The 131346-nt window shown below is 39.2% G+C and overlaps 1 protein-coding gene across 1 annotated transcript; it reads right to left on the bottom strand.

The window, feature by feature from the left end:
* Window positions 1-23523: 23523 nt before the first annotated feature.
* Window positions 23524-112290, bottom strand: otud4 (OTU deubiquitinase 4). The gene is made up of 20 exons (XM_051928111.1): window positions 111791-112290; window positions 111477-111560; window positions 99785-99835; window positions 90958-91004; window positions 84980-85052; window positions 74330-74411; window positions 61156-61309; window positions 58728-58794; window positions 55914-56031; window positions 55759-55823; window positions 53575-53675; window positions 52498-52625; window positions 47727-47877; window positions 42691-42847; window positions 42225-42351; window positions 38309-38382; window positions 34704-34860; window positions 31101-31364; window positions 28510-28550; window positions 23524-25907 (listed from the first exon to the last, which is right to left on the bottom strand). The coding sequence occupies exons 1-20, from the start codon at window positions 111932-111934 to the stop codon at window positions 24579-24581; spliced, it is 3414 nt and encodes a 1137-aa protein (XP_051784071.1). The 5' UTR covers window positions 111935-112290; the 3' UTR covers window positions 23524-24578.
* Between the last annotated feature and the right edge of the window lie 19056 nt (window positions 112291-131346).

Here is a 131346-nt window from a genome sequence, read left to right as displayed (position 1 = left end):
CCATTTGAGTCCAGTGAACTCATTGTCATGTTCAAGACACCAGTTTGATAGTATCTGAGCTATGTGACATTGCATATTATCCTGCTGGAAGTAGCCATCAGAAGATGGGGACATAAAGAGATGGACATGGTCAGCAACAATATTCAGGTAGGATGTGGCATTTACACAATGCTCAGTTGGTACTAAAGGGACCGAAAGTGTGCCAAGAAAATATCCCTCACACCATTACAGCACCAGCAGCACCAGCCAGAACCATTGATACAAGGCAGGATGGATCCATGCTTTCATGCTGTTGATGCCAAATTCTGACTCTACCATTCAAATGTCACAGCAGAAATCGAGACTCATCAGACCAGGCAACGTTTTCCAATCTTCTATTGTCCAATTTTGCTGAGCCTGTGTGAATTGTAGCCTCAGTTGCCTGTTTTTAGCTGACGGGAGTGTCATCCGGTGTGGTCTCCGGCTGCTGTAGCCCACCTGCTTCAAGGTTTGGCATGTTGTGTGTTCAGAGATGTTCTTCTGCACACCTCAGTTATAACGAGTGCATATTTGAGTTACTGCTGCTTTTCTTTCAGCCTGAACAAGTCTGGCCATTCTCCTCTGACCTCTGGCATTTTCACCCAAAGAACTGCTGCTCACTGGATATTTTCTCTTTTTCAGACCACTCTCTGTAACCCAAAGAAGATGGCTGTGCATGAAAATCCCAGTAGATCAGCAGTTTCCGAAATATTAGGAGCAGCCTGTCTGGTGCCAACCTCCATGCCACGTTCAACATCACTTCAGTCTCCTTTCTTCCCCATTCGGATGTTTGGTTTGAACTTCAGCAGGTCATCTTGACAATGTGTACAGGCCGAAATGCATTGAGTTGCTGCCATGTGATTGGCTGATTGGATATTTGCATTAACACGCAACTAAACAGGTGCACCTAATAAAGGGTTCAACAACAACAACATTTATTTCTATAGCACATTTTCATACAAAAAAGTAGCTCAAAGTGCTTTACATAATGAAGAAAAGAAAAATAAAAGACAAAGTAAGAAATTAAAATAAGACAGCATTAGTTAACATAGAAAAGGAGTAAGGTCCGATGGCCAGGGTGGACAGAAAAAAAAAAAAAAAAAACTCCAGACGGCTGGAGAAAAAAATAAAATCTGTAGGGGTTCCAGGCCACGAGACCACCCAGTCCCCTCTGGGCATTCTACCTAACATAAATGAAATAGTCCTCTTTGTATTTAAGGTTCTCATGGAAGGACTTGATGATGATGGTCATCCAGACTTCTGGCTTTTAATCCATCAATGTTGGAACATCACGGTGCTTTGAGTAGATGGTGGTGGCACAAGCCACCACCAAAAGGAAACCGGAAAAGGAAACAGAAGAGAGAGTAGGGGTTAGTACGGATTTTAGAGACACCATGAATAGTTATTATAATGAATTGGATATACAGAGTATCAGGATTAAATTACAGTGAAGTTATGAGAAGGCCATGTTACAGTAATGTGTTTTCAGCAGTTTTTTAAAGTGCTCCACTGTATTAGCCTGGCGAATTCCTACTGGCAGGCTATTCCAGATTTTAGGTGCATAACAGCAGAAGGCCGCCTCACCACTTCTTTTAAGTTTTGCTCTTGGAATTCTAAGGAGACACTCATTTGAAGATCTGAGGTTACAATTTGGAATATAAGACGTCAGACATTCCGATATATAAGATGGAGCGAGATTATTTAAGGCTTTATAAACCATAAGCAGAATTTTAAAGTCAATTCTAAATGACACAGGTAACCAGTGTAGTGACATCAAAACTGGAGAGATGTGTTCGGATTTTCTTTTCCTGGTTAGGATTCTAGCAGCTGCATTCTGCACTCGTTGCAAACGATTGATGTATTTTTTGGGTAGTCCTGAGAGGAGTGCGTTACAGTAATCTAGTCGACTGAAAACAAACGCGTGAACTAATTTCTCAGCATCTTTCAATGATATAAGAGGTCTAACTTTTGTTATGTTTCTTAAGTGAAAAAATGCTGTCCTAGTGGTCTGATGAATATGCGATTTAAAATTCAGATTACAGTCAACAGTTACCCCTAAGCTTTTTACCTCCATCTTGACTTTTAATCCTAATGCGTCCAGTTTACTTCTAATAGCCTCATTGTATCCATTATTGCCAATCACTAAGATTTCAGTTTTCTCTTTATTTAACTTGAGAAAGTTACTATTCATCCATTCAGAAATACAAGTAAGACATTGTGTTAGTGAATCAAGAGAATCGGGGTCATCAGGTGCTATTGATAAATACAGCTGTGTGTCATCAGCATAGCTGTGGTAGCTAACGTTGTGCCCTTAGATAATCTGACCTAACAGAAGCATGTAGATTGAGAAGAGCAGTGGACCCTGGATAGAGCCTTGTGGACCACCATATAGGATATCATGTGTCTTTGAGTTATAATTACCACAACTAACAAAGAATTTTCTCCCTGCCAGGTAGGATTCAAACCAATTTAAGACACTGTCAGAGAGGCCCACACATTAACTAAGGCGATTTCTAAGAATATTATGATCAATGGTGTCAAATGCGGCACTCAGATCTAAGAGGATGAGAACAGATAAATGGCCTCTGTCTGCATTTACCCGCAAGTCATTTACTACTTTAATGAGTGCAGTTTCTGTGCTGTGATTTGTTCTAAAACCTGACTGAAATTTATCAAGAACAGCAGGTTTATTGAGGTGCTCATTAAACTGCATAATGACTGCCTTCTCTATAATTTTACTTAAGAAAAGCAGGTTAGAGATGGGTCTAAAATTTTCAAGAGCAGAGGGGTCAAGATTATTTTTCTTCAGCAGGGGTTTAACTACAGCAGACTTAAGACAGTCTGGGAAGACCCCCGTATCTAATGACGAATTTATTAGAATGTTCAGAAATTAGCCTGCAGGGAGAGCCTTTAAAACAGTGGACAGATTTAAACATCTCACATCAATGGTACCCCAAGATGGAAAGTTATCTGGCAGAGATAATCCACAGAGTGTAGTAATGATGGAATAATTGGAAGAACGTATCAGGAGTATTGTCTCTCTATTATATAAAAAAAATCCTTTGACGCAACAAGACTTATTGGAAGAGAGATTTTTTCAAGCCCTGCGAGACGAGACTTTTGCCTTAACATCTTTTCAAGTCACGCCCTCCTCTCAAAACATTTTCAACTCTCATTCGTGTGAAGTAAGGAGACTGTGGAAGATTGTGGGTTTGCTTCCCGGTTCCTCCCTGTGTGGAAAGCGCTTTGAGTACTGAGAAAAGCGCTATATAAATGTCATGAATTATTATTATTATTATTAATGCTTTTGTCAGACACAATTCCTGCGCTTTCAGCTCTTATAAATTTTTACGTTTTCCTCACTTTAAGTTCCCAATTAAAGAAAACTTATTACAGTAATTCCCCGCTCTATCGCGGTTCAGCTATCGCGCCCCCGCTATGTCGTGGAAAAATTCAATAAGTACATCCTACCTGTAGTGCACTTTGCAGCCAATTCATAACAAAGCATACGGTTTTCAGCAGACAAAGAGTTTCGCGTTACAGCACCCAGATGATTTCTTACAAAGCCCGTTATTGGCTGAAAGAGGAGACTCAACCAATCAGAGCGGATTTTATTCTCTTGGTCTCTTGGTATTGTAATCTCGCGAGAACAGCGAGCGTGGGTCCCTGACGAATCGCGTACAGTAATCCCTCACTTATCGCGGGAGATAGGTTCCAAGGCTGACCGCGATAACTGAATTTCCGCGAAGTAGGGACACCATATTTATTTAATTATTTAACGTGTATTTGGACGTTTTTAAACCCTCCCTGTATTGTTAACAACCCACCCTTTACTCTATTAATAACAGGGACAACTGCTAAGCAATATGAAATCGGTAGATAAGTTTACACTTACTGTATAGCGAAGTACACGTAGCAGCTTTTAGGCGGTCATGACGTCGTCGACCTTGTTGCAAAGATTCCTAAAGCAGATTCCATCCAGACTACTGCCTTATCACGTCCACTTGAAACTCGTTTTGCACCCTGGTTAAAGGACACTGCGGCCGTAGATCTTATATGCTTTTCTTCCTTTTTAAATAAAAAGAATCGATGTCCTGCAGCGGTGTAGCTGTTCCCTTCCTTCAACATATCCAAAACTTTTACCTTTTCTGCAATCATTTGCATCTTCTGTTGGTGCTTGGACACGGCCCCTGAAGCATTAGCACGTTAATGCTGAATGAGTGAGATGAGACTTCCTGGTTAATGCAGCACTCCGTCGCTGAGCCAATCAGCAGCACACAGGAACTTAACTGCGTGCTCTGATTGGGCAGCTTCTCAGCCATCCGCCAATAGCATCTCTTGTATGAAATCAACTGGGCAAACCAACTGAGGAAGCAAATAAAAAGACCCATTGTCCGCAGAAACCCGCGAAGCAGGGAAAAATCCGCGTTATGTATTTAGATATGCTTACATATAAAATCCGTGAAGTCGTGAATCCGCGAAAAGTGAACTGCGAAGTAGCGAGGGATTACTGTATAGCGTACCTTGCTTGTAGTCCAACTTTTGTGAGCTTTTCATTTGTTTTAAGCCCTACGATGGCTCCCAAGCGTCCTGCATCTTGTAAGCCTTCTGGTAACAGTGAGCCTAAGCACCAGAGGAAGACCTTGACCATACAGGAGAAGGTAAAACTGATGATGATTATGTTACTCATATTTTTGGCCCGGCATCCATGTATCATATGTGTATCCAAAGTGTGTTTTAATAAGTTTAAAACGTGTGGGAGGGGTATTTTAAGGCTTAAACTATAAAAAAATGTGATCCTTCTATATCGTGGATTTTCATCTATCATGGGTAGGTCTGGAACGTAGCTTCCACAATAGGCGGGGGATCACTGTATGTCCAAATCTTATTGAAGAATTTCATCCCTTAGGGTTATCAGCAGAAAAAACGAGTACAATCCTAGCACCGAGAAACGATGAAGTCAAACAAATTAACGCGAAAATTGTCAATCGGTTACACAGCAAATTGGTTAAATGCGTATTAATGGACTCTGCTGAAACAGTTGGTGGTGATGGTGTGGAAGATGAAAACATCAACTTACAACATCACGAAGAATATCTACAACCGTTAACAACGTCTGGTCTTCCACCGGCCGAATTAATGTTAAAAGAAGGACGTATCCAAGAAAGGTAATGGAGTCCATCTTCAGGGGATAACATGAGACACCAAAGGAGATCTTGATATGCCATTCGTATTAAAATGTTAACATTTCCCATTAGAATAGCTTTTACAAAGACAATTAACAAATCATAGGGACAAAGATTCGAAAAAGTTGTTTTATTTATTAAAGAAACGAAATTCACACACAGGCAGTTATATGTGGCGTTGTCACAATGTAAGTCCAAACACAGAATCAAAATTCAATGTGATATTGACAAAAAGTTAATTCAAAAAATTGTTTTTACTGAAGTTTTACAGTAAAAGTGTAAGTGTAAAAAGTATTTGGATGTTAATTTCAAAGCCAAAAAGAACGAAATCGTATTATGCATTGAATAACTCTAACGCAACATGAAATATAATTTGCTTTCAAATTATTGCATTTTACTATTTTTTAATATGGTTAATTACTCACTGTCATGTAAAATAGTTCTATTATGCATAGGTAACAATCCATCCATCCATTTTCCAACCCGCTGAATCCAAACACAGGGTCACGGGGGTCTGCTGGAGCCAATCCCAGCCAACACAGGGCACAAGGCAGGAACCAATCCCGGGCAGGGTGCCAACCCACCGCAGGACACACACAAACACACCCACACACCAAGCACACACTCGGGCCAATTTAGAATCGCCAATCCACCTAACCTGCATGTCTTTGGACTATGGGAGGAAACCCACGCAGACACGGGGAGAACATGCAAACTCCATGCAGGGAGGACCCGGGAAGCGAACCACAGGTCTCCTAACTGCGAGGCAGCAGCGCTACCCACTGCGCCACTGTGCCGCCCCCATTTGTAACAATTCCCATGAAAATAACAATCTGTTTAAATTGTACATCCGCATCCCCATACGCGAGCAGCAGAACCGCAAAGTGACTAACACATAGTGCCAGGCCGGGGGTTGGCGAGCGAAGCGAGCAGGGGGCAAAGCCCCCTCATTTCTCTAAACAAAATAAAGATAGGTGTGGTATAGCAGGTCCGCGGCTTCCGAAAAAAAAGGTCGGTTTTTAAATCAGTATAGCCATGCTGTTCTCTGTGGACGGGATTGCACGGCCGCAGGCAGTTAATGAGGTGATTGGAGCGAGTCGCACCTGTACGTGTCGGTGCGGTCGTTCTTGTTTGTCTCATTGGCTTCCTGCGGCGTGTAATTAAGGTGCTGCCCCCACGGAGGCACCCGTAGGTGTGTATATATAGACGGATGTATACGAGAGTGGGCAGGATAAATCAGAGAGAGAAATCGTGGAGGATGTAAGGGAAGGAGAAAGGTTGATGAAGAGAGAAAAAGCGGATGCGGTAAAAGGTCGGAAAACAGCTGTCAGGTGGTGACGATCTGGCCACCTGGAAGGTGGAGACGCCATGAGCTGGGGCTCCGTGAAGGAGCGTTATGCTGATGCGCTCTGGGGGCTGGTTCGCCCCACTGAATGTATGAGTGAGTGGGGTGAGCAGGAGAGGTGCCTTCCAGAAGGATCTGAGGAGCGACTGCGGGTGCGCGAAGGATCGAGGGAGGAGAAATGACCTTGGCGGTCTGGCAGTGACAGCCTAATAGGGGGCCAAGACGGAGGTTAACTGAAGGAGCTTGTGGTTGTTGGTTCTCCGCCGGCAGAAGGTGCAATGGGAGGAGGGCTTTTTAATTACTGCATATATTAACCTTGTGTTTTATGGATTTATTTATTGTTGGGTTTTTATCCTCACTGGACCCTTGTTTTATGGATTTATTTATGGAACTTTGGACACTGCACTTTTGCACTTTGTTTTGATTGTTTTAATGAAAGCACTTTTTCACCTTTGAATATATCCCCTGGCTTCATGTGAGATTTGTCCCCATTTGTCAGCTCATCTCGGTGACATTACTGACAGTGTTGGGTTCAGGGCTCCTATAAGGACGTTGGGAGCCTGAAGAGAACACGCATCATCACAGTAGGAGTCTCTACAGAGGGCTGCAGTAATGCACCCTAACCACTAGAGGGCACCAGCCTACACCCAGAAACAACCTGTCTGAGTATCTTTATGTTCCATATGTTTTGTGGGTGGTACCCCCCAAGAGGCGGAGCCTCTGTCAAAGCGCCGCCCTCAGCCCTATAATGGATGGGAAAACCCACAATCCCCTTCAATTCATACTGAATGCGCTCGTGGAAGTGAGGAGTTTCTACTGTGGGTTTTTCTGTCTTGGATTTGTGTTTTGGGACATCTTACTGGCAGCCCCTTTTGTGTTCTGTGCTGTTTAGGAGCTTTGGTTATTACAGAGCATTTTAGTAAAATAAATCTTATTTGTAAATATTCTTTGCTGCCTTTTTTTGTGACTAGTTGCATTGACGGTTCTCCCTCTAGTGGACATTTTGAGCATTTTGTTTGGAACGACTTACATGCTTGAGAACTCTCAAGATCATAACAACCACCAGGCAAGATGAATACTTTAAGGCCACAAACTCACCTGCTTAAGTACACTTAAATAGGGAACTGCTGCTCTCTCCATATCTACAGTGCATCCAGAAAGTATTCCCAGCACATCACTTTTTGCACATTTTGTTATGTTACAGCCTTATTCCAAAATGGATTAAATTCATTGTTTTCCTCAGAATTCTACACACAACACCCCATAATGACAACGTGAAAAAAGTTTACTTGAGGTTTTTGCAAATTTATTAAAAATAAAAACATTGAGAAAGCACATGTCCATAAGTATTCACAGCCTTTGCCGTGAAGCTCCAAATTGAGCTCCGGTGCCTCCTGTTTCCCCTGATCATCCTTGAGATGTTTCTGCAGCTTCATTGGAGTCCACCTGTGGTAAATTCAGTTGATTGGACATGATTTGGAAAGGCACACACCTGTCTATAGAAGGTCCCACAGTTGACAGTTCATGTCAGAGCACAAACCAAGCATGAAGTCAAAGGAATTGTCTGTAGACCTCTGAGACAGGATTGTCTCGAGGCACAAATCTGGGGAAGGTTACAGAAAAATTTCTGCTGCTTTGAAGGTCCCAATGAGCACAGTGGCCTCCATCATCTGTAAGTGGAAGAAGTTCGAAACCACCAGGACTCTTCCTAGAGCTGGCCGGCCATCTAAACTGAGCGATCAGGGGAGAAGGGCCTTAGTCAGGGAGGTGACCAAGAACCTGATGGTCACTCTGTCAGAGCTCCAGAGGTCCTCTGTGGAGAGAGGAGAACCTTCCAGAAGGACAACCATCTCTGCAGCAATCCACCTATCAGGCCTGTATGATAGAGTGGCCAGACGGAAGCCACTCCTTAGTAAAAGGCACATGGCAGCCCGCCTGGAGTTTGCCAAAAGGCACCTGAAGGACTCTCAGACCATGAGAGAGAAAATTCTCTGGTCTGATGAGACAAAGATTGAACTCTTTGGTGTGAATGCCAGGCGTCACATTTGGAGGAAACCAGGCACCGCTCATCACCAGGCCAATACCATCCCTACAGTGAAGCCTGGTGGTGGCAGCATCATGCTGTGGGGATGTTTTTCAGCGGCTGGAACTGGGAGACTAGTCAGGATAAAGGGAAAGATGACTGCAGCAATGTACAGAGACATCCTGGATGAAAACCTGCTCCAGAGCGCTCTTGACCTCAGACTGGGGCGACGGTTCATCTTTCAGTAGGACAACGACCCTAAGCACACAGCCAAGATATCAAAGGAGTGGCTTCAGGACAACTCTGTGAATGTCCTTGAGTGGCCCAGCCAGAGCCCAGACTTGAATCTGATTGAACATCTCTGGAGAGATCTTAAAATGGCTGTGCACCGACGCTTCCCATCCAACCTGATGGAGCTTGAGAGGTGCTGCAAAGAGGAATGGGCCAAACTGGCCAAGGATAGGTGTGCCAAGCTTGTGGCGTCATATTCAACAAGACTTGAGGCTGGAATTGCTGCCAAAGGTGCATCGACAAAGTATTGAGCAAAGGCTGTGAATACTTATGGACATGGGATTTCTCAGTTTTTTTATTTTTAATAAATTTGCAAAAACCTCAAGTAAACTTTTTTCACGTTGTCATTATGGGGTGTTGTGTGTAGAATTCTGAGAAAAAATGAATTTAATCCATTTTGGAATAAGGCTGTAACATAACAAAATGTGTTAAAAGTGATGCGCTGTGAATACTTTCCGGATGCACTGTAACAGTAAAGTATGAAGAAATTCTCATAAACAGGAACTACTGTTGAGTAAGCTCATGTCCTGCCAATAAAACCAGAATGAGTAAAGACCACAGAGACCATCACCAACAGAGACATGCAAAGAGCTTGTGGGTTGAAAGGAGTGAAGGGGAACTTCGTGGGACAAATGTGTTACAAATTAGTGTCCGTTTTTATTTCTGTGCTTTTTATTTTTTCATTTTACAAGAGATGCCCATAAAATGCATTGACCTCCATTGTGTGTCTTCACCTTTTCTTGTTCTACAGCACATCCACTTCAGAAGAGGTCATCCACCTGAAGATAAGCCTGTTCAGGCCCAGCCTGTACTCAGATGGGAGACCATCTAGGAAAAGCTTGGGGTTTTGGTGGGGCCAGCAGGGGGTGCTGACCTTGTGGTCTGACTGTGGACCCCAATGCTCCGGTGCAGGTTGACTCCATGCTGCCGTTTGCCTTTGGAAGCTTCTTGAACCTGCCACCATTGATAACGTAACCGAGAATGAGCCAGGCAAATGAGGACATAGTCAGTTAGCAAGGGGTTGGTGCAAAAAAGTGATTTAAGGCTTTTATTAAAAAAAATCCAACACCAAATTAAAGCGTCCAAATAAATAGTGCAGTGCATTCTTCTTCTTAATAAACAAATAATACATAAAAACAGCGCAAGGTTAAAAATTCATCCAATAAATGTTCCATTAAACACGAGGTTAAAATCGTCTCTTTAAAATCACATCAGCGGTGCATCCCTTTGACACGGACGTCTCCTCTGCTAACTCCAGACGGGACGCCTAAGTGACAGTCATACCCTCCCTTCTCCGCCAGGCTGGGGTCCCTGCAGCCATCTGTGACCCCCACAGGACCTCCCCGACTCCCGCTGACAGGCTGGGGTCCCTGTTGTCCAATGGCTCCCCACCGCAGGACGGCACAACGAGCCTCCCGCTGCCTTTCCCCGGACTTACACGGCGAGCATCACTCCAGCCCCCTGAGCCGCTCAGACCGAGTGATCCGCTTCAGCAGCCCCGAGTGTTGGCTTCACGCTCCCCAAGGGGGTCTCCTTCCGGCCCCCTTCGTCTCCCTCTCTCTCTCTCACCTACTCCTTTCTTACTTGCAGTCTTTTAACCTCCATCTCTGTTCTTTCCATCTGTCCAGTGCAGGCTCCTCTTACGCTCCCTCCACGGCAATAATGAGGCACCTGACTGACGCTGGCCCGTGCGTACTCAATCAGCCAGGTGCCTCTACCGTCCCTGGAGCACGGCCCAATCTCACACACCCGTCCTCCAATTTACTTAACGTCTGCCCGAAGCCATGGACCACCTATCACATGTACTGATGGGGACCCCGTGTTGTAAAAATGGCGACGTCCTTCAGATGAGACATAAACCGAGTTCCTGACTCTCTGTGGTCATAAAAGATCATTGGGTATCCTTCGTAAAGAGCAGGGTGTATCACCAGGTCCTGGCTAAATTGCCCACCTTTCTGGCCCCCTCATCATCTCCTGTCTCTAATTGGCGGTCTCTCTCACCACTTCACCACCTAGCAGCTCATGTGTGGCGAGTGCACTGGCACAAAAATGGCTGCTCTCACATCTTCCAGGATCCGAGAGCAACTTCTGCCAACCATCCAAGAACAGTTTGGTGACCAAAATGATGGAGCACCAGGCCATAAGGCAAAAGTGAGAACTAAGTGGCTCAGGGAAGAAAACATCAATGTTTGGGGTCCATGGCCAGGAAACTCCCCATTGAGAACTTGTAGTCAATCCTCAAGAGGCAGGTGGGCAAACAAAAAGCCACCAATTCTGATTCTGCAAGAACAGGCTGCCATCAGTCAGGATTGGGCCCAGAAGTTGATTGCCAGCCTGCCCCTGAATTGCAGAGGTCTTGATAAAGAAAGAAGGGCCAACACTGCAAATATGGACTCTGCACATAAACTTCATGTCATTGTCAATAAAAGCCTTTGAAACTTCTGAAATGCTTGTAATTCTACTTCAGTCTACCAGAGAAACATCTGACACAAAGATCTCAAAACGCTGAAGCAGCAGATTTTGTGAAAACCAACACTTGGGTATCATTCGCACTTTTGGCCACGACTGAACATTTAGAATTGTCCTAGTCATTAAAGTACGGGCAGAGAAGCCCAACATTATTCTGCCTGCATTGAACCCTTTATTGTCCTCTATATTATATAATAGAGAGACTGCGGTGGGTTGGCACCCTGCCCAGGATTGGTCCCTGCCTTGCGCCCTGTGTTGGCTGGGATTGGCTCCAGCAGACCCCCGTGACCCTGTGTTCGGATTCAGCAGGTTGGAAAATGGATGGATAGATAATAGAGAGAGATTATATACAGTACTGTGCAAAAGTTTTAGGCAGGTGTGAAAAAATGCTGTAAACAAAGAATGCTTTCAGAAATGGAAGTGTTAATCATTTATTTTCATTAATCAACAAAATTCAGTGAATGAACAAAAGAGAAATCGAAATCAAATCAATATTTGGTGTGACCACCCTTTGCCTTCAAAACAGCATCAGTTCTTCTAGGTACACTTGCACACAGTTATTGAAGGAACTCGGCTGGTAGGTTATTCCAAACATCTTGGAGAACTAACCCCAGATCTTCTGTGGATGTAGGCTTCCTCACATCCTTCTGTCTCTTCATGTAATCCCAGACACACTCGATGATGTTGAGATCAGGGCTCTGTGGGGGCCATACCATCACTTCCAGGACTTCTTGTTCTTCTTTACGCTGAAGATAGTTCTTAATGACTTTGGCTGTACGTTTGGGGTCGTTGTCCTGCTGCAGAATAAATTTGGGGCCAATCATACGCCTCTCTGATGGTATTGCATGATGGATAAGTATCTGCCTGTATTTCTCAGCATTGAGAACACCATTAATCCTGACCAAATCTCCAACTCAATTTGCAGAAACGCAGCCCCAAACGTTCAAGGAACCTCCACCATGCTTCACTGTTGCCTGCAGACGCTCATTATTGTACCGCTCTCCAGCCCTTCGACGAACAAACTGTCCTTCTGCTACAGCCAAATATTTCAAATTTTGACTCATCAGTCCAGAGCACCTGCTGCCATTTTTCTGCACCCCAGTTCCTATGTTTTCGTGCATACTTGAGTCGCTTGGCCTTGTTTCCACGTCGGAGGTATGGCTTTTTGGCTGCAACTCTTCCATGAAGACCACTTCTGGCCAGACTTCTCCGGACAGTAGATGGGTGTACCTGGGTCCCACTGGTTTCTGCCAGTTCTGAGCTGATGGCACTGCTGTACATCTTCTGATTTCGAAGGGTAATAAGCTTGATGTGTCTTTCATCTGCTGCACTAAGTTTCCTTGGCCGACCACTGCGTCTACGATCCTCAATGTTGCCCGTTTCTTTGTTCTTCTTCAAAAGAGCTTGAACAGCACATCTTGAAACCTCAGCCTGCTTTGAAATCTTTGTCTGGGAGAGACCTTGCTGATGCAGTAGAACTACCTTGTGTCTTGTTGCTGTGTTCAATCTCGCCATGACATGAAACTGTCTTCCACAACCTCACCTTGGTAGCAGAGTTTGGCTGTTCCTCACCCAGTTTGAAGTCTCCTACACAGCTGTTTCTGTTTCAGTTCATGACTGTGTTTCAACCTACGTGTGACATTGATGATCATTAGCACCTGTCTGGTAGAATTGGTTGATCAGACACCTGACTAGAATCCTACAAAATCCCTGACTTTGTGCAAGTGGACCTATAAGAATTGATGCTGGTTTGAAGGCAAAAGGTAGGAACACCAAATATTGATTTGATTTAGATTTCTCTTTTGTTCACTCACTTTGCATTTTGTAAATTGATAACAATAAACAATCATTATTTATATTTCTGAAAGCATTCTTTGTTTACAGCATTTTTTCACACCTGCCTAAAACTTTTGCACAGTACTGTATGTATAAAATCCAACGTCGGTCTGTCTGTCCGTTTTTCACCAGAGAACTACTTAACGGATTTAGATTGCGTTTTCACTATAATTTGCTTGAACATTCCGGTTGATTTTGCGACTTCTTTCATCGCGCTAAGTATCACGGTTTGCTTGCTGTACCGATTTATTTGTTAATAAAAAAAAAAATGAACAGGTAACACCTGAGAGGTATAGTTTAATTATAAAAAGTTAACACCTTAATGTAGAACATAATGCTTCTCCATGTCTACAGTACAGTATTTATGTAGCAGCTTGGTGTTAAAAGTTTTTAAAAAGATTTCGCTCTATTATAAAAAAAAAAAAATCTTGTTAGGAGACGATACGAGATTTTCTCAGAGACATTGTGGCGTTGCGTGTCCACAGCTCACGTCAAAAAGGCCACTTTTTAAATAAATAATCGCCATCGTCGTGGCTTATAGAGGGGGCCTGGTATATGTGGCCAGAAGCGGCTCCCGGGGAAGTTTGTAATGCGGGTGGCCCTCGCTTAAGTGCAGAGGTGGGTCGTCGTCTGCATCCGTAATTGTTGCCAGGAGCTGCTGATTGCCACGCCTGATCCACGTCCTCGTGATAAATAGAAGCGCAAGGCACCTAGAAAGGGGGGGGGGGGGATGACAAAAGAAAAGGAAGAAAGAAACGGAGGTTATGAGTGAGGAAGAAGGCAGGAAGCAGGGAGAGAAAAGCCGGTGCAGAAGAGAGCGAACGAGCAAGCGCAGGCTTGAGGGCAGCTGAGCAGTCGATTATGGTCGCTCCCGCTGAGCATTTCATGAAGAGCCGGAGTGACCGGAAGAAGGATGGCTTACCGCGTAAAGCCAAGAAGGCAGCGGGAGTCGGGATTTGGGATGTGAAAGCCCCAACATGAGTGCCCTGGTCGCTGGGGAGCCCAAGTCACAGTTTTAGTGAAGCCTACCAGAGCCAGAGATCTGTGAGAGAAGGCCAACTTCAGGTAGGGTGGCTCCCCTGGTGCACACTGGGTTGATTTAACACACAGCTTCCGGCCATTGTTTTAACTTTGTTGTTTTTTTAAAAGGTTTTTTGTCTAATGGATTTTCACCTCTGTTTTAATGGATTATTTATTTAAAGATTTTGTGATGCACTGCACTATTTATTTGAACACGGTTTTGTTTTGTTGGTTTTAATAAAAGCTCCTTGCACTTTTTTGCACCATCCCCTTGCTTCATTGTTGTGCCTCACTGCCTAGCTCATCGGTGACATTACCGACGGTGTCGGATTCGAGGGCTCCCAGAAGGAAGATGGGAGCATGGAGTAGAACCCGAAATCGTCACAGACACTTTAACATCCCGCGAGACAAGGCAGCTGCTGTACAGGCTTTTAAATGATCGACGAGCAGCGCGACAAGCAGAACACGCGGCTTGACAGCAGCAAGCCAGCAGCTGATCCGACCGCATCTCCTTTCACAACGCGAGCGGCAGAGACATGTGATGCGCCCAGGGGATCTGGAAGGGGGTGGGAATCAGCTGATCAGTATCGGCCCTTAAAAAACACACCAATCAGAGACCCCCAACACACACACACACACACACACACACTCAAAAGAAACCTGCAAGTGAGGAGGGCTGACAGCTTGTTTGCCCTACCAGTGCATAACCACCCAGTTAACCTGTAAAGGTCGTTGTGCACAGAGGACACAGTTGTACAAATGTCTTAACTATGCAGCTTGTTTACTTCATTTTATCCAATGTGTTTAGTTTTAAATTACACCACCGGTCAAAAGTTTTACAACACTTCAGTTTTTCCAGTTTTCTTCAAATTTAAATCACCACAAATGCATTAGATGGCCTGGGGCCTCATGTATAAACGGTGCGTACGCACAGAAATGTTGCGTACGAACGTTCCCACGCTCAAATCGCGATGTATAAAACCTAAACTTGGCGTAAAGCCACGCACATTTCCACGGTAACTCATACCTTGGCGTACGCAATTTCTCCGCTCAGTTTTGCAGACTGGCGGCACCCAGCGTCAAAGCAGTGCTACTGTTCCTGTGTGGTCACCCTTTCTTAGACCCACGTTCCTGACGCGGCTTTATAAATACACTGAAACTAACTGCATATTGTTTATTAGTGTAATGCATCTGATTGTAATTAACCTGCAGCAATATAATATTCCAGGGAATAGCCATAGTATTCCAAATACCATAACTGCTTTAGCGTTGTAACTCTCACTGCATCTTCTTCTTATATCAGCTGCTCCTGTTAAGGGTTGCCACAGCAGATCATCTTTTTCCATATTACTCTCACTGCACCACTCGGAGTATTTATATCACTGTATCTGAGTGGGGAATCACAGCAGCAGCTGATCGGAAAGAGAATTATCAGTACACAGCATGAAGCAGACGCTGCCTGAGCCACAGCAAAACACTTCAGAGACTTCCTAGTACGGACTTCACGGTTTAGAAACAGTTTCATCCCAAGAACTTTAAACGCACTCAATCAGTCCATCAAGTGCTCCTTGTAGAACTGTTTACTTATAAGTACGATCACCTCACTGTAAACTTACACTACAGTTATATTATTACACAACCTGCGCCACTTTATAAAGTGCGTATTTACATATGATGACGATATCATTTTTAAGATGAAATGCAGCAAAATATGTTGATTATATTATACAGATAAAACTAACTTCATTTAAATAATCTGTATGTTAATAATTAAACGTGAGGACACGGTGCCGCAGCGCTAGCTAGTTCAGGGATTGTTCCTGCATTGCGTTGTATTCTTGCTGGTGCTGACGCGACACTGGAAGGATAGACAGATAGAATAATTAAACATGTACTATGAAGATATTTCAATGTTCCTTAAAAGTTTTGAAGAATCGGCGTTGTAAGCTTACAGATGGCTTCACGTCTATTACAGAGCTGATTGTGTGGCGATTGAGTTTTTGGAGAAAGAAAAGTAAGGACAGGAATTGGAGGTTAGTACGTTTGAAAGAGACAGTACTGCTGTGATAAATTATTTCATTGAAGGTTGCGCATGGCGCAGCAAGCCTCTTGCGTGAGACATGAACAAGCACTGCGCCACCGTGTTCCCATGTTTAATAACATGCTTTCATTCCTATCATCATGAAAAAGATATCACGTATACATCTCAGTATTTTAATTATTCAGAGAGCTGTAATATCACAAATGTAATGGAGTATGTGTCCTGTCGGAGAAAGAGAAAACCCGTTTAAGAAGCACATAGTGATTCACACAGAGTACATAGAAGATCAAATACAGAACAAAGCATTTAATGTGCTACTTTAGTTATGATGGGATTTGAGAAACTAGTAAATTAAACGACTTTAAGATGAAGTTTATGATGTTCTTCCTTAATGGCAAAATAAACTACGTGATTAAAGTGGAAATTTCGAGATTAAAGTTGACATTTCGTGCTTTTTTCCCCACTGTGTGTCTATTTTTTTTCTCTGTACCCTAATAAGCTTTCCTATGACACTCAGACGGTGGGCTACGACTTGCCTTTTCACGGCGACTTTGATATGTGATTTCTTTTTTATTTCGGGCACTGTGCGACTTTGTGAACTTGAGCTTTCGAGTTTCTCCGACACTCTGTCACTCGATCAACTTTCTTTTGTTGTTTATCCCACTGTTTAAACCAACAAATAGTACGTTTTTCCTTTGCCTCCACTTGGTATTCGCTGAAATTCTTATATTTTCCCCTGTGCCTTTCCCGTTGTCTTTTCACAGAAGGCTATTTATATTGATTTGCATATTCAAAGAGGCGTAATTCTGGGAGGAGTTGGGACGGGACAGAAGGCGCATGCGTTATTTTTCACACTGATCAGGATTTATGTAGTGGAAGAACGTGGAAGTTTGCGTATGTACAGATTCCTGCATCTGGATTTTTCTGTGCATACGCACATTCCCGCTTTTGTGCTTACGCCATGTTATAGTGTGAGTTCTACGTGCGGCGTTATACATGAGGCCCCTGGAAAGGTGAAGTAAACTGCCAGAGGTTTAAATTTCAAGTTTTAGGTTAGCGAAACCAAAAATAAAAGGAAGTATCAGAATCAGAAGACAAGTTTCTGAGGGTCACCAGCTTCTATGAGAAGCAGCTCACAGCTCAACAGCTGCATAGTGTGGTCGATTAAAGTGCAAAGAGGAGACTTTGTCCAGTGTGCAGTATTTCAAGGCCCCATTTCGTCCTTTAAGGAATGGCGTTCTTCCCACCACTCGGCCTGTCAAACCTCCAGCATAAATGTTTCCTCTTCACAGTAGAAACGGAGACTGTTAAGCTTTGCCTGAAGAAGTTGTGCTGTGATCACGCAAGTTGGTGACCCCTGGAACGGGTCTTCTGATTGGCTGGGGACTTTGGCTCTGCCAGATTTCCTCCTATCAGAGTTTCCTCCAGTTGCGGTTGGATTGTGTAGGTCGACATCACGGGCCTCACTGACACTTTGAGTTCTTCTGCCATTTCTCTAAATGAAAGGCCTACATTTCTAAGGGTACTAATGCAATGTCTCACTTCACCCACCCGTCCAATCTGAGCTGACCCTCTATTGTCCTCATTTCTAATCCTATCCATCCTCGTCACACCCAGTGCAAAGCTTAGCATCTTTAACTCTGCCACCTCCAGCTCTGTCTCTTGCTTTCTGGTCAGTGCCACCATCTCCAACCCATAGAACACAGCTGGTCTCACTACCATCCTGTAGACCTTCCCTTTCACTGTTGCTGATCCCTGTCTGTCACAAATCACTCCTGACACTCTCCTCCACCCTGCCTGCACTCTTTTTTCACCTCTCCTCCACAATCCCCATTACTCTGTACTGTTGATCCCAAGCATTTAAACTCACCCACCTTCGCCAACTCTACTCCCTGAATCCTCACCATTCCACACATGTATTCTGTCTTGGTTGTCCTACTCACCTTCATTCCTCTCCTCTCATATCTCCACCTCTCCAGGGTCTCCTCAACCTGCTCCCTACTCTCGCTACAGATCACAATGTCATCAGCAAACATCACAGTCCATGGGGACTCCTGTCTAATCTCGTCTGTCAGCCTGTCCATCACCATTGCAAATAAGAGCTCAGAGCCGATCCCTGATGTAATTCCATTTTCGTCACTCCTACCGCAGACCTCACCACAGTCACACTTCCCTCGTACATATCCTGTACAACTCTTATGTACTTCTCTGCCACTCCCGACTTCCTCATACAATACCACCACTCCTCTCAGTCACCCTGTCATATGCTTTCTCCAGGTCCACAAAGACACAATGCAACTCCTTCTGGCCTTCTCTCTACTTTTCCATCAACATCCTCAGAACAAACATCACATCTGTGGTGCTCTTTCTTGGCATGACACCACACTGCTGCTCACTAATCATCACCTCACTTCTTTACTGAGCTTCCACTACTCTTTCCCATAACTTCATGCTGTGGCTCATCAGTTTTATCCCCCTGTAGTTACTACAGTCCTGCACATCCCCCTTAAATATCAGTACCAGTACACTTCTTCTCCACTCCTCAGGCATCCTCTCACTTTCCAAGATTCCATTAAACAATCTAGGAGAGATGGCAGTGGAGTTTTTAACCAAACACCTCCATGCTTCCATAGGTATGTCATCTGGACCAACGGCTTTTCTATTCTTCATCCTCTTCATCGCTGTCCTTACTTCCTCCTTGCTAATCCGTTGCACTTCCTGATTCACTATCTCCACATCATCCAACCTCTTCTCTCACGTTCTCTTCATTCATCAGCCTCTCAAAGTACTCTTTCCATTTGCTCAACACACTTTCCTCACTTGTGAGTACATTTCCATCTTTATCCTTTATTACCCTAACCTGCTGCACATCTTTCCCAGCTCAGCCCCTCTGTCTCACCCACCGGTCTTTTTCTCCCTCCTTAGTGTCCAACCTCTCATACAACTCATCATACGCCTTTTCTTTAGCCTTCGCCACCTCTCTTCACCTTGTGCCTTATCTTCTTGTACTCTTGTCTACTTTCTGCATCTCTCCGACTATCCCACTTCTTTGCCATCCTCTTCCTCTGTATACTCTCCTGTACTTCCCCATTCCACCACCAGGTTTCCTTTTCCTCCTTCCAGATGTCACGCCAAGCACCCTTCTTGCTGTCACCCTTACTACATCTGCTGTAGTTTCTCAGCTGTCTGGTGACTCTTCACTACCACCTAGTGCCCGTCTCACCTTTTCCCTAAACTCAACCTTGTAGTTTTCCTTTTTCAACTTCCACCATTTGACCCTTGGCTCTACCCTCACTGTCTTCCTCTTCTTGATCACCAATGTCATCCTACAGACCATCCTATGCTGCTTAACTACACTTTCCACCAGCCACCATTTTGCAGACTTCAAACTCCTTCAGATTGACTCTTCTGCATAGGATGTCCTCTACCTGTGTCCATCTTCCTCCACTCTTGTACATCACCCTATGTTCCTCCCTCTTCTTAAAATATATTCACCACAGCCATGCCCATCCTATTGGCAAAATCTACTATCCTGTGACCTTCTTCAATCTTCTCCTTGACACCATACCTACCCATCACCTCCTCGTCTCCTCTGTTCCCTTCAACAAGATGTCCATTGAAATCCGCTCCAATCTCCACTTTCTGTCCCTTGTGTACACTGTTCATCATTTCATCCAACTCACTCCAAAAATCATCTCTCTCACCCATCACACACCCAACTTGTGGGGCATATGCACTAACAACATTCATCATCACACCTCCAGTTTCCAGCTTCATAATCATCACTCTGACACTCTTTTCACCTCCAAAACACACTTGACATGCTGTTCCTTCAGAATAACTCCTACCCCATTTCTCCTCCTATCCACACCATGATAGAACAATTTGAATCCACCTCCGATCCACCGGGCCTTACTCCCCTTCCATTTAGTCTCTTGCACGCACAATATATCAACCTTCCTTCTCTCCATCATATCTGCTAACTCTCTCCCCTTACCAGTCATACTGCCAACATTCAAAGTTCCTACCCTCAGTTCCACTCTTTACCTTCCTCTTCTCCTCGTTCCTCCGGACACGTCTCCCCTCTTTTCTTCTCCTTCGGCCAACAGTAGCCCAATTTCCGCCAGTACCCTATTGGCCAACAATACTGGTAGCAGTCATTAACCTGGGGCTCAACCGATACGGTATGGAAATTTGTATTGTCCGCATATTGATTTGGCAAAATTTTACACAAAATGTTACATTACAGGAAATTCTTCATTTTTGTACTAACATCTAAAATGAATGGCTAGACTTAACTGTAAACCGCAAGACAATGACTATATTTTATATTATGTACATCAAAGAACTATCAACAACAAATCTAATATTGAAATTATTATAAATGTTGAATAAATCGGACTGAAGCTGCACGAATAAAAAAGTACCACTTCCGGTTAGCAGAAATAGCTCAAAAGTTGATAGAAATCTACGTTTTGTACCCAATACTTACAGGCAAAATTTGGTTGACCAAACTGAAAATGTACTCAAGTTATCGGGTTTACATACACCTGTGGTTCCCAAACTCGGACCCATTATGGCTGCTGGTTTTTGTACCAACCAACCTCCTTTTTCATTGGACATTGGATTAAGCGAGTCTTTATTTCCCAGTTTCTGTGTTTTGGAGTCAATGTAGGAATTACAAACTAAGTTAGGTAGATTTTTATTAAAATGTAATATGTGAAATAAGCTTTTTTTTTTTTTTTTTTTTTTTAAAATCGTAAACAGTATTTTCAGCCTAAGTTTCATTCTGCTTTTCCAGGTGTTCTGATTATTTAATTGATTCTTTACTAATTATTGGGTCTCACACTGAAATTGTTGCAGCTTTCATTATCCTGGGAGTCTTCTATGCTGGTTGTTAATTGTCACTATTAGGATTAAATGAAGGGAGCAAACTACACAGGAAAAGGGGGAAAATAATAGGAAACAAAAGGAGAGTTAAGCATTTATAGCTTTAGAAAAAAATAGAATTATTTCTAAATGTCTTATAAATGTAAAAACCATACTGTTGTGTTTTTCTGAATGCATAATAAGAAGAGTAAAAAAAAAAAAACAATTAAATGAGATCAATTATCTATTATTATCACCGACTGTGAATCTGGTTGGAACAAAAACCTGCAGCCACAGTGAGTCCCCAGGACCGAGTTTGGGAAACACTGACATACACCCACCCAGACAGAATTCCAAATATGGGATTTTTCGACTCGGGGAGGTCTAAACATCAAAATTCATCAAAATCTCGAAATCAAATTTTTGGACTCCCCCCACCCCCCAATTCTTTCCTGATACTTCGTACATATGAAAGTGTGAATTTCTAATTTTTTCTGGCACAGTAGCCTGTAATGAGTCATATAAAAAGTGAGTGCCTCGGATTTCCCAACGTGCTCGGGCTTAGGAAGTGGATCTGTGATCAGTTACAACTCTAATTTTCTGTTCATTGCAGTTTCTTACTGGTAAAGCTTGATCTTGGGCGGAACGGGAATGCTAAATGTAATGCAGTAACCATCATTTTCTGCAATTAGTATATTGCAGCAGCTGTAATCGAGATTTAACACAATTAATTGTGCAGCCCTATTACAGTCAGACTCCAAAATAAAATGCAAAAAAAAATTAAAATAAAAAACACACATGGGTTAGAAGAACACAAAAAATTTATTATGTACCCCAAGGCAACATTATATAAAACATTCACCACATTCTTTTATCCATTAAGGCCACAGCAGTATCAGGCACAAAACATGTACAAACAAACTACAGTGTCATTACCTCAAAAAAATGAACAGTTTTCAGGTCACTTAAAGACTAAAAATGTAATAAAAAAAGGAAAACAATGCAAACAAAATTCCACTAACATATGGAAAAAAAAAAATCTTTGGTGTCTACTGTCGCTATTCCAATAGTACTTTATTGCACACACTTTCGCATAGATAGGTTACCTTGACTTTTCATTTTAAATTTACATTACCAAAAAAAAGAAAAAAAGAGGTATTTTTCTCTTGATACAATTCTATCCTTATGAGGAAAAAAAAATTAAGGGGGGTGGGTGGGGGGGAACGACAACCCTGCAGTGCAACTGCCACATAAGAGAAGTTGCACAAAATAAAAAGAACTATCAAAAGCAGTGAATGGCATTTAGCTGCTTTTCAGCTGTAATAAACTACCAGTCCACAGTGACAGTGCATCCTCATATGTTGTTTTAGTTATTATTTAAGCTACTGTTTGAATACCTGACTGCTGTCATGGCTGCAGGGTTATTTCAGCAGTAAAAACTGCCCACTTAGGTCATGCTTGGCACACAGCAGTGCCCTGGCTGGTGAACAGCTGGGCACCAAGCCTGGCAGATCCAGTTAGATTTTGGGACAACATAATGCCACAGGATGGCATGTTGGCAAGTGGGAGCAGGAGGAGAGCTAAACGAAGCACAGGTCTGCAATGGGGGCTGCAAGCAGGGGACAGAGGCAAGAGCAGGGAAAGGGGTTTCCCCCAAGAAGCAGCGACCTATGGGCAACATAAAAAGCAGCGGGTTAGTTGGGTTGGTGGCTAGCTTCTACTATATCAGAACCCCCCCCATCAAACTCTGTTTCTTTGTCACTTATTGCACCCACTTCCAATATTCAGTCATCTACTCATATGCCATCAAAATTTCAAAACACTTTTTATCCCCTTTGCATAGAGGATCTTGGACTTCTAAAAGCGCTACAGCTATCCTAAAACACAACTTTCTCTATCTGGTACACTAGCCACAGCTGGGAAAATAAACTTGGGAGGCGGCATTTCTGATGCAGGATGTTTTGAACGCACTGCATTCCACGGTCCTAAAGAAGGCAAGAATACTAGCAAGACCAACATTTAAAAGCACTTTTCCTTCTTTGAGTGGTACCAATAAAACCAGTGAAGACACCCACCTTCACAAACCTCTAACAGCCTCCCCAACCCCATAAAATCCCCGATGACCTGGTAAAGTATACAGAGTGGCATTTTGAGTCATGTAATATTCTCAGCATGGATTTTTAATGATACAAAAGTGCAATTCTACAATGCAAGACCTCTTAAAAAGAACCCTGTCTTTTTAAAAATTGCCTATGGTAAAATTTCAGCGTGCATTTCATGCTTGGATGTAAAAAGGAAATAAAAAGGATTAGAATCTCAAGGGTCTAAAAATGCACTGAAATCAGAAATCATTTAAAACACTCCCACAGCACACGTTTACGGCTTGACAAACTTATGTTGAATGTGGAAAGAAAGCAAGGGGGTTGGGGGGGAAAGAGAGGAAAACTGCAAAACCCTCTAAAGCCATTTAAAAGGGGTGGTCATCTTCCATAATTTGCATTAGGCCACACCCTTTTCATGTCATTGTTGGAAGGGGTACCCTGCCCCAATAGCCCCCGACCCAACAAGCATTCTCGTTGGGCCAGTGAAGTGGATTATGACAACACAGGATTGGAGAGATGGCAGGGGATGTGGTGGCTTAGAATGGTGTCATTCTGAAGTCATTTAAAGGATACTGGACTGTCCCAAAACAAACACCCCACCCCAAGAGATTACCTCAGCTGGACACCCATCTGCTACAACTTAAAAACTGTTTCAGCAGAAGATGCAAATTCACAACTGGTTAAAAAGTAAAAACGAACCAACACCTTCAGAGCAGCTTTTGTAAGGATTTAAATGCTTTTCCAAAAATTCAACTTGCGTCTTTAAAAGGTTTACCAAAAACAAAACAAGGTTCCAAAAAAAATTCAAAATGGCAAAGATCTGGAAGCCAAGGCAATATTCAGAATGGTACATTTTTGCAGAACAAATGGTAAACTCACGACATCCAACAAGTAAAATGGGAATTGGAGTTGAAGAAAAAAAAAACTTTTTACAGCAAAGGATGCATTCAGTTTGCTCTTGGATCAAAGAATAAAAATCTAACTTGTCAAGCCCTTTTTTTTTTTTTTTATAGAAATAGAAAATTTTCGGTCAAATTTTGGGAAAAAAAAAAAAATTTAACCGTAATATTTAGGAACAATTCCTTCAAAATAGGAAGGCACGGCTCTGCAACTGCCTAGTATCGGATTTCTATGTACACGTATTAACAAAAGAGAACATCCCTCTAGCCAAAATCGGGAATAGCAGCAGAATTCTCAATCCGCCAACCTGGAGCCTGGTACGTGACATTAGTGTTGCATTACGTCGTCAACGCATCTGCCTTCAAGAAGGCAGTCCGTGCTTGTTTACTTGTGCGCTTTTTCCAAGCGCAAGACTCTACGGCACTGCCACCACATGCGTGAATGCTCGAGCCTTACACCATCCACGGCGCCGAATGCGTCAAGACCGGTGATCTGCATCGGCTACATGCTTCCGGTTGCCATCTCTGATTGAGAAATCTTCATTACCCTGATGGTACTCTCCTCTTCCACCGCGGTAGTTTCTGCCTCTCCATTGGCTTCTATGATAGTTGGGGTGGCGGGTGTTTCGCCCATCAGTCCATCTCCCTCGACTATAATCTGACCATGTGGCGTTGGCAGCATCCATTCCCCGGTCCCGATAACCCCCCCTGTTCCTGCTATACCTCCTACCTCTGTAGTTACCCCGGTCTTCAAACCCTCTCCCTGTCTTGCGTGCTTCATTGTGGTAAGACTGGCCATCATTTACATCTTCCTCCAAAGAGTCCACTAACTCTGGCCTAGTCACCAGGAGCTCCGGTTTTGCAAGCCCTCCTGAGCTACTAGGAGTGACCTTTTCAGCATCATTAATGTAACATTTTCTGACCTGCTCCGATTCATTTCCATTAAGCACAGTGACACTAATGGTGGGAGGCTGTGTGGAACTACTGGCAGCTTCTTTACTTGAGCTTACGGAGTCAAAAACTACAACAGCAGCAGAAGATTGCGGAGGTACAGGCAAGGCTTGATTAGTATTTGCAAGCAGTAGCTCTTTAGAAAAAGGGACGACATCCACTTCAGCTGAAATGCTTGACCCCAGTTCAGGGCGAGATTCAAGGTCACACTCTCCTCCTCGGTCTGGTAAGTTAACCACATCTGAGGGGCTAAACTTTGGAGGCAGCATTTCTGAATTTGGACTAGCAGCTGTGTATTCACACACTTCAGACTGACTGAACTCTATGCTGCCCCCAACAGACGCATTTCCACTGGGGAATCTCTGCACTGGATAGCGCACGCAGAAGGGCGAGTAAACGGGAGGGCTGGCTGAATAGCTCCCAACAAAGGGACTCTGGCCATATGCAGGCCAGGGCAAGCCTCCCATGTGAACCACTGGAACAGGTACAGGAGGAGCCGCATTAAAGCTACCGCACAATACCCGCTCAGGACCAAGACTTGAACAGGGTGCTCTGTCGGGAGCAACTACTGGCATGGGCAGTGGTGGACACGGTGTGGCTCTATCAGCTGGACTGCACTGACCATGAACTCTTCCAGCTGCTTGATGCTCCCAGTTCTGCTGCACAGGCATGGCAGGAGTTGCAGTTGTGGAATGGACACCTGGGGATGGTGCTGCATGGCTGGCACAATCTGGTATCCAGGAAGCTGCATAGGTGGTGGTGCCAGGTGACTTGGTCTGCATGGCGCAGGCACTCACATAGGCCTGGTGAAGGGGGAAGATGTAAGAATGGGGAGGCCAAAGCGGGCAACTGTAAGCCTAAAAACAGAACAGAATCATAAAGGTCATTATAACACTTAGCACTGTTTAAGTATACACATAAAAGTAACAAAGTGCATAAATCAGAGATTTACTTTAAAATTCAACAAAAAAATCTCAAAAGGATAAAAAAGTAAACTGTATTAAGGAAGGAATGGCAAGTTATTGTGAGCTCAGAGTAACCACTGTGTTAAGGCCAATACTTGTCTAAATGAGAATGCAAGTGCACATAACATCCTTACAAGTAGCCGAAACAACTTATAAATGGGACATGAAACAATAATAATCTTAATACAAAGCGCTCAACAGCACACAAAGATTTATTTAGTTACTGTTGGCTAGTCAGAAAAAAAAACAACTTAAGAATAATACTTCAAATAGCAGAGAGAATGTGTGTCTGGTGCTACAGCCATCTTGCGTAGAGCATGAACAATCACTGCGCCACCGTGTTCTCATGTTTAATAACATAATTTAACTCCGATCATCTTGAAAATGATATCACGTATACATCTCAGTATTTTAATTATTCAGAGAGCTGTAATATTACTAATGTCATGGATTCTGTGTCCTGTCGGAGGAAGAGAAAGCCCGTTTAAAAAGCACACAGTGATTCACACACAGAGCACATAGAAGATCAAATACAAAACAAAGCATTTAACGTGCTACTTCAGTTACGATGGGATTTGAGAAACTAGTAAATTAAACGATTTTAAGATGAAGTTTATGATGTTCTACTTTATTGATAAAATAAACTACGTGATTAAAGTGGAAATTGAGATTAAAGTTGACATTTTGTGCTTTTTTCCCCCCACACTGTGTACCTATTTTTTTTTTCTCTGTACCCTAATAAGCTTTCATATGACACTCAGATGGTGGGCTACGACTCACCTTTTCACAGCAACTTTGACATCTGACAACTTTTTTATTTCAGGCACTGTGCGACTTTGTGAACTTGAGCTTTCGAGTTTCTCCGACATGCTATGTCACTCGATCAACTTCCTTTTGTTTATACCACTGTTTAAACCAACAAATAGTACGTTTTTCTTTGCCTCCACTTGGTATTCGCTGAAATTCTTCTATTTTCCCCTGTGCTTTCGCCATTGCCTTTTCACAGAACGCGGAGCTTAACGGCTATTTATATTGATTTGCATATTCAAAGAGGCGTAATTCTGGGAGGAGTTTGGGGAGTGGCAGCAGGCGCGTGCGTTACTTTTCACGCTGACCGGGATTTATGGAGTGGAAGAACGTGGAAGTTGGTGAACGCACAGATTTATGCATCTGGATATTTTTTGTGCATACGAACATTTCCGCTTTTGTCCTTACGCCATGTTTTAGTGTGAATTCTACGCACGGAATTATGCAGGAGGCCCCTGATCAATATCTTTTATCAATGGGATCTGGTTCATGTTTTGAAAGTTCTTTGTGAACCATGGGTTTTACAGTAGGATGCAACCAAGATTTCAGGATAATTGTGATCCGCATTTTGATTCACCTCAAATCGATTCTTTTTAAATCACTTGATTCATTTACAATCCAACTTAAGGCAAGTCAGGGGGAGGTGGGTTTGTTTGTGACCCTTCCGATTACTAATTTATATACATAAATAAAAATGTACTGATTATATTATTTACTTAACATGATAATACGCCATTGTCTTAGTAAAAGCAGAATTACACAATTGGGATGCATAAATGACATTTCGTTAAAGAATAACAAGTGAATGAAAACACTACAACTCAATGATTCATTCATGAATCAAATTAACAAGAATTAACTGGTTCTTGGGTAGTGACTTAAATCGAATTAGTCAAGATAATTCAGGCGGTTCTTGTGCATGTGCTTTAAACATCTATCAGCATCAGCATATTCACGCAGAACACACATGCACTTGAGCACTCCTATTGAGCTGAATTGATTCAAAGGATTCACTAAAAAAACAGTCATTCTAAAAGAATGCATCATTCTCAATTCACCCATCACTACACCATAATCTGACAGGTATAGCTGAACTTTAGTTGGAGGCATTTTAATGGATAACTGGTGTACACCGACTACTATTTAACATGAAACTGAATGTGATTGGTCAATTCTGAACAAAGCCACATCCTTAATTATAACACCAGGTTTTTTTTTTTGTTTTTTTTTTAGTATATGACACTCCAACCCCCCTTTAAACGGTTTCCATATCCACCATCTTTGAATAATTTGAGATTTTACAATAAGGTCGAGAAAATTTTGGACATAACCTATTTTGGTTTCATTTTTTTTTTACATTGTTAAAATCTGCCACTCTTACACAAGTGTATAGTCTTTTTATAATCCACTGTGCGATATCAGGATTGGTTCAGTGGCCAACTGCCCCAAGTAAATCAGAACTGTGTAAGTCTAGAATAAACTGACTAGTAATCACCCCACCAAGGTTTATTTTTTCTAGGAACCCTGTTGACTGGAATTTATCCTTATCTTTTCCAGTGTCAAATGTTAATATTTCAATTACAAATAAACAGCAAAAAAAAAATATTGACAGTTGCATTTGGTGTTAACCAAATTGAAAATCTCACTTTAATGGGGTGTTTAACACACAAAGTGATCTGAATCTTACCTTTAGTCCAAGGTTGAAAAAGAATCTCAGCACTCCTTTATCTGCCACAAAACAAAAAAAGTGTTGGATTAAGCAAGATGTAATATATTTTTCCTCTGAAACAATTGAAGGAAACAATTTCTTTACAAAAATTTTAAAACTGGCACCTACAATTTCGCACATGACCAAACAATCAATCAACAAAACAGCAATATCGGTAATCGGCTATCACTTTTGCCGACATTATACAGTGGTGTGAAAAACTATTTGCCCCCTTCCTGATTTCTTATTCTTTTGCATGTTTGTCACACAAAATGTTTCTGATCATCAAACACATTTAACCATTAGTCAAATATAACACAAGTAAACACAAAATGCAGTTTTTAAATGATGGTGTTTATTATTTAGGGAGAAAAAAAATCCAAACCTACATGGCCCTGTGTGAAAAAGTAATTGCCCCCTTGTTAAAAAATAACCTAACTGTGGTGTATCACACCTGAGTTCAATTTCCGTAGCCACCCCCAGGCCTGATATCACTGCCACACCTGTTTCAATCAAGAAATCACTTAAATAGGAGCTGCCTGACACAGAGAAGTAGACCAAAAGCACCTCAAAAGCTAGACATCATGCCAAGATCCAAAGAAATTCAGGAACAAATGAGAACAGAAGTAATTGAGATCTATCAGTCTGGTAAAGGTTATAAAGCCATTTCTAAAGCTTTGGGACTCCAGCAAACCACAGTGAGAGCCATTATCCACAAATGGCAAAAACATGGAACAGTGGTGAACCTTCCCAGGAGTGGCCGGCCGACCAAAATTACCCCAAGAGCGCACAGACGACTCATCCGAGAGATCACAAAAGACCCCAGGACAACGTCTAAAGAACTGCAGGCCTCACTTGCCTCAATTAAGGTCAGTGTTCACGACTCCACCATAAGAAAGAGACTGGGCAAACACGGCCTGCATGGCAGATTTCCAAGACGCAAACCACTGTTAAGCAAAAAGAACATTAGGGCTCGTCTCAATTTTGCTAAGAAACATCTCAATGATTGCCAAGACTTTTGGGAAAATACCTTGTGGACTGATGAGTCAAAAGTTGAACTTTTTGGAAGGCAAATGTCCCGTTACATCTGGCGTAAAAGGAACACAGCATTTCAGAAAAAGAACATCATACCAACAGTAAAATATGGTGGTGGTAGTGTGATGGTCTGGGGTTGTTTTGCTGCTTCAGGACCTGGAAGGCTTGCTGTGATAGATGGAACCATGAATTCTACTGTCTACCAAAAAATCCTGAAGGAGAATGTCCGGCCATCTGTTCGTCAACTCAAGCTGAAGCGATCTTGGGTGCTGCAACAGGACAATGACCCAAAACACACCAGCAAATCCACCTCTGAATGGCTGAAGAAAAACAAAATGAAGACTTTGGAGTGGCCTAGTCAAAGTCCTGACCTGAATCCAATTGAGATGCTATGGCATGACCTTAAAAAGGCGGTTCATGCTAGAAAACCCTCAAATAAAGCTGAATTACAACAATTTTGCAAAGATGAGTGGGCCAAAATTCCTCCAGAACGCTGTAAAAGACTCATTGCAAGTTATCGCAAACGCTTGATTGCAGTTATTGCTGCTAAGGGTGGCCCAACCAGTTATTAGGTTCAGGGGGCAATTACTTTTTCACACAGGGCCATGTAGGTTTGGATTTTTTTTTCTCCCTAAATAATAAAAACCACCATTTACAAACTGCATTTTGTGTTTACTTGTGTTATATTTGACTAATGGTTAAATGTGTTTGATGATCAGAAACATTTTGTGTGACAAACATGCAAAAGAATAAGAAATCAGGAAGGGGGCAAATAGTTTTTCACACCACTGTACATTGTTTAAAAAAAAAAAAAATAAATTGGCAAAAACTCAAAGACTTTACTGCAAAACTAACCAACCACAATGCTCCCAAGTCATTGGGTGTGGGATACATGCCAAATATGGCAGTGGAACTACAGTTTAAAAATAATTTGTTTCACAATGAAGTGCAGGCATTTTTCTCTGAGTTTTAAAAAGTCATGAAAATGACTATTAGAAGGCAATACCCACTCCATCACTTAATTTGGCATATAAACAAAAATCAAAGAGAAAACCCTAAATGAACAAAAACAGAAACCAACCACAGGCCCAACAACTTAATGTCTACATGTGATCCTCTAAACAAACAGTAAAAGCCTGGCTTTAGTTTCCATTCTGCATCTTCACATTTCCAGACAAATTCTACTATGCAAACCGGTTCTCACGTTTTACATTATTGAATTTCAATATAATTAGTTTTGCTTAATACAAAATGCAGGTCAGAACAGCACACACTACATGGAAACATGGAAATGAACTCACAATTGACAAGCAGAGCTAACACTCCGATACAGAGGACATGTTTAAAATAAAGCCACCCACACAAATTATCTTTGGATACACGAGTAATAAAAGGCTACCCCCAGTGCTCCATGCTCCCAAATCCATAAAGAGAAAGCATATTTCAGATTTATTAACCTTGCATTAGCATTACCACAACAGACTGATTAAAACACTTCATTGGCAGATTATGAGCACTAATTTACATCATCTTACCTCTAGGAAGGTCTCCACCATCACTGCAGAGGGAAAATGGCGGGGAGGCTACACGTTCTCCCTTTTCATTCAATGGAAAACCAGGGTACAGAGGATCCTGGTAGGGAGATGGGATTTGGGTAAAAGGCACCGAAGGCTGGTTGACTGCTGACATGGGAACAGCATATGGAGCTACAGGTGTAGATGTGATAGGCGCTTGTGGCATCATTGGATCATGCACAGATGCAGTAGGAACTGGAGAAATGCCCATTGGTGTAAGTGTGCCTAGAACAAATTGTACATTTTAGACTTCTTACCATTATCTGTTCACTTTAATTACCATACCAAAGATGGTCTTTAGTTTTTTGGATCACAAGGTTGACTGTTTAAAATGTTTTTGAACAAAAACCTTTATTTTACAGAAAACCAGTTTTTATCTTTATTCATACATCCCCCATTAGTACACAGCTGTCCTGAATGAGCAGATACTCCTATACTGAGAACTACCTACGCCTTTTAAAAGGAAGTTTAGACTAGATACTTTAGTTATATTACAATATAACAGAATTACGAAATTTCAGAATGCACTGGCTAAATAATTATCTATTCAGTGTGTCAAAACAACATTTGAAAGTAACAAAACAGCAAATATCAAACAAAAGAAGTCCCAGTTGCACTGGACACTTTATCAACTACACTGCTCAAAAAAATTAAGGGAACACTTAACCATTACAGTCTAACACCAATTCTATTGATATGCCTGAAGCTTAATTTGTCCAGTTAGAAAGTATAAGCAATTGTGAATCTATGTCACCTGCTTTGGTGCAAATGAAAGTGACAACAGGTGTACTGGAGAGGCAACAGAAAGACACCCTCAAAAAAAGCAAATGGTAACAACAGACCATTGCTCTCTCCTTGTCCTTCCCGATTCTTCTCTAGATTTGCATTTTGCTGGTGTCCTTGTCACTCCTGGAAGAATGAGGAGGTTCCTACAGCCAATTCAAGTTACACAGGTAGTCCAGCTTCTCCAGGATAGCACATCCATAAGTGCAGTCGCAAGAAGGTCTCAAGAGAATGGAGGAGAAACCATGAAACAGGCTGTTACACAAGAACAGCTTGACACGGTCATAGAAGGGGATCATCCCAGCAAAAGGACCGGCATCTGCTTCTTTGTGCTACTGGTGTGCATGTTGCTAACCAAAATGTCAAAAACAGACTTCATGAGGGTCCAACGTCTCTAATGGGACCTGTGCTCACAGCCCATCACCGTGCAGCTTGACTGGCATTAGCTAGAGAATTCCACATTTGGCAAATCTGCCAGATATGCCACTGGTTCCCCATTCTCTTCCTAGATCAGAGCAAGTTCACACTGAGAAGTGAAACAGTTTGGAGACACAGTGGAAAATGTTATGCAGTCTGCAACATCATCCAGGATGACCAGATTGGTGGTGGGTCAGTGATAGTCTAGGGGGGCATATCCTTGGAGAGTCACACAGACCTCCAGGTACTGGGATTAAATCCTCATTGCGACTGTCAGACCTTATTCTGGTGCATTGTGCACTGGGTTCATCCTGGTGTGGGATAAGGCCCAGCCTCATGTGGCCAGAATGGGTAGGCAGTTCTTGGTGACGAAGGCACTGTTGCCATTGATTGGCCGCACATCCCCCAGTTCTCCTTGTGTAACAGCCCACCCTCCTAGTAACTCCTCCATGCTCAATACCTTCTTGGTAACAGCACATATGGATGTGCCACCCTGAAGAAGCTGGACTACAAGGACAACATGAATCAGCTGCAGGTACCACACCTCATGCTACCAGTAGTGGCAAAGACACTAGCCAAACAAAACTAGAAAAGAATCAATCAGGAACGATAAGGAGAGAGAAACTGTCTGTGGCCACCATTCCCTCGTATGAGTGTCTTGCTGCTGCCTCTCCAGTACACCTATTGTCATTTTCATTTGCACCAAAGCAGGTGACGTTGATTCACAATCACTTATGCTTCCTAACTGGACAGATTGATATTCCTGAAGGTTAACGGAATTGGTGTTAGGGATGGTTTATACTTCATGCTCAGAATGCATACGTGCATAATGGCTGCCACGCATTCCCAGTGTTCATTTGATGTGTCCTCTGAAATTAACACGACACGTGCGTGAGTTGCGGTACCAGCAAAATCTCAGGGGGCACAGCATGATAAAGATGGAATGTGATGTCAGAGTCATTTACTATTTACACGTGACAGAAAGCCGCTTTGCAAATCTTATAGGATCGATGTGTGTGCTTTGATGAATGGTTCGTTGTGGTAAAGCAAAATGCCGGCATATAAATGCATTCATGGTCCTTTTATATTCAAGCATCGCATATTCCCCATCGAGAAGACAAGATACATTTTAAAGGTCTCTCGTATCATCTTCTGTGTCAGTTTTTTTTTTTTTTCGTTGCATGTTCACAACAGCATCAGAATGTGTGGCAGCGTATTTCAGCCACAGAGGGAAAAAAAAGTTAGGGACATAGTAAAAAGGGCTATACTTGATATCACTTTAACTATGAAATGGATTAAACTATGTATATTTTACAGATAATCGTTAAGATCATTTAAATAGTAAATACTGTTAATAATTACACATGTGGGGGTGGCAGTGCTGCTGCTTCGCAGGGAGTCACGTTTGCATGTTTTCCTGGTGGGTTTCCAGAGTGTGCTCTGGTTTCCTTCCAAAGAGATGTAGGTTTGGGGATTTGGGGATGCTAAAATGACGCCAGTGTATGCAACTGCTTGTATTCATCTTCCGATGAGCTGATGCCCCGTCCAGGGATTGTTTCTGCCTCATGCCCGATGCTTGCTGAAATGGGTGCATCCCTGGATGGTTGGATTTAAATCACTAAACATCCATCCTTTTCAGATATTTAATGGATGTTTCAGGCAATTCACAACACAGCAAAGCCAAACCTGTTCTCACCATGGTGATCTCGCACTGCCATCTGGTGGAATCTTTCAGATTTACGTAAAGTACGTGCGCAAGTATAAACAGTACAGCGCTTACGTAGCGGTAGTATCCACAGATGCACGCGTCATATTAAGTATAAACACGGGCTTAGACTCTGATGATTAAGTGTTCCCTTAATATTTCTGAGCATTATATTTAATTAAAAACAAATTCGTTAACTTAGGAAATACATGGTTACAAGTATGCAAGCTGGCAAGTGCTATTAAAAACATTCTGCATATTTGAAAGCTTGCTCAATTAAAATTTAAACCAAAGTAACGTAACAGACCTGTGCAGCAAATAGGAATGTAAGCCAAGGCAGAAAGAACTTCCCCTTGACAGTATATGCAAAAGAACAGCACCATCAGGATATAATGGTATAGTGAATTACTGGTTCATATTCTAGTGTATTCACCAGACTAATTAGCTTAATAAAGTTTATTTTAATTGGTGGAGATCTCAATTGCATATAGGTTTTACATAAAAGGTAAAAAGCTCATAAAAATGATCAATATATAGGCTTTAGGATCAGATACAGTTTTCACCCTACATTTTTAAACATTAAAAGGAAGTAAATCAGATGCCTCTCGGGTCCATGTGAATACCTAGTAAAACACTTTAGATAAGATCAGTTAAATCACCTGGCATGCAGCATGTTGCAGCTTCATACGGTGGAGGGTCTGCTGGCAGAGGAGATGGGGTGTTTGTTGAAGGCTGGCCTCTGTTCACCAAAGGTGGAGGAGGCGGAGTAGGATCAGGACCTGGCGGCCCTGGAGAACAGGCAAACTTGCCAGAAGCCTTAAAGAGAAAGTGTATTTATTATTATATGGCTAATGCCTTACAGCATTTGAGATAAAAGTGGTTACATTTTTGTTTTTCCTGTTGGAACACAGGCATGACAAGTGACTTGCTCATAGTCAAGCAGTGTCAGGATTTGAACCCAAAACCTGAGGGTCTGAAGTCCAAAGCCTTAACCACTATACCACTCCACCTACCTATGTGTACTATGAACTACACATTTAGATGAAAACATGATTATCTAAAACACCACTGTACTAAGTAAACTGAACAGTTTTAAAAACTGCAATCTTCAAGTCAATTTTTGTCAAGCTGTCTTTTAAGTGCACTTATTCCCACGTTTCATCAGTTAGAAGTCATTCCAACACTGTACTTGATTACATCCATCCTGCTACAACAATTAAAAAATAAATAAATAAAAGACTGGAAACTTATTTTGTAACTTGTGGTACAATTTTTTTTTGCAAGACTGCATACCAAATACTGGAGAATGGCATACAGAATAACTGCTAAGGAATTGAGGAAACAAGTGTAAACTTATCAAGTTCTAGCTCCAAAAAAAAAAAAACGCAATTAGCATGGATCCAAACCACAATAAAAATTCTACATGGTACATATCTGAATTATGATTAGCTTCAAAACTACGTAATGCAATAAAAATCTCACTGTTACATCCAAGCTATAATTTGATAGATTTTTATTTTTTTGAAGATATTTCAAATAAATTATACAACCAAAAGATAGTGAGGTGAGGGATAAAATAAAATTACAATCTTGACCAAAAATACATTTGCAGAGAACTGCATTGTCCAAAAAGGACAATCATAACACTGTACCATGTCAAACTGCCCATATCACGTTTATCAATCAAGTGCTGATCTTCCAAGTTCAGCCATACTCTCCTCTTTTTCCATGAGCCAATAGCGTGCTGCCTGATGGAACCAACCATGTACAAAGGGGTAATAGCTGCAGCAAGTGCAGCAGCAATCTTTACCCATTATTTTTTCCATTTTATTATGGCATGTAAAATACGAGACAGCAAACAGACGAGCTTCTCTTTATGTGTGGTTCAATACACACGTTACCCTTATTCCACGTCACTACATTCCATAAATTATACTTTTGGCGAACTCTAATTGGTTTTCAAATCGCACACAAAGAGCCTGCCCCTCCAACCAAAGAGAATGTCTAACCAGTTTGATTATATCCTAACAAGTAGGTCTGGACAAGTTGGTCTTAGTTAGCAGTACGCTAATGTGAAGACAATCTCTTAATGTGACACACTCAATGACTACCTCCGACTGGCTAAAATTAAATAAAATGAAGGCTACAACTGAAAAACACTAGAAAAGTCAACTAATGTGATATAGCCTTTAGTGTGGATGTCGAGCAAACTTGTGTTTAGTATAGAAGCTCAAATTTATAATTAGAAAAAGGACACAAATAAATTTGCCCTGACGGCTTAGTAAACAATAAGGTTGTTAGCTTAAGAGCCGCATGTGTCAACTTTACATGTAAACTTAAGCATATTAGGCTTGCTACAATTCTAATGTTCATTTTTATCAAGAAATGCTAGTAATTATGACAAATTTTCTTTAATGGCAAATGTATTATAGATATAGTGTGCACACATTTCATTATTTTAAAAATTCTGCTTTAAGAAGGATTTTATTTATTTATGGCCACTGAACAATAGACCCATAGAACTGCAATTTACTTAATAGAAGGATAATGAACAGGTAGCAAATGAGGCCTGCAGTTTAATTGTAAAAATACCACTTTACATATAGAACATTAGGCTTCAACAGTCATGTGAAAAAGTAAGTACACCCCATGGAAATTGTTGACTAACATATTTGAAAAGAAAAACAGTAGATCTTCATGCAAATTAATTGTGCCTATAGATAAAGGTGATAAACTAATTTAAAAAAAAAATGCCTTTTTCAATCATTTATTCAACAAAAATATCAAGAGATATAATGGTGTACTAGGGAAAAGTAAGTATACCTTTAGCCTCAGAAGCAGGCATTTGCCCTCTTAACAGAAATGGCTTCTTGTAGGCATTTTCCTTTACTGCCGACCAGCCTCTGATATGGACTCTGTGAAACCTTTGACCACTCCTCCATGCAAGCTTCCTTCAGTTGTAAGATGTTTTGAGTTTTCTTGCATGCACTGTCCACTTCATATACCCTCAACATTTCAATGGGACTCAAATCAGAACTTTGACCTTTATTTTCAATGGCAAGCTGTAGTCTTGTTCTAATGTGTTTTTAGACAGCAAAGGATTTTACCTGGCACACCTTGAATGCTGGGCAAATTTCTCAAATTTCTTTCTGATTGGAGATGCATGCACCTTGATGCAAACTTTTGTAAGAGGTACCTGTAGATCTTGCAATGACATTTTGGGGTTCTTGGAGATTTCAAATATATCAAATGAACAGCTCTTGGGCCGAGTTTGCTGGGCCAGCCAGCCCTGGACCAATTAATAGTTATTTGACATTTATGCCACTTGTGGATGATTTTCCTTACAATGGAATGATAGATTTCAAATCATTTGGCAATTTTTTTAAAATCCCTTGGTAGACTCATAGGCACCCCATAACCTTTATGAGGACCTTAGAGTGCTCTTTTGATATTGGCATGACATCACACACATCAATAGCAAAGAAAACACCAGCTGTATTTTAATATAGATTCCCCCTGCATACGTCCTAAGGAGGTTCTAATTGTTGGCACATAATCTGAAACACTCAATTCTAACTTTATGGGTTTGAAGTAGTGATATGGGGTATACTTTTTCCATTTAAAAAAAAAAATGCAGATTTGTCAATCTAGATAAGAACAAATGCACCATGTAACTTTTGTGTATTTCAGTATATCACATTTACTTCTAGGTACTTTTTGCATGAAGGTCTATTGTTTATTCTCTTCAAATATAATGAAAAAGTCAACATTTTATATGGGGTGAACGTACTTTTTCACATGGCTGTACCTGTACAGCCAGAGCTTTGTGAAAAAATTATACAAATAATTAGGAGGATATCAAAAACAAAATCTGAATTGGTACCAGAATTGGCCTACAAAATCTACCTGTAGCATTGATAATAAGCAATAAACTTAACCAATGACTTTAAATGAACAAGCTAAAGAAAAAAAAAAAAAGGCCACGTCTGACATTTTTCCGTCTGGACGTTTTAGCTCCGGACTGTCCTCAAGAAACTGACAAATATACACAAATAGATACACACCGATCATTGAAATAGATGTGTTCGGTATCGGGAATGCGGAGATGCGTCAAAAACCGGAGATTGAAATTTTTGACGAATCTAAAGTTTTCGCTCCTCCCCCACTAGATGTGGAACTCTTTATTAAGAGACTTGACAGAAAATGCGCTAAAAAAATTAAATGACCACCCTCACACAGGAAATCTTTTGTAATATCATCATACCTGAACTTTTGGTTGCTCCAATTTCTGCCCAGTCTTCATGCAAAGATTTGGCTCAGGCAAGTTCACATGTGGGCCTTTAATTGAATAACAGAAATTAAGTTAATTCTATCTTTAAGAGCTTAATTTATACATTACACGCTTGAAAGCAAGGTTGACAGTTAACTTGAAGATAAATTAAACAAATGTACAGGGCAGGAGTATTTGCAAAATAAAATAAAAACAAAAGCCAGGTTGCAAAATTACTTTAGTGCTAATTTTAAATATTTTTGATGTCAAGTAAAAAGAAATTATCCTATATTTCCCATTCATCCTTTAATTTCCATTCTGTCTTCAATGTGGACAATGGATGAATTTCTACATGAACAGCTTCAAATTAAGATTTATTCGGGTTGAGTTTTTCTCTGTCCCTTTTTAAAGGAAGAGGCGAAGACTTGGAGTGCGGATTAAAGTAAGCAAGTAATGGTGAGCTCAGGTACAGAGATATTTGGGTACTGAGGAGAACCAGCTTACACCCCTTATTTCAGATGCTATTTTAATGCTGGATATTAATAATAATACATTTATATAGCGCCATTCCCATGCTCAAGGCACTTCAAACAGAATTTAAGAAAGAACGGCAGGGTATACAGTATATAGAATTGTACAAACCAGATAAATAAGATTAAGACAGTAAATTCAGAGAAAAAGCCTAACAGACAACATAATTGATTGTATAGCACATACAGGTTACATGAGCATTTTGACATAAAGGTAAACTGAGAGAAGGGTAATAAAGTCAAGTAGAGCTAAAAGCCTTCCTGAACAGAGGAGTTTTGAGTTGTTTCATCAGACTGAGTGGAAAAAAGCATGAGGGGGACAGGGGCTTTGTGTGAATGTGCAGTGATGAAAAAGTGAGCACAGTATAATTAAAACTAAATGTGTGATCCAGGCACTGAAACGTAGACTGAAGTCTTCCATGTTACTACCCGGGAAAGTAAGTTACATCACCCTGGCGGAATATCTTTGTGATGAATCATTCTTGACGCTGGGGACTTAAAATAAGGAATCAAGGCATACAAGGCCTGTTTTTTTTTGTGGACACTGCTCTATCCAAATATCAGTGTCTTTAAATATAAACCTGTGGCATGATCCAAGCAGATCTGACTTCATCTTAACTCCAATCTACAGTATAAGCCTATACTGCCAACAAAAGCTCTTGTAAGGCACTGAGGGGAACTTGAGTTGTTTAATTTTATCAAACTTCCTTCTTTCTTTTTTGGGGTTTCTATAAAATTAATTTCAGCATAATCTAAAGAAAAATATAAGCCAAACATATTAATGAGAACCCTGGGAATGGAACAAACAATATCTTTTACCATTCTCAAACTGTCATTTTTCTATTGCATCTTATTCTGTGTTTGCTTGTAGCCTTGTCTCAGTACCCAACCAGAAGATATTGATGCTCAAATGCATGTACAAGAGTTAATTCTGCCTAAAATCTCTCCAGTTAACTTAAGGGGACATAAACTCTTCTAGAAGAAGAAGAAACCAAATCAAAACACCTTAAATCAAAGACCCTTTGGTTGGTGGTGTAGTAGACAAGCATTTGAGTAAATCTACCTCTTAGGGTTTCAAAATGTGCTTAAAGCTTTGCTATTAAGACTATACTTATTAGAAGTATTTATTTGCATATGTAAATAAACACTTATAATAAAATTAAACTCTTTGTATGAAGTATTTGAATACTTCACATTGAAAAGGATGCCTTCAACAGACTGATCCTCTCATTTCTCAAGGACTACATCTGTAACAACCATGCCCCCAACTTCTCCCATCCCCTTGAACGGGAGGAAGTGTTTGTCACTTTGAAGAGAGTATGTATGAATGATTATCTTGTCTTCATAGTTAACATGCTTAACTAAATGGAAGTGTATAATACACTAAAAGGCAGTGGCATGGCACGATGTCAAATGGGTGACTTGTCTCTACAGTACACACTAACAATATATGTGAGAAAGTTATTTGTCAAAAGGAAAACCCAAAAGGTAGGAAGCTGGGCAAGCCAGTTGCACTTGAGGAGTAGAACTGTAAAATGGCTGGAGTTGATCGACTGGATCAGATGCTGGGGTCATACGCATACGTGTACCACACTGTGCCATCGCATGCGCAAAATTGCACTTACAAATGGCTATATGTTGTTCAAGCAAGCAAACAATGATAGCATTATGACTGCAGCAGATTTCCGCAAGAAAGTGGTTGACAGCTTGCTGGCAGAGTATGTTGTAGTGCCTTTGGTAAAGCGAAAAAGGCCATCACAAAGAACAGTGCCAGACAGGCTGACTGAGCGGCACTTTCCTGCAACATATGAGGACAAAAAATACAAACCTGACTGTTGTGTGCAGCAAGAGACAATTGAAAAGGAGGCACCAGTGCAACACTTATTGTAAGCAGTGCATGCAATTGGCTGCTTTGAGCGATATACTTTGCTGTGTAACATGTATGTGATATCATATAGTATGCAGGCTCATACTACATGCAAGACAGTAACATTTGCCAAAAAATAAATATTTTTTGTTGAGTTGATGTGTTAAACCATTACTTTGTGTTCTTTTTTAAAAAAAGTAAGTTTTTGGAAAAATATTCAGCCCTGGGAAAAAAGAAACAAACTCTAAAAGAGTTAAAGGACAAGATAAGGCCTTGAAATACCGGCCTTAGTCTACTGCAGAATGGAAAAAATTTCTTAAAGGCCGCTGAATCAAAATTTGAAATCTTCAGTTCATCACGCAGGGTTGTTTGTACGCCGTCAAGTTGGTGAAAGGACAGATCCTTAGTGTGTGACACCTACTGTCAAACAAGGAGGATGAAATGTGATGGTATGGGGTTCTATTGCTAGAGACAGAGATGATGACTTGCACAGCGTGACTGGCATTTTCGTTTCCTCCGGGCGCTCCGGTTTCCTCCCATAGTCCAAAGACATGCAGGTTAGGTGGATTGGTGATTCTAAATTGGCCCTGGTGTGTGCTTGGTGTGTGGGTGTTTTTGTGTGTGTCCTGTGGTGGGTTGGCACCCTGCCCGGGATTGGTTCCCTGCCTTGTGCCCTGTGTTGGCTGGGGTTGGCTCCAGCAGACCCCTGTGACCCTGTGTTCGGATTCAGCGGGTTGGAAAATGGATGGGTGTATGGACTGGCATTTTCAATCCAAAGGATTACCACAGTTTAGCTGTTATATCAGCAAAAGGTGCAGGCTACTTTGAAGAATCACTAATTTTGCAAACTATTTTTTTTTATTTGCTATTGTTTATTTGTTCTATGCCTTGATTTCATGAAACATTAAGACATTAAACTGCATGCATTTCTATCAAAACTGATAACACTGAGCTGTTCTAAAACGTTTGACAGGTAGTGTAGGTTAAACACTTTACTAATAACAGCTGATACAGGCATACAAATTGGAAATAAGGAGCTTGAAGTTAATAAAACTAGGCACATACTGAAAATAAGCCACTATCTCCAATGGCCAATAACAAGGTAATAAAATACTGTAAATAACCTCTATCTAGGTCTCTGAAAAATTCTCTATCATGGGTCAAGACATTTTTGTGGACTTTATATCCCTATCCAACTAGATGATAACTGCCAGGGAGCTATACTAATTGAGTAAGAATGTGTTGGCCATTTACAATGGATCCGGATTCAAACAACACTGGCGGATGTGATCAAATTTGGATTCAACGTTCATGAGATCTTCTCTGACATGGAAAAACACACTCCGATTTACAAACATTATATGAATGGTGTAATTCGGTTCAATTTAAGATGATGACAGTTAATTTGAAGGCGTTACAAATAGGTATTTTCTTAAATATAATTTAGCTATGTATGGTGTACTTTAATTTTATATAAACATTGAAATCAGTAACCGGTTTTGAGACAACTAACCTCTCTCTCCAGGCTCTTGTGACTCTGCCCTTTGTTTTGTACTCTGCTTTTCATTCATCGACAGATATGACTGTTTTGACAAATTCGTATCAGAGGTTTGGGTAGCAACTTGAGAAACATTTTGTTTCTGAAAGGAAAACAGGTTTTGTCGTCAAAAAGTAGTTGCACACTAGTATATTAAGCACAGTGTCAGTAGGATAATAAATCTCACACTTCATACATAGTTAATTTCACAAAATAACAATTTATGTGAATGAAGTAGCTGATAACATTCATTAAAACCACAGGAAAAAAACGGCACCAGTTCAAATCACTTCTTAAACTTAGTAGGTAATAATGTGCATGTACTCCAAATCCTGCTAAAAAAACAAAGGACAAATAAAACTGCTAATTTAGATGATTTTTTTTCTGTACTGTTTCTACTACAATATCACAAAAACAAACCATTAATATGTGAAATGCTTACAGCAGAAGGTGGGCAGGCTTGCCTGTCTCTGCGAGGAACTTCAAATGTCACCCTTGAGTCAACTGTACCATCTTTACCTCGGTGATCATCTGATGGTACGGTAAAGGATTTGGGTTCACCTTTAGTGGATGACAATCCAGCATCTGGGTCACATTTTCTACAAATAAGCAGCCACAAATGCCGCTGTTAGCGGAAGGTAACATTATCCAAAAATAAATTAATATCACAGATACTTGCATATTGATTACAGAATATTGTCTGCCAATTTAAGTCAATTTAATCCAATACAAGGTTGCAAAAAATTTGGGGTCTAACCTAGCGGTTTCAGGTGTAGGGTAGGAACCAATAAACATATTTCCAAGCAACATATACAAAATAATTTGTACTATGCTGAACGCAAGGCACTCATAATATCAATAGTTCACCGTCAAATATTCAGCATTTTGTATGTGTAGATTTTAAAAATACACACCATGCACTAATATGCCATTGGGGAGCATCTTAGTCGATCACTATTCATTGTGTCATGGTGCACAACAGTACGTCGTTCATAGCTCACTAGACAAATGTGCGAAGTTCTCATTGCAAAGTCTTAAAGTGATCACTTTGATTATTTAATTCAAGGGGCTGTAAGATGGATTTTTACTGCATTTTTTTTTTTTTTTTTTTTTTTTTTACAGTGATCACCAACCACAAAACTGTAGTACCAAAAAAAGTTTTGGCCATACATCCAGAAGACCGCTTTTCATGAGGACACTACAAATCACTCAGAATGACTGCTGTTCAAAAACTATTGTCTTTTATAGTTAAAACTCCATTTTGGAAACTCTGCAGAAAATCAAGAGGCTTTAGTTTCTTATTTATAATGTGTGCTGATCGTTCTGGAAGTACATATCAACATTTTAGCAAAAAGCAAGCGTTTTACATATAATGAACATATTTGCATGTGAATTATGTGACACATGTAATGAGATTCTTTTCGGTTTCCAGTGGATGTTTTTCACATTGTCACTGTACATCATTGCTCACTATTTGTTTCTATTATAACTTCTCTCAATTCTGCATTAAAAGATTAAATGAATAAGGGGTAAGACACATGCTCAAAAAAAAAAAAAAATTTCGGCCATAGTATTCCTTTAGATTTAAAACTTAAGGGAAATTACACTCAACTGTAACAGTTTTATAAAATGTACTCCAAGAATGTTCAGCTTTGCACACCATATTTAGTCTGCCAGAAGACTCACTGAATTTTACTATTAGTTGTGTAGTGGTCATGGAATTAAAGACAGATAGGATAGCTTTTTTATCCATAGGTGAATGCAAGCAGAGATAAAAGCCTTAGTTGAACAATCTTGTGTATATCATAACCTTCATTTTTATAAGAGATATTCCTTTCCCTCACCATTAAAAAGTGCAAGTTTAGGTTCCACCCTGTCAGTGGAGACAAATATGCAAGTATCTATGGTAATTCGGATTTAAAAGCAAGCTAGCAACAAGCAACTAGTAGGATTTTCTATTTTATACAAATATTCTGGGAATCCAAAGCTGTTAAAAGGGCAGTCAAAAAAGTAAAAATTAACAAATAAAGCAAAATAAACATATATTGACAACTAGTATAAAGTAACCCCAATGTGAGCCAGTCTCTTCCCTTACCCACATGTGACATATTATAGTCTCACCATAGACCCGACCCCATAAGTGCAGAATACCTAAATCTACCATTAAAGAAATATTGCTTTGGTCCCTTGAAGCCAAAGCCTGGAGATGGTCCGGAATAAATACATTTGCTCCTCCAAAAAGGAACATAGGCAGGAGATCTAGACAGTGGACAAAAACATTAAAAGTTAAACATCAGAGCATTGTGATCTCCTGCCTTTTACATAAAAATACAAAACTAAACTGGCTGGATTTCTAACTTTATAAAGATAGCTGAAGACAAATTAATAACATTACAGCACACCTGAGTGCCATTTTAATAAAAAGCTCATGAATCAATACACAAACACCCAAGTAACAATATATTGCAGCTCTTCAACTACGAACAGTAAAAGCGCTTTAGGCTTTAACTGCAGTTTAAGCATCTATGTCATTTTTTCTGCTAGGAAAGCAAGCAATGGAACTGGATACCTGGATAAGTTGGTAAAATGGACAAGAGTGATGAAATCAGATCTATGTTCCTGTGTTGATGGGTCTGTTATTTACCTTTCCAATATTTTTCCTTTAAGAGACGTGTGTGTTCTGTCAATTTGTCAGTCTAAATTGTTTCAGCCAAACAAAAGCACCCCAATCTACATGAGGTTGTAATTCCATAAACAGAATAGTACACGTAATAAAAGGTAGTTATAAAGCTAAGACTGTCAGATAAATGAATGCAGCAATAAGCTAAAGGAGGTTTCTTTCGAGAGATTCTTACATTTACTCAATAAGGGCCATTTAAGTACTGCCTGTCACTAGCAACCAGACATGATAGGTGCTCTTGAGAATGAACTGCAGGATATAATGAAAGCTTCAGCTTTGCTGAAGCCTGCTTTGCAGCAACATGGGACTTTTTGTTAAGGGTTAAGGTAAACTGAGAATCAAATTAAAAGGTTCATGGGTCAGAATGTCTAAGCCATTTATTAAAATATTGTTGGCAAGTGATCAGCAAATGAACTAAGGCTTCCATTTTGTGTGACCTGGTAACTAAATAGGGTGCACAATCTCTTATCTACAAACTGGATATATTAAGATCTTTACCAGCCTTTTATGTATATTTGAGGGGGCATGGGATCACAAACCATTAACTCACCTAGGTTTGTATTTATTTTTCATCACATTATACATAGCCCCAAAAATGTGCATTACCGGAGTATGGCAAGTCTAACCAGTCCTTGTGCACAAAAACAAACACAGAGAACTAAATATTAGAATAGCAGTGCATCCATTTAAAAAACAAAGGATGAAAATGAGCATTTTAGGATCCCAAGGTTTAAAAGCTAGGATAAATTTGACAAAGTACAATTAAAATGAAAATTCAAGAGACGGAAGAGCAAGGCAAAGGGGCATGAGTAGACTGTGTTTTCACAACTGTACTCTATACATTCACGAGGAATGAAACTAATGTACCAAGACCCTGCCTTGAAATTGTTTGAGAGGACAAATTAATGATAAGCCGAGGCTGACTGAAAAAAAAAGGATTTCCTCAATTAAAAGCAAGAAGTTGACAAATGTAATAGTGGCATTTACAACACAAATAAAAGCTAGTCCAGTGCTGCATTAAACCATGCCACAAACACCACATAAACATGAAATTACTATAAACTACTGTACATGCAATCATTCATTCAAAGAATGAACATGCAAGTCGACAAGCATGAAAAAGGAAATGCACTTCTTCAGATTATGTCATTCTAGATTATATGTACAAGAGTAAGCTAACCTGTGGTACGTGTGTCCACTATAGAAACAGGCACGTGGACAAGTATTTGCCATTTTTAACTTTAAAAATTACATTTTCACAAAACCTTTTTTCCCCTAACAAATCAAACCAGATGGAAATGAAATATTTTGCTTAAAATCAGGATGGGTGCATAGAAAAAATTTTCTGTTAAGGTGCAAAACTTTCATAATTTGGCAAGTACCTATTAATGCTGTTGTAAAAATCAAAAGATTAGCCTGATATTTAGACATTTTAACATAAACAAGGGCATGCTTCATATGGACTCTCTGTTCACTTAGCTAAGAGAACTGGGTAGGGAATGAGTGTTCAGGTTCAAACTGATATGGAACATCGATATAACCATATTGATTAAATCCTTAATTGCTTTGTATCATATAATTCAATTTTTATTTGTATAAATCAAAGATCTGATCTTGGGATTCGTTAAAAATGATGCCTTCCAGTAAAAACATACGGTTCTGCATATTTAAAAATATTTGGAAGAATGCGTTTGCGTTGTAATGCAAAGCTATGCTGTAATAACTAACATCAGTAAAGTAGTTTAGACAGGTCAAGAGAAAAAGAGAACAAATGGGTAAAAAACTGAGTTATCAAAAGTTATGGACGACAAGACTAAAAGGAAGATAACAGTGACATGAACGTGCCAGATAACATAAGAACAAGAGTCACTTCTAAGATGCCAAAACCAATGGAAAGCAGGGAAAGAAAACCTGGGGATCAAATGGTTAAACTGGGGAAGCCCAGATAATGGCCTTTACAACTGTATTTCGCTTACAATATTTGCATTTACTTATCTGGCTGACACCTTTATCCAAGACGATTTACAAAACATAGGACACGATTGGTTATATTTCTTTTTTAGTTTTCCAATTGGAGCACAGACAGGTCAAGCAACTTGCTCATGGTCACCCAGTGTCAGTAGTGGGATTCAAACCTACATCCTCAGTGTCTGAAGTCCAAAGTCTTAACCACCACACCATCAATATTAACAATAATATACAGTAAAAATCACACTAAGGTTTCTGTGACCAATCCCTCGGAGTAATCTGACTGGTCAGTTTCATTTTGATGCGATTGGTCAGTTTAGTTCTGGTGACGCAAAGAAAGAGGAAGTCTGAATGTGGGACACATGAAGAGAAAAAATGGAAAGTAAAACACAAAAAACTTCAAAACAATGAGCCTGAAAAGCGATGTTCAAACACAAGTGAATACAGAGAAAAAGGTACTGAAGGTACACACTGGGAAAAAGATAGTAAATATTTTTAAAATATTCTGTTATCCATCATTGACCATTTTAAAATGTACAACTTTGAAAGGAAAAAACTCTGTTCAGGATTACACTTCCGTGAATTTAAACAGTTCAGTATTACGCATTTTTGTTAATTAGCTCTATTTAAAGGTTGTTTTAGAAGCAATGGGTGCTATTCAAATCCACTGTAATTATATACATGTTCTGCTCCCTAGTCAGGATTGTCTTATTCATAGTGAATACCTCCAAGACAGAAAACATGTCCTGAAACCTACTTTAACAGATTTAACACAAAATAGACCACAGTAATTTTTTTTATATAAAAATCTATACAACTAAAAGGCAAACCTCAAGGGCTGCGGTTGCTTGCTGTTTGCAGTTTTTGGCTCCCCTTGTATGACTGGATACTGAGATCTCACTGGTGCAGCCTGATGATTAGATGGCTGTACAGCTGACATGGATTTAGTAGATTTGGGTGCAGGCTTTCTGGAGTCTGAATCTAGAAGGAAAAAAAATCTGATTTCAGCCAAGAGAAATGACTATTAATGTGTTAATAATGAAGTCAAGGTAACTCAAGCATTTAGGCATTCACAAGTATTTATTTTTAAACAGCATGGTGCTTTGTCAACAAGAACAGTGGAGAGAAAAAATGGGGCGCTCTAAAGACTTCTCCTCATGCCTGCATCATTTGGAGACAAGATTGGATTTTGATACTAATAAAGAGAATAGAATAAGTTAAACTCTTGATCAAAAAGTCGAAACATTTATTCAGTCCATTAGATTCCCTAACTGGTGGCACCAGCTTTAAATAAATTATGTGAACATTTTTCCATTGCTCATACTTTGTATTGCCTGCGGTGGGTTGGCACCCTGCCTGGGATTGGTTCCTGCCTTGTGCCCTGTGTTGGCTGGGATTGGCTCCAGCAGACCCCCGTGACCCTGTGTTTGGACTCAGCGGGTTGGAAAATGGATGGATGGATACTTTGTATTGCTGGAATAAGCACCGCTTAAGGTACTATAATACTAGAATGAGCATGAATTAGATAAACCAACTGCCATGTTTTGAATGCTCATGTTCAATTGAGAAAAGTACTGTAACATATTTTATGTGAGAGAGCAGGACAAAAAAAGTTCTCAGCTTTTTACTGTACCTTCAACTGATTTTCAGGCTGTTAGAATATATTGTAAAATACTTTTTTTTTTTTTTTTTTTTTTTTTTATAATTAGAGCACATGGTTGCTTCAGATGGCACTTCCTCACAAAATTGCCATTTATAAGTTTGCAACAGGATGACAGTTAAGGCAATGTCACATTTAAGCAGGTTTATATTTCATGTTGAGAATGCAGAAGTGCATGCATCCTCCAAACACGTCCTCAGAAATTAGCACGACGTGTGCACAAGTTTCGGTACCAACCCAAAAAAAAAAAAATCATTGGGTGCATTTGTAACATGTCACGGTCTTTGTCTACTATCAAAATGTGACAGCCTGACGCTTTGGAGATCCTACAGAATCAATGTGTGTGCTTCGATGTTTGATGAATGGTTCAATGCAGAGAAGAAAATCAAACTTAAATGACGACAAATTTTTTTGTACCTTCACAACAGCATCAGAATGTACAGAAGCCACACCGGGAAAAAAAAAAAATTACGGACACAGCAAAAAGGTCTATTTTGTGATTAAAATGGAAATTTCAGCTTTAATCTCAAAATTTCCAATTTAATTTCATAGTTTATTTTGTCATTAAAGTAGAACATTGTAAAAGTCATCTTAGAATCGACCCAGTTGTTAATCGATACGTGCTTCTGAAGTTTCCTTCTACACTGACAGCAGCGGCAGGCAGCAACTGCCACATAGAACACATTAAATTTATGATATTTTAGCTCTCTGCACATTTAGAATCCTCAGATTTATACTTCATATCACCTTTATTATCAAATGCATTAAGGTATTTGTTACATTTTACAGATAAATTGTTAATTTATATAATGAATACTGTTAATTACACATGGGGTCGGGCACAGTAGTGGAGCGGTAGCGCTGCTGCCACATGTTCCCTGCCTGGAGTTTGCAGGTTTTCCTGGTGGGTTTCCACAGTGTGCTCCAGTTTTCTTCCAAGGACATGGAGGTTTGGGGATTTGATGATGCTAAAAATGACGCTAGTGTATATGTGGGCTTGTATTCACTTTGCGATGAGCTGATGCTCCGTACAGGGATTGTTTCTGCCACACGCCCAATGCTTGCTAGACTGGGCGTATCCCTGGATCGATGGAAGTAATCATTAAACATATCCGAGATATTGTGGCAAGGTGTCCTCAATTTAATGGATGTTTCACTCAATTCACAACACAGCAAAGCTGAATGTTTTCTCACCGTGATGATATCTCGCACTGCCACCTGGTAGCTTCCACAGGCACACACGTCACATGAAGTATAAACAAGGCCTTGGGCATCTTTCCCAGCAATTTTCAGTCATAGCTTTCATTTAAATAATCTTAGCAATTCGGAGGCAGTCTGCGATGCGCTCACATGTAGAGAGTCGTCAAATTCTGACATACCCAACTACTCAGTGCAACTAGTCCACGACTCAAACAGACAAAAAGTCAAACATTTGATTTTGTCATCAGCTGTAGGAGCAGTTCTGTGTGAACAGGGGTGAATAACTAATAAATGCTCATCCAAAGGTACAGTACAATGCATAAAATGCTACAATGACAAATAAGGAATTTCAGTGTTTTGGACCTCACAAACAGGAGAGAGGCAAAAGTTTGTCAGCCAATATCAGAATATTGACTGAAATAGAAGAACTCATTCAGATAACAGAACTTTAGAAAATTTTGTCACTAGAATATTAGGCATCAGAGGGATATATATGAAGAATGTCACAACCTAAGGGAAACTTCCTTGTTCCCACAGGTCCTTTACCATCATTAACTCTACTAAGTTGTCATAATATCTTGTCAGAGACATGGGGTCTCATTTATAAAACTATGTATTCGACCAAGAAAGTATTCATGCGGCAAAACACAGGACAAAGTAGTACAGCAAAAAATCCGATTTATAAAATCTTGCACACACACGTGCATGCAATTTACTCTATCAATCACAATCATCTTGTAAATGTGTGTATGTGAAAGTGCCTCAAACTCCCCAATCCCCCCCAATCATATATGGACCATGCTAATCAACCTCATAGATATGCAATCATGGTGCTGCAGACCTTCATTGGCTTGTGGAGCAGCCTACCTCCACACACATTCAGCCATCATGTACACCACCAATCAATCAGCAAGACATTTGCTAACGCACTTTGCCTCAAAATTAATCAATCATGAGCTGACTCAGGCCACCGAGTCACGTTTGTCAGTCTCATCTTGGACTCCCAAATGACTTTTACATGAATAGAATGAAACCGTTTACAATTAACAAAAGCAACTTCGTCCTTTTATGCTGGCATGTACACACACAAAATACAGAAACTAAATGCAGCACCTCAATCAATCTGTTTATAGCTTCCAGCACAGAGGGCATGATGGAGCTAATACTTGGATGAGACATCCTTCAAACATTAGTCAGTTCCCTCTGTTGCCAGGAAGCAGACTATTGTTAAAACTTGCATATGAACAGTTACAGCATGATTTCATGCAGTCTGTCTTTCTAACACAAGGGTCCAATTTCATAAATAGTGCCAAAAGAATGGCTCACAGGAGCCTAAATGACCTCATAAGCAAAAATAATCATGCCGCTACCCAAAAATTCACTTTGTATATAACCATTTGTGCATTCTTCAAGCAACACCAAACAAGTCACGTTGTCTCAGGCCATTATGAACAGGGCATGATATTTTCAGCATTCTGTATGTAAGGAGTGAATTGTGTGTTTTTACTTCATGCAGTTATTGACAGCAGGGGATTACACTGGTTTCTAATCCTGAGAAGTGACAACAGGTAGCCAATATAAACTGATAAAAACCAATAAAAGTTCTTCAGGGAAAATACGCAGCATTGGCCTTCTTAAAAGGCAACTAAAATACAGTGTACACATCATATTCATCACTTCTGAGGTTTAATGTTTGCTAAATAACACATTATAATAACTGCTCCTTGACATTAATTATTATACGCATGAGTCATCATTTACCAGCCCCTGCTTTTCCCTACTTGATCAAGGGTGCTGTCATTTCCCACTTTTCCTGAAATGTTGCGTACACACGGGTCAGAGTTGGCATACATATACGCAACTCTTCCGGTCAGCTTTTCCTTTATAAATCCCTACTTATGCATGGAAAGTTATGGAAGTACTTTTCGGGCCTCTTTTTGTGCATATGCAAGTTTTATAAATCTGAACCGGATTGCTTATGTCAGATAGTGGAGACAAAGGATATAAATGACATCTTAAAAAAAAAAAAAATCAACAAAGTTAATGGCCATGTAAGTCTGTAGACTTAACCCCTATTGAAAATCTGTGGTCAGAATTCTAAAGCATAGTTGAGAAGCATAGACTTAAGGACGTCAAGCATCTGGAAGGATTGATTCTGTCTAACACATAACGGTCTATTAGCACATCTACATCTCTATCTTATTATCACTGGTTATTTAAACTAACTGCTCTGGAACAATGAGGCTTGGGCAGTTTTCTTTTTATTCAATGAAGTATTGTTGGTATGCTTCAAGTCTTTTAGTGTTTATAGTTTTGTAATAAGATCCTAATAACCAATAATAAAAAAGACTTGCATATTTTATATCTAGCTTATCTGCAGACAAAGGTAATATTTGTGCTGTTGCAGTCATTTAATCTTTTTCACAATTGCAGCGCCTAATTGTAAATTATTTCCACACTGGCAATAATGAATATTCCCCAAATACCAGAATATGAAAAAAATCTGGCATTTTCTTCAATGCTACTTTAATACACTCAGCCTACTCCTTACTTAGAAAAAAAATGTAAAAAAGCAATCAGATAATTTTTGAAACCCAACCCAAAAGGAGCCGAAATTAGATTTTCTAAATTGGTGGCAACACAGAAGGGAAAGCAAGAGATATTTCACCAAAACAAATGTCATATGTAAATGAAAACTAATTTCCCTTCATTGAACAAAGTTACATTACATAAACTCTTACCACCACTGCCACGAACACTATGGCCATTTACTGGACGGGGTCTCTTTGTTTTTACAGGGACAGTGCTCCAGGTACCACCACTATTCTCTTGCAGTGGAGGCTCTAGGTTCCTGACAGGAATGGACTGCCTTGAAAAGAAAAATCATATAGGAGAAGTTAGAGGAGGGTCTATCTAAGTTCATCTACAACATACAGTATATAAATCCAATAATGTTTTAGTAAAGGCTTTAGTAAACTTTTCTAGCCATATAAAAAGGTTCTTCCGAACAACTGTAGGGCACCAAAAAAAATTAAGCACCCTATAATCAGTAAAACCATGTTAAGTTTACACACAGGTACTACTATTGAATACCACTGATCTAAGAAAACACCTCAGTAACTGTACAAGATGCCAATTTTTTTTAGCAGGTGTGTATTGGTGTACTGAAGTACTATGATTCAATTCTGCAGTATACTACAATTAAGTTTTTTTATTTGACGGGCTTTAAAGATAAAAATCATTCCTATAAACAAAAAAGAGTCCATTCATTTTAATTGTGAAAAGGGATTTCAATTACCTCAATGCTCATAGTAAGACTATGTTACAGCACATAAACATTAGTTTGTTGTGTAACATTAGCTCTGGGTAGATTCTTCGTAAGAGGAGAACTGCTTTACACTGTATCAATTAAAGTTCTCATTTCAACATATGCAACTGTGTATTTGACATTCTGGGCATTAAATACATGTTCTTACGAGGTACATCAACAGACTATTAAAAGTGCCGTTTTCTCAATCATTTATTTATAAGTAAAAATATTTAGTTTTCCAAATAGCGCAGTTATAGAAATTTTCTATTAACGTTGCCAAGGGAGGTTTAAACCCCCTTATTTAATAACTTTTTTTTCCTCCTGCTTACCATGTTTCATTGCAACTCATGGTACATTCATACTTCAAACCAACACCAAAAACATTTGCAAGAAACGTAAAATTAAACTTACTATTGATTTAGTGACAGAAATCCTACCTAAAGATAACTTCTGTTTCAGCTTGATTGAGTAATTTAGAGTTTAAACCCAAGAACATAACACCATTTACCTTGTAGCAAGCTCTTTAACAAAGACTACCACCTGACCATCGCCTGCACCGACTTCTTGAATATAAGCATTGTAATACTTTCCACTTTGATCCAGACGAACCTATAAGAAGATTATAGAAATCCATATATTAATAGCATGCAAACTTCCAGATGACACCTATTAAATGTATACCAAAGAAACATTGTACCTAATGAACTTAACCAGAGCATGCAAATTAGGACTTAAAGATGCCAGCTTTAATGGCTAATCCTTTTCCAGTAAAGACCTACTTCAACAACACAAATCAAGGCATAATGCTAATTAACTGTTTGTATGCAATATTCCATGAAACAAAAAAAAATTCCTGCAAGGGATATTTCCAATATACATTTTAAGATTTAAAATACTGTAGATCACATTTCTGACAAATGGCCTTCTTTCTATCCTTAATAGGTTTTGGTGTTTAACAATGAACTAAACAGTCTTTTTAATAAGTAGCTCTATTCTGTTCACCCCCTTTCTTTAAAGCTAAAGGATTTTCTATCTCTCAGACCAAATTCTTTGCAGCACAGTATGGAAAGTTTGCCTGTTATAAGTGACCATGGACCCTCAAACATTTTAATAATAAAAATCAGAGACACTGCATATTGAGGTTTCTCTCTCCTCCATTGTTAACTTAGTTAGGTTCACATTATTCAGTTTTTAACTACTTTGCTTAAACATGTGTCTTCATGTGCACTCATTATGTAATTAGCAAACTGTTAAAGTTTGCAGTTGCATTTCTTTGAACTTATTACAACACTCAGAGTTAGAATACATTTTTATATACAAACATACACAGAAATGGAGAAAAAACTGCAGTAAATGTGGTGTGCCTCAAAACTGAGGGACCATCTACTCCCTCATCTCTGTGCACAAAACAAGCCTCACTTTGCGTTCTATTCAGCCAACAAGGTCAACACCCTTTAGGCTGTCAGACTATCAAACCAGTACATTATCTACACTGGCATTCAAATATTCAGAGCTCCCCTTACATTTTTGACCTGGCCTTTTATGGACTATATAATTATCTTAATTTTTTGAATGACATCTATACAAAACGAATAGTGAACCTAAATATCTAGTTAAAATTAAAAATCAGGTCAAGGGACTCATTTCATGGAATGCAGCAAACGAAAGACAGAAATTGACAGGGGAACATTTTTTTTTTTAGTGAAATGTCTTAGCCACTCACTCAAAATGGCTTCCAATGCCCAGGTTAAACTGAACGATGACCATTCAAAAAAAAAAAAAAAAAGTGTCATACATGATTCAAGAGCCTTTGAGATAAAGTACCATATATACTTGCGGATAAGACGGGGCTTGATTTTACCATGTAATTGCTGGTATTTTATAATGTCAGTCGTATAAGTTGAATGCAGAAAACTCACTATTGGTCCAAGAGATTACGATATGCTAATGCCCCCCTGTGAGAGTGACTACGGAGCATGCTTCCTTTTATTTCGAAGTATTGTGCCCATGTGACCACATGGTAATACCCGAGCTACTCTGAAGTGATGTTTGTACTGATTTGTGTTTTTTGTATCTCACACCCTCATACACATTTATCATGAGAGCATCCCTTATCTACGATGGAACATTTGATCAGAAGAAAATATAAAGCTGGTTTTGAATTAAATGTCGAAGTAGCAAAAGAAATTGGTAACTGCGCTGCTGCAACAAAATTCGATGCGTCTGAGAAACTGATGCGAGATTGGAGGAGGCAAGAAGATGAAAAAAAAAAAACAAAAAAAAAAAAAAAACATTTAATTGTAGTATTTTTGAATGGGCGTATAAGTTGGGGTGTGATTTTATGATCGATTTTTCGGGTTTCAAGACCCGATTTATGCGCGAGTATATGCTGTATGTATGCAACCAAATCACTACTTTATTATGGTCAAGTCTGTCTTTTGGGAAAGAAAAAAAAAAAAAACTTTCTATACACTCTTAATGTTTAATCATATACCAAGTGTACTATTAAAAGACAAAATATTTGCTAATATGCAAGAACTGAAGTGTTCAGAATTTGAGCTTACAAAGATAGGCCATCTGGAAATAGATTTCAAAATGTTGCAACGGCAGTGGATATTAAACTAAATGCATAATTTAATCCAATTTGATAATCTTCATAATTAACTCAGCAGTTTAATAAATCCCAGAATACCTTGCACTTGTCCCCAACAGAATACTGCATTCCAGCTGCAATACAATAATCAAGGTTTTGCTGAGCTGTTAAAATAAAAAATAGTAAAGTTTAACGAAGAAATCTAAATTTCACAAGAGCCATTAGGGAAATAAGCATTTTAGTAGGAAATTCACCTCGCTGGGTTTTCAACCACACGTCAAACTCCACATTTCTGTAAACTTCTGGGTTAAGTGAATCAAGTACACTCCGGGACAAGGACACAGCAGATGGATGCTCTTTGCGAGTTTGAACCTGCAAAAAGAACACCTTACAATAGTCACATATTTTCTAAGCACTGTGGATCCACATTAAGGGGTGACATGGTAACACAGTGGATAGTACTGCCACCTCATGAATCTAAGAGCATTTGAAGTCAAGTGCCACATGCAGTTTTTGGTCTGGATTTTGCACATTCTCCGTCTCTGCAATGATTTATTTCTGAGAGCTCTATGGGTTCTCTTCCTACCTCCCCAAAGACATAGGTTAGGTTGAATGTAGACTCCAAATTAGCCCTATGCAAGTGTGTACATGTATGTGGGCTCCAAGATGGACAGGCACCAGGTCCAAGGTTCTTTCCTGCATTATGCCCAGTGGTACTGGGACAGGCCATTGCCCAACCACGGTAACCAGAAATGGATTAAATCGGTTTTGAGAACGCTATGCAGTCTGAAATTTCAAGGTGCCAACTTCACTAATGCATAGAAAGTACATCAACTCCACATAGTGCACAACGGGGGCCAGAAACAGTCAGTGAGCAATTTAAAGTTACTGATTACTGTAGTATACACCACTGGATGAGAGAAGAATGCCTATATATAAAAAAATGTCAGTCAGGTCAATAAATATTAGGACAGTGACAATTTTCAGAAGTTTGGCTCTGTACACCAGCACAATGGATCTGAAACAAATCAATCAAGATGGAACTGAAGTATAGACTTTCAGCTTTAATTCAAGGGGTTTAACCAAAATATTATGAGCGGTTTAGAAAAGAGACATTTTTATACATGGTCCCCCTAAAATGCATTATTATTATTTTCAGGGGCTCAAAAGTATTTGGACAAAACAAAACAATCATTAATATAAATGGTCATTTTCAGTACTTGGTTGAAAATCCTTTCTAGTCAAGGACTGCCTGAAGTCTGAATCCATGGCCATCTCCATGTGTTGTGTTTCCACCCTATTGATGCTTTGCCAGGCCTTTACTGCTGCGGTCTTCAGGTGCCACTTGTTCATTGGACTTTCTGCCTCAGTTTTGTCTTCACCAAATGAAATGCATGTCCAATTGGGTTGTTGCCAGTTGACCGACTTAGCCTTTGAAGAATATTCCACTTCTCTGTCTTGTCAAGTACTTGGTTTGCTGTTCCAGTATGTTTTTGGCTCATTGTACATCTGTACCATGAAGCGGTGTCCTGTGAGTTCTGCAGCAATTGTCTGACTCTGAGCAGACCGTAGAGCCCTCTACACTTTAGAATTCATCCTGCTACTTCTGCCAGCAGTCACATCATCAATAAACCCCAGTGACCAACTTCCATTGGCAGCCATGCATGAACAAGCCATAACACGGCCACCACCATGTTTCACAGATGATGTATTCATCAGATCATGGGCAGTTTCTTCTCTACCAATCATTCTGGTACATATTAATCTTCCTTTAATTTGCCCAAAGAAAATTGTTCCAGAAGATGATAGGCTTTTAAAAAATGTTTTCTGGCAAAGTAATCTGTCCTTCCTATGTTTGAGGTATACCAGAGGTCTGCACCTTGTGGTAAACTCTGTCTTTACTTTCATAAAGTCTTCTCTTGATTGTAGGCTTGGCAATGACAGGTCTACCTCCCGAATGTGTTCATGGTTTGGCTAAATTTTGTGAAAGGGTTCTTCTTCACCAAAGACAGAATTTTGTGATCATCCAGCACAATTGTCTTCCAGACATTCTGGTGTTGCTGGGTTCACCAGTGTGTTCCTACTTTTTAAGAATGTACCAAATGGTTGATTTGACCACTTCTGGTGTTTCTGCTCTCTCTCTACAGGATTTGTTTAGTTTTCTCTACCTAATGCTGGTCTGTTTTCAACTTGCATGGACAGCTCGTTGGACCTCATATTCAGAGTTCACAGTGACAGCTTCCACATGCAAATTCCACACTTGGAATCAATCCCAGACCTTTTACCTGCTTAATAGTTAATGAAATCATGAGGGAACTGTTCCCACCTGGCTATGGAACACCTTGACAGCCAAATGTCCAAATACTTGCGAGTCCTTGGAGATGGGGGGCTATGCAGGAAAACGGCTCATACGATATTTTTGGTAAACACCTTAAAGCTGAAAGTCTACACTTCAATTACATAATGATTGCTTTATCTCAAATCTACTGTGGTGGCTTACAGGGTCAAAATTATGACAACTGTGTCCAAATACTTATGGACCGGACCAGACTATACAAACACACACAATATGACTGGTTCAGAACACACAACCAGTAACCTTCAGCTACGAGTTAGCAATTCTATACACACCACAAAAAGCTCTTGATCAGGCATTAGTGAATATACACAATTGCCTTAAAACAAAGTAAAGCAAGATCATTAGGAGCTACACTTTTTTTGTTTGTGCACATTCAATAAATTAAGGACACATTCAAATAAGATCCATTTCATTTTCAAATTAAAGTCAGAATTAGGAATTTACTAAATTAGTTTTAAGATGGTTGAAAACCATCAACAATAAAAGAACCTACTATACCAACTAAAACATAAATAGTGGCCTCTACACAGACTTTTCTCAAGTGTAGATTTAAACCATAACAGAATGTCACTCAAGGTTACTAATACTATGAATGATTTACATATGTAGCAGCCTCCAATAAGTTTTCATGAGACAAAAGAAAGCACACTAAACTACAATTACTTCACAAAAGGCTGAAAATTAGGTTTCATTTTTAGGCCACACTTACTTTTGAAACTTGGTTACCAATAGTGGATTTGAATTTATTCATGTCCGTAGAAGTGTCTGTCTGAACACTGAAACAAAAAATAAAACAAACTATTAGAACTTTAGAATAGGTAAACAAGCCACTGAACAATCGGTTTACAGTTATTTAAGTAACCTGAAGAACAGATATTTAGTAAATAAATGCAATATGTTTGAAGCACACTTAAAATCCCAGCATCCATTTATTTTCTTAAGTAATTTCTTCCATTATTGGGGCATAAGTAGTAAAGCCTGGCAAAACAACCATTAAGGAAGACATGATCATGCTAAGTGAAAAGCTAACCGATTATAGAGAACTCTTAGAAAGATATGCATAGTTATAGTGAGCAAAGTCTGCTTTAACAGAAATGTCTGGCTGATGAGCAAAAACTCAAGAACCAACAGCCTGTTCTCCAATAAATTTGCTTATTTACCCACTGTAGACTACTCAACACTACAAGCAAAACAAAATAACTTCAATGCACATAATAAATATATCTGCTGGACAGGCTTACAAAAAAAATCTCAAGTGAAACACTCTTTGAAACTTTTTGAACAGTGGGCCATTCAGCTCAGCATAGTAAACGCTACAGGGTGCAACACTCAACCACACAGCTATATAGGTAACTTATTCCATATGTTGAAAGGTGTTATTTCTACATTACCCCTTCATAACTATGAATACTTCGATTAGGCCAACACTTCATCACTATTCACTAACTCACTGGACAGTGCTGACGTGATGCTTTTCAATTAACACAGGCAAGTAAGGAACTTCATTGTACTCCATACATGTGACAATAATGTCTGTAAATAACAAACACTAAGCTACGCCTACTCGTTTTTATTTGAAGTTTACATAATGTTGTTGCATCAAAAGAAATGCGTGCAGCACAAATAAAGCACCATGAGCTACAGAAATTACCTCTCAACATTCTAAAGAGACAGTGCTGTGAATCATATTAATAAACACCACCAAATACTTCCAAGGTATAGAGAAGATAACATGAAACAGACATAATAGTGTGCTTTTTCCTGTTGAACACACTGATCCACGTGTAGAGAATAACAGTAAATTTCCTGTAACGTTTTTGGAAAGGGGGCACATGTGGAACCACTATTTGGTGAGAATTTAAAACACACGGAGTCAAAAAAATTATTTTATGATCCATACAACAGTAACAACTGTGCACACATGATCATTTATTTCCAAACGTATCATTAATGCTTAATCTTATTTAGAAGTGCTTACAGAAATGCCTGTAAACATGAATACTTAAACTGTACAGCTATGACAATAAAACACGAATACTGAAAAATACATTATAAATAAAATGATAGGACACAGACCATCATTAAACATAAAAAGTCAGTAAAATATTAAGCCATCCGAGACAAACAGCTGCACTTCCACTCCCAAAATTTGCTAAACATTTAAGCAACACCATAAAGCATGTATTATTTCTTCAACATTTTACACAGCTTACATTCTTAACTGACAGCATGAAATACATTTAGGCCTTTAAAAGCACACAAGAATCTAACATCCCACACCAAGAAACAGTTTAGAACATTCCAAATGTGAGCAAGTATTACAAGATAAAAACAATGTAAAACTATGAGCCGTTACTAAATAGTCAAAACATTTCAAAGAAAGTCAATACTTTTAAATGGGCACCTGTTTAAAACAACAAACAAGTTTATATAAGCTTTGCAATTTCTGAATGTCCTTTAATCAAAAGATCTTTAGCAAAGAAATCACAATTAGTTACAAAAAAATTGTATTAAATATATACAACATGGGACTGGATAACATTTAAAGTTTACAACCTTTTGCTTACCTCTAATGGTGGAAACTGGTTACAAAAAAATAAAACTATACAAAAATATTTGAAATTAGAAGGGAAAATTAAAATTAAGTATAGTAAAAGAAAAGGTTTACTAAATTAAAGAGAGGGTCTTGCCCAGGTTTCAGGTGCTTTTTATTAACTCTTAAAAGGTGCTGAAGGCCACACCTTACTTTCATCAGAAACACCTGGAACATGGTTTGTTGCCATGGTAGCTGAAAATCACTAATTTAGCAAGGAGAAAACCCACCCAAAGTTCACCTCAAAAGGATCAAGGGGGTTTCCATTAAAAAAAAATGTAAAGAAAAAGGTGCAAAACCAAGAATACCAAATCAGCTTTCCAGAAAAGTAGGCCTGTCATTTGTAACCAACCACTACGGGATCAAAAGTGGCATGAACTTCTAAATGCAACTTAAATTATCAAATATATGGGTCCTGCTTGTGTTGATCTGTGTAAAGTATATGCTAGAAAAACGTAGGAAAAAAAAATTCCAACCAAAGCTGCTACTATGATCACTTGTGTATGCCCCATATTAACTATTGAAAGTGAGATTTAGTACTTACCAACTGTCATTCTCTGAGCCACTATCAGAATCAACACTGCTGATGCTCTCCTTAGGCGACTCCTGGCCCATTCCATTGCAGTCATAATCTCCACAGACTGCAGAACTGACATCAACCCCAAACACCTTTTCATACAGCAATTCATACAAAAGGGCTGAAAGAAGACGGAAGAAATGTCATTAGTGACAGCAGAATTATCTCATTAAATTTCTAGTGCCATTGTTCCTAAATACATGCTTTTTGGGAAAAGACACGCATTTAGCTTTGCTGCTATATAATGCCAACTTTGCTTCCTCTATAATGCTGTCACAATTCCAATTTTAGGAGATTATTTTTTTGGGCACAAACACAATTGTATCAAACCATGCTGCCTGTTTCAACTTGTATCGGCCATTTTGAAATGTCACATGACCTTTTAGGAAACACATGACTCAACACCATGTGACTAGTGAGGCTTCTCCCCCACAAGCACCCTAAAAAGAAATTAACCTCCTTGCTGTTAAGCCCAAGCACCCTTCTCTAGATAAGCTGTTATGTTTTGATGTACATCATTAATCCTGAAAAGCACTCAGGAAGTATTCAGCTGACATCCAGTGGATATAACAACATCATGCTGCAAAATCCAAAGCACTGATGGTAAATCATCAATATTCATGAGTGGGGCAGAGCCTTCAACCAAAACACACAAAGCATGTAAACGAAAAGCTGTGAATCCAGTTTTATAACACACTGAAACTGAACCATTAGTTGAATGAAGTGATAGTGATGACAATGTGAATAGGTCATCTGACGTTGACAGAGATAATGAAACTGATACATATGGCACTGTATGACACAACTGCCATGATATGCCTGCTGACTTCAGTCTTCGTGAAAAAAAATTCAACATTTTTGGCTTGATTTTGCAGGGGTAAGCAAGCATAGCTCTACATTCGGAGACTACATAATTCTGTTACAAAATACAAATTAGTTACTGCATGACTGTTCCTAGAAGGCAATGTGGCTCAGGTGTTAGGTGTGCCTGTTGAGTTGCCATCCTTGGATTTCTAGGTGATCCTAACACATTCACTTACCCTGTCCATGATCCAACACATAAAAATGTGTGAACAACTGTATAGCCATTCTGAACTTGACTGTTGTCTGGTGTGATGTTCAGTGATGAAAGTCATTATATAAACGTTTTTGAGCAGGTCAAAGCAACAAGCATTCAGGAACACAGAATGTTACATGAAACTAAGGTTCACAGAAAACTGGTCAGTATAAGGAGGACAGACTCCAATGATAGTGCCTTCTCATTTCTATTAAATAAGCGGCTAACCCTAAACCAAATTTAAGACTTCAATCCCATATACCATAAGGAAGTTGTCAAGTTCAGTCAGGGGGGGGATCCCCCTGTGACTGCAGGTTTTTGTTCCAGCCAGTCTTTAATTGATCTCATTGCTTAATTAGCCAAACCTTTTATTTTGCATTTTGAAAAGTGCATTGGTGACAGATGTACACTTATAGGACATTAAGAAACATTTGTATTTTTCCTGCATCTTTATAAGTTTTGTTATTTTTAGCTCACCTTTTCTATGGAATTTGCTTTCTTACTTGTTTCAAAATACAGACAATGCTTAGCAGAGCATACATCAGTGTAAGTGACTCTGAAATGAGCGGCTACTTGAATGTGACCCACTTGTGTCCACAGTAAGTAATCAAAACATTAAATTAAAAAAAATACTGAAAGGAAAAAGAGTGAATGCATAACCCTCAGTATAATTATAGCTGAACCAGTTTGCAATTTCTGGATGGTTACAAAAAAAACAAAGAAACGGGGAAATACTGCCTTGCACAATTAGGAGTCCAATTAAGAGACAAATGAGTTGGGACAAAAACCTGCAGGTACAAGGGGGCTACTGGGACTGAACTTTGAGAACCACTGCCATAAGGAGTAACCTAGTGACTGATCTCGAGTGTTAGACTAGTGTTTCTCAACCAATGGGTCACAACCCACTTTTGGGTCTTGGGCTGTCGGCAGTGTGTCAGGAGTTGCTACTGATTATGCTGGTAGCAGGTCGTGGAGGGACACCACTCAGACGATCATGCTCAAATTAACCAAGGCCCCTGGGTGGTTCACAACACCAAAAAGGTTTAGACCAGTGCTTGAGTGGTTCTCAAATTCAGTCCTGGAGCCACTGCCCTCTCTCCATAGCTGCAGGTTTTCATTCCAACCAACCTTCACTTGTAATCAGTCCATTAAGCAAGGAGTCACTTTCCAGTCTGCATATTTTATGCAGCAACTCAGAAATTACAAACTGGTAATTTATTTTACTGAATGAAGCAGAATTTTAAAAGCAAACAAACTTTTTGTATTTTTGGTGTTTTGTTTTTTTACATTTTCTGGTTACATTATTTACTAATAGGCACAGAAATGAATAACAATATAATAAATGCCCTTTAGCAGTAACCGTCGCTTGCCATGGTGACTGCTGTGCTTGTCGTTAATTGCCGCTGTTCAGATATAATTAGCAGCGCCAACCCCACAGAAAAAGTGAATTAAAAAAAATGGCAGTGTTAAAAACATTAAAGGATGTAAAAACAACAGAAACATTTCATTTCACATAAATACAAATCAAGCACTAATGGACTTTCCTGAATGCAAAATAAATAAAAAGATAGCGAATAAAAAATACATTAAAAGGTAAAAATGACTTTCAATATGAAACTGGATGGGAAAAAAACTGTAGCCAGTGGGGACTACCCAGGACTGAACTTGAGAGCCTCTGATTTAGTTCACATTAGCGCTTACTGGATGCTGAAGGGGCCAAAAGGGAAACTTATGAAATACTTGCTCTTTGACATTCTTTCAATATGATTTTTGGCCAGGAATACAAGTGTGGGACTGATTAGGTTTTATATTTAAGTTGTATATGTAATATTTTCTTACTTTCACACAAAAAAACTTAATCTCTCTTCAATATATGAGAAACTAATATTTATAATAAGAGGATATTAACCTAGACCTGGGAGGAAGGGGTTGTAGGGCTCATCCTTTTTCTAGAAATGCTTTATTTCAAAATAGTCTTTGCATTTTAAGAAATACATGAGGATACACTAATAAAAGCATAAATGTACCATAGGATGGACAAGATTAGAAATGAGCACATTAGATCAGCTCAGGTTGGACAGTTTGGAGAGAAACCCAGAGAGGTGAGATTGCGTTGGTTTAGGCATGTGCAAAGGAAAGATGCTGGGTATACTGGGAGAAGGATAGAGCTGCCAGTAAAGAGGAAGGCCAAACAGAAGGTTTATGGAAGGGTTGAGAGAGGACATGCAGGTGATGGATGTGAGAGCAAGATGCAGAGGACAGGAAATTATGGAAAACAGGTGACCTGCTGCGGCGACCCCTAACAGGACCAGCCGAAAGACAAAGAAGAAAGAGACGATAAGAAGATAGATGGCCAAAGCAATCTTTCAGAAGAATTAAATGTCTTCTCCAGGACAAGAACTATATTAACCCCATACAAATCTCAAACAGCTAAAACTATTTTTTTATCCTAAATGTTGCTTAGCACCAAAGTCTCATACATTGCAAAGGTGTGAACATCACATTGACCAACAATGGCAAACTGGCCCAGCATAAACGAAATTGTGCTCTGCGATTGAATGGTGCCCAGTTCAAACACTTGTTCCAATACTGCTAGCATAGGCCTTGGATCAGATAAGTCACAAAATGAACGGATGGATGTTCAGAACATCTTTTTTATGGATCACAATACAAGACAAAGTATTAATAAAACAGTTATTCACTTATTTAGAAACATGTGAGCACAGTTGGTACTTGTACTCTGGACCAGAATTGAGCAGAAGACATGCCAATAGTAATATTTTTATTTGTTGGAGAATGAATGAAGGTGCCCTCTGATGAACTGCAGTCCGGCTCCTCCTTGACAGGGATACTTTATTCCTTGCTGCTTTTGCTCCTTGTTACAAAGACTAACAGAAAGTATGCATATAAAAATAAATGAATGATTAATGTCTACTGCTATGAATAATTTGAAGGATTCAATGCCCATTTACACAGCCAGTATTCACCACTCTTTACATCATAAAAGCACATGAACATACTAAAAGGCAAAAATCAAAGCTAAAATAAAAAGTACATAAAATAGAATAAGATATAAAAATATATAATAAATGACATTCAAATACCTAAACAGAGTTAAAAAACTTTCACAAGTAAAAATAAAAAGCTTTAAGTCTTGATTTGAAGACAGCTAAACACTCCAGGTGCTTAAAGCTGATGGGAAGTAAATTCCAAAGTTTAGGTGCATAACAGATGAAGGCTTGAAACCCCTAACCCCCCCAAAAAAAAGGTTTATACCTGATTTTTTATATGAATATCTTGGGAAACAACAGCATACAATACTAACGTCCTGATTCACTGTAATCACTGAATTAGCTGTCTTTCACATTAACATGCTTTAATTTCAGGTGAAGCTTCTTTCCAAAGTTGGGTCTATTCCAAAACAAGCATCAACCTAGCAGCTGTCTCACTTGTTATACATTTATAGACCATCCTTAATTTTGCTCATTTAAATTAATCATGTGAGGAATATGACATTTTCTTAAACCAAATTAAATTCTCTGAAATGAAAAGAAAGAACTGTTTCTCAACTGGAGAAAAGATACAAAACTACATTCATTAGTACTAGCAAATTCTGCAAATAATGGATTGTATGTTTACATTCACATTTCTCATTTATGATTTCTATTTCAAATAATGGTTTCCATTTTAAATAATGTAGTTCACCACTAATTGGATGGATTTTGTTAAGTGGTGACCACCATACCAGCATATAGTGTAGACCAGGGGTCCCAAACTCCGGTCCTGGAGGGCCCCAGTGGTTGCAGGTTTTCATTCTAACCCTTTTCTTAATTAATGCATTGTTTGTGCTGCTAATTAACTTCTTTTGAATTAATTTTAATTGACTTGTTTTTTAGCGATTTGTTCCCAAGAATTGCTTCATTTCTTTCCTTAAATGGCTCCCAAATAGAAATCAAATGTGAAGTGAGTGAGCCAACAGGAGACCAGCTAAGTCACGGCTTCAAACTCCAACCAAATTCACTCCAACCAGTTGCTTAATTAGGCGCCAAGTCTTGTTGTTAATTAAACCCGTTCTTTAATACCGTGACTTGTTGCTGCTCTCATTGTTCAATAGCATACATGAGCACTGTTAAAATGTTTTGTGGACCTGAGCAGATCAACATTCCTGAGACCTTCACTTTTCTTTCTTTTCAGATATTGTATGATAGACATAGTTTGCTGGTCATGTTTTGGTTCATTTTGTAGCTCATTGTTTGGCTGCTAATTAAGGCAAAAGAAACAATTAAGGTGTCTGAGTCTTCAAGGGCAAGTCAAATAAAAATAATTCAAAAGAAGTTAATTAGGAGCAGAAAAAGGTCACTAATTAAGAAAAGGGTTAGACTGAAAACCTGCAGCCACTACGGCCCTCTAGGACTGGATCTGGGGACCCCTGGTGTAGACAGATTTTCAAAAAAAAAGACAACCATATTTTAACTGCAAGTTTTAACTTACTTATGGGAGCCTAACCAGAGTACATCCTGAATATTTGCTCATAGAATATTAAGATATCAGATTCAAAGTGAGAGCTCTTTAGCAGCTCAGATGCAGGGAAATATTTACTTTCTAAAGCTGTCAGAATTTTAGGAACAGCTTATATTCATCAGTAAATGTTTCCAATGCACTGTGATAAGGAATGCATTATGATTTCCAAAGCACAACATTTGCAAACAATTCTACACCATGCCAAATGAATAAGCATGGATAGAAAATCCAGCTTCTGGATGGCCACCGTAGCTTCTGACTCATTCCAAATATTCTCTTAACAACAGACCAATTCTTGGCATTAATGAAATATGTTATATGTGGTTTACTAGTGCTCTCATCTCAAACTGTTGGGCAACTCCAACATTCCAGGTTCTACTTTACTGACAGCATCAAAATGTTTTGCGTAGCTAAAGCAAATTAGTAATTTCTATGGCTTATTCATTTCCAAAAATTGTTATTGTAACAGGCACACATACGGAGAAAAATAAGTCGGCCAGCTATTTGTGGATTTATTTATATCTCTATTTTTTGGCAAGCTGGTGAAGGAAAAAAACAGAAATTAAAGAATACAAGTGTATAGCAATGAATAAAAAAAAAATCAATTAAACCTTCTTAAAGAAATGACTTTTTATTGGATTATTCTAATTATAAAGTGGTTCAGAATGAAGCCTTGGGCCAATTGCCTGTGCTATAGCAGATAATGGTGGACTTTGTTCTGGAATACTATAGTGACTGCAGGTTTTGGAGTGGTCATCTGAATTTAATTTAATTGAGTTTTCTGTCCACAGCATAGTTTTTTCCTCCCAATCACAAATGTACTAATTCACTGACTGACATCAACATGTGCCCAGATGATGTACAAAGAATTTTTTGTTTTCTTATTAGCCAGAATAATTTCACACTAAAAAATTGCACTAGTATACAGATTGGATGATCCAAATGCCTATCAAGGCAACCCTCTCCCTAAATAATATTCAAACAATATTTTATGGCCTAGACACAAGAGGAACAGGGAATAACAAACAAATCATCCAATTAGTACATATGAGGTATCCAATTACCCTGACCATCATTGGGGAAGTAGCATATTGCTGTAGGTATTATTTAAACAAGATTCAGAGAATAAAAAAAAAAAAAATAGTCCATCAATTAATAATGACAATGAAGACACCAAAAAAAAGAAAGACTAACCTGTGTGGCAAAACTGACCATAGGGCGATTAACAAATACCTGCTAATATGTACCATGTAGACAGTTTCTTTGCACTGTAAAACTGAAAAAATGTGTATTTAACTTATCCTTAATATTCTACTTTGTGCTTTACTCATTTATCTATTATTATTATGGACATTCTTTGTGCTGAAGCCATTGTGTATCAGAAAACTAGAAAGTGTCATCATGAGAACCACTTTACATCTTGGGCTACCGTATAATTGCGACATAATTAATTCTTAAATGTGAACTCTAGATCCTTGCTGAGAGCATGTGTAGGGAGCTTTATAAATGCTTCTTAGATCATATTCTGAAGTGGGACAAATTCTTAATCCTAGTCAGACTAGTAGTCTTTTTCCTAAGAGTAGTTCTGAGACACTTGATAAATAAGGGCCCTGGTTTTAATTTCCTGCTGATGTATCGTTTGCATGGTACTTTTACTCCTGCATAACCTTTACCCCACAATCCAAATGACCACCTTGAGTCTATCTAGAGTGAGACTATAAAATTAAACTACCAAAGTTTTGATTTTCTGCACTGGAAAAAATAAAAGATAAATCAGAGGAAGTGAATAAAATCCAAGATGATGCATGCTTCATTATCTCATCTAATCCTGTGAAAAGGGTAATGTGGATGTTAAACAATGACAAGCTGTAGGTGAATAGCTGGAATGTCTCCACAACTCTTGACCACTTTACTTTTATAAAAAGAAAAATCCATAAACTACGTGGACAGAATTAGAACTTTAGAGAAAACAGATATTTTTTCACTGCATTAAAATCACATGAAACAGAGTGTGATACCAGAATCCAATCAAGTTCAAACTTGTCACATGTGTAAAACGTTTAACATAAGGCAAACGAAAAAAGCAGAGGAAGGTTAGGGAAAAAAAGTAGTATCTTTAGAAAGTGAGACACACTTACCTTCAGGATTTAGGCCAGCAGTAAGCATACCCCAATTTCATTCCAACCCAGACAAAACACGGCCCCTACTACAACCTCATTTTTCAACACGGTTTAGGCAGCACAAATATAATGGAGAGTCATCAGTGGGTTAAACTAAGAAAACGATTAACACATGTGAATAGCTAATGTCAGTAAGGAGTAGAAGCTGTTAAAAGGCCTTTAAAAAAAGCCAACCAAGATTACCTCATCTACCCATTCCCTGGCACTCCAGTAAGAAGAGAGGGAAACCAAGTAACCAGGTTGGTGCAGGCTCCTCTTCTGCTGTACAAACCATTAAAAAGCTGCCTAATAGACAGGTGACCCCAGTAGGGGAGATGCACCTTTTAGCTAGAAGGGAACCTTCTTCTTAAAAGGGTAGAAAATGACTGATAAATGAGAAGTGACCACAGGTTCACCAAGCTTATTCAGATAGCCAAGTTGACATAATGTCTCATCCAGATACTTTTTAAAAGATTTTTAAGGTGTTCACTTCAACTAAATGATGTAGCAATTCCAGACTTGCATTGTTCACTTCAGCCTAAATATATTCCCTCTTAGTTTCCACCAGTGTCTATATCCACGATTCACTGTTTAATTGAAAGAACTCTTCAGTGTCAATTTTAACAGGGTCTCTTCTCACAATTTATTACACATAACTATGAACCTGGAAATGTGACCGGAAAGCACCTATTTGTACACTGAATCTCCTACAACAAACTCTCATCACATTGGTTACCACGTAGACCCCTTAAAAAATGATTTGAAAAAAGGGGTATACTAAAGAATTAATATGCTGTTTTTGTTTAAACAAAATATACTTCAGCAGAATAGGACATTGTTTAAAAAACAGTTCTTATTTCTAGCTCCACAACCAATAGTTTTTAACCGGGAAGACTCAAAGCAATACAAGTTGCTCATTCCTCCTGATCCAAACCGTAATGCCTATGACTGACAAAAACACAATATGAGATATTTCTAACCCTGCGACCATGTGGTGAGGCTTAAAAGAATACTCCACCAAATATTTTTTTTTAAATGTTACTTACCCCATGTGGCTTTTGTTGATGGCCAAGAAAAATGATTAATCTTGTGTTCTTGGAAAAAGTACATGACTAACATTGTGAATGAATGGGACTCAATAGTGACCAACTCTGAACAACAAATGATGTGAAAAACATCCACGGTGGTGGGGGGAAACAAAATTTTAAACAATTAATGTCACATGGGGTAAGCAACATATAAAAATACATTTTTGGATGGCATATTCCTTTAAGTTTTTCTCAGCATTCAGTACTTTCTACTGTAAGTCATATACCAGATGACACCCATCAACATCCCTTTGCTCTTTAGAAAGTGAAAAGGTATTTGACCATATGGACTTTTCTCTGGTAGGTCTTAGGCCTCTAGGAGCTTGATACAGAGTTTATCAATATGATTAAATCCCTCTGTGAATTTCCACTGACAACATTTTTTAAGTAATTCAAATATGTCAGTCCTTTTAAATTCACACAGGAGCTAGACAAGGGTGTCTACTATCTGCTCACTTTTTCAAATCTTTCTCTTGAGCCTTTACCTTTGCAATGTAGACTTAACAACCTCTATAAACACTCATGGAGTCCTGCATAAAAATCCTTCATATTGTGCTTTTCCTTGGTAACACACCTTCAGATTCAGCTTATGCAGTTTGTTCGGGACTGTGAAGTGGTTTCAGGTTACAAAATGGGCCGAAATCTTTTAAAATCAACTTTTTCCTTTGTCAGTAATACTCTCTCCCTTCTTCCATCAACAAAACAAATGTATCCAAATACAGTGGAACCTTGGTTCACGAACGTCTCGGTACACGTACAAACCGGTTAACGACCAAAAAGTTCGCCAAACTTTAAACTTGGTTCACGACCACACACTCGGTATACGAACAAGCCAGTTTCCCTTTCGGTTTGTACATGTTCAGTCTCTCCCTGTGCATTTCCTGTGCAGCGAGCAAGAGAGAGAGCGAGAGAGTGCGACATGCACAAACACAGGCAGCGTGAGAGAGAGAGAGAGGGCTCGACGCATAAGGTAGGAAAGGCAGTTAAAGAATGCACTGGGCTTGATTTTGTTTTCACTTCTGTTTACAGCGATTGGTTCGTAGCGTGCATTGTTGCAATGTTACTTTTCTTGGTGGCTTATTAAATTACGGATTTTTTCAAATGTTCATTTTTTTCCCTGTGCTTAAAACTCATTAAAAAAAAAAAAAAAAAAAAAGTGTTTTTAGCCAGCAGTTGGTAGCGCTATAGCACGAACTACTGCAGTGTTAGTTTTCTCTGTTGTTCAAGGTTTTCTCAGTGTTATTCAATGTTTTTACATTTAGTTTACTATTACACTGTGCATTCTATGGTTTAATTAACTATATTTGTGCTTAAAAACTTAAAAAAATTTATATTTACATAGTTTGTATGGTCTGGAACGGATGAATTGTATTTACATACAATCCTATGGGGGAAATTGCTTCGGTTCACGACCAAATCGGTTTACGGCCAGAGTTATGTAAAGAATTATGGTCGTGAACCGAGGTTCCACTGTATCTCGATCCCAGACATTTTCAATTTTTTGCAGAATATAGTCTTCTCCAATTATCGCTATATCTTATAAAAGATTATTGGCTTTTTCACCACCCTGTTAACATATCCCTCTATCTGTCTGCTCTTGTTTGGTCATTATTAAAATAAATATTGTTCCCCATTTCAGTTTTCTGATGTAAACTTTCCCCGATGCTCTCCTCTCTGACATTTTCTTTGGAATGAAGAGACCCAACATTAAATATTTTTACCCTGTTCCGTGACCGGCTCAAAAAGGGGAAGAGTCTCTTTCAAACTTGGAATTATATCATTGCGCCTATGCGGAATTGGCTTCCCTCTCCTTCCAATATTCCATCCTGGCTCCAAAACACCAACTCTGGACCCTCACTCACCAATCTTCTCCATATTCATCCTTTCACTCATTAACTCCCTTTTTAACTCCAGTTCTTTGCCTTAAAGGTACGAAATTGAGTCGAACAGCACTTACCTTCCACCACAAGTTGGCACCTGCATATCTATATTTTTCACAATAACCCCCTGTGTATCAATGAAAAACCTATCTCCATCTTGCTTGTTAGTTCAAGTCTTTAACATAATTTTTTAATAATTAGGGACCAAGGCACCAAGATCCAGTTTCTTCAGATCTTCCTCTTCTTTAAATTTTTTTTAATCTTCAAATTTGCTCAGTTCTCTGGGCATGTGGTGTGTCATTATCTTCACCACTTCCCCTGGCAGTTACCACTGTTTGTACAACAAACAACATTTACTTACTGTATATAGCACATTTTCATACAACAGTGTATATCAAAGTGCTTTGCAGGATGATAAAGAAAGTTACAAGACAAAAAAATCAATTAAAATTAGGCAATAATATTAAAGAATAAGTAACAACAAAACAAGGTAAGGTCAGATGCTTCGGGAGGACACAAAAAACAAACTCCAGTTAGACAGGAGAAAAAAAATCCGCAGGGGTCCCAAGGACAGAAGACTACCCAGCATTGACTGGGCAAGATTTTACCTTTGCATTCAATGTGGCAATATGACGACCCATCCTGCATCGCTTTATTCTTAAAAATGGTATTTCAGGATATCAGTTTGCATTCCAAGAATCTTAATCAACAGCATACTAGTAATCATCATAGTTGATCTAAGCCCTCTTAACGGTTTTGCAGTGTATTTACTGCTCCCTATGTGTTCCTGAACTTTATGCCATAATTTGGAACTACACCCAATACTAACTATTGGTCTTTTGTTTCAAAACTCTCACATCAATTCCACTTTCACCCCACATTTTCCTTCTCCTCGACATTTCCTTGCTTTCTCTTCCTTAATCCAGTCCAGAAGAGGATATTTTTTCTGGACACCAATACTACTAAAGACACTAAGTCCCTACTTTCCTCTCTCTTGACTCTTGAAAATCTTTCTATAATGATTTCTCTGGAGCTCTAGCTTTAACATTAGGAAAAACTGCCTGTCACCAAGCATGCGAGTTGCTAGACGTTCACCAATTGGTGAGGGGCACAGCTGGATCTTAATTTACTGTTCGGATGGGGACCTCTTTCCCTTACAGATGTATGCACTCCCTTTATCTTTTAAACAGTGTTCTTCACAGGGCAGGGATGGACGAGGTTAATCTCTCATCTATATATTGTTTTAAAAAAATGTTTGGTCATTTATATATGATTACAGCCAATAAATGTTTTAATCACAAAAAATGACAAGTCTTCTAGAATGCAGTTAGGCTTCTCTTCTGCAGCTAAAACAACACCTTTTCTACCGCATGTTTTTCTTCAAAGTCATGAGTAAATGTTTCCAAGCCAATGCTCCTGAAATTTTACTTCATGTTCCATATTTGGTAGTAGGCTTACTAAAGTTATTTGCCTTCATGACATCAATTCATCAATGTGTCCAAAGTTACATAAACAACTTAGTCTTGAATTTCTACTCTCCGAGAAGAAAAATGGTTTCTTCTGAGCTCTCTATATCCAATTAAAAACCATTACATTGTCTACACATACATAAAGATATGGAGCCCTGCGAAGATCATGTCTACTTATCCCAAAGGGAACAGCCCACCACAGCGTTGATGAGATTATTAATTTACAAATTTGTAAGCCTCAAATCAGGCTTAACAAGTGGTTTAACCTTTTCCAGTTTGCTTAGTATATTAAAGTTCCTAAAAAGAAACCATTCTAAAAGATGAAAAATATGATCTCCGGGGACCTCAGGTCACATTTACAGAAGATGTGCGCTGCAGTTTTGAAAACTGAAGGGATACCAATCTAACCCACACAAACAGCACTGCATACATATTAATAAAAGACACACCAAGGGGAGTGATGAGGACACCAAGGTAGTTGTCGAGTGGTGAAAAACTACAGTAATCATTATGTTTAATTCCCATAAAAACACACCAACATAAAAATATTAATCATATACCAGATATGTTAAAACCCGCTTATTTACCCATTTCAGGGTTGCAGGGTGCTAGAACCTGTGCAGACTCCAGCCTCATGCACCATTATCAAGGCGTCAGTCCATTACAGACTCTCAAACTTCACTCACAAAGGGGCAATTTGGAATCACTTAATGAACTTAAACCAGGAATAGGGGTGCGAGATAAAATCTGAAGTACACAGAGATACGAACACAGGCACAAGATGAGCATGCAAAGTCCCCACAGACGACAGACAGGTGCTGATTAAAATGCTAAGAAAACAACTGTATTACAGCTCTGCAATGGTAAAGCACTGTAGTGTTTTATTCAATGGATAAGGAATGTACCGTTATATTTAAATGAGACAACATTCAGTTATATAAAACAAAGTCACAAACAATGCACTTACACTGGCACAAAGCAGCGGCTTCATTGTACTTTTCTGGATAAACGCTGTCATAGTGATTTCCATTAAGGAAGCACAGTTGAACCTGGCATGGAAGGAAAGTCAGATTTATAGATAAGACCGCTTTGCACATATTGGGATGACTTTATAGCAGATCAGCAGGACATCAAATTCAACAACAGAATGACTGAATATATAGTATAGTAAACTTGTAAATGACAAATGATTAAAGGATAGATGCTAATTATGTACTTATCATATCTTATCACACCTCTGCCGTATCCAGGTAAGAGCAGCATCATTAGCATCCTGAAGATCTTCACTGGTACATGTAGGGCCTAGGGAACATTCATGGAGAATGTGGCCCATTGTTTGGGTGGGCTCACCACAGGGAGATTCAGCGCTTGTCAACTACACTCATTATGTAATTATGTAAAGCTACAACTAAATTACAGCAAAATGAAAATATTGCTGAGTCTATCAAAATGAGCTGTATTCCTGCATTTATCTGGCCTGTTGATTTGATATTTATCCCAATTACAACAGACTGAATCAGATTAAATAACTAAAAAAAATATAGTACAAGCAACACTTTCATGTTGTTGGAAAAAGGTATGTGAACTTTTAGTCATCCAAACAAAAGGTTATTGTTGCTCAACGCCACATACGAGCATTGAGATATTATTTTGGTCTTCTCTGCATAACCAGCTATCATTTTTGGCTAACATCAACTACTAACCTCCAAAGCTATCAACAAATTTCACACAGACTGAGGTCATGACCATCACTTGAGCATTACAAAAAGTGTAATTTATTAGTTTAGGTTTTCCATTTATGGTTTCTCTGTTTAAGAATCCTCCCGCATGGCATGCATTTTGTCAAACATGTTTAATTAAATACTGTATTAAGTTTCAAATAGAACATATTAAATTTTATTAAACATTTAATTCAACTAAATGTTTTAAATATCACCTATGGCATATATCCTCCAGGGTACATATTTTTTTACGTATCACTGAACAAATACTAGAGGTGGGCACTTACCGACTGGTTTTATATTATCCAATTAAACAATTAATTACAACTTTTACATGGTAAGAAAATGCCTGGTAATATTTTCTGGATAATGAGAGAACAGTGGTGAATATTTCTTTTTTTTTTTAAAAAAAAGATGCTATGCAAGTGACCATTTTTAAGTTTGATTTATTTGACACTTTCCACATTCTTTTCACTCTGTCATGGCATACGATAGATAGATGTGAAAGGCACTATATGACAGACAGAACTTTATTTGTCCTCAGGGGGTATTTGGTTTTTTACATAAATAAATAAATAGGAACATAAATAAATGGACTTAACACACACTAGAATGAGTATAAAGGAAGGAAAATAACAGGAAAGAAAAGCTCTGACTTTGCTGTCATAGTCCCAGTGAGGCATTATGCAGGCATAATGTTTGTTGGTATAAAGGAGCCCCAGTAGCAATTCTTGACATATTTACTGAATAATTTGTTAGCTGAAAGCCCTCAATGTTGGAATCTCAGAGAGAAGATGTGCAGAATTGTTCATAATGGCACTCAGTTTTGTTTTAATTCTCATCACTGCTACAATCACCAGGGTGTCCAGAGTGTGTTGTATAACTGAGCTTGCCCTTTAAATTAGCTTGTTGACTCAATAGGTATCTCTTGAAGTGATGTTACTAGCCCAGCACACCACAGTATAGAAAAATCGTACTGGCCATGACAGTTATAGAAGTATGTCACTTCCCACATATAAGGAATGCAGTCTCCAAAGGAAAAAGAGCCTGTTCTGCTTTTTCCTTCTTTCTTAAAAGTGTTATTAATAGAAATTATCTACAGAAATTGACCACAGCAGGCATAGCGGTGTCACTGGCAGCCGAGCGGATAGTAGCCAGTTTTCATGATGGCAGCAGGAGGGCATGGCCAATTGTCCGATGATAATACTGCACTGAGCTGTACTCATCAGTGACTAGTGCGGTAATGAATCAAAAGCTTAGTCTTTGCTTATATATAACAGTCAAAGTGAGACACATATGCAATACATACAATGAAAACTCAAACATAAGTAGAGGAAATATAAAACAAAAATGGTTGTAAACTAAACATGATATTGAGCTGTTTCTTTGATGTATAGCTATTCACAAAATTGTTATTTTAAAAGGAAAGGTTTTGGACTTTGTACAGAAAACATGTATACACATGTCTCTAAGGTGCTGATCTTCATTTAAGGCATTTTAAGAATATATTGGGAAATATTATATATCACATTTTGGGTCAAAATAATCACTACAGTAATCCCTCCTCCATCGCGGGGGTTGCGTTCCAGAGCCACCCGCGAAATAAGAAAATCCGCGAAGTAGAAACCATGTTTATATGGTTATTTTTATATTGTCATGCTTGGGTCACAGATTTGCGCAGAAACACAGGAGGTTGTAGAGAGACAGAAACGTTATTCAAACACTGCAAACAAACATTTGTCTCTTTTTCAAAAGTTTAAACTGTGCTCCATGACAAGACAGAGATGACAGTTCCGTCTCACAATTAAAAGAACGCAAACATATCTTCCTCTTCAAAGGAGTGTGCGTCAGGAGCAGATTATGTCAGAGAGATAGAGAAAAGCAAACAAATCAATAGGGCTGTTTGGTTTTTAAGTATGCAAAGCACCGGCACAAAGCTGTTGAAGGCGGCAGCTCACACCCCCTCCGTCAGGAGCAGAGAAAAAGAGAGAGACAGAAAGAGACAGAGTTTGTTTTTCAATCAAAAATCAATACGTGCCCTTCGAGCTTTTAAGTATGCGAAGCACCGTGCAGCATGTCGCTTCAGGAAGCAGCTGCACAGAAGGTAGCAATGTGAAGATAATCTTTCAGCATTTTTAGACGAGCGTCCGTATCGTCTAGGTGTGCGAACAGCCCCCCTGCTCAATCCCCCTATGTCAAGATCAGAGAAAGTCAGCGCAAGAGTGAGAGAAAAGTAAGTTGGGTAGCTTCTCAGCCATCTGCCAATAGCGTCCCTTGTATGAAATCAACTGGGCAAACCAACTGAGGAAGCATGTACCAGAAATTAAAAGACCCATTGTCCGCAGAAATCCGCGAACCAGCAAAAAATCCGCGATATATATTTAAATATGCTTACATATAAAATCCGCGATGGAGTGAAGCCGCGAAAGGCGAAGCACGATATAGCGAGGGATTACTGTATATCACACAGCCCTAAGCAACAGTACATCTTGTGCTTCTCCAGATGAAATGCTGAGAAAGTTCTTTGCTTCCAGAGATTTCTAGTTGGAGTCAATGCCCCGTAGTTAAACACCAATTAGTTTACTGTAACAAAACCGTATCATATTAAACTTACAAAGAAGTCCACCTTGACATTTGAAAACTGCACCACCGCAGAACCACAAACATATTGGATTAAAAAAACTGCCAAACTGCCTGGGAATTCCCTGCAACTTCAACAGCACCCAGAAAAGACAACAACCAACACACTGACAGCGTTATGGTGAACAAAAAGAGAAAGTGTGCCGACCGCTACAGCAATATTCACCCTGCTGTTATTCAGTGATGGTAACTTGACTGCTGTGGACTGTAAAATGAAAAATTACTTAATTCAAGCTAACTATAAAATTATTTACGTTATGAATGGTTAATGTATCACCACTGTAATTTTGCGGTGGTGTTATAAATGGAATAACCTTTCCACAGTGCATTTCCAGGCACTGAGTATTCCCCATAGAACACAATGCCTCCTGAGATCAGACATAGCTCCAATAGACATGTGCCTGTATGCCACTAACATACCATTTCTGCATGAGGGGTTAGAGGTTCTTGAGCTTTTAATAGCAAAATAGATAATCGGTTTGTGGACTGCTTTAAAAAAATGTTTTAAAGTCGGGCTCAGCAGGTGAGAAATGTGTGAACAGCTCTGACTCCCTCCAGCCAAATGAGGACAGCACCAAGAAGCCAACTACTATTTACACATTTTAACAAACGGGTATTCAGCCACTTGGTTACTCATGTCCAAGGCTAAAGGTCAGTGTGACATTTTACTACTGTAACTATTTTTTTTTTCTTTTAGCTTGAGCTCAGAATTCATTGCTTCCTCAATGCCTGCAAGCTGCGTTGGCTTTTAAGCTGCCAAGCACAAGAAACACTTAAGCCTGAGGCACAGATGCATCAACATCAGGATTGTTTCGCTGGAATGCTGTGGGAAACACTGTAAACTGTGTCACACTGGTCTACTGGCATTAGGAGAAACATTCTGGATTGTGCAGAAGTCAGTGGTTATCTTGAAAGAATGGTTTTTTGGGGAGCATCAGTTACATCCTTGGTATTATGCCACTCATTTTCAGTTTTCCTTAGGTTTGATCCATGAACCTTACAGTATTTCCAGTACTACTGAATTATTAGGTAAGCTTCTCCAATAATTTCAATCAGACATTCAGTAATAAATAGGCAGCAAGACTCCAAGGAGTGGGTAAAGGCATTACATCATGACAACATGAAGTGAACTGAATTTATTAAATCAATGCAAACTTTCAAATGAGGTCCAATGCAATCAGCTTGTGTAAAGGTGGGTTTGAGTGTGTGTGTGTGCTTCTTCTCTGTGCTTATTCCAGCATCCTTTACATCAAAAGGCCACAAAATGATGCTCACTTTGTACAACGTGTGGTGCAATACAAGACATGGAATCAGTGTGAAAACTCAAGAAATAATCTTGAAGTTTCACACTGTGATTCACCTAAAATGACAGCTCTGGCTACAAAAGAATGGTAAGATTTTTAGCAATTTCAAGACATAAATCTAACACTGTCCTTAGACAATAACAATACATCATCCATCGAGTGACAATTCAAAGAGAGCTGCTCTGACCCCTTACTTATTACAACATGCTAGAATAGAGTCAATTAAAAAAAATGTGTCCATTACATTTGTGAATGATATATTTAAAATTTGTATGCATACCCTTTTGATGTAAAAAGATATGCTTCACATTATCCAAATATGTATTGCTACTATTGACCCCAACATCACTCTAAGTATCCAACCAATGACGTCCACTAATAAAATTTTCTCTATGGGAAACACTGCACTGGTACTAACAACTGCAAGAGAAGTCTGTAGAGCCTTAGTCATTATCCAGGAAATATTTAAGGGGCTACTGAACTGTGGCAAATCATCTCTCTGAACTTCTGCATTTTCAGTGCATGTTGTTGGACAACCACAGCAAGTTAAGTGCAGCAATGGCTCTTTTTTCTGGGTTCTCTCTTGGATTTTAAAGCAGATACCAATTACCAATTTTCATGTTACTTGATCGGCCAATTCCGATATTGATTTTTTTTCTTTATCCCTTTAAAAAACATTTTACACCAAGCTCCTGCGTGCATTTTTATAATCAAACTATAGACCACAGGTGTTAACTGCTCATTTTTTATTAACAAAATGAAATTCTGTAGGCTTTTGTTCAAAGACCATAAAATAATAAACTAAATTTCCTTAAAATACATACTTTAACTAATAAAATGTTAAAAAATTGGTATCCATAATTTTAATTACTGCTGTCATATTGTCTCATTTTTTCTGTAATGTACCTATCTGAAACAAAGCTTCATTAAATAAAAAAAAAAAAAAAAGTACTTTCTCCATTTCTCATTTATATATTACAAGGGGACTTCGCTCGCCTACCCCCGGGGTTGGGTAACCCGAAATACACTGATGAATGTATGAGATATATCGAATTGTAAAGGTGTAGATGACGAAAAAAGGAAGTTCGGGTACATTGTTAGTTAGAAACATCTGTAGATATTCAGGATATTCATCTAAAGGAGGCAATCTAACCTGACTCATTTGACAACAACGTGTAAACTCATTAGTTGTATTGGCAGTTGTTTCTTCAGGGAAGTTAAGTGAATGACAATGACAGCAAATGATATTCATTAATCCTAACGAATGTTCATTAATAGTGGATGCACTTAAAAACAAAAAGCCCTCAACCTGGGTGGGACGCTACAATACTTTCGAATTTTACTGCTTTCATATTGTGTACCTTTGTCTGTATGTGTATCGCGCCATCGTTCGTTTGAGCCTTTGGAATTCCACTGCTTTCATAATCTCTTATCTGCCTTTTTTCTCTCCAATGCCTTTGGGTCTCTATTCTCCGTATTGTCCTTATACGCTTTCTATGCGCTGAGAGCACGTGATTTGTGTGTACTATGTGCTTGTACACGATTGATTTTTTTTTTTTTTTTGATCGGTGTGCTCTTATATATTCCGTACTATCTTTGTGGACCTTTGAGGACCCCGTAGTGTCTTAACCCATGCCTGCTTTGCTTCCGCAGTTTCTGACGCTTGTTGTAGGTGCCTGCGTTCATTGATCTTATCCAGGTGGGCTCGTGTGTGTATCGTTGAGTTGTATTGCGTTTGAATTTGGTGTAAAGCGTTCAGCGGTTTGTACAATCCCAAGCAGCACATTATTCCTAACTTCACTCCGCAGTAGTGCCACTCACAATATGGCAGTTGTTTTATTTGCTATTTCCGTTAGTTGAGCTGTACGCGCCTGCGCAGTACATCTCATGGTCCCATCGCCGTGTACCTGCGTCCATGCCATCCGGTTTACCATTCTCGGTTAGTAATATGGATATACACATATACAGTAATCCCTCGCTATATCGCGCTTCGACTTTCGTGGCTTCACTCTATCGCGGATTTTATATGTAAGCATATTTAAATATATATTGCAGATTTTTTGCTGGTTTGCGGATTTCTACTGACAATGGGTCTTTTAATTTCTGGTACACGTTTCCTCAGTTGGTTTGCCCAGTTGATTTCATACAAGGGGCGCTATTGGCAGATGGCTGCGAAGCTACCCAACCACAGCACGTATTATGTATTAAATAAAACTCCTCAAATATATTGTGAGCACGGGGGCTGTTCGCACCCCTAGAGGACACGGCCGCTCCTCAAAAAACGCTGAAAGATTACCTTCACAGTGCTCCCTTCTTTGCTGGGCTTACATGTGGCTCCTTTGCAAGCGATATGCTTCCCGCATGGTGCTTCCCATACTTAAAAGATCAAACAGCCCTATTGATTTTTGACTGTTTGCTTTTTTTTTTCTCTCTCTCTCTCTGACTCGCACTCCTTTGAAGAGGAAGATATGCTTGCATTCTTTTAATTGTGAGACGGAACTGTCATCTCTGTCTTGTCATGGAGCACAGTTTAAACTTTTGAAAAAGAGACATGTTTGTTTGCAGTGTTTGAATAAAGTTCCTGTCTCTCTACAACCTCCTGTGTTTCTGTGCAAATCTGTGACCCAAGCATGACAATATAAAAATAACCATATAAACATATGGTTTCTACTTCGTGGATTTTCACCTTTCGCGGGGGGTTTGCAGGGGGGGTCTGGAACACAACCCCCGCGATGGAGGAGGGATTACTGTACACACACAGTATACATATACACACACATATTTTATACTATATATATATATATATATATATATATATATATATATATATATATATATATATATATATATATACACATACACACACAGTGATCCCTCGCTATATCGCACTTCGCCTTTCGCGGCTTCACTCTATCGCGGATTTTATATGTAAGCATATTTAAATATATATCACAGATTTTTTGCTGGTTCGCGGATTTCTGAGGACAATGGGTCTTTTAATTTCTGGTACATGCTTCCTCAGTTGGTTTGCCCAGTTGATTTCATACAAGGGACGCTATTGGCAGATGGCTGAGAAGCTACCCAACGTACTTTTCTCTCTCTCTTGCGCTGACTTTCTCTGATCCTGACGTAGGGGGTGTGAGCAGGGGGGCTGTTCGCACACCTAGACTATACGGACGCTCGTCTAAAAATGCTGAAAGATTATCTTCACATTGCTATCTTCTGTGCAGCTGCTTCCTGAAGCGACATGCTGCACGGTGCTTCGCATACTTAAAAGCTTGAAGGGCATGTATTGATTTTTGACTGTTTGTTTTTCTCTCTCTCTCCCTGCTCCTGAAGGAGGGGGTGTGAGCTGCCGCCTTCAACAGCTTTGTACCGGCGGTGCTTCGCATACTTAAAAGCCAAACAGCCCTATTGATTTGTTTGCTTTCCTCTGTCTTTCTGACAGATTCTGCTCCTGACGCGCACTCCTTTGAAGAGGAAGATATGTTTGCATTCTTTTAATTGTGAGACAGAACTGTCATCTCTGTCTTGTCATGGGGCACAGTTTAAACTTTTGAAAAAGAGACAAATGTTTGTTTGCAGTGTTTGAATAACGTTCCTGTCTCTCTACAACCTCCTGTGTTTCTGCGCAAATCTGTGACCCAAGCATGACAATATAAAAATAACCATATAAACATATGGTTTCTACTTCGCGGATTTTCTTATTTCGCGGGTGGCTCTGAAACACAACCCCCGCGATGGAGGAGGGATTACTGTATATATACACACACACATATATATACAGTATACACACACACACACACATATATATACACATATACACACACACACACATATACACATAAAAACACACATACTGTTTGATATTGGCAATTAAACACTGGTTAAATGTAAATTTATAGAAGTTCTTACAGGTTTTAGTCACTTTAAGTTATTAATTGCACTACAGCTTTTTGCTGTTAAAATATACATTAACTATATTTATAGAGATGTTTTTTCCTTCAGTGTATCAGCTACTCATTCACAATTCTTGAGGTGTAATTATAAAATATGAATTGCCATTTTAATTATGTAGTACTTGTTTCTTACCAAAATTTATGCTGTATGACACACAGCAACAAATAATAAACACAGTACAGATCTTTTTAATAAAACTAAAAAAAAAGCTGATTTGTTTACTAAGCACCAATTTCAAATTCATCTTTACCTTTTCTTTTTAAAAGTGTAAGCTTCTGCATTTTAAACAAGCTCGCTATCCAAACTCAAGTGGTGTCCGTTTTAAATTAAAGGACAAAATAAAGGTCTGAATTCCTTAAAGGAGGTTTTCTTGCTGTTTGTCTATTTGCACAGAAATACATTTCCGATTAATGTTTTTTTTTTTTTTTTTAATTACTCCACCTTGTATAACAAAGTAATGTTCACTGATAAAACAAGACTTCACTTGCTGCTGTTTGTTTACACTACAGGATGTTTGCTGGGGAGGAAAAAATAAAAAAAGAGGTGCACTGCCTCAACTACTATATTCCCTCAAACTGCAACTAAATTACCATAAAGCATAGAAAAGCAGGTGCTAAAAATATCAGTTTTGGTGATCAGCCTTTTCACAGATTAAGTTTTTTTTTTTTTTAGTGAAAATTGTCCATTTCCAATAGGCAGTCGATCAATCAGAGCATCTATCTAGATAGTTAGCTGGAAGTGGAAAACATTCAAGACAACTACCAACTTTCCATGGAGTGGACATTGCACAGACTGTGCAATGCTCAGAGAAATTACAAGAGCCACATCTCAGACACTACAGGCCTCAGTTAGTATGTTAAAGTTCATGACAGTACAATTAGAAAAAGATTGAATAAGTGTGGCTTGTTTGGAAAGGTTGCCAGGAGAAACACCAGAAGATTTCTGGGACAATGTTTTTTGGACAGATGAGACCAAAGTGCAGATGTTTGGCCAAAATGCACAGCACCACATTTGGCGAAAACCAAAAACACCTCAAAGAAACTGTCAAGCATAGTGGTGGAGACCTGATGATTTAGGCTTGTTCTGCTGCCACAGGACCTGGGAATTTTGCAGTCATTGAGTCGACCATGAACTCCTCTGTATACCAAAGTATTCTAGAGTCAAAGAGGAGGCCATCTGTTTGACAGCTGAAGCCTGACTGAAATTGCGCGATGAAACAGGACAATGATCCCAAGCACACCAGCAAATCTATAACAGAATGGCTGATAAAGAAAAGAATCAAGGTGTTACAATGGCTCAGTTAAAGTCCAGACATCAACCCAATTAAAATGCTGTGGCAGGACCTTAAGAGAGATGTGCATAAATGAAGGCCCACAATTCTCGATGAACCAAAGAAAGTTGTAAAGAAAAGTGGGCCAGAATTCCTCTACAGTAATGTGAGAGACTGATAAAGCCAGACAGAAAACAATTACTTCAAGTTATTGCTGCTAAAAGTAGTTCTACAAGTTATTGAATTATGCCGTGTACTTGTTTTTCTCACAGGGCTTCTCCATTTTGGCTTAGTTTTTGTTAAATAAATACTGACAGTGGAATCTGCTGTGTGTTGTTTTACACCTGAGGTTAGATTTAAACAGTTTTAGAACCTGGTAAGGTCCAGATGTTTTTATTATGTCCCAATATGTAAAACCACAGAACTATAAGAAGGTGTACTTTTTTCACATGACTACACATACATACATTATATTCATACATATACACACACACACACACACAATGCATGAGGTTACAGGAAATCATTTGATTGAGGCATCAGATTTTACAGAGTTTGATAGAAAATAAATTAAATTACAGATTATTCTACAGATTAACATAATTGACCAACAAATTAATAAATCTCACACTTTCTGTCAAATGAACGCAGAAGCAAAGCAAACACTTAAGTTCATGAACTAATGTAAATCTTGCTGTGCTCTGCATTATGAGAATAGTTACCTTATTGGGGAATTCATTTTCTGTCACATTTACTGGTGGCTTTCCTGGCTCTTGGAAAATAATAAAGTCATGCCTATAATGACAAAAGAAAGGGAAAAAAAATCACAAACATACATGAGTCTGACATTGTTCTTACAATTGTTACTATATCAACAAACTGAAATTACAAGTATTTGCATTACTTGTATATGCCCTCAGACATGTTGGATATTGCTGGCAAACAAGAGTAGAGATATCAACAATACCTTAAAGATTTAGAGAATTTTTTACTGTAGAAAATAAAGTGTAAAACAGAAAACAGGAAACAAAAAACATTCTTAAGCTTAATAAACACACACATTTGCAGCAACATTCTTTAACACTCCCCGGGCAAGCACTTCCAGTTTCTTTGTAAACCCTGCACTAGGCCTTGATTCAAATAATTCCATTGTATAACAGTGCCAAAGATGACATCAACTACATCTGAACAATTACATATTACATATCATATAAAGTGCTGTTCAATTGGATTAAAATGTAATAAGGTTGAGTGATCTGTAATGAGTGCATTTTAAGAGAATTTGGAAGTCATCAAAACAAACAGTTGGGTTAGTTATTTAGTCTCACTTTTATAACAGATATTAAACACATTTAGTTATAAATTCTTTAATCTATTTTCTATCTTTACTGAATGTGCTCTACTGAACTGGTTTATTGTAAAGCACATACTAAAACTGTTCAGTACATTCATCATGTAAGCATTTGTCAGTACAATGTAAAGTTATGGTGATTAAAGCACAACCCTAGCCCTAAGGCATTGATATCTTATTTTCAAATTGATGCAATTGGGATAAGCTACGGCTTCCATCCCTGCAACCCTCATCAGGATAAGCAGGTTTGCAAGCTGGCTGACTGGATGGATGCATTTTGCTATATTGTCTATGTGTCTGGCAGCTCTGAAGAAATTCCTGATGGGCATACCAGTAATAAACAAATGACACAAATGTAGACCTACTGGTACCCACTATCCGACAACTACAGGAACTACACACTAAAGTTTAGCAACTTTCTAAATGGAAAAATGCAAGGAAACAACTTTGGGAACTTGCATGTCACTCAAATAAAATGCATTAATAACATGTTAAAAAAAACAAAATTCCAAAGCAGTTAAGTTTTTAGTAAATGCTCTTGCATTACCCTTTGCTATTTGTGCACTGCATCAAACAAAGTGTTTCTAAGATTTTGAACAATCACTTCAAACAAAGCCCCTTTCTTCTGAACACTAAAAGGATCCTTGCAGACTTGCAGTGCATATCCAGCACCACTCAAATCCAACTAAATGGCTGGCAAAGAACAAAAAAGGAAATGTTTCAAGAAGCACTGTGTGTAGACAACATTTAAATCTACTCTCTCTCTATATATTATAAAGTGCAATGATTTTATGTCACACTTTAAATCGGGCTTATTTTAAAACCTATATATATATGTTTGGTATCATTCTTTTCAGAATTTATCAAACTTTAATGTGATGTTAGATTTTCAGATTCTTATTCAGTTTTTAAATTATAAACTAAAAACTATCAAGAACTCATGTTCCGCGAGACGAAAATTTGTGCCAAGAGATTTAACCATGTCCGGGACGGAAATAAAAGAGAAGGACAGCTGCTGTACAGGCTTTTAAATGTTAAAAATGCTGTGCAAGATGCAGATCACACTGCATGGCAACACCAGCAAGACAGCAGCTGATCGAGCAAAGAGGAGGTTAAAAAAAAAAAATAACTATTTGTTTCCCATTGTATCACCATTTAATAGGGGGGTTCGGAGGAGCAACATCATCATCTCCTTGGGGTGCATTCAGCCACCCTCTTCACAACGCAAGCAGCAGAGATGCGAAGTGGCTGGTGCATAGTGCAGGCCAGGGGGGTTGGAGAGCAAAGCGAGCAGGGGGGGGGGGGAACCCCTAGTTTAGTAAAATAAATGTAAAACTCTGCTGTTCAATTATTCATGATTTATGAAATCATCAATAGTTTTTACAGACAGATACACATCACAATTCCAAGATAATTTCATTTATTTTTATTAATATGCGTTTCTGACTTTTCAGATATTCACACATTACCTTATTACAGTGTCAGTGCAAAAATGGTATTTAAGAATTAATCAAAAATTAAAATTACAATTAATAATGCAAATGATATTTTTCAAAAATCAGTGATACACAAGGGCATGAATTTTATTTATAAAAATGGTAGGACTGGCATTCATATTTATGTGTTGTAACAAAGGGCTTATTCTTGTGATAAGTGACAGATGTTACAAAATGTTTTAATTTAATTGTTCCTAAAAGTGTTTCTAATATTATTATTTGCAAAATTAAGCATTCATCTATAACATCCATCCATCCATATTCCAACCCGCTGAATCCGAACACAGGGTCACGGGGGTCTGCTGGAGCCAATCCCAGCCAACACAGGGCACAAGGCAGGAAACAATCCTGGGCAGGGTGCCAACCCATCGCAGGACACACACAAACACACCCACACACCAAGCACACACTAGGGCCAATTTTAGAATCGCCAATCCACCTAACCTGCATGTCTTTGGACTGTGGGAGGAAACCGGAGCGCCCGGAGGAAACCCACGCAGACACGGGGAGAACATGCAAACTCCACGCAGGGAGGACCCGGGAATCGAACCCAGGTCCCCAGATCTCCCAACTGCGAGGCAGCAGCGCTACCCACTGCGCCACCGTGCCGCCCTCATCTATAACATAAGAACGGTTAAAATTTACAAACAACAAGCCCAATGTGGGTTTTGAAAACTGAAGTACCTGAATAATTGAGTCTTAGAGCTCATTTATATATCTTATAAAGTTTCTTACTCCAATTACACTTTCTTTAATGCCCAAACTGTCACTCAACTATTGGAGTCTTCAGGTTTAGTGGTACAATGATCATGACGTGTATTCTTTATACTATGGCTCATTTTTAAAAATGTAATTTTCAGTACCGATTCAAATATAATGGATTGATGGACAGTTTGCTGAAATTTTTACTAATACTGAGTGCTCGGATTCATTCCTCCATAACAAATACTGCTGGTAAGACAGATTTTTCCATGAAAAATGTGAATGTTACCGCAGAAAGCCAACAAGCTTTCTAGTGGCACAGGCCTGTGTCCAACCTTACTTAGTGACTAAATCACGTGCTTGAATGAATATACTGTACGCACTGTAGAGGTGCAAGTCCACATTTCCACCAGAACGTCAAAGACAGAAGTTGTGAACAGCTGACGTTCTGAAGCATCCACAGGTCTCTAAACATAGGGTTTTCGACACAGATGAAAAATGCTCTCTCTGTTTAAACAAAGTTTACTTTTTTCCCCCACATGAAATGAGCAAATAAATCAAAGAAACCACAAGACGCATTAATATAAGATGTTAGTGGTGACATAACTGCCCACAAACAAGATCACACAACTCTCCTAGCATGGAAAATGTGATTATTTTTTTTTTAGTTGAAATCCAAAATGAGCAAACTGTGCCATGGGGCACTTGCATTGGCTGTCAGTAAGATAATCAGACGCCAAACATAGGTAAATAAATGAACTGCTAGCTTAGCCTAAATCCTCCATTAATGTGTTAGAATTGTTTGCTCTAAGGGTCTTCTAACACTCAGTCTTGCTGGTGATGTCACTGTATTTAGTCTGTTAAGTAACTTTTTCTGAAAGGTGTCTATAAAGTAGCCCCTTTCTGATTATTAGCACCACTCACCCAAAGTCACACAACTTTTAGCAAATGAGTAATCCATTAAATATAAAAACAATGAACAGCCTTATTATCTCAAAAAGAACAGAAGTATGTGCAGATGTTTTAAAGCGAGCTAAAAATGCCTTATGGCAAGTTCCTTTAACAACAAGGTCAAGTAAACAAGTAGTAAAGTAAGTAACTTTTAAGCCTCGATTGGCTTCCAAAATGCCAGCAGCCACAGGGCCCTCCTAGACAGGATGTACACAACCCTAGCCCAAAGAAATTGACATTCTGTGGAGGTGGTTGGAAAAATGGGGTATTTGCTTGTGAGTCAGGAGAGCCAACATGTAACAGATCCCCAGAAATACATTTATAAATTAACATTCAAAAGGCATTTTAATTTCCTCTAACAATCACCTTTCTCTAAAAAGGGATGCTTCTTTCTAGTGTTGCTTTTACCCCCTTACTTACCATATTCATTTTCTACATCTTTTACTTTCACTATTGCTTATACCACGGATTGCTGGTACACTTAAATGAATTGTGGTATCACTTAATTTACTCAAAGTTCATAATCATGAAGCACCAACATTCCCATTACAGTTTATCATAAACAGAAATACTGCTCATGAACAATCACACTGCTCCTCTTCTTAAGCACATCTGCCTACAGCAGTAGTAAAATAACTTGCTACTTATGCTTCTATCCGTTTTCAAAACCATTTATTTTAATTAAAAGGATGCATGAAATTAACTATTCTGTGAGTATGGAAGCAAGGCAGGTGGCAACTACTAGCAGTCTATTCAGTCTTTTAAATGGCACACTTAAATACAATTACACTCAGACATAATGGGCCAATAAAGAACTGTCAGCTTAGCATTCAGGTCTTCGGAATATGGGAGGTAACGTGTGTAAGAAGAAATCTCCCGTATTCAAAATGAATGTACAAACTCCACTCGCAGTTAACGGGCTGAAGGACAAAACCAGGCTCGGGAATCTGTGAAATAACAGTGCTAACCACGGAGCCACCCATATGCCAATAATAAAATTGTAAATCTCACTTTACAATTCTAGCAAAAAATTATATATATATATATATATATATATATATATATATATATATATATATATATATATATATATATATATATAGCAATAAAATGTGTGGCCAATGAACTAAGTGACCTTAGACACTGATGGACATCAAACTGATAAAAGCAACACTTGTTTAGTCATGTAAAATAAACATATATATATTTAATTGGCTTCATCTTAAAACTCTAAAGTAGCTTTAGAGCACAAAGAAATTGTGTATTAGCCAAGGCATCTTTGTTCATTTAGAATAATGACTAAGTAGAGCTCCTGCCTTGTGATGTTATAGGATAAAGTTTGTACTGTTTCTGCAAAGCTACATAAATTAACATACAGTAACACAGAGAGGAGTTCAACTACATCATAGGAGGATAAGTCCCTGTTAAGAGTTAATCTCTAAAAAATTACTTTTATCACGCATTACTGCTTTAAAGGACTTCATCTTGAGATATTAATGTCAGCATTCTAGATATAAGCTAATTCATTCATTGTCATCCTTTTATTTGAAACCTGGTTGTGGGGGCAACAGTCTTAGCAGCGAGGCCAAAAAATCCCCCCCCCCAAAAAAACCCCACCTAATAGCCAACAGATCCCAAGGTATTCCCAGGCCATCTAGGAGAAATAATCCTCCTAGCAAGCCCTGGATCTTACTAGAAGTCGCCTCCCTACACTGGGAGGCATGCGGGAGGGACCTATATCAAATGATGGAACCATCTCAATTGACTTCTCTTGATAAGGAGGGTCAACAGCAGTTCTCTAAGTCTCTCTCCCGGTGGTCTGCACTTTTCTTTCTCTCTCTAAGGGAGAACCCAGCCACCCCACAGAGAAACTCACTTATTAATATGCTGAACCAAATTCTAAGAGTGTTCCTTTTCAATGTTATTTTAAGGAATATTTTATATCTACATTCATAACCTTGTAGAATATTTCAAAACATTTCACTGGCACTAGAAATACTGCATATAAACCAAACTTAATATAACACTGAACAGTCACATTCCTATTATCAACTAAAAGTGTCTTGGGTTCAAATCCTAAAACAATCATGGTCTGTATCACAAGATTGAAAGACTAAATGATCAGTATCTCATCATATGCCAAAGGAAATAAAAATGACAACTCCCAAGAAATATATCTGTTAATGGTAAAAATTCTTACTTGTAAATCTGGGATAGTGCACTTATTTCCACTTCTCCACCCCAATACTGAGTGAAAAAAGACAAACAGTTAAAACATTAAACACAAAATCGATTTATCAATTAAATACAGAAAAAATTACATCAGACTACTATAGAGTTGTGAAAAGAAATTTTAAGCATCCTATTTTATATATCTACATCTCTGTATCTCTCTCTCTCTCTATACACACACACTTATATACAAATATAAAACGGCTGACTGAAACGTACTGAGACTGTCCCTGTTTCTCTTTCATGGAGGTAGACATGAGACTGCTGACGTGTGACGCTGCAGTTGGACAGTCGTATTCTTCAGCATTCTGAAAGCACCTCATACATGTCATCACAGCGGATGAAGAAAACATCCCTGCGAGACTGAACTTTGTGTTAAGCTTCAGAAGAGCAGTAATGAAATAACTGAAAAAAATACTGGAAAAACAAATGCATGAAAAGAAGTTCTCCTCAGATGAGTTGCAAAAACAGTCCGTTACTTGTCTTCGAATCATTTTTAAAATGTTGTAAAAAATTAATTCAATGTGAAGGATGCTACTTTGAAAAAGAAAAATGTTCCAAGCCTGTGTAGTCATCTGTTTCTGAATAAAAAAATCAGCCTCATTACTTTTCAATCAGCCCTTATACAAACACACAATATAAATACCGATTTTTACACATGTAGTTATTCTAAAACAAAGGACCACTGCCTTTATCATCTAAAACAGGGTGAAGGTCTGATCATTTGTCAAACTGTTTCCTTTTAGGTTTCTTACTTTTCCAGAGTGTCTTGCATGATTAACTCTTTGTCTAGTGGAGTGTCCCCAAGACAAACGAAGAATTCACGTGTAGCTTTCCGATAGATCTAATGACTTAGGGAAGATTTTATATATATAATTTGTATTTTGCAGGGAAACTTTGGAACATTTATTAAAGGGGAGATCCTCAAGAAGAGTTCAAACTGGTATTTCTTTTAATTAATAAAAACAGAGCAGACAAATACAGGCAAACTAACCAAAAAATTTCAAAACTTACTTTAAAAAGCAACTAGTAGAAACTAAAATATGAGCAACGTAGTGGCTTTGTTCTTCATTTCAAATCCAGGTGTGACAAAACACATACACAAAAGAAGGGGTTATAAAGATAAGCAGCTTGTGGATGGGAAAGGCACTATATAAATGTATTATTATTACTAAAATAAATTAATGATGTGCACAGTACTCATGACAGGTTCACTTTAATTAAAAAAAAAAAAAAAAAATACCATAAAACAAATGCATGTGTATTCTATGCTACATGTCGTAGCTCTACTGATGTATCATTCAAATTTACACACAGTACTTAGTAAAAATAGAATGGTGCCTTCAGTGACTTATTTTTGCTTATATAAAGGGTTAATTGTAAAAATCCATGAAGACCCTGTGCAATGTTCAGCAGTCAAATTGAGTATTTCACCGTATGTACAACCTCTGACCTTTTCAGGAAATACTTCTGTGATCATGTGTTAGAATTTCCAGAATGAGACAACTTAATGGGAAACATGCAGCCAGTATGGGAACATAATTTCACTTCACCAAGATTTGATGGAGTAATGGTCCCAAGTCTCACCAGCTGACAAACTGGGTGGACAACCTAGGCAACTGTCTACCTGTGAACAGTGAGAGGATGAGGAAGTACAAGAACACCAAAGCATACCAGTACCTCCAAAAAAACTGGTCATGTTCCGCTGAACCAAGTTAAGAGCATGGATGTTTGGGTTTTGATGTTTTTACCAATACCTTTTTTTTTTCCCTATAGTGCATTTCAGTAAATTACTGTACTGCTTTAATATTTGTAAAAAAATTATATTTCTTCAAGTTTCGCATTTTTACTATAAAATCAACAACTCATTAAAGCTAGTTATACAGTGGAACCTCGGTTCACGAACGTCTCAGTACACATACAAATCGGTTTACGACCAAAAAGTTCGCCAAACTTCAGATTCAGCTTATGCAGTTTGTTCGGGACTGTGAAGTGGTTTCAGGTTACAAAATGGGCCGAAATCTTTTAAAATCAACTTTTTCCTTTCTCAGTAATACTCTCTCCCTTCTTCCATCAACACAACAAATGTATCCAAATACAGTGGAACCTCGGTTCACGAACGTCTTGGTACACATACAAATCAGTTTACGACCAAAAAGTTCACCAAACTTTTACCTCGGTTCACGACCACACACTCGGTATACGAATAAGCCAGTTTCCCTTTCGGTTTGTACATGTTCAGTCTCTCCCTCTGCATTTCCTATGCAGCAAGCAAGAGAGAGAGCGAGAGAGAGAGACACACACAGGCAGCGCGAGAGAGGCGCGCGCACACACACACACACACAGGCAGCACGAGAGAGAGAGAGCTGGACGCATAAGGAAGGAAGGCAGTTAAAGAATGCACTGGGCTTGATTTTGTTTTCACTTCTGTTTACAGCGATCGGTTCGTAGCGTGCATTGTTGCAATGTTACTTTTCTTGGTGGTTTATTAAATTACGGATTTTTTCAAATGTTCCATTTTTTTCCCTGTACTTAAAACTCATTAATAAAAAAAAAAAAAAAAAAAAAAAAAAAAGTGTTTTTAGCCAGCGGTTGGTAGCGCTGTAGCGCGAACTATTGCAGTGTTAGTTTTCTCTGTTGTTCAAGGTTTTCTCAGTGTTATTCAATGTTTTTACATTTAGTTTACTATTACGCTGTGCATTCTATGGTTTAATTAACTATATTTGTGCTTAAAAACTTAAAAAAAATATATATTTACATACAGTTCGTATGGTCTGGAACGAATTAATTGTATTTACATACAATCCTATGGGGGAAATTGCTTCGGTTCATGACCAAATCGGTTTACAACCAGAGTTTTGGAACAAATTATGGTTGTGAACCAAGGTTCCACTGTAAGTTTAAAAGGAGGGGCTTGTATTCACAAAAGCAGTGTACTTTAAGGAACTATTGCAAACAAAACAAAGTGAATACAATTCAACATGCTGTGGCACTTCCAATAGCAGCAAACATGTTCTCAAGTTACAAATCAGGCTTCCCATCTGCTTTGATGAATTTAGTTGCAACTACCACTATTTTGCTAATTGATTAGTGGGACAATTATTTTGATTAATAAGGGGGTTTAAAAAATGCAAAATGTGTGCAAAAGTGTTAGCTTTCAGTTGGTTTGAAATGGTTTTACTCCTTACAAATTGCTCTGCTTCATAACAATAGTATGCCATAAAAGTGAACAGCAACAAGGCTAATAACTACCTGTAAAGTCTAGCTTATCACTTTCAAAGCTGATGCTGACATCAAGAAGGTTAAAGGCTGAAAATATTCTTCAGCCTCAACAAACACTTCCAAGAGTGAATTGTTTAATTCAGTATAAAAGGATAAGTGCCTGTGTAGTCAGCAGAGAAATCCTAAGCTGCAAAGCCTATACCCGTAGAGGCTTCTTGCTAAAACACCAGCCCCCATTTTCTCCAGTCTGTGTGTTTTTAAACTGCCAACAGGGTTTCAGAGAAAAGAGCAGGAGATACTGAACAAAAGACGTGATGCTAAGAGTAAAGAAAAGGCTAAAATTGCTGTTATCCATTCAGGAGCTCAGTAGCACAAGGAAACTGAAGCTTAGTAATTAATTTGCATGATGCAGTGAGCTCTACAACAGTGAAGACAGACACTTGTAGACCACAGCAGCTACTGGGCTCCACATGTTTGAGAAGTGCCTCTGTCTGCTATGATATCTTTGTCATTTTAATCACCATATGGCATAACAGCAGTAAATCGAATTTATATAAGCATTGTGATCTATGGATATAAATGTTAAAACTCTGCAGTTATTTAGTCATGGTATATTTGCATTTCCAATTAGACTAATGTCAAATGTATTTAGTTATTCTCTTAGACAGGCAGTCAGAATGTTGATGTTGTGCAGCCTCTGGTGTCATTATCAGGCGTTTCGAATACGGAAATCTACATCTCCTGTGGATTTCGTTACCAGCTCTCGTAACAGCAGCCCTCTGATGGAGTGTAACACACCGTTTACTTCAAATGCATATTTTGCAGTTTACAATTATGCTAGCAAAATACCCGCGCTTCACAGCGGAGAAGTAGTGTGTTAAAGAATTTATGAAAAAGACTAGCTGATTACCCAGTGGCTTCGCTCACTGAGTGCAAGGGAAAAAAATAAAATGTAGTCTGCAAGTTATTAAACAGTAAAACATTAACATTTAAGAAGTAAAGATACATTGAGCACCACTGGAGTGGTTTCGGGTGAACTACATTTTAAAGGTGCTATAACACAACAAGTAAGTAGTACTAACAGCAGCTAAAATGTATTTGGATCATCTCTCGGTAGTAGATCACTTGTGAAAGGCGCTACACGACCGCTGTGGTACAGAAATTACATTTTCTATGTGATCGTCCAAATTTCTGCCTGACAACCTTGCACTATGTGCGTGTGATTAACTTCTTAAAATAATTCATCACAAAAGCAACCTTGAAAGTTGCGGGGTTTTAGTGACCCAAACTCACCTTAAGAGACAGTAAGTAGTCGTGTAGGGCAATTTACAAACAGTCGTGCCTCGATGGTACCGATTACACACATTCGCAAAGATTTCCACTCTCCCAGGAGCCAACGGGGCACTTGAAGTGTCACAAACAATGCGAGAAGAGAGGATGAAACAATGCGAGAAGAGAGGACGCTGCCCAAAACTGCAAAGCTCTCGACCCGGCGGAGCAGCCTGACATTCCGCACCTCCCAGCGTCCACTTTGTTCTCACGACCCCTCGCCGCTGAAGGCAGTCTCGTCTTCACTTTGTTTACAGCTTGCCGCAGTTAAAAAGTAGAAAGACGCAAAGCTGTTTTCCTCAGCTCTTCTACTATCAAGTACTGCCAACTAAAAAAAAAGTTAGAATGTGGCAGTTTCCGCGACAGTCACGTGGACGAATAAATAAAACTTCTCTGTCAGACTGCGCCTGGCGACGGACGGCTCAGCACTGTAGTCCAGAGAGGAGGGCTGGGAGAGGGCGACGTGGGGCGTACTTCTATGGGATAGATCAGCATGTTTGTGTTTACTTCTTTTCAATATCAGTAAAATAACTCTCACAAGACGATATAAAAATGGCGTCCACAAACAAAGTGATTAGTTCCCGTATTATATGTTCTTTGGTCATACGTAACTTCCATATCGCGTGGTCATATGTAATTTCCGTTTCAAATGTGAAAAGAATTTTATTTATATATATATATATATATATAGATAACGTAACATTTTAAAAATAATGTAACATGATTGTTAATGTAATTGTCGTAGGCTAATTTTAGTATTGAGAGTGAATTTGATGATTATAAAGAGTTTAATTTATGATTGTAAATGTTGTGCATGAGAAATGCACATTTTTAGGATGTAAGGATCTCTTTGTAAATGACGTTTGCAGTAAGAGGCAGGCACAAACTCAGGGCATGGAAACCACTGGGTACGAGTCGGTGAAATTGTGATTGACGGTAATCACCGGAATAGACATGTTATTCGGGGTGAACTTGCACCCGTTGAGAAAGAAAGTACGAAGGAAGGTGAGAAGCAGTGGAGCATGGAATAAAAACCAGAAGTCAGCACCAGGAAGACATATGTGAGCAAGTAAGTAATCCCAACAATGACAGCCTTGAAGCAGTGGAGTAAAAGAAAAGGCAACAGTCACGAGGAGGGAGACGTGAGGAAGTAAGGAAACCCAACAATGTGAGTCTTGAAGCAGTGGAGTAAATGAAAAGGCAGGAGTCACCAGCAGGAAGGCGTGAAACTAGATGAATAATAACAGGCTTGAAGCGGTGGAGTAAAGAAGAAAGGAGCAGTGAGCATGACGAACAGCTGAGGAAAGTAAGGAAGTGAGTGAGGAGACACATGAGCGTGGGATGTTGTTAATGTATATAGGCAGGGAGTCAACCACGTGGTAGGTGCGTGGAAGGTGGCCGTGCAGAAAAAAGAAGGGGGACCGGGGACTGGCCTTGTGCATCTCTGCTGTCAAATAAATCCTCTATTAACGGAAATAAGGATTGAAATCGCCAAAAAGAGAGGTCAGTTCCGAAAGTTCCTTACAGTATAATGGTGAGAACCGCCAAAAAGAAGACGTTATTTTGGAAAGTTCGTTACGGGGCACGGCGCGAAATGAAACATACTTAACGTTTGTAAGTACAGTGTAAAGGATGAGCATGGGGAATTTGGGCTTCCTACGTATATTGGAAGTCACAGAAATAGTGAGGAGGGGTTTCCCCTATCTATATATACAGTTTAGGGGGTACACCCGTTTCCCCCCTTTGGGTGTTGCAATAGGACATAAAACATACCTAACTTTTGTAAGTACACTGCAAGGAATGAGCACACAAAATTTCAGCTTCCCACCTATATGGAAAGTGGGAGAATTAGTGATGAGACAGTGAGGGCTTTGCCTTTTATATATAGAGATGAATACAGCTGCCAGTTCTTTCAGGTTTACATCGACTGCTACACTATCGTTGCAACGCTGAACAACAGAAAGCACATACAGCACCTGCGACAACGTATTCTTCACATTTGCCATTGTCCACGGATTCCATCGAACAGCAATTTATAATCTGATGCTACAGAAAAGTTTTTCCCTTGCATCTCAGTAGGTTTATTTTTACAATGTGCAATGTGCTCTCGCTTTTTTATTCGACTACAGACAGTTCATAGTAAACAAAAGCTGGCTGTTTGTTAGACCAGGTTAATGAGGGCAACCACTGCTCTTTGAACTTCAACATCACTGCCCCTATACTGAGCATCGCTTTCACGAGGCATTGGACTGGTTATGAAATGTAACACTCAGTGGGCCATCTAATTGTTCCCACCCAGTTTTAAGCAACACTCACTCATGGTCACCTCCAGTTGTACATTATACATCTGGCTTCAGTGAGACTAGTGTCTGTCCGGTTGATTTGTCTCTGCCATTCAAAAAGCTGGCACATCACAAACATTTCTAGTAATAAAACACACTGCAGTTCTCATTCCAATAGATGGTGCAGCACAAACATTAACACTGCTCTTCCTAAATGGCATATAACAGAGAAATATGCACTGAGTGATGACACTAAGGACTATGTTGACTACTAAGATTTCTATCTACCTATCTTAGAGGGGAGGCACAGCTAGTTTTGAATTCTAACTGTTCAACACACTATGATGATATAATTAAAAAAGTTAAGTGTAATATAAATTTAATTTAAAAATACACATTGGACATTTTGTTTCTATATTCTAACATATTGCCCAAATTACTGGGGTTGACTAGCTATCTTGCTTCTTAAAAAGAGTCCAGGGTTTAGCTGGACAGTGACTCCAAGGCCAAGAGTCAGAGAAAACACTAAGAATTACACTATGGTTCATGTCTAAAAAAAATAACAGCTTCATGACAATTTTCAAAATAAAGAAGAGGGATATGCAACACACATGTTGTCTAGCATTACACAGAAGAGAGCTGCATTTCAGCAGTCATCGATTCATTCAGGGTTGTGTGGTCTTTCTCAGCATTTTAAAATTTAACATGGCCTTGAGAACTGCTGCTATATGGGCAGTAATAGGGGGCTGTGTGAAAGAATACGATTAACTTGCCATATGATTGTGCTTGCATTTTATGTAAGCACCCAGAGAAACTTATGGGTAAATGAAACCATTTCAAACTTAGTCCACATTGTGCACTTAGTTTTGCCAACAGAAGTGGATGTATGGATGTGAAGGATATACCAGGTGTTTATGCAATCTTCTTTATATCCCTTTTTGTTTATTTTTTTTAATCAAATATTAAAAAAAAGACAAAAAATTGCAAAACATATCTAATGGAAAAATACATTTTTGTTACATATCCACCCAAGAAATTTCTATTTGGAAATGCTGTCACAGTCCATATGTCAGTAATGCCATATTGACTTAAACATTAATATTATAATTGCAATCCTAATAAAGAAATCATAAGACTTAAAATGTTTGTTGAATATATGTGAACAAAAGAGTCTTTAAACTAATCTGTTTAAATGAATAAATGGGTGCATGGTGTTTAAAAAAAATCTGTGCTGTATTCAGTGTCTACTTAGATCCACCACAATGATTATAATCCACAAACTATTTACATTAATAATATAGACAAAAAAAGCACACCAAAATTTCAATTATTAGCGGCTGATATGATTATTTTACCAAAGAGATAGTATATTTAAATTGTATGGTCAGGGGATAACAAATACAATGACAAACATACAAACATATTCCACATTTTATAAGTTCAGAATGAAAGTAAGGGGTTAAGGGAACCACCCCCCCTTCCTTCCTTTTGTCTTTGGTATTTTCTAAGACCTTAGAAAATGGTTTTGTAAAAGAAGAAGAGATTTGCTTCACATTAATACCATAAAAACATGCATTTATTTTCCAGAGAATTGACACTACATATAAAATTATAATTACTGTAATTTTAAATAGCACATTTGAATGATATCATTAGATCACATTACATCTCGCCTAAAGAAGGGGCCTGAGTTGCCTCGAAAGCTTGCATATTGTAATCTTTTTAGTTAGCCAATAAAAGGTGTCACTTGCTTGACTTTTCTCTACATTCATAATGGCTAACATGGTACAACACCCTAGTACTACAATCATTTATGATATCAGCCAAATAATGGTCTAGTTCAGGGTTCTAAAATGTACAGAAACATTCAATATTGCACGTAATTGTAAGTAATGTCCTCAACTGCTAGATTTGTTAAGGAAATTAAGAAATGGGTAAATGTGCCAATTAAGTATTACATACCTGAGGATTCTCCACTCGTTTCAGATAGTCATCATATGCACCTTCAACGAACTATATAAAAACACAAAAGAGTGGAAATTAAAAGAGACAATCCAAAACAAGGGTCTTGTTTATTACAGAGATAAGATATAAAAACAAAAGCCATAAACACACAAAGGAGCCCTGTGTGCACCCTTCTTTCCAAAAATTCCAAGATGCCTTTTATAAAGTTGTCAATCCCATACACAATTTGCAACATTTTCCACGATGACTGCAGAGACACTGAACTGGCAAGCAATATGGCCAATGTTAACTCCCTGGACTAATCAACCATAAGCAAATGGGACAAAGAAATGTACATTGAATAAACTAAAGTGGTTAAAAAAGTTCAGAATAATGTACATCTTCGTTAATGTGACATTAAGTCCTAGTAAAAATGAAACTGACTAAACTTCAATTCAACATAATTTACTATGTAAAGGTTCAGAGTGCTAATAAAGGCCATGTCACAATAAAGGACTTTTCCAGAGAATTTTAGTTGTAGCTTTCTTTTACATAATCTTACAAAGTCAGAGGCAGGTGGTGGCGTGCTTCCATGAAGGCCGGTAGTGCAAGGACATAACCAGCAACTCATTCCAACTAGCCTACAACTTGCAACGACAAAATTGATTTTAGTCTTTAGTGATAACAGCCAGCTCTGTGTGTGTATGAGTGCTAACAACAAATGAATGCTCTCCTGGAAGCACAATGCATATAATGCAACAAAAAGAAATAAGGAACACAGGGGGGCTTTGGACCTCAAAAAGAGAAGAATCTTGTCTGTCTGATGCCTTTTTTATTTATTTTTTTTTTGTTTTACATATTATGACAGAATAACAAGAGAAATGACGACGGGATCAGCAACTGCAGTTGGCAAGTCTGAAATACCCTAGTCACCTAATGTCACATCTACTTCAATAGGCATTTACAAAAACTGCTTTTGCATACAATATGTTAGAATCTAAAGAGGCAAAATACCTTATAATAAAGACTATGTAATAAAAACCCACAAAATATGTTTACACTCAAATTTACAGCACTTTAATTGAGTTGTTAAACAATAACATTTATTCCTATAGCACTAAAATTAAATAAAAAGATTAATGAACAAATGACGTTCAAAAATAAATCCATATACACATATATAACTAATTGTAAAGTCCATATATATATAATTTATATAAATAATACAAAATTACTCTGAATATACCTTTAGATCATAGTAGAGTGCAATGAGACAAACACAAAAACAAAAAAACTTGAAGGGGTCTGACTGTATAATTTTACAAAAAGGCTGACCGTGGATGAGAAGTGCAAGATCAAAAATCCATAAAATGCAGCAGCTTTGCATAGCATTTCTGGTGGAACTCAATGGCAAAACAAACAACTGTTCTTTTACAACCAAATGTCAGCTTTTGCCTTCAAATGAGAACATTTTCAAATTATTTCGAATTATATATCAATGTTCAATCCAACAGCCCTGGTATGTACTACCCAGAATGTGAGCTAATTTGAAGACCTAATTTATTACATTCCTGCAGGTTATGCTTTTTTGTCTGCCATCTCCTTCCAGCACCCCTAAAAACAAATCTTAAGCAAAAGAAGCAAAAAATGAATGAATGAATTAGATAAAAAAAACAGACTGCAAGTCTCTAATTCAGGTCAAGCCACAAAATCTCTTCTGGGTGATGGTCAAAATTTTCACACAACCTTTCCAAAATGTTGAAATTTCATTAGCTTCAGTCATTCTGTTGCAGACTTGTGTTATATTTAAAGTTGGTTGTTGTGCAAGGAAAAAAAATAAATGTTCTCTGATATTTTAGACACCAAATAAGAATAACACTCTCTTACAGAATCTTGCAATACAATCCAGAATTCAAGGTTTCCTCAAGTTCTGGAAAAAAAAAAATTCCAGTTCATATTCAGAGATTGCAAAACAGCTCCAAATATAAACTCACTATCAAGTTGTATGGTAAAGGCCTGCACTTGACTAAAGTTTAACACAATTTCCACACAGAACCAAACTCAAAAGATAGCAGCATTTGAAAAGCATTGCCCTACTATCTACAACCCGAACCTGAAACCTAAAGTGCCAAACTTAAAGCTAACGTATGGTATTTTGATATCACAAGAAACCATACCAATACCAAAATACAGAAAACTTAATATTGGCTTTTTCACAGAACCATTAGAACCAACAAAAACATTAATTTCTATATTACACTTTCAGAGAAATGATGAGGTCAAAGTGCTTTATGTCAAAGTAGTTACATGCAAAGGAAAATAGTAATAACAATGCATAAATAGTATATAAAAATAAGGTAAATTTAAAAAAGACAGACATCTAAGATAATTATATACAGAATTGTTTATTTCTCTAAATGACAGTCCTATTGATATTGATAAGGTCAGCTGGCCAGGGTAGACAGAATAAAACAAACTCCAGTAAAGCTGGAGAAAAAAATAAAGCTGCTAAGGCAGCCAAAACACCACTTAACCTCCACTGGACATTCAACCAACATAAATGTTTTTAAGTAGATCTTTACGTAGCGTTAAACTGCACGGTGAAAGTCGGTAATGCACTCATTAGTGACTGCAACTACAAAAACAAAATTACTTGGAAAGGCACTGTAATGTATGAAAAAAATTGAAGTAAAAACTGCACATGAAAATAGCTCACAGTGGTGGTGATGACACAGCCCTACATTAACACATGTTAAACACCGGTAAAATAAAAAAAAATGCAGAACTCATGTCTGGAGACACTGTGTCAATTTCAGTGTGTCCAATTGCAGGAATTGTGCTTGACAAAAAAAAAGGCCAAAATGCAACAGCTTTCGTTACAGCCACGTGTATATAATTCTGGAATTAATTCAGAAATAGACTTATGTGTGCTTTGAGAGCAATTATGGGAGCTATGCTCATTTCACATGTAGTATCATGAAGTTGTAAGAGGAGATGAAATGATAACAACATTAAATCGCTTTTTAATAACAGTCTACTTACTACACTGTCTTGATAAAGGAGCAGAGGTTTTACATTCATTCTCCAATTGCAATGAGCAGCATGTTATATGTACGGATGTCGATCTGATCATCTATTCATTTTCTAACCAAGGTTCAGTTCACGGTCACAGGGGAACCTCACAATCATTCACAGTTGTGTATATAAGACTGTGGAAAACACTGCTGATTTGTAGCAAGTAAAAATTGAGGCAGGTTTCAAATTTAACTGGTTGGTTGGCTTGTCAACACCAATGATGAAATAAGAGTCTCCATTTGTTAATACCAAAATGAAATTCATTTAGTGTTTCAGTGCATTGAAGTACAAAGTAATCACCGTATTAATAAGGCTTGTGCTGCATTAACAGAAACATGTAATCGTCAAGACACACGGTACGGGTGAAACAGCATAATTCACTGCTGAACACAAATAAGCAAAAGCTAAATTTGTAGCATTCATTTAGTGCTTTGAAGGCAAATTAATGTTTATGAATATAAACAATACATCTCACCCTCTCTTTGACACTAACACTGAGGACATTCAGCCAACAAATTAATCCGCAGAAGTGTGTCAGGAAACACTATGGGGGCTCCTTTATATCAACAGCAATATGCCTGTATAGTGCCTCACTGTGATGTGACTGCCAAGTCTTTTCTTTCTTTTTAAATTTTTCTTCCTTTTTAGTCATTCTGGTGTGTGTTCATACAATAGTGTTTGTGTACATATTTACTTCTCTCTCTATTTATGTATTTATTTATTTAAATAGCTTCTGCAAAAAGAAATATTTCCCCCTGGGGACAAAAAAAAATCTACCTAAATATGAACCCTAAAATGTGAAGATCAGTACACAAGCTAAATAATAAAGTCCAATCTGTAATTCTGTAAGAGAGTATGTGAATTTCCCCTTGGGATTAATAAAGTATCTATCTATCTATCTATCAATCAATCAATCATACAACAGCACAAGAAAAGCAATTTCACATGAGCCCTGAAATTACGCATTCACGTAAAAACTGGTAAGATTGATTTAACACAGGAAGCCAAAGTTTGAGCAAATATTAAAAAAAAAAAAGGAGGGACAGGTCTGGACCGTAAAGCATCAAAAGTTTGAGACATTTGAAATTTGAATTCATTTGACTTATCCATTAAAAATGACTCTTTAGTAAGTTTTTTTTTTATTTTATTTTTTTTAAACCAGCTAATGTTGCAAACATTTGTCTTAACAGCAAATATTGTAAAACTAAGAGTGACTCTCTGATAAACCAGACTTTTAAAAGCATGCCATTAGAAAAATGGCTTTGAAGAATTTCTTCAAGTGAAAATATCTTGCATTATCTTAGAATTCACTAATTCAAAAGAACAGATATAATAATGTTTTACATTTCACTGTTAGTACTGATTTTAAGCAGTATTTTTGGGAAGAAAACTTCAGAGAATAAATTTAGAATGTGCACATGGAAAGATAAATCCAGTACCCGGCGAAGATATCATTCTTTATAAAACCTAATCTGAAATCCCCCAGGATGATAACAACCCAACTTCTTGTTATACTGGGGGAATTCCCATATCCATCACACATTAAAATTCAGGCCCTGCATTGAATTTTGATGTTAATGAATGCCAGTAGTAGTTTACATAAATGATAGTTAAGTAACTACTAAACGGATATGCCAATATTTTAAAACTGTTGTTACTGTTAAAATTTCTACACATTTTTTATATTGGACCAGTAATGGCGCACTGCACGATAATGTGCAGTGGATACACTTGACTTGAGCATTTATAGTTTTCATCCTCTTTCTCTGCACATTTATCATTCGTTTGCTCAGAGGTTGATGCTCTTGCTGCTTCCTGAGCAGCTGCTCTTTTCTCCACCCTAGTGGCCCGCTTCTTCTCTTCTTCTGTCGCCATCTTTTCACATTAAAACTGATTAAGTCAGTGTTTGTGTTGCAATTAATTAGTACGTTTTCTTTATGTTTTCACTTAAGCTGACACTTAAGTCTTCAATCTGCCACAAGAATGATTTAAGATATATAGAGGTAGGGGAAGTGATGGCGAAGGAGGTAGGGAATGAGAACAGCGCCCATACACATGTGCCGCAAGGCCGCACTGCTGGACGCTGCCGAGAGTTGATTCTACAATAAAATAAAAATAAAAAGAGGAATAACCTTGGAGGTCAATCAATCATCACCCCGAAAACAGATAGTAGAGGTCACGTAGTACAGTGGACCCTTGACTTACGAACTCAATTTGTTCGTGAGGGCTGGTTGTAACTCAAGTTGGTTGTAAGTCAAGACTATTTTTCCCATAAGAAATAATGGAAATACCCATAATGCGTTCCGAACCTCCCACTGCAACACTTACTTAACCTTTTCATAATAAAAAAGGGTTGTATAATGTGCATAATTTACCAAAACACCAATAATTTTTCTAATGTACTAACCAAAAAGTAATAAAAAGTGCCTAGCCTATCAGAAACAACAACTTCATACTGTACTCACCATTTAATTTGACATCTTTGGGCTGCAGGAAGGGAGGAGGGATGATAATGAAACTGAAGGCTTTGTTTAACTTGCGCTCAGGCATTTGCAATCATTTCAATAGCTTCTTTTGCGTTAATTTTAATCTCCTCCTGCCTACAAGTTATTCTGACGAGAATTTTTCTCAGCATTTCCTTGCGATGATACAAGGAACTGTTTCTGAACTCTTCTGAGACCCCCCCCCCCACTGTTTCTGAACTCTTCTGAGACCCCCCAACTCCCCACTCAATGGGAACGACATGCTGAAGTGCGTCCTGAAGCGCGATTGCCACGACTGTGGAAGCTTGCTTGTCCATTGCCGGGCAGGGATATCACATGCATATCACCCATCGATATCTTTTCTGTTTGCTTTGGCTGTGAGACTCCGCACAGCTTTAAGCCGGCTTTTGCCCCAGCAACAGATAAACAGTCTTCCATACGGAGTTTGGACTTTGGCATGTCTTCTAGTTGGGGGAGGTCCCAAGAGAGTTTACAAACCTGACATTTTATTGAATGAGTGCCGCATTAATAGGAATGTTTCTGTTTGTTTACAATCGCGCAAGCGGATACACGTGACCGCATTCAGGTCGTAACGCAAAATGTTGGTCGTAAATCAAAATAAAAATTTTGGTCGTAAATCAAGTTGTTCGCATGTCAAGCCGGTGGTATATCAAGGGTCGACTGTATATGTGTACCAAATTTCAGGTCAATAGGTCAAACACTTTGCAAGCTACAGGTGATTTAAAATCCTGGACAGACAAACGAACAGCCACGGTAGCATATTATATATGAAGATTACAGAAAAATGCACAATATTATTTATTTAAATAATTGAAGTAAAATTTCACTGGTATTGGTATTGAATAAAAAAATTAATGCATCGTGACAGCATGCTTCGATTTTTAAACAGTCATCACAGGTAGCAAAAAGGACTTGGTTTACTTTCTCACCACGCTGCCACTTTCACTAGTCTAGGTATAGTTTCCTGGATGACAAGAACACTTTCCACTGTTGGCGTGCCACCTGGATTTCATGTTAGACTATACAATCAAATTTTTAGTATTAACAGTTAACCAATATTATCTCCAAAAACAATTTCTATGATTAGACCTTGTAATTATGGAATTAAAGAACAGACAGCTAACTCATGAATAAAAATTTTAAAATTTAGGAGAACTGTATGAAAAATTCTTGCAAAATATAATAGACAAACATTTGCTTCCAAACTATATAATTTATAGTAGATTATACACTGACTCTATAGAGTACAGTAATCCCTCGCTACTTCGCAGTTCACTTTTCGCGGATTCACGACTTTGCGGATTTTATATGTAAGCATATCTAAATATATAATGCGGATTTTTCGCTGCTTCGCGGGTTTCTGCGGACAATGGGTCTTTTTACTTCTGGTGCTTGCTTCCTCAGTTGGTTTGCCCAGTTGATTTCATACAAGAGATGCTATTGGCAGATGGCTAAGAAGCTACCCAATCAGAGCACGCAGTTAAGTTCCTGTGTGCTGCTGATTGGCTTAGCGACGAAGTGCTGCATTAACTAGGAAGTCTCATCTCACTCATTCAGCATTAACGTGCTCTTGCTACTGCATTCACCTTCGTCGTCATCATTTTTACTGTGCAGCATATTCATCACCATCATCACATCATATATAGCTACGTGTACTTCGCTATACAGTAAGTGCAAACTTATCTACCGATTTCATATTGCTTAGCAGTTGTCCCTGTTATTAATAGAGTAAAGGGTGGGTTGTAAACAATACAGGGAGGGTTTAAAAACGTCCAAATACACGTTAAATAATTAAATAAATATGGTGTCCCTACTTCGCGGAAATTCAGTTATCGCGGTCGGCCTATCTCCCGCGATAAGTGAGGGATTACTGTATTGCACTATTTTTTCCTGTAATGCCTTATGTATTTAAATTATATTGTTTTACATTTTTTGCACTCTACTGTATGTGCAACGTGGCTCAAACAGATGAAGTGAAGAAGAAACATTCTTGCAGTAAAAAGCCCAATTAATCACGTAAATCTCCACTTAAAATTCTCCTTTAGACTGACTAGCTAAAACAGACGTGTTTTCAACACATGTCCTGGGGGCCTCTAAAGAGAGTGCCAACTGACTGAAGAGAAGCCAGTTACATATACTATATGAACCATGATTGGAAAAAATGATCCGTATGACAAATTAACATATAGAGAGAGAAATACGTTCTGCATATCTTTACTTAAAATGCTTACCCAGACACCACCTGCAAACAAACTACTTCAACTTTAAATGGAACCACAAACAAAGCTAATTCTATAGATATCAGTAGCCATGTGCAGCCAAATCACAGAAAAGCAGTTAATCAAATCATCAAAATGAAACAATGCTCATACTATAGCTGGCCTTGTAAGTGTAAATATATTAATAACACAATTGTTACCATTGGTGCAGGTTAGTTTCGTATGTTACCTTTGCTAAGTTAAACTACTCTCTCTCTATATTGTAGTATAAATAATAAAGCATTGATAAATGTAGGTATCCCCATCCCTTCTTAGTCTCTTATTTATTTGAATCTCTTCCTCTATCTACAGTATATCTCCATTTATATCTATATGGAGCCACAATCCAGTAACTGACTTTTTTAATGCACAATGAATCACTCTTACTGAGGATATGAATATAACAGGACTGACGACATGTGATCAATTGAATAAACTCACTGATACTCACCAATAGCAATCAACCCGTAAATACACAGGGAGAACATGTGAAATTTATGCCGACCCAGGCCAGGACAAAATGAGCTCTGTGAACAGTGGCAATGGGGATGGGAGAGTATGAAGACCACTGACACAGCACTTGCCGAGCCAGTAAATCACCTTCTTTGAGGGCTCTTTTAGCTGTACCTTGCATGAGAAATTACCAGAACAGCTTGCAGGTTTGGTATAAAAATGACAACTGAGATTGTGTTTCTGATAAGTAGCCACGAGGAAAAAAAAGAGTGGCATATGGTTTGCCTCTGACCTCAAGTGAGCAGAGTGAGATGGGAGCGCATGTCGCTGCACGGTGGAAGCGGTTGCCGAAATAATGAAAGAATAAGATTCTAAAAACTGCGACTTTTTCAGTTATTATGCCTAGTTGTCTACAGAACACAGAAAATAATTCTCATCTAGGCATCAACATTCAGTGTTAATAACCGTACTTGGCGAGGACTTTCCAAAGTGAATCCACACCCTGGCCAGGAAAGATGCGACAAGCAGCGGATTAAAGTGCAGTCTTCTTTTAAAATGGCTGGATCTCACAACATGTTTCGCTTTTTTTGTCCTTCTTAAAACAACATACATATGTGACTTTGCAATATAAGTGTGCAGTCTCAAGACATGTCTCAATACTCGATAACATTTTTGGCTTGAATGGTGGACATACAGGGTGAGCATCCCTAACCTGAAATGCTCAAAAATCAAACACTTTGAGTACAGACCTAAGCGGTCAGAGAAAGCCTGGATGTGCACGGTGAGGCCAGACTTGCGTGACATTCTCTCAAGGTGTCAGCCAGCTGCTTTCACAGATCGCAGTTCTGAGTTATACCAAGGAGCTGAACGCTTAAAGGAAACCTCCGTATGTTTTAAAGGAGCTGTTTTATCTAATGCTGAATGAAGGGCTGTGTTATAGCGGTCAACAAGACTGTCTCGTGTTGATGGAATAGGTGAAGACAGTAAAAGATCAGAAATGGATCCAGAAAGGATAGAGGGGCAGATATTTTTAAGGTTTCTATGAGAAATCTGTTGTTTACAGGTAAGAGGAGGGAGAGGTAATGAGACACTGAGAAGTACTGCTTTATGGTTAGAGAGTCCCAAATCAGTGCTGTAAATGTTGGCAACAGATAGTCCAGATGTACAGAGCAGGTCCAGTATATGACCACCAGAGTAGGTGGGAAAATCAACATGTTGTGTCAAGTCAAAACAGTCCAGTAAGGATAGGAATTCATTTCTCAGTTTAGACGTGGGGATGGCAATATGGATGTTGAAATCACCAAGAAGAATGACTCTCTGGGAAAAGGAACTTAAGTGGGTTAATAGATCAGTCATATCAGATAACCTGTCACTGAGGTCAAACGTTTAGTAAGTCTTAATAGTTCAGTCAGATCAGATAAGATTGTTACTAAATGTTTGACCTCGGTGTCAATACCAGCATTTGGATCTCAATACGAGTACCAAAACGGTTCTGAAGCCAAGACTGAATAACTGCAAACCCCAGCACCCCACCCTTCTTACTCCAGCCTCCCTGGTACACCACACACTTGCACGCCTCACTAGTGAGCTGCACCATCAACCTGTGCAATCCAAATCACATCGAAGAAATTTGGAATTTGGGGGACCCCACCCTATGAAGTTCCAAGCATGTCAAAGTAAGTAGTTTCATTCTGTGAACTCTACAGAAAGGAGTAATACCGAGTGCCGAAGGAAAGGAGGGGCGGTGGACAAACACACTTTGGAGAAAAAAGCTGATGTGTACTGAAAATCCAGAAATGATGGTACCGCACCATTTTAAAATGTGTTTTTTGGTACTTTTCTAGTACCATCTTTCTATGCAACCCTATACCAGTTTAGACTCGGGGCCCCTTCCCAATATATCTCATCATTTAAATGCAAAAATTCCAGGTCAGGTCAGGTCGGGGAGCATGCAATGGTACAGCGCGTTACCGCACCCACCACACGACAAAACAGCTTGGGATCCTGGTTGGCAATAGGCAGACCAGGTCCAGTCCCACCATCCAGAAATGACCATCTACCTGCCGCTGCCAGGTGTTACGTGGACGTCCCCTTGGCCTGATCCAGCCACTCTGGTCCTCGACAATGAGGATCCTGTGAGCCAGATCACTCTTTGGGAATCGTGACACATGGCCACAGTACCATAACTGACGCTCCCTCACAGTGCAGGTCATGTGCCTCATTCAGGACACCATGAGCAACACAAAGTCAAACCAGCGGTACACAAGGATTCTCCGAAGAGAGACAGTACTGAAGGAGTGCAGTCTTCATCTCAGGTCACTGGATAGCATCCATGTCTCACAACTATACAGCAACACGGGAAGCATCAGGAATATAAAAGACTTAGACCTTTGTCCTTTTGCAGAGATATGGTGAGCTCCACACACCCCTTTCCAGCAACCTCATGGCCCCCATGCTCTTCCAATCCATCTAATGACTTCATAGGAAGAGTCATCAGAGACATGAATGTCACTGCAGAGGTAAGTAAACCTTTCGACAATATTCCAAAATCCCAAAATATCTGGAAAAACGTTGTGTCCCATTCAGTTCGGGTAAGGGATGCTCAACCTTTATTTGGTAGGTTTTAGGGCTTTTTCATGTACCTATGGTTGTGTGTACCCATCAGATCCATTGCGAGCATCAAGAACAGGTAAGAAATTTTTAAATTTAAAAATATAAGTTTATGTGGTAAATTCCTATATACCATGATTGTGAAGAAATAACCGACTTGAAATATACCTAACTTTTCTTTTTATCATCATCATATTTCTCAAGTCCTTTCTATAAAACTTGAGGCATTCTATATCCACTTAACTATATAGGAGATTGATATAACGGTTATATTGATCTCCTAGAGAAAAGCCAAGCAAAATGACACCTTTTATTGGCTAACTAGAAAGATTACAATATGCAAGCTTTCGAGACAACTCAGGCCCCTTCTTCAGGCAAGATGTAGATGAAGAAGGGGCCTGAGTTGCCTCGAAAGCTTGCATATTGTAATCTTTCTAGTTAGCCAATAAAAGGTGTCATTTTGCTTGGCTTTTCTCTACATTCATAATGGCTAACACGGTACAACACCCTAGTACTATTGATCTCCTATATATTTAAATGGATATAGAATCGAAACTACATATCTATGAATACAGGAGATCATTTCAACTGCCTTTATACAAGTGTAATCAAACACTCAATATATGAAATTATAAAGAACTTTACAACAATTTCAAAAAGCTCAGGTCTTTATGGCTTTAGCTAGCTTTCTATGGCCCTGCTTTTGGTCTCCCAGCAGACCCCGTTTATATCTTTACCATTTTTAAAAAGGAGCTTTAATCCATGGAGAACATAGTCGTCTAAACAATTTGTGAAAGTCGCCCGACTTACCGCCTCATACTTGTCTTTGTTGCTCAGCAAGTAACCTGCACAGGTACGTCTTACTAAGAGATGGCGAGACTGACAATAAAGAACCTGAAATGAGAAATACAGATTAAACTTAATTAAAGAAAACCCCGAGGACTTGCAGGACTGATGTATTTAAAGTCGGCTATAACCACCACCACAACACAACCAATTCCTCCCCACCCCCCAGCGCCATTTGTGACCGATACACGCAGACTAAACGCTTACATTCCACCCACCACAGAACGACTTCTTTTTCTCCTCCTCTCTCCATTTTAGGGAGAATCCCCTCCGCTTACCTGCTCGGCCACCGCTCTGAACAGACAGGATCCATCCTTGGCAGTCTCCTTGCGATATAAGCCCTGGCTCTTCAAGTATTCATCCATCAACTTTTCGGATTTTGCGCCCTCTCCGCCGACTCCCGCTTCCAGTCCTCCGTCCATTTTGCGTCGCCTTCTATTTTGCGCCCTTCGCTTCTTAAGCAGCGAATTCAATGCTTCTCGTCCGTACTAGGCTTGAAGCAAAGCGGCACAAGCGTTCCAGGAAATCATGACGACGGAGACTTTCATTTTCGACGTAACATTAGTACACAGAATAGATTATAACTAAAAAGTTTGCGTCCTGAAGGCTTGTGGAAAGTCGCTTACTCGACAGCGCACATCCTATGTAAGACTGTGAGCCCGGGCGCACCAAGTGGTCCGCTTTTCTCCGATTTGGGACTTTATTTTCGTTTACAGTTTTGACAACACTTTCACTCGCGGAGCATTACTGCCGCGGTGCATGCCGGGCGTTGTAGGCTTCCGAACCACGTGCTTTGCGCGGCACGGAAACAGGAAAGTTATCTTGGGTGAAAAAAACTACACTTCCCATGAGCGAAGGAAATTTACGTTTGTTCAGAACAATCAGTTGCGCGGTGAAAGATCATTTGGCTGGGTGTGTTCGAAAAGGTGACAAACGGTTTAGAATAATAACACTGGGCAAAGCGGATCCGATTTTTAAACGGTGCGGTTTTGTTTGAAAGATTATTAATTTAATGGAAAGGAAAGGTCAAGTCTCCATTATTAAAACTGTAAAACATGCTTGCTCTGCTTTATTTTCTGTAAAAAATAGTACGTGATCACCTTGACAAATAAGTGCACATCCACCTCAATAAAAGAACAACTGCCAGCGTGTCCGTCCGTTTTTTATGTTTAGGATGTAAATTTTAAAAAATAGGCAAAACATTGTAGATGAAGGTTAAAACATTTTTTAAAAGAATAATAAAAATACCAGATAGGTGCATTAAACTTTTGTCCCCTGGGAGAAAGTTGGCTTTTTACAGAAGCTCTTTAAATAAACCGATAAATAACTAGATACACACCCACCCACACACACACACCTGAATACCAGCATAGCTAAAAAGGAAAAAGTTAATAAGAAAGAAAAACTTCTGACTTGGCAGTCCCAGTGAGGCGCTGTACGGACATACTGCTGTTTATATAAAGGAGCCCCCATAGCGTTACTTGACACACTTCTGCTGAATAATTCATTTTTAAAAAGTCCTCAGTGCTATTGTGTCAGAGAGAGGATGTGCAGCATTGTCCATAATGGCACTCAGTTGTGTTGTAATTCTCTCCTTTGTTACAACCTCTGGGAGTCCCGAGTGCGTCCTAAAATGGAGCCTTCCCTTTTAATTAGCTTGTTAATTCAGTGGACCTCTCATGTTACCAACCCAGCACACCACAGCATAGACAATCACACTGGTCACCAGTGAGTTGTTGAAGATGTGAAGGATGTCACTTTCCACATTAAAGGAATGAGGTCTCCTAAGGAAGAAGAGCCTGCTCTGTCCTTTCCTACGGTTCCTCTGTGTTGTGAATCCAGTCCAACCCGTCATTGATGCGGACCCCCAACTACTTGCAGCAGTGCACCATCTGTACATCCACTCCATGGATAGTGACTGGACATTGAGGCTCTTTGGTGCATTGATAGTCAATAAGCAGCAGTGGCGTAGCTAGGGGGAGGCAAGGGGGGACATCTGTCCCCAGATGCAGCATCCAGGGGGCGCCGATTTGATGTTCCCCATTGCATTTTGGCAAACAGGAGGGGGCATGAAATCTTCAGTTGTCCCCGGGTGCTGAAAACCCTAGCTATGTCTCTGATAAGCAAGTCCTTGGATTTGCTGATGTGAAGTTGCAGACAATTCTCTTTCCACCAAAAAACAAAGTTCTCCTCCTGACTCCTCTCCTCTGCCTCACCCCCCTTAGCAATACACTCCATAAGTGCAGAATCATCAGAGATCTTCTACAAATGACCTGACCTGATTTTACATATTTTTATAGTCGGAGGTCTACAGAATAAAGAGAAAAGCAGCCAAGACTGTTCATGGTGGCCCTCCAGTGTTGCTCACACAGTTCTTGAGTCTCACAAACTACAGTCTGCCTGACAGATAGCCCATCATCCAGGACCCCACAGGCTCATCGACCTGCATATCTCTGAGTTGACCCCTTAACAGGGATGGCTGGGTGGTATTGAAGGTGCTGGAGAAATCGAAGAACAGAATCCTCACAGTGCGGCCAGCTTTGCCAATCCTTGTGGATCAGATAGATAATTGCATCTTCCACTCCAATCTTTGTCTGTCAGGCAAACTGCAGTTGGGTCCAGGTGGTCTACCACAAGAGGACTCATATAATCCAAGATCAGCCTCTCAAAGGTCTTCATGGTATGAGGCGTAAGTACCACTGGTCTGTAGTGATTAGGTGAACAGGCGCCTGCCTTCTTTGGAACAGGAACAATACAGGATGTTCTACACCGCAGCAGCACTTTCTGACGCCTTAGGGACAGACTGAAGAGGTGACACCTCAAAGTTGGTCAGCACAGGCCTTAAGAACTTGACGGCTGACTCCATCTGGTCCCATAGCTTTTCCTGTGTGTCACTTCCTCAGTTGTCTCCTGACTCAGTCTTCAGATAGGCCATACTGATGGCCATTGGTGGACTTGTCACTGCCCAGTACATTTAACATGGTAGGAGAATCTGATGTAATAGCGATGGTGAGGGTAGACTGGCTATTGGAAGAAGAAGAAGAACAAGAACAAGAAGGGAAAATCTGTTAACAAATTGGTATTATCTTTGTCTACATCCTCTCTGATATTTCATTTCAAAACACATTTAACGAGCCCCGGGAGGAAGCATTGAAATGCAGTGGGCAGAAAAGACTCCCAGATTTGCTTCTTAGCACACCGTGGTGGAACGAGTCTGTGGCTAAAAGTGAAGCATGAGAGCGCCTCCTGGAAGGGAGTTTTCACAATAGCATCCAATTTTCCCACTATTCTCTTTTCTACAACAGCTTTCAGTGGGTCCAGGGTTCGTCCTATGGTGTCGCAGGCTTTCCTATATAGGTTTATTTAGGCATTGTGCTTCTTTTGAGCTCAAGTTGCTTCCCCAGGAGACCACAGTGTAGAGCCACCACACTGCCTACTATGGACTGATAGAAGATTTCCAACAGCTTGCTGCACACATCAAAAGCGCCGAGTCTCCTAAGCAAGTCCAGTCTGCTCCCTCTGCCCTTTTTGTGTTGTCAGACCAGTCCAGTTGGCTGGCACTTGTAGCTATGGACCACTTGCACGTCTTCCCCCTGGATGGTGAAGGGTCTCAGAGGCTCCTTGGCACGCCAGAAGTCCACCACCTGCTCCTTTGTCTTGCTGATGTGGAGTTGCAGATTGTTGTCTCTGCACCACAAGACAAAGTCTTCCACAACCTTTCCCCCACTCCGACTTATCTCCATTATTAACGCAGCCTATGACGGACAAGTCATCTGAAAATCTTTGTAGACAGCAAGCGCTGGTGTTGCATGGATGGTGAACAGGAAGGGAGACAGGACAGTTCCCTGAGGTGTTCCAGTATTACACACCACCATCTCTGACACACAGTCCCTCAGCCTCACTAATTACTATCTGTTGGTCAGGTGGTCCATGATCACAGGAGATTGTGGGGGCATCAAGATTCAAATACTTGAGCTTTTCTCCCAGTCGATGAGGCAGAATGACGCTAAAGGCACTGGAATAATCAAAGAACATGAGCCTGACTGTGGTGCTGGCCTTGTCCAAGTGGGAGTAGACAATGTGGAGCACAGAGATCAGAGCACCCTCAACATCTACAAGCATCTGATCTATTTGTAATGCACCCAGTTTACTCATGTTTAGGGGTCTTTTGAAAACTCACCACTTCATTATATATTTTATCTATCTACAGGGTCGCTGCTGTTGTACTGAGAAAGAGTTTAGGACCCTGACGTGTGTCTTAGTCTAGTTGTAGGTATAACATTGTAGTAGTTCTGCTCTCCTTGGCTCGCTTTCTTTATCTTGTTTTCTGTTGCTTTGATGCTTGCACCATCATCCTTGTAACAAGCTCTGTAAGTCGCCTTGGATAAAGGAGTCTGCTCAAAAGAATAAATAAATAATAATAAGGTGCAGCTTCTCATTCAACATAAGAACATTAGAACTTTGACAAACGAAAGAAGACCATTCAGTCCATTTGTCAATCATTTGTTTAGCTGATAGCTAAGCTGTCCCAATGTCTCATCTTAATCCTTCTTAAAAGTTCTCAAGATTTCTTCTTCAACTCCATGTCTCGGAAATTTGTTCCAGATTCCCACAACTCCTTTTATATAGAAATGCTTCCTAGCTTCACTCCTAAATGCATTTCCCCTTAAATTCCACTGGCATCCTTCAGTATGTGATTCACCGTTCAGTTGACAGAATTCTGCTGGATCCACCTTATCAATCAATCCTGAGAATTTTGAAGACTTGGATTAGGTCCTCATCTGGCTTCCTCTGCTTGAGACTAAACAGTTTTAATTCTCTGAGTACCTGACCTCACAAATGCTCTATTAACTGAACGAGTACCAATCCCCACAGTCCCACACCAAAATCTTGTGGAAAGCTAGGAAACTGTTATATCTGCAAAAGTGTGACAGTAGGCAACTGCATATTAATGGCCATGGTTTTAGAATGGGATGTCCAACAAGACCCTATAGGTGTGATGCTCAGGTGTCCGCAAACTTTGGCCATTAAGTGTCAAAACACCTGTGAATGTTCTGCTACTCAGAAAGATTCAAATGTAGGTCTTCACTTGTCCAGCTTGGGCCAATACAACAGAAGCCTCTTACTCATGCCGCCATTGCCAAGCAAACACAGCACAAGATGATCAGTCTGTGCCAAGTCCCTGGCCTTCTATATACAGCATATTATCGAACATGTTTAATCCGGTGTGGTGTCACAGGTCGGGTGGGGCAGAGGTTTGATTGTCACCAATCAGGCTGAGACATACGTCATTCTGGGAAATATTCTTTAAGGGGTGGGTTTAGTTATGACACATGCGTTACTTTTAAGACAGAAAAACACATTGCCATTCTCCCTTTACATTCACAGTTTTTTTTACATCTATCTATCTATCTATCTATCTATCTATCTATCTATCTATCTATCTATCTATCTATCTATCTATCTATCTATTATATAGTGCCTTTCATATCTATCTATCTATCTATCTATCTATCTATCTATCTATCTATCTATCTATCTATCTATCTATCTATATCTGTTATATAGTGCCTTTCATATCTATCTATCTATCTATCTATCATATAGTACCTTTCATATCTATCTATCTATCTATCTATCTATCTATCTATCTATCTATCTATCTATCTATCTATCTATCTATCTATCTATCTATCTATTCATTTCATTATTTGTCCATTGGACATTATACAGGGGTGGTCCCCAACTCTTTTCAGTTGTGGAATTCTTGTTTATGCTTGACAATATATATATATATATATATATATATATATATATATATATATATATATATATATATATATATATACTGTATATATATATATATATATATATATATCCATTTATATATATATATATATATATGATACAGTAGCTCCCAAATAATACAAAGAGTACACGACATGTGTTTGACCCTACTTGGGGCTCATCAGATGTACGCACTTATCTATCTATCTATTGTAATAAAGGCGCTAATGTGCGCCCGACCTGACACAGATTCACACTGGAGGCACACATATAAAATAAATAAACTTTTATTTTCTTCAGCTGGAGGGCACGTCTTCCCCGTATCCTCCAACCACAACACAGTCCCAAAGCACCAATACACCAAAACACACTCCTTTCTGTCACCACCACTCATCCCATCAAGCTTCATCCTCCTCCTCCCGACTCTGGCCACTGAGCGGTGGTTGCTGGCCCTTTTTATGGCCCACCTGGAAGTGCTCCAGGTGCTTGATCACCTGTTTCCGGTTGCACTTCCGGGTGATCATCCAGCTGGGCTCAGGGACCCATGCAGCAACCCCGGGGGAGGTATTGAGCAGCCCATGGTTGCTCCCCCTGAACATATGTCAAAGGGGTGACCTGGCCGTCCACCACACTATCTATCTATCTATCTATCTATCTATCTATCTATCTATCTATCTATCTATCTATCTATCTATCTAAAGTGCCATTCATATCTATCTAGACAAGTACATATACAGTAGATATTTATTTCACATTTATCTGTTATACTGTATTAATTACCTATTTGTTATGTAATGCCTTGCTTCTTTAACAATACATTTGATATATAGTGCCTTTCATGCCTATCTATTTCCTAATGCATTTCTTACCTATTTATTACATACTGCCTTCCATCTTTATCTATGTTTCTCTTATATAGTGCCTTTCATGCATATCTATTACCTAGAGCATTTCTTACCCATGCATTATATACTGCATCACATTGCTACCTATGCATTTATTATACAGCACCTTTCTTACATATCTATTACCTAGAGCATTTCTTACCTATTTATTATATACTGCCTTGCATCTCTACCTGTGCGTTACTTATATAGTGCCTTTCATGCCTATGCATTACCAAGTGTATTCCATACCTATTTAATAAATACAATCTTACATTGCTACCTATGCATTTGTTATGTGGTGCCTTTCATGCATATCTATTACCTAGAGCATTTCTTACCTATTTATTATATACTGCCTTGCATCTTAACCTATGCATTTCTTATATAGTGCCTTTCATGCATATCTATTACCTAGAGCATTTCTTACCTATTTATTATATACTGCCTTGCATCTTAACCTATGCATTTCTTATATAGTGCCTTTCATGCATATCTATTACCTAGAGCATTTCTTACCTATTTATTATATACTGCCTTGCATCTTAACCTATGCATTTCTTTTATAGTGCCTTTCATGCATATCTATTACCAAGTGTATTCCTTACCTATTTAATATATACAACCTTGCATCTCTACCTATGTATTTCTTATATAATGCCTTTCTCTTAAATAGTGCATTTCTTACTTACTGTCCTGCACCTCTATCTATGATTTTGCTATACAGTGCCTTTCATATTCCCTTTCATACCTGTTTGTTATATAGTACATCTCATGCCTGTCTATTTCAAATGTAGTGCCTTTTATGCCTGTCCACCTTTCTGTTGTATAGTGCATGTCTTATTTATTTGTATTTATTGATCTCACTCACGGACTCACCCACGCTCACAAGAGTCCAAGTTTGAGCCGCCACTCATGCAGACAAGCAGGTCTTTGAGGACGTGGGGAAAAAAAACAAACTATGGCAATATGGAGAGAACATGCAAACTCCCCACAGTCAAAGAGACCTGAACACCTGAGCAGTCCCCGCTATTTTTGAAAGTTTGCTGCACAGCACATTTAATCCTTAATGTGCTATTACGTAAAACAGCCATGAGGTGGCGCTCCAGGTTTTCTCCGTTTTACATTCCCGTTCATTTAGAATTCCGTCTTGCTTGAGTGTTTATTGATTTCTTTTATTGCCACTTTACCCAAAGACAGAAATAGCTTTGCAGGCAGCTATTTATATGACATATGCTTCACCCTGATATATTATTAACGAGGCGATATGGACGGGGAGCAGCTGCGGCCCAGTGTTTACAGCACTAAGCCGGCGGGCTCGCTTTATGGTAGAGGGTGGGATACTCAAATCTAAGAGGCTGGGATTGTCTGCTTTATTTTCTTAGTCTTCAGTGCAAGCCCCCAACCCCTCCCTCCGTCGTTTATAGCGCACTGATTTAAAGACTGACATGCACGAGTCTCTTAACCGCTTCTATTTGGACTGCTATCACGTAAACAAGGAATGCGCTCAGTGGGCACCAGAGATAGGCCAGTCTGTCGCTAAGGACTCCTTTTGATAAGACTTGGGTGTGTGAATAGGAGGTGGGCATCTTCTCAGACATGCCGCGTCCAACTCAAGGTGGCAGGGTTGGCAGCCGATCCCAGTAGCACTGGGCACAAGGCAGGAAACGGCCGTGGTTGAGACTGCAGGGCATCACTCACGTGCACAGCCACACACACTGGGCCAATTTGAGCTCATTATTATTGATTATGATTACTTATTTTTTGACTGACACCATTATTCATGGTGACTTAACAACATGTCAGATACAATTGTTTGTGTGTCTTTTGTTTTTCCCAATTAGAGCCCATGGGTGAAGCGACTTGCTCAGGGTCAATGTCAATAGTGGGGCTTGAATTCATAGCCCCAGGGTTTGAAGTCCAAAGCCTTAACCACTACACCACAGTAGTCATCAGGTACTCCCCCAAGGACCAGGAGACCACCCACCTGGACATAAGGAGAACACGCAGAGTCCACACTGGCGGCACCTGCTGTGAGGCTGCAACACGAACCACTGTGCCACCATGCTGCCTTACACGTTGTAATATTGTACATCAAGCTCAATGCACTTCAGGTCAGTTAATTCTTATTACATGGATTTTCACTTATGACCTCAGTTAGACACTAAATACAAATAATAAGAAAAATGAAATGTGGAAATCTGAAAAATATGAACACAAAATCATTCTTCAATATACTGTATGTATATATATACACACACACACTCACACTCACCAGTCACTTTATTAGGTACACCTGGCTAATACCAGGTTGGACTCCTTTTTGCCTTCAGAACTGCCGTAATTCTTCATGGCATAAATTCAAGACGGTGCCTTGAACGTTCCTCAGGGATTGTGGCCCATAGTGATATGATAGCATCACTCAGTTTCTGTAGATCTGTCGGCTACATATCCATGATGCGAATCTCCTGTTCCACCACATCCCAAAGGTGCTCTACTGGATTGAGATCTGCTGACTGTGGAGGCCATTGGAGTCCTGTGAACTCATCGCCATGTTCAAGAAACCAGTTTGAGATGATCTGAGCTTTGTGGCGTGGCGCGTTATCCTGCTGGGAGGAGCCATCAGAAGATGGGGACACTGCAGTCATAAAGGGGTGGACATGGTCAGCAACAACACTCAGATAGGCTGTGACATTTAAATGATGCTCATTGGGACTAAGGGGCCCAAAGTGTGCCAAGAAAATATCAACATAACCATTAAACCACTACCACCAGCACCAGCTTGAACTGTTAATACAAGGTAGGATGGATCCCTGCTTTCATGTTGTTGACCCAACCATCTGAATATCGCAGCAGAAATTGAGACTCGTCAGACTAGGTGACGTTTTTCCAGTCTTCGAATGTCCACTTTTGGTGAGCCCGTGTGAATTGTAGCCTCAGTGGCCTGTTCTTAGCTGTCAGGTGTGGCACCCAGAGTGGTCTCCTGCTGCTGTAGCCCACCTGCTTCAAGGTTTGATGTGTTGTGTGTTCAGAGCTGCTCTTCTGCACACCTCAGTTGTAATGAGTGCTTATTTGAGTTCCTGTTACCTTTCTGTCAGCTCACACCAGTCTGGCCCTTCTCCTCCCACTTCTGCCATCAATAAGACATTGAACTGCCACTCACTGATATTTTCCCTTTTTCAGACCATTTTCTGTAAACCCTAGAGATGGTTCTGCGTGAAAATCCAAGTAGATCAGCAGTTTCTGAAATAATCAGAGCAGCCCGTCTGTCACCAACATCCATGCCAACATCGTTTAAAGTCCCTTCAGTCCCCTTCCTTCTCCATTCTGATGTTCAGTTTGAATTTCAGCAGGTCATCTTGACAATCACTACAGACTGAAATTCACTGAGTTGCTGCTGTGTGGCTGGCTGATTAGATATGTGCATTAACAGGTGTACCTAAATAAGTGGCGGCTACTCTCTCTATATATATATGTACAGTATACATATATATAGAGTATGTATACAGTACTGTGCAAAAGTTTTAGGCAGGTGTGAAAAAATGCTGTAAACAAAGAATGCTTTCAAAAATGGAAGTGTTAATCATTTATTTTCATTAATCAACAAAATTCAGTGAATGAACAAAAGAGAAATCTAAATCAAATCAATATTTGGTGTGACCACCCTTTGCCTTCAAAACAGCATCAATTCTTCTAGGTACACTTGCACACAGTTTTTGAAGGAACTCGGCTGGTAGGTTGTTCCAAACATCTTGGAGAACTAACCACAGATCTTCTGTGGATGTAGGCTTCCTCACATCCTTCTGTCTCTTCATGTAATCCCAGACACACTCGATGATGTTGAGATCAGGGCTCTGTGGGGGCCATACCATCACTTCCAGGACTTCTTGTTCTTCTTTACGCTGAAGATAGTTCTTAATGACTTTGGCTGTATGTTTGGGGTCGTTGTCTTGCTGCAGAATAAATTTGGGGCCAATCATACGCCTCTCTGATGGTATTGCATGATGGATAAGTATCTGCCTGTATTTCTCAGCATTGAGAACACCGTTAATCCTGACCAAATCTCCAACTCCATTTGCAGAAATGCAGCCCCAAATGTTCAAGGAACCTCCACCATGCTTCACTGTTGCCTGCAGACACTCATTATTGTACCGCTCTCCAGCCCTTCGACGAACAAACTGCCTTCTGCTACAGCCAATATTTCAAATTTTGACTCATCAGTCCAGAGCACCTGCTGCCATTTTTCTGCACCCCACTTCCTATGTTTTCGTGCATACTTGAGTCGCTTGGCCTTGTTTCCATGTCGCAGGTATGGCTTTTTGGCTGCAACTCTTACATGAAGACCACTTCTGGCCAGACTTCTCCGGACAGTAGATGGGTGTACCTGGGTCCCACTGGTTTCTGCCAGTTCTGAGCTGATGGCACTGGTGGACATCTTCCGATTTCGAAGGGTAATAAGCTTGATGTGTCTTTCATCTGCTGCACTAAGTTTCCTTGGCCGACCACTGTGTCTACGATCCTCAACGTTGCCCGTTTCTTTGTGATTCTTCAAAAGAGCTTGAACAGCACATCTTGAAACCCCAGTCTGCTTTGAAATCTTTGTCTGGGAGAGACCTTGCTGATGCAGTAGAACTACCTTGTGTCTTGTTGCTGTGCTCAATCTTGCCATGACATGAAACTGTCTTCCACAACCTCACCTTGGTAGCAGAGTTTTGCTGTTCTTCACCCAGTTTGAAGCCTCCTACACAGCTGTTTCTGTTTCAGTTAATGACTGTGTTTCAACCTACGTGTGACATTGATGATCATTAGCACCTGTTTGGTACAATTGGTTGATCAGACACCTGACTAGAATCCTACAAAATCCCTGACTTTGTGCAAGTGGACCTATAAGAATTGATGCTGGTTTGAAGGCAAAAGGTAGGAACACCAAATATTGATTTGATTTAGATTTTACTTTTGTTTGCTCACTTTGCATTTTGTAAATTGATAACAATAAACAATCATTATTTATATTTTTGAAAGCATTCTTTGTTTACAGCATTTTTTCACACCTGCCTAAAACTTTTGCACAGTACTGTATATATAGACATGCAGGTTAGGTGCATTGCCGATTCTAAATTGTCCCTAGTCTAGTGTGTGCTTGGTGTATGGGTGTGTGTGTGTGTGTGTGTGTGTGCACGCTCTGCGGTGGGCTGGTGCCCTACCCGGGGTTTGTTTCCTGCCTTGCTCCTTGTGCTGGTTGGGATTGGCTCCAGCAGACCCCTGTGACCCTGTAGTTAAGATATAGCGGGTTGGAAAATGGATGGATGGGTGGATAATGGATGGATGGATATATACCTACTCGATATATATAAAATCCTAAGCCTAAAAGTGCAGCAATTTTGTTCAACCATTTTATGTGACATTTTTATGTCTTTATTTTAAAACCTACATATAATAATACATTCATTAATAATTCATTACATTTATATAGCACTTTTCTCAGTACTCAAAGCGCTATCCAAACAGGGAGGAACCGGGAAGCGAACCCACAATCTTCCAACAGTCTCCTTACTGCAAAGCAGCAGCACTACCAATGCGCCACCTGTGAGGTATAAGTCTTTTCAGAATTTATTGAACTTTAATGTGATGTTGTTAGATTTTCAGATTCTTATTCCGTTGTTAAATTATAAACTAAAAAATATCAAGAAATCACATCTCACAAGACGAGACTTTGTACCAACAGATTTAACCCCACCTGGGGCCGGAAATAAAAGACAAAGAGTAGGACAGCTGCTGTACAGGCTTTTAAATGTCACACAAGATGCAGATCACACGGCACAACAGCAGTAGCAGGAGCGGCAAGACAGCAGCTGATCGAGCAAAGAGGAGGTAAAAAAAAAGAACTGTATTTGTTTGCCATTGTATCAGCGTTTAAGAGGGGGTTTTGGAAGAGCGACCGCATCTCCTTGGGGTTCGTTCAGCCCCCTCTTCACAATGCGAGCGGCAGAGATGCATAGTGGCTGGCGCACAGCACAGGCCGGGCCGGGGGTGTTGGCAAGCGAACCCCCTATAAATAATAATTTTTCTTTTGTACATTTACAGATTTTACTAATATTCTGGCTGCAACTGGGGGTTGGGTGCCAAAGGTGCCAGGGGGACTTGCCCCCCTAGTGTATATATATACAGTATCTTCAAGATACAGTATATATATATATATATTGTGGCGGGCGGCTGGGGCCTGTGCCCAGCTGGGACACTGAGAAGGACTAGCAGAGGGACTATGCCTCCTCCGGACCATGAGAGGGCAGCCACCCTGGTTTGTACGAGGGCCACGGGAATTAACCATGGAAGCTCAACCCTATAGGGGCCCGAAGACTATGGAGCCCTGGACATCAGCACTTCCACCACACCCGGAGGTGCTGGCGGAAAGAATACCGGTGATACCCGGAGTGCTCATGCAGCACTTCCGCTAATGGCTAATTGGACACAATTTGGACATTTTTCACTTAGTGGTGTACTCACTTTTGTTGTCAGCGGTTTAGACATTAATGGCTGTGTGTTGAGTTATTTTGAGGGGACAGCAAATTTACACAAAGCTGTACACTGACTACTTTACATTGTATCAAAGTGTCATATCTTCAGCGTTGTCCCATGAAAAGAGATAATAAAATATTTACAAAAATGTGAGGGGTGTACTCACTTTTGTGAGATACCTGTATAGATATATATACTGTATATACAGTATATACACATATACATTGTCACACACGTGCACTTAGGAGGTAGTCAACAAGCCCTGAGGTGAGTGACACATCACGAGATGAAGGGTTGATTTGCTGCACTAACGCCTCTTTCTCTTTTTCATCAAACCAAAGGAAGAAAAATAACTTACCTCACACACCTCCAGGTTCGCAAGATGGTCACTAAACGTCACTTTCTCATCCGGCTCCCAATGATGACATCATTCGTGGCTCCATCTTGATGACGTCATGTCCAGTGTCCTGAAGATGACGCCACTTCCGCCATAACATAACATGTGATGACATCACATCCATCTGACAGTCATCTCCTGCCACATCGTTTCCGCCCTCCATTTTCTCCAGTTCCTGCGGTGGGTTGGCACCCTGCCCAGGATTGGTTCCTGCCTTGTGCCCTGTGTTGGCTGGGATTGGCTCCAGCAGACCCCCGTGACCCTGTGTTCGGTATCAGCGGGTTGGAAAATGGATGGATTTTCTCCAGTATAAAAACACCATGATTGTATTTTCACTTGTCAATTGCTGTTTAAAGTATTTTGATTCTTATTTTTGCATACACCGATCCCTCTCCCACTTGGACAGAGGCAGTGGTGCTGTAAGAATTATGTTTCCCGACTTCTCTAGCGCCTTCAACACAATCTAACCTCTGCTCCTTAGGGACAAGTTGACAGAGATGGGAGTAGATTCATACCTGGTGGCATGGATCATGGACTATCTTAAAGACAGCCCTCAGTATGTGCGTCTCGAGAACTGCAGGTCTGACATTGTGGTCAGCAGCAAAGGAGCGCCACAAGGGACTGTACTTTCTGTGGTCCTGTTCAGCCTATATACATCAGACTTCCAATACAACTCGGAGTCCTGCCATGTGCAAAAGTTCGCTGACGACACTGCTATCGTGGGCTGCATCAGGAGTGGGCAGGAGGAGGAGTATAGGAACCTAATCAAGGACTTTGTTAAATGGTGCGACTCAAACCACCTACACCTGAACACCAGCAAAACCAAGAAGCTGGTGGTGGATTTTAGGAGGACCAGGCCCCTCGTGGACCCCGTGATCATCAGAGGTGACTGTGTGCAGAGGGTGCATATAATATATAAATACCTGGGAGTGAAGCTGGATGATAAATTAGACTGGACTGCCAATACTGATGCTCTGTGCAAGAGAGGACAGAGCCGACTATACTTCCTTAGAAGGCTGGCGTCCTTCAACATCTGCAATAAGATGCTGCAGATGTTCTATCAGATGGTTGTGGCGAGCGCCCTCTTCTACGCGGTGGTGTGCTGGGGAGGCAGCATAAAGAAGAGGGACGCCTCACGCCTGGACAAACTGGTGAGGAAGGCAGGCTGTGTTGTAGGCACAGAGCTGGACAGTTGGACATCTGTGGCAGAGCGACGGGCGCTGAGCAGACTCCTGTCAATCATGGAGAATCCACTGCATCCACTGAACAGGATCATCTCCAGACAGAGGAGCAGCTTCAGCGACTCTTCAGTTCCACCCAGGGAGGTAAACATTAACATTGTACAAAGTTATTGTCTGTTTTACCTGCATTGTTATCACTCTTTAATTTAATATTGTTATTATCAGTATGCTGCTGCTGGAGTATGTGAATTTCCCCTTGGGATTAATAAAGTATCTATCTATCTATCTATCTATCTATCTATCTATCTATCTATCTATCTATCTATCTATCTATCTATCTATCTATCTATCTATCTATCTATCTATCTATCTATCTATCTATTCATTTCATTATTTGTCCATTGGACATTATACAGGGGTGGTCCCCAACTCTTTTCAGTTGTGGAATTCTTGTTTATGCTTGACAATATATATATATATATATATATATATATATATATATATATATATATATATATATATATATATATATATATATATATATGATACAGTAGCTCCCAAATAATACAAAGAGTACACGACATGTGTTTGACCCTACTTGGGGCTCATCAGATGTACGCACTTTCGACATCAACACCTGAGGTGAAGCCTCAGACGTTGTGCCGCAGCAGCATCTGAGTTGGGATGACCTGTCAGAAGGACAACATCTCCTCAGTATCTCATCAGACAGAAGTCTATGGTCAGGTGGTTGGACAGAAGCCACACTTGAGTGAAAGGCATATGGCAGTTTAAAGGACTCTGAGAGCAGGATGGTAAAGATTCTATGGTCTGATGAGACCTAAATTGAACTGAACTGGCAGACCTCCAAGTATGGTGTCCGCTTAAGGCTGGGCACTGCTCATCACCTTCCTAAATACCATCTCAACAGTGAAACCTGGAGGTGGCAGCATCATATTAGGGGAGTGCAGGGACAGGAGGGACTGCTCAGAATGGAGGGAAGGATGAATGCTGCCAAATCCAGAGAGGCCTTAGAAGAAAACCTGCTGCAGAGTGCACATGTTACCTCATAGCTGGAACAACGGATCACTTCTTGGCATATCTTCAGATATCTTCACATACAGATACAGTATCTTCAAGATTTGTATGAGGTAGGCTGTCATCCCCAAGAGCTTCAAAACCACAAGCATCACATCTCAGCCGAACAAGTCTTCTGTTTCCTGTCCCAATAGCACTGATATTGGTCATCATGAAGTGCTTCATTTCATGCAGGGGATATGTGACAAAGTCCTAAATATGACAGAGGCTTTAATGGACCTGCCATTGCTGTGTCACAAATGTTATGGTGCAGAAAAGGTCTTGGTGTGATTGAAATGTCTGCAAATCCACTTAAATGAAAGTCTGCAATGTGCACGTTACTCAGTCTGAATGGCTTGATTTGCAGTTTTAAATTGTGGTGCAGGAAATCAATGAAAAATGTGTCTTTGCTCCAAACATTATGGGGGGTACTGTATAGATTAAAATAGTACAGTATGGTGTGGAATAGTTTATCATAGAAAAGTATAGTACTCTGCCGGTCAAAGCCCATTTGGAGCTCTAGGCAGGGTTGACTGTCATCACCCATCATTGTCCATTTTAGGTGGCGGTATTATTAGACTTTAATAGCATGTGGGAAGGTGGGGTCCCCCTTGGTGTGTATGCCCCCTCAATAGCACAAATGACACCTGTTTTTGTATATAGTAAGGACTTCAAGGAACACGCGCCCCTTAGTGTATGGAGTGTGTGCACTTTTACTTTCATGATAGATAGATAGATAGATAGATAGATAGATAGATAGATAGATAGATAGATAGATAGATAGATAGATAGATAGATAGATAGATAGATAGATAGATAGATAGATAGATAGATAGAGTGAAAGGCACTATATGATAGAGTGAAAGGCACTATATGATAGATAGATTTGGCTTTTTACAGAAGCTCTTTAAGTAAATAAATATATACATACATACAATGTAGAAATATAATATACACTCATGCAGATATGCCAAATTAAACATGAAATAACAGCTTAGGACCAGTGATGTCACACACGGCACACTTCTGGTTGATCTTACCTAGCTATGGCACAACAACCACCAACAGAATGACAGACAAGGCACTGCCAATCATTTCACGATTTAAATCTTTAAAGACACATTGAAACAAAAACAACACTCAAATAGTGGATTTCTTGGCCTCCATAAACAATGTTTCAAATACCAAGGGATAGCTGAAAAACATTAATCCTCATGCCAAGGGCACCACAGTGAGTGGCACTCTGTGAGGAAGCATTTAGTGTCCCCTCAGGATACCCAAAGGCCAAGGGCACAGCTGACATTTGGGGTCCCTGACGCTCTTCTAAGAGTAAAGCTTCTATCCTGCACATTCCCAAATTTTGAATCTGCAGTACAAATGACAGACAGACGGGCTGTTTATTATTCTAACTGTTAATATTACATATGCATGTGTGACTTATTACGCTAGGGACCCTTTCATCACGCTCCTCATCTGATGGAAGGCTCCTTGTTTATGCTGAAGAGATTTAATGCGGCTCCAGAATCAAACGCCGTCTCCCGTCGGCTGCAGTGTGAATCCATGCAAATCAATTTCATATGTGCACCCATGTGTTTTGTTGTACTATTATTATTATTTGGCTTCACATCCCGTCCTGCGGTTGATTATATAGACACTGCGAGCATGTGAGGACTCTCAGATCACCCGATCTCTAACAAATTCACACATGGGCCTGGCAGTGTTGGATCAAATCCAGCAGTGCTATTTGGGGAGGTGGGACTCGCTGCTTGGATCTGAGGGCCCTGGGGTACAAAGCGCAACCGGCGACACTGGGAACGTCTCACTAACAGCTCGACAGACTCAGACAACACTCATCTTTAGGTCCACATTACAACTGTTGAGTTTAAATTGCTTCAGTTTGTCTTCTTTGTTCATCTTTCATTATCATTCATTGTTTTTTATTATTATAATAATAATAATAATACATTTTATTTATAGAACACCTTTCCCATGCTCATTTTGTTCTGTACATTTATTATTTCAGGAATAATATGTAATATCCATTAATTTTAATCTCTTTAGTTATTACGTATTATCTCTGTGTGTTTTGTACTTCTCTTATCCCTACATAGATAGATAGATAGATAGATAGATAGATAGATAGATAGATAGATAGATAGATAGATAGATAGATGTGAAAGGCACTATATAATAGATAGATAGATGTGAAAGGCACTATATGATAGATAGATAGATAGATAGATAGATAGATAGATAGATAGATAGATAGATAGATAGATAGATAGATGTGAAAGGCACTATATAATAGATAGATAGATGTGAAAGGCACTATATGATAGATAGATAGATAGATAGATAGATAGATAGATAGATAGATAGATAGATAGATAGATAGATAGATAGATAGATAGATGTGAAAGGCACTATATAATAGATAGATAGATGTGAAAGGCACTATATAATAGATAGATAGATGTGAAAGGCACTATATGATAGATAGATAGATAGATAGATAGATAGATAGATAGATAGATAGATAGATAGATAGATAGATAGATGTGAAAGGCACTATATAATAGATAGATAGATGTGAAAGGCACTATATAATAGATAGATAGATGTGAAAGGCACTATATGATAGATAGATAGATAGATAGATAGATAGATAGATAGATAGATAGATAGATAGATAGATAGATAGATAGATGTGAAAGGCACTATATAATAGATAGATAGAGAGTTAGATATGATATACCATTTGACTCGTCTTGATGTCTAGTTATGCGAGATGTTGTGCTTTTTGGATTCCCATCTATTTATGTCCCTCTAAACATAAAAAAATCGTCATTGCAAGGGAATTATTGGACTGTATTTTGTGCAGGACATCTCCTTACTCATGGGTGCGAGGAGACCCCCATAAGTGATATACTATTCAACTAGTCTAGATGTCTAGTTATTCAGGATGTCAAGCTTTATGGGGTTCTTCAAGTATGTTTGGCCCTCTAAACCCAAAGAACCCTCCATTGTTAAGTAATTTTTGGACCACATTTTGTGCAGGAAATGACACCCTCACAATAACGAGCAAACCAAAAGGTGTATTCAGTATGATGATCAGAAGGACTTGAAGTTGTGTATCAACTGACCCCCGAGGTTCAGTCACTAGTAGGATATGAGGGGTGAAACTTATTCCTTTCTACAAAACTTCATTAAAAAACAGTGATCAGTTATATCGGCATGCAGACTATGAAGTTCTATGACTTTTTGAGGTTGCTGATCACAAATATGATCATATTTTTGATATCTGATTCTTTGCCGGTGGTCCTAGTCCTCTGTAATCCACTCCTGGAAGGTTCAAAATGACAAATGGTAAACCTAAGCATGTGGGGTATCGTTTCAGAGTATTTGAAGGTCAGAGATTATGATGTAATTTTTTCTTTTTTTTTGCAATCAAGAATATTTAGACATTTAAATTGTGGCCCACATTTTAATATTTCAAATATTTTTCACAGCCATTCTTGTTTATTTTGTCCGTCCACCTCATAAAGTAAATCATCACATTTCTTACAAACAACCCAAATTCAGGCTTTTTGCAGAGTTTGTCAGGCTGACCTCTTGCTTTGCTGTGTGCCCTCGTGTCCCGTAGCGTCATCGTTTCTCGTTTGTCATACGTTTGGCTGGATGCTGAGATTAGGTGCGGGCGCAGCTCTTGTTCGTTTGTGCGGCATGAAGTTTTGCGTACGACTTTCTCTAGCGATCTGAGCGTTAGCGTGTGAACGATCGCCCCAGATTGTGCAGTGTGGTTCATGGAGTTGTTTGTACATCATCGATGTCTCTACTCCGGTCCTGTCCACCATGACTTGTAACTGTGTCACCACTGCGCTTTTCCCGTCAGCTACAGCGCACACCTGCATGATTTTTCTTTTGCTGTCCGCCATTGTGAATGTCAGAGCTGCAACTTTCTGTTGGAAATACTCAAGGCTCAATTACATCGGTGA

This window comes from Erpetoichthys calabaricus, chromosome 5 (genome assembly GCF_900747795.2).
Source record: "Erpetoichthys calabaricus chromosome 5, fErpCal1.3, whole genome shotgun sequence".
NCBI lineage: Eukaryota > Metazoa > Chordata > Cladistia > Polypteriformes > Polypteridae > Erpetoichthys > Erpetoichthys calabaricus.
The sequence above is the reverse complement of the archived record's forward strand: the minus strand, read 5'-3'. Positions and strand labels throughout refer to the sequence as shown.

What these genes read in the sequence shown, in the direction of transcription:
- otud4 (XM_051928111.1), bottom strand. Translation starts at nt 111,934, where the DNA reads ATGGACGGAGGACTGGAAGCGGGAGTCGGCGGAGAGGGCGCAAAATCC. An exon ending in AACGAGTGGAGAATCCTCAG is followed by an intron (nt 91,005 to 99,784) that starts GTATGTAATACT and finishes TTTTTCACTCAG; the next exon opens with TATTGGGGTGGAGAAGTGGA. An exon ending in GGCTCAGAGAATGACAGTTG is followed by an intron (nt 58,795 to 61,155) that starts GTAAGTACTAAA and finishes TTTTTGTTTCAG; the next exon opens with TGTTCAGACAGACACTTCTA.